General features: G+C 40.5%; 1 protein-coding gene across 1 annotated transcript; it reads left to right on the top strand.

Annotated features, from left to right (window-relative positions):
- Positions 1 to 27,458: 27,458 nt before the first annotated feature.
- FUT8 (fucosyltransferase 8) lies at positions 27,459 to 119,351 on the top strand. Its single transcript, XM_053385883.1, has 10 exons — positions 27,459 to 27,880; positions 57,815 to 58,228; positions 64,708 to 64,823; positions 64,921 to 65,086; positions 71,653 to 71,767; positions 79,168 to 79,405; positions 101,145 to 101,391; positions 103,851 to 104,027; positions 104,622 to 104,772; positions 118,038 to 119,351. Exons 2-10 carry the CDS (start codon positions 58,026 to 58,028, stop codon positions 118,353 to 118,355), a joined length of 1,731 nt encoding a protein of 576 aa, XP_053241858.1. The 5' UTR covers positions 27,459 to 27,880; positions 57,815 to 58,025; the 3' UTR covers positions 118,356 to 119,351.
- Positions 119,352 to 144,179: the final 24,828 nt, after the last annotated feature.

The following is a 144,179-nucleotide window of genomic DNA, read 5'->3' as shown; positions in this document are numbered from 1 at the left end:
TAAGCTGGTGCTTTTTAACTGATTCTTTGCCTCCTCCCCTTTTCATTCTCTTCATGCCATTCCAACATATGCCTCCTACAGGAAAAACAAAATGGGAATGGCCTGTATTGATTGTATGAACATTTCTATGAGGTAGGTTGGGTCGGGAGTCAGTTTTAAAAGTTGCTTAAGTTGTAAATAGAAATATGCCGTACAAGTTAGACCTACATTTTAAAAAGCTGTGTCCAGAGAGAAGCTTTGAGTTGTTTGTCAGGGAAAAGCCCCCCTTCCCAGCATGCTCTTTTAACTTCCGTCCCGTTAACCATGCTCAGTGGGAAATGCAAAAGGCTATCTGTTCGAAGTTCATGGCTGAGCAAAAATTCAAACCTTGATTTCCACAGCCCTCCTTCTATTCAAGTATACCAGAAGTGGTCTTCCAGATATGACCTTTTAATTTCATCTGTAATGTCTATTGATTCCTATAATTTCCTACATTTTCCCTGTAGCTAGGCAAAACATTCAATAAATTATCAGAACAAACAGAGTTGAAAATGAGATCATTTAGCTGGGCAATTTCCTTTCAATTCTGCAATGTGAGGTAGGAAAACAATGCTGCAGCCTGCTTTTATCTCATTAGAATGTTTCCACTTACGTTTAATGGCCACAATTAATTAACCTTCAAGCAAGAGCCTTTTATCTTAGATACATACCAGGATTCTGAAAAAAGAAGAAGTTTGTGTTTTAGTGTTCTCTTGTTGACTGTGGGTTGAAAAAGACAAGGGGGGAAAAATACAAATGGCAAAAATTAAAATAATGCAAAAAACAAGTTTCAGATGGAAATTGCACTCCATTACCATTTTGCGAAAGCCTGTATTTCAGATTTGAACTGATTTCAAAATAGCAAGGCAAGCAATGAACTGAAAACTCATTTGTGCACAAAGCACTGCAAAGTGTAGGGTGTAGTTTAGCTTTTTAAAAATATTCTGAACAAAGTGGGTAAACAACCAGAGACCCGTTACAAATAGTTTTTCCACTCTTTGTTTGTTTCTACACAGCTTTTATCTCTCTCTCTCATTTTAAAAAAGCTCTGCAATCTCCAGTTGCTTACACGATCATAGATTTAATCAACGCTTAAAAGGGTTTGTTGTAAGCAGACACAATCCTGACAATTAAGGGATCTCAGCTTACTTGTGTCATATTGATAGAAACAAGCACATTATCAATGGTGTCTTCATTATACCAAGAAGGACAGAATTCACTATTATATGACAGAATCATCTGAGAAAATAAGAAGATTTTGTCATTACTCCCATGCCCTGCCCCAGAATTCTTTTAACTGCCATATACTGTTGACTCAGCATGAAAATAATGAGCAACTTTAGTCTGGTCAGACAAAAAGCAAAAGAAAAAAGCAAACATTTTCAACAAAATAACCATTTTAATTCCTTCATTATAAAAGCATTTTATTTGAAAGCTAGCCCACAGAAACATGCCAGGCACACTTGCATTCACAAAAATGGTATATATCAAAACCAGCTAAAGATCAGAACTGCGGGCTCACATTTACTGTTATTGCTTGAAGAATTAATTTGTTCATTTATTTTATTTATTAAATTCAGATACTGACTTGTCCACACCACACCCTAAAGCCTTACTAACTGAAACTCATCCATCACAACAGGACTAGACAGTGCTCTGGACACCCCTTGAGATTCATCTGCCATCATAGCGGAGTCACGATGGAGGCAAGTGATTATTTCCTCAAAATGCTTTGCAAAGAAGTGTACGGTGAGCTACCATCAGTTCTACCACCTCCTTTGGGCCGGACTGTAAGAGGCCCCACACTGCCCAGAAGAGCTCCAACTGGATGGCAAAGTGAGCATGCAATGGAGGCAACAAGTACCATATTGGCCTGAATATAAGCCACACTTTTTTTCCAAAATTCTGACTGTGAGAAGTTAAAGTGTGGCTTAAATTTGTGACCTTACAAAAATTGGCTTTTACGATATCGCTGCTGAAACAGACACACGGTAAAACGGAACAAAAAAAATTGTTTTAGTGTCCATTTGCGAGCTTTAGACTGTTGTGCAATTAATCCTAATGTCATTCATCACTTTCCCCATATTTTACAGTGCAGTATTGATTATTTATTTATTTATTTTGCATTAACGGTGCTACAAACAGGTGTTTAATCCACTTGCAGGTCCTCTCTAGTACCCGTAGGATTTTCTTCTACGTTTGCCATTTACGGGTGTGAGTGCCTGTGGAATTTTAAGGGAGCGGCTTACATTTGGGTATTGCCTGCTGAGGGCCGCCTGCTGGGGGCCTGAAGGGCCCTGCCCTTGCCTCTTTCCACCTGGCTTGGGGCGGGGCCCTTTCCCATCTGGGCTGGGCGAGTGGAGTGCTGACTGACTCCAGCTACAAAAACTGAGGCTGTTGAACAGATTCTTGGACTGGAGTATTTTTTATGGGGGGTTGAGAGAGCTTGTTGCTATTATTGATATTATTGTTGTATCTCTAGTTTTAGATCTTACGATTTACATGGAAATTGTCTCCATTTGGTTGTGTACTTTTTGATGTGTTTTATTTATTTCTTATGACTTCCATTATGTTTGTAATTATGTCAATCTTGTCATGTTGTAAGCCGCCTTGAGCATAGTTTTAACTATGGAAAGGCTGCATACAAATAAAATGATGTTGATGATGATTGTCTTTTCTCTCCCCCGCCCCGAATTCTAAAGGTGTGGCTTATTTGCGGGTGCGGCTTATATTCGGACCAATACGATATTACTCAGAGCAGACCTGGCATTCAACAACAGCAGCTGCAAAGCCGAAGGCTGACTGATATGACAACCACAGTTCCCCAGGTTGGAGGAAGGTCTGGCACATAGCACAGTCACTCACTGCCTGCTCTGTGTGCCCCTTACCCAGCCTGTCCCACTGCCCCCTACCCTGAACCATTGCGACTGGGCCCTCCTGCTCTCCCCAGCCCCTCTCTTCCTTTTTTTTTTTAAAGAATATTTATTAAGTTTTCCAATTTTTTAAACAAAACAAACAAACAAAACAAACAGAAACATTAAACAAAAACATAAAATTCATAAACCATACTTTTAAATAACAAATTTCTCAGACCTCCTCATACTTCTCCTTCTTGTATCCCAATTAAGATTATTTGTTCAGCAAATCCTTCATTTAAAGCATTACAGCTTGTAACATTACCTTATTTTTCAAACCCTTCCCCCCCCCATCTATGTTCTTATATATCATTGCAGCTAGAAACCTCTCAATTTCAATCCAACACCATCTAACTTTCTTAAATTTTACAATATTTCTGTAAATAGTCCTTGAATTTTTTCCAATCTTCTTCATCCGACTCTTCTCCCTGGTCACGGATTCTGCTCGTCAATTCTGCCAGTCCCATACAATCGATCAATTTCATCTGCCATTCTTCCAGAGTGGGTAGATCTTGCGTCTTCCAATACTTTGCGATGAGTATCCTTGCTGCTGTTGTAGCATACATAAAAAAAGTTCTGTCCTTCTTTGGCACCACTTGGCCGACCATGCCCAAGAGAAAGGCCTCTGGTTTCTTCAAGAAGGTATATTTAAATACCTTTTTCAATTCATTATATATCATTTCCCAGAACGCCTTAATCCTGGGACACGTCCACCAAAGGTGAAAGAATGTACCTTCATTTTCCTTACATTTCCAACATTTATTGTCGGGCAAATGATAGATTTTTGCAAGCTTGACTGGGGTCATGTACCACCTGTATATCATTTTCATAATATTCTCTCTTAAGGCATTGCATGCCGTAAATTTAATCCCAGTGGTCCACAACTGTTCCCAGTCAGCAAACATAATATTATGTCCAACGTCTTGTGCCCATTTAATCATTACAGATTTAACCGTCTCATCCTGAGTATTCCATTTCAGCAGCAAGTTATACATTTTTGACAAGGTCTTAGTTTTGGATTCTAGCAATTCTGTTTCCAATTTAGATTTTTCCACCTGGAAACCAACTTTCTTGTCCAAATTATAAACCTCCCTTATTTGGTAATAATGAAGCCAATCTCGCACTTTATCTTTCAATTTCTCAAAACTCTGCAGTTTCCATCTGTCCCCTTCTAGTTCCAAAATTTCCCAATATTTTGGCCATTTAGCCTCCATGTTAAGTTTTCTCTGAGCCTTAGCCTCCATTGGTGACAACCACCTTGGAGTTTTATTTTCCAATAGATCTTTATATCTAGTCCAAACATTAAACAGTGCTCTCCTGACAATATGATTTTTAAAAGCTTTGTGTGCTTTCACCTTGTCGTACCACAAATATGCATGCCTCCCAGCCCCTCTCTTCCCAGGCATATCCCACAAAAACCCACAAAAACCCTGTAAAAACCATTTAAAATAATTTAAAGCATTTTAGACAATGGGGTCAATCATAACGAAACCAAAACCAGCTAAACAATACTGCAATTCAAATGTGTGTTCAGCTGCAGCAACTTTCATAGCTGCAGTTAGTCAGGGCCCCACCCTACTAGGCCAGGTGGAAGAGGCCTGTCAGGCAGGGAGTAGTACCCCCTCCCCTGCCACAAGACTCACGTCTGAGATAGTATCTGGCCTCCTCAGCAGCCTCAGCTTCTTCTTTTTTCTAGCTGTAAACTTGCTCAGCATTTTATTAATATTTTCTGTTCTCTCTTTTTTTAAAATAATTTTTATTCATTTTCCAAACAAGTTTTATACAGTCAACAAATTATTTTACACTCATGCTTCAATTTTTGACTTCCCTCAGTTTCTCTGTCAATCTTTCGAAAAATTTCTATTTATTGGCGCATTTCTAAACATAATATTGCCTTTCCCCACTCCTTTTCCTCTTACTCTCTTTTTTGCAATATTTCTTACTATTTCACAGAGTCTCTTCAAAACCAACAAGCGTTGTCTGTGTATCACATATATTTTTCAGATATTCTGTAAATTTTCCCCAGTCCTCAATAAACTTTTGGTCTTTCTGGTATTGAATCTTCCCAGTCAATTTGTCCAATTCTGCATATTCGGTCAATTTCCTTCTCCATTCTTCCATTGTTGGAATTTCTTCCTGTTTCCATCTTTGGGCCAGAAGTAACCTTGCGGCAGTCACTGCATATTGAAACAGTTTACAGTCTATTTTCTGTTCTCAATTTAAACATTAAAACCTTTGAAAGCTTGCAATTTAAGTTTAAAATACCATATTTTTCTATAAGACGCACCAGACCATAAGACGCACCTAGTTTTTGGAGGAGGAAAACAAGAAAAAAAATATTCTGAATCCCAGAAGCCAGAACAGCAAGAGGGATCGCTGCGCAGCGAAAGCAGCGATCCCTCTTGCTGTTCTGGCTTCTGGGATAGCTGTGCAGCCTGCATTCGCTGCATAAGACGCACACACATTTCCCCCTACTTTTTAGGAGGGAAAAAGTGAGTCTTATAGAGCAAAAAATACAGTACGTCGTTAACTTGCATGCGCTCTCCTTGCCCTTTCAATGGTCTTCAAACAGGTTGGGTGTTATGCTGCAAATTAAACCTAGGCACTTTTCATGGAGAACATTTACCGAATGCAGTCTTCATTTCCAGGTATCATTGATAGGAAGCTGTATCAGACACGGGGATGCTCTTTTTCTTCTCAGACAGTTTTAAGAAAATCAATACAACTTTTTCCATTTAAATCACAATGAGCCTAGAGTATAATTTAACAAGTCCAGTCAGAAAACCAGACAAACATGGAAAGTGGCTCCCCTCCTGTTGTCAGTTACATTGACTTTAGTTAGTACTACATGCTAACAAGGGCAATGTGGGGAAAGTGCCACTATAGTGCTGCAACGATTCCAGATTCACCCAACAAGTCTATGTATTAAGTTGGTTTGCTTGATTGTACTACACCCTTATTGCCTGGAAATGTCACTCCCAGAACCAAGAAACTGATTAGCTTCATATTCATCAGCTCTAATCAAGGCTTATGACTCAGCCAGGGTAATAATACATACGGAAACCTTGTTCTCAAACTGAAGAAAATAAGAGATATAAATAGAAAGGTGATAGTTTGTAGTTGCTTAACATGTGGAGATTATTAAAACTCTTCTCTTGGCAGAAATACAACTCTCTCTCTCTCTCTCTCTCTCTCTCTCTCTCTCTCTCTCTGTCTTTCTCTCTCTCATGCACACACACAATGGGGAACTTCAGTGAATTATGATGCTTTCAGTATGAATTTGCAAAATATGCACATGCCTGTTGGGTTAGATCAGATAGCACTGAAAAGACAGAGGCTGACAGTGTTGGGGTGAGACATTCATTCCCAGAAACAACACTGGAAGTTACCAGTCAATATATGTGGACTTCTGACAACATATATGATCATGAAACAAGATGTACATGCATTTATTTATTTCATAAAATTTCTACACTACTTTAAGGCTGCTTGGTAGCCATGTAGAATGGCTTTTCCAAAGCCTGGTCTAAGGTTTGAATAAGATACTGTAATATTCAGTGATTGCTATTCACTGAATAGTGACAGGGATTAATGCAATGTAACCCTTCTAAAATGCAAGGGCTATGGTGTCAGACTTTGGATGTCAATTCCAGAAACTATTGCATTGCTCAGAAGTGGATCTGATATCTAATTCGAACTACAGATGGAACACTTCTCACCACCCTCTTCCTTCTGTTGCAAGAGGCAGTAGGTGAGGTCTCTGTCTAGCCAGATGGCTGGAAACAGGGCTGGATTTAAATTTATGTAATGAGTTTATTTATTACTTCTCTTTTAAAAAAAAATACTATAAAGATTGCATGCAACATTTGATGGATGTTGTACAGTTACAACTGATGTTGTAAAGTTTTCCTATGGATTTTTTTTTTAAAGGCATATTAATGCAGGTCAATATCACTTATAAAGAGAAAATGAACTTTTTGTGCACGTGTACAAATGCGTTTCAGAGAGTACCAAAGTTTCTAAAAGTATATAAAAGTACAGAAAAAATAAAAGTATTACAATTCAAAAAACCTATTATTATGATTCTTCTTCAAACAGACGCTTAATAAATATATTGTTCATACAAACAAGTTGGTTCAATTTGAACATTTCTGGTGTAATCATTTTCCAAATATCATATCAGAATCTGAAAGGAACATGAAATTAATCCCTGTCCCAGAAATTCCTGTCTGTTTAATATAGTTCACAACAGAGACTCTGTCAGATCCATGGCTGAACTGTGCCTAGGGTGCTGAACTGGGGTTGGGGGAACCCTGCCATGTACTCCCGTATCCAGTCAACAGCTGAAACAAAAAGTTCATTTTCTCTTTACAGGTGATACTGACCTACATTAGAATCATAGAATCATAGAGTTGGAAGAGACCACAAGGGCCATCGAGTCCAACCCCCTGCCAAGCAGGAAACACCATCAGAGCACTCCTGACATAGGTTGTCAAGCCTCTGCTTAAAGACCTCCAAAGAAGGAGACTCCACCACACTCCTTGGCAGCAAATTCCACTGTCGAACAGCTCTTACTGTCAGGAAGTTCTTCCTAATGTTTAGGTGGAATCTTCTTTCTTGTAGTTTGGATCCATTGCTCCGTGTCCGCTGCTCTGGAGCAGCAGAAAACAACCTTTCTCCCTCCTCTATGTGACATCCTTTTATATATTTGAACATGGCTATCATATCACCCCTTAACCTCCTCTTCTCCAGGCTAAACATGCCCAGCTCCCTTAGCCGTTCCTCATAAGGCATCGTTTCCAGGCCTTTGACCATTTTGGTTGCCCTCCTCTGGACACATTCCAGTTTGTCAGTGTCCTTCTTGAACTGTGGTGCCCAGAACTGGACACAGTACTCCAGGTGAGGTCTGCCCAGAGCAGAATACAGTGGCACTATTACTTCCCTTGATCTAGATGCTATACTCCTATTGATACAGCCCAGAATTGCATTGGCTTTTTTAGCTGCTGCGTCACACTGTTGGCTCATGTCAAGTTTGTGGTCAACCAAGACTCCTAGATCCTTTTCACATGTAGTGCTCTCAACCCATCTTGTATTTGTGCCTCTCATTTTTTTTGCCCAAGTGCAATACTTTACATTTCTCCCTGTTAAAATTCATCTTGTTTGTTTTGGCCCAGTTCTCTAATCTGTCAAGGTCGTTTTGAAGTGTGATCCTGTCCTCTGGGGTGTTAGCCACCCCTCCCAGTTTGGTGTCATCTGCAAATTTGATCAGGATGCCCTTGAGTCCATCATCCAAGTCGTTGATAAAGATGTTGAATAAGACCGGGCCCAAGACAGAACCCTGTGGCACCCCACTAGTCACTCTTCTCCAGGATGAAGAGGAACCATTGATGAGCACACTTTGGGTTCGGTCAGTCAGCCAGTTACAAATCCACTGAGTGGTAGCATAGTCAAGACCGCATTTTACCAGCTTCTTTACAAGAATATCATGGGGCACCTTGTCAAATGCCTTGCTGAAATCAAGGTAGGCTACATCCACTGCGTTCCCTTCATCTACCAGGCTTGTAATTCTGTCAAAAAACGAGATCAGGTTAGTCTGACATGACTTATTTTTCAGAAATCCATGCTGACTATTGGTGATCACAGCATTCCTTTCTAGGTGCTCACAGACTGTTTGCTTAATGATCTGCTCCAGAATCTTCCCTGGTATTGATGTCAGACTGACTGGGCAGTAATTATTTGGGTCCTCTCTTTTCCCCTTTTTGAAAATAGGGACAACATTTGCCCTCCTCCAGTCTGCCGGGACTTCACCTGTTCTCCAGGAATTCTCAAAGATGACTGCCAGTGGTTCTGAAATCACATCTGCCAGTTCTCTTAATACTCTTGGATGCAGTTCATCTGGCCCTGGAGACTTGAATACATCTAGACTAGCCAAGTATTCTTGTACTATCTCCTTAGTTATTCTGGGCTGTGTTTCCTCTGCTGAATCCTTTGCTCCAAATTCTTCAGGTTGGGCATTGTTTTCTTTATCGGAGAAGACTGAGGCAAAGAAGGCATTGAGGAGTTCAGCCCTTTCTGTGTCCCCTGTTTGCATTTCACTTCTTCTCCTCTGAGTGACCCCACTGTTCTTCCTTTTGCTACGAACATACCCATAAAAGCCTTTTTTGTTGCTTTTAACCTCTCTAGCAAGCCTGAGTTCATTCTGTGCTTTAGCTTTTCTGACTTTGTGTCTACACGTGCTGGCTATTTGTTTGAATTCCTCTTTGGTGGTTTCCCCCCTTTTCCATTTTTTGTACACATCCTTTTTAAATCTTAACTCAGTTAAAAGTTCTTTAGATAGCCACCCTGGCTTCTTTAGGCACCTTCCATGTTTCCGTCTCATTGGTATTGCCTGAAGTTGTGCTTTTACTATCTTCCTCTTAACAAACTCCCAGCCATCATGAACTCCCTTTCCTTTTAGTATTACTGTCCATGGGATCTCACCCAGCACTTCCCTAAGTTTTATGAAGTCGGCTTTCTTAAAGTCGAGAAATTGAGTCCTAGTATGCTTGGCTGCTCCTTTCCGCTGTATAGTAAACTTCAGAAGAGCATGATCACTCGCGCCTAATGATCCTTCCACTTCTACCCCACTAACCAGGTCATCAACATTGGTTAGGACCAGATCTAAAATGGCTGTTCCTCTTGTTGCTTCTCCCACTTTCTGGACAATGAAGTTGTCTGCAAGGCCAGTGAGGAATCTGTTTGACCTTATGCTCTTGGCTGAGTTTGACATCCAACAAATATCCGGGTAACTGAAGTCCCCCATTACTACTATCTCCCTTCCTTTTGCATGCTTGGCCATCTGTTCCAAGAAGGAATCATCTATGTCCTCCGTTTGGCTTGAGGATCTATAGTAAACTCCCACAATGAGGTCACTGTTATTCTTCTCTCCCTTAATTTTGACCCAAATGCTCTCACTTTGGCTTTGAGGTTCTAAATCTTGGATCTCTTCACAGGTATACACATCCCTGACATATAAGGCCACTCCTCCTCCTTTCTTGTCTGGTCTGTTTCTCTGAAATAGATTGTATCCCTCCATTATTACATTCCAATCGTGGGACTTATCCCACCAGGTTTCAGTGATTCCTATTATGTCATATTTAGTTTGCTGTACCAAGAGCTCAAGCTCATCTTGTTTATTTCCCATGCTTTGCGCATTAGTGTACAGACATTGAAGTCCATTAATCATTCCCCCTGTCTCTTATTTAAGGATTTTTTCCTCCCACCACTAGGTCTGCATGCTGTTTGCTCCATTTGGTCTATGACATTTGGATGATCATCTTCATCAATTGATAGACTCCTACCTTCAGGAGCACTGTCTCCCTCCCCCACATTAGTCAGTTTAAAGCCCTCCTGATGAGGTTTCTGAGATTTTTTGCAAAAACATTCCTCCCAACCGTTGTGAGGTGCAGCCCATCGCTTGCCAGAAGTCCATCTTCAAGAAACTGCATTCCGTGATCTAAGAATCCAAACCGTTCCTGTTTACACCATTTGCGAAGCCAGTTGTTCACTTCCACTATTTCCCCCTCTCTCCCTGGGCCACGTCGTTCAACTGGGAGGACAGATGAGATGACAATTTGTCATCTCATCTCATTAATATGTCATCTCATTAATATGTGGGGTGGTTTTTTTTAATCCATAGGAAAATTTACAACATCAGTGCCCATCTATCAAATGGTGTATGTAAGTACTGGTGTTAGATCTATGCATGCAAATTTATTGTCTTACAGGATAGGAATAAATCATGTATGCAAATCGTGCATCAGAGTCATGAAACAGGCTGTGGGATAACCAGTCTCATATAACCAACATGCTTAAGTCTCATCAGCCACTCTTCAGTTCCTATACCAATAATATAGGGACTTTTGCCACTTTGTAATTAAGCGAAGTTCTACTGCTTGTGCAACTTTCTGACTGAAGCATGGAAAAGAACATGAACCAGACCTTTGAGAAGTTTGTAAGTAAACAGTTTTAAACTTACCTAATGTGTGGTCTTTTCCTATGTTGTGGGGAGAGATAAGCTTTGAAACTCATTGGGAAGAGCATGCTTTAAAGGTCTAGCAGCTTTACTTTGCTGCATATCTCTGCTGTGGTTCTCTCACCAAAGAGTACTTGCCTCAACCTTCGATCTTGGAATCCAGGATTTCTCCTTTCTATATTTATTTTTGCACCAACACAGGCTTCAAGTACAATTAAAAATATGGATTTTTTACAAATGAGGTGAACAAGTGAAGAATTGCCAGAGATGTTCCTTTCCTGGAGTGCCATTTGGTTTAGGGCTGGTTCTGGGTAGCTGCCGTCATATCATGAGCTAGAGGGAGCCCTAGCTGACAAAGCACCTCAGCACTGGCTAACAAAGCATCAAGGCAGGTTAAGCAGATGTGTGAGTTCAGCACAGGGTGAGGCGGCCAGGGCATCCGATTCTGCCCCTCTTTTCCTTGACCTAACCTCCTAGGATTGGACAAATTCATGGAGGATAAGGCTATCAGTTGCTACTAGTCTGATAGTTATTCTCTGCCTCCATGTGCAGTGGTAATAATGTTTCTGAATTCCAGTTGCTGGAAACCACAGAAAGCAAGAGTGTTGTTGCACTCAGGTCCTGCTTACAGGCTTCCCATAAGCCACTGTGAGAACAGGATGCTGGACTAAATGGGTCATTGGCCTGATCCAGTGGACTCTTAAGTTCTTACATTATCAAGATCTGGACCTTGTGTACAGTGGTACCTCGGGTTAAGTACTTAATTCGTTCTGGAGGTCTGTTCTTAACCTGAAACTGTTCTTAACCGGAAGCACCACTTTAGCTAATGGGGCCTCCTGCTGCCTCCATGCCGCCGGAGCACGATTTCTGTTCTCATCCTGAAGCAAAGTTCTTAACCTGAGGTAATATTTCTGGGTTAGCGGAGTCTGTAACCTGAAGCGTATGTAACCCGAGGTACCACTGTATTGTATTGAAGGCAACTGAGCCTCAAAGGTTTGTAGTTCCCATGATTCCACCAGACTCCTGCTGTGAACTGACTCCTCCTTACTACCTGCTGTTTTGTGCTACTTATGAGGAGAACAGAATTAACAGGCAGGGCCAAACTGGCAGGTTAGAGGACACTGAGAACCTGGACACACATGTACACTCATGGTGAATTCCAGAAAGATGGGCATCATAGGGCAACAACAATTCAATTAATACTTCTTGACTAAAAGCAACACCTGCTTCCTGCTTCTGTTTTGTGTAGGATGGCATTTCAACACTTCCTCTGCTGGCTTTCTTCCCCAGAGTGATTATCACACAGTTTCTACTTGCTTTGAAATCATGAGTCCAATTTCCAGTGAAGGCACATCCTTTGGCTATGACGCAGAATCATACAGATATATAAGTTCATGCTAACTGCAGAGAGGCAAGAGCCCCATAAGGCACAGGGCTGCATATGTAGCATAGTGTAGACTAGAGTTCTCATTGGCTGTTATCACTTGAAGAGGAAACCCAGGTGTAGAGGCCCTGTCCCCACAACTGCACAACTCCTCAGACCCCTTTGCAGTGAAATTTTGCAGTGGGGAGGCTTCTCACACAGGAGGGAACCTTGATCCTCCAGCGCTTCTACTTATGTGAGGAGCCTTATGGATCACCACTACAAAAAGTAAACATGTGAAGGGGTTGGAGGGAGTCAGGCTAAAGGTTTATCCCTGTTCTATCCATGTTCCCTGTTCATGTGATGGCACCAGAAGAATGCTTAGGGTGGCCATGTATCATACATCATGTATCATATCATACATCAGACCTTCAGTTGTGACTTACTTGCCAAAAAGGTTGAATGTACTGTACTGATTTGACCCCAAACACAGTAGAATTGACTTAAGAAAACAAAGAACGGGGAGGAACACTCAGGACAACTGTTCCTCCAGTTAAAGAGATGTCTACAAAGACTAGCTTTGTCCTGAATGTGCAGGCTTTCACAAAAGGTATAAACAAGACTCAGATATCATAGATAAAATTGACTCCCCTTGGCATCCATCCTAGGTTTGAGGTCTTGACTATTTCCTTCTTCTGTAGGCACAACATTTAATGTGGGTTTTGCAGGACGATCTGAAATAGGAGAGAGTGTTGTTAAACAGAAACAGGTTCTTTCTTGCACGGTAACAAGAGTTAAAGCATGCAGGAGCTGCTGCTTTGTAAGTTTGTCTAAACTGAAGACTTAAACCCTCCTAAGCATTTAATTTAACATGTAACTGCTGCTTTGGGAAAACTGGCTAGGCCTGATTTTCACATGCTTAAAACCATAAGGTATAAAGATTTGTGATGCTTAGTCCCTCGGATATACCTGTGCTCATATGTATCCTGTGAAAAACTCCAGCAAAAAGCTTAGGACTGATTATTGAGACCCCTGCCCCCGTAGCAGGATTGGAACCAAGAACCCATTCCCCTTACCTCCTTCCTGGACAAGAGGGTGCATTGTTTGGGCTTGTCCACACTTCTGTTTGGCCTGCTGTTTCCCCCTGGGGAAAACTCGCTCTTTACTTCTGAATCAGAGCAAATGCCAATCAGGTTTTCCACGGACTGACATTTGCTCTGATCAGGCAATAGAGAGTGGGTTTTCCTGGGGGAAACAGCAGGGCAAATGGGAAACTGCTCTGACCCGGATCTAGAAAGCACGGGACAAGCGGAAACCTCTTGCACCTTTGCTTTCTAGGCACAGGACAAGCGGAAGTATGGCCAAGCACTTAGCTCCCATGCTGCTTGACTCCTATAAGGGATTTATACTGAACACCTGCTTTGCTCTACCCGTCTTCGGACTGATCCCAAGACTCACTCTGCTACCACTTAAGAGCTTATAATGGGATGCGCCAGGCAGCATGCCAAATGTCACAAAACATGTAATGGCACACAGCAGAAATAGACAGTATATGTATGCCAGAAACACAGGCAAATATGTTGTCACAAATGTAGGAGGCAAGATTCTAAGCTTTAAATCTAGCATATGTTGCTGCTTAAACAACTTACTTGCTTCCCCCTAGCAAATTCCCACTTTCTCTCACAATATATACAGCAGCTACATTGTGTGATTGTTTGCTTAAAAGATGGACTCGGCCTTTCATATATGACATTTTAACTGGATTTTCATTTTTAAATGGTGCATTATATACCATAAGGTAAAGGTAAAGGTACCCCTGCCCATACAGGCCAGTCGTGTCCGACTCTAGGGTTGTGCGCTCATCTCACTTAAGAGGCCGGGGGCCAGCGCTGTCCGAAGACACTTCTGAAGACACTTATATACCATAGAGCATAGTAAAAAGAAAAACAGCATTATCCATATGTAGTCTCAAATAGATATTCTTACACATTCAAATTTTCTCCTTTCAATTTTTTTTAAACAATAATATCAAAATAACAATGAAACCATATTTTAACCAATGTTATAAATGACAAAGCCAAAGCATATAAAACAGCCACAGAGGCAGTAAAACACCATGCATTTCAGACTAAGTCCTAGACGGAAGACCTAGGGAAGTTTTTAATATTTGATGTTGTTGCTTTTTTATTATTGTTATTGGTGTTCTGTTGGGAGCCACCCAGAGTGGCTGTGGAAACCCAGCCAGATGGGCGGGGTATAAATAATAATAATAATAATAATAATAATAATAATAATAATAATAAGTTGTTGTTGTTGTTAGAGCTTGCTTGCCCCTGCCTCTTGCTGAAGGTTGGGCTAAATTTGCATCTATATACAAAAATTAGCATACACAAATTTTACGCCAAGTTGTGCTACAGTCCTTCTGTTGCTAGGTATTGAGCAAAGCCCTGTGTGCAGAGCTGACCATTGATACCTTCTGGGCAGGAAGAAATATGAGGACTTCCTGTTTAGGTGGTGCTTTGGTCAACAAGGACTCCCTGAGCTCAAAGGTGCCTTGTATTCCTTGTTCTCTGGTCCTGTCTTTTGGTTTGCATTCCAGTCAAAGTTGCTATCTAGTCATGACATTTGCCTTGTTCCCCAGTCCGGCTGCCTCATCCCTCTCCCATCTCTTGGGGTGAGTGAAGGAGCAAATTTGTTTGTGTATATATAAACACTACCCTTCAACAGGTTCTCAGGGTGCTTTACATAGTTAATTACAGTAAAAGAAGTTTACTTACAGGAGATATTACTGCACTGCGGTATGGTCCATATGTTTTATATCAGGGGCAAAGGTAAAGGTAAAGGGACCCCTGACTGTTAAGTCAAGTCACGGATGACTCTAGGTTTGCGGCACTCATCTCACTTTACTGGCCGAGGGAGCCGGCGTTTGTCCACAGACAGCTCATGTGGCCAGCATGACTAAGCCACTTCTGGCGAACCAGAACAGTGCACGGAAATGCCATTTACCTTCCCGCTGGAGCGGTACCTATTTATCTACTTGCACTTTGACGTGCTTTTGAACTGCTAAGTTGGCAGGAGCTCACCCCATCGCAGGGATTCGAACCGCTGACCTTCTGATCGGCAAGTCCTAGGCTCTGTGCTTTAGACCTTTTTCACCCCAAGGGCCACATGCCAGTGGTAGGAGGGGCCAGGGGCAAAAAGTGGGTGGGCGAATGGATATGACTCCTCCTTTTGTAAATAGGCTATGTTATAACCAGGCAAAAAACAGAGGTTTACACACACACACCAACATCCAGGTAAGGAAGAGGATTCAAGGACACATTCCAACCAGGCAAAAGGACCTAAGAAGGGCATAGAGCAGGAGAGGTCAGAGGTGTCCCCCTCCTGTTTTATATTGCCTCACCTGTAGGTAAAAAACCTGCAACTAAAAAAACCTGTTTAAGAAACTTGTTTATAATGTAGTTTCAGTGTTTCTGTGCTCTCTGGTTTCCGTCACAGTGTTCCGTTGTGCCAGAAGCGGTTTAGTCATGCTGGCCACATGACCCGGAAACCTGTCTGTAGACAGACGGCAGTTCCCTTGGCCTGACAGCGAGATGAGCGTCGCAACCCCATAGTCGCCTTTGACTGGACTTAAACGTCCAGGGGTCCTTTACCTTTTACCTTTACCTTAGTTTCATCTAAAAACCGGTTTAAGAAAAGCTGCCATGTGCTGTGTCATTCAATGGAACTGAACATATACATAACCCTTAGCGATACTCGTCTGAAAAGTTTTTCTCAACAAGAAACAGATGTAGGGTGACTGCTAAATATTTGTGATATGGATGAACAACCCCTTGAGTATGTCCATTTTTGTTGCTTCCTTCCACTCTCCCCCCACCCAAAGGCAGTGCTTAGGAAATTGTAATAAATTCGCTGCATCTCCCAGAAAGGGAACTCCAGCACTTTCTGTTTTCTTATCAATGAGTACAGATCTGGATCTATCTACCTATCAATATATATACATGAAAATCTGCCAGATAAGTAGATTTTACAGGCAATGATACCATGAACCAAATAAATATATGGGTACAAAGCTAATAGGCTTTTACATAATTAAGCTACAAATGCTACAATATTTGTTTATAGTCTCTGAGTTACATTTATATGTATGGTAGAATACACTGATTTCAGTAAAGACAAAATATTTGTGTAACACCAGCTGTAAGGATAGAGAACACATGAGTGCACTGTGTGAAATTATATGCAACTTGTAGCCATCCTGTGTCTGCGTCATTCTTTTGATGATCAGGCTGCCACCTAGTTTGTGGTACAATTCAAATTAAATGAGGTGAAAGAATCATAGAACCATAGTACTGCAGATTCATAGAGTTGGAGGGGAACACAAGGATCATCTAGTCCAGTGTTTCCGAAACTTGGGTCTCCAGCTGTTTTTGGACTACGATTCCCATCCCTGACCACTGGTCTTGCTAGCTAAGGATAATAGGGGTTGTAGTCCAAAAACAGCTGGAGACCCAAGTTTCGGAAACACTGATTTAATCTTTTTGCCCAGTGTAGGGTTTGAACTCGTGACCCTGAAATTAAGAGTCTCATCTGTGGAGACTAGTTTACAATGATCCAGTTTGCATTACCAAAATCTGCATTAGTGGAAATGAACCCCGATGGCGGCAGCTGAAATGTTCTTGCATTGCACTAATGGATAGGAAAAGGTTTTAGCTTACAAACTAATTCAAATATGCAGTCCCATAAAATACCATCATAAGCTACCACAAAAAAATAGATAATCATAAATCAGTTTTATAATGGATCTTTTACGTAGTGGAGTTGGGAGTTTTTATCTATATATATTCCACTCAGAATATGAGGCATGAAAATATGTACTTTCATATAATAACTTCCAAAGAACTTTATTTCTCATTATAAAACCATCACAGGCTCCCTGGCATGGGCTTAGTAGCTTGATCTTGCAACAGGAACTTAAGTAGTAACTAAGGAAAGAAGAACTTCCCCTCAGGCCACAACATTTCACCACAGAGCCTTTACTATAATTTTAGGCAGAACACTTAGTGGTGCCTGTAGCTGAGATTATATGCCTTCATTTCCAGCTCTGACAGATTTGCCAAACTGTTTGGTTTCAGTTCTGCGGATGGAGCATTGGACATAAGCAGCATTTTTGCACTTTGGCTCTCCAGATACTGTTGGACTGCAACTCACATCATTCCTGACCTCTGGCCTTGTTGGCTGGGGCTGATGGGAGTTGGAGTCTAAGAACATCTGGCAGGTCACAAGTTTCCCATCCCCATGCTCTTCCTGGTCAGGCCTGTCCTCTTCTTCCCCTCCCCTCGCTCCTCTTCCTGGACTTTTCCTTCATAGCACAAGGCTGAAGTTGGTTACTCGTTCCCAGTTCCTGATTAGCTGAAAAGTTAGCAACATGAAAAGGAAGGAAAATACACATGTCCCGCATCTCCAATGTGATGTTTATCTGTCACTGATGCCCAAAATAAATGTTACGATACCCATATCATATATCCCCTTGATTAGGGGACTCCTCAATTCAAGCACAAGAATAAAGCTACTCAACTAAAATTATAATGCTTGGAGATGTTCATGAATGCATGATGAAAACATAAAAATTGAGTAACTGAAGGTGCCTACCTCAAAATCCTGTTTAGGCCAGTGTAAACAGGAGAATGTCTCATTCCAGATGCCAATGGATCCTGCCTAGCCTAGAGCTTCCTGTGGGCACATGATATAGAATCATAGAATCGTAGAATTGGAAGGGACCTGAGGATCATCTAGTCCAACCCACTGCAGGGATATGCAGTTGTCCCATATGGGGATCAAACTTGCCACCTTGGCATTATCAGCACCATGCTCCTACCAACGGAGCTATCCAGTTATCCAGGCTGTGCTGCATGGATATAGGCATCTATGCACAACAAAGATAACCAAAGTATGCAGAAAAAAATATGTATTGAGGAGAAGAGTCCCATTGCATAATCTGTTTCAGGCCAGGGCAAAATGTACAGCCAAGAAAATGAGAAGGTATTCTCCATGAGATGCCAATGCATCCTGCCCGGCCCAGAGCTTCCTGTGAACACATAGCACAGTCAAGTGCACCTATGCACATTGAATATAGACAAACTGCAGAAAAAAGTTACTGGGGGTGTCCACCTGAACATCTGCTTCGGGGCAAGATAATTCATACACCCAAACAAACAAACAAACAAACAAACAAAGAGGAGAGTCCCCCTCTACAATATGCTCAATAGGCTCCCTCCCAATGCCTGGGACTAGTGCTCAAATACCACTGACCAGAGGGGGTCCACCCCCTTACCTATTGCAATGCCCGCCTCAGCTACTGTTTTTAAATTACTTGCAGCCTGATTTGTCTAACATTAGCAAGTGTCATTGGGTGAGGCTTGTGGATTTCATTACAGACCTCTCCTGTAATGCAAATTACTTCCTCATAATTTAAACACTGCCTGGAGCCCCAGCTGAGGCATAGCTTTCCTGGGGATTGGCATTGGAATCGTGAAGTTTAATGTGTGTGATACACACACACTCTTCAGTTTCCAACAGCACCATTTATTGAGTACAGTCATACCTTAGAAGTCAAATGGAACCCGTTCTGGAAGTTCGTTCGACTTACAAAATGTTCAGAAACCAAAGTGCAGCTTCTGATTGGATGCAGGAAGCTCCTGCAGCCAATCAGAAGCTGCAGAAGCCCCGTCGGATATTCGTTTTCCAAAAATAGTTTGGAAACCAGAACAGTCACTTTCGGATTTGCAGTGTTTGGGAGCCAAAATGTTTGAGAACTAAGCTGTTTGAAAACCAAGGCACGACTGTATTGTAAGTGTATCTTAGCTTTATATTGTTTTAATACAATAAGTCTACTGTACAGCCATTCTGCAACAGTTTGGGATGCATTTAATTTTACGCACTCGCAAGCATAATTGGACAAATCACAAGCACTCTCTGTTTATTTTAGCCCACACATTTCTGTAGGCTGAGACTACTTGTCTGACAAATGCCTGTGCAGAAGCTATTCAGATACCTACTCATGTAACTGAGTAGCCTGACGTCTCTTCCCTGCTCCCACCCCCCGCCTGGGTGACATTTAAGCTTTCCCAACCATTGTTCTTCTGAATTTATTCAGAAGAGCCATATGGGGAAATGAAAGCAGCCACTAAGGATGAAAAGATGGATTCCACTAAATATAATGGGAATTTATTACAGTAAGTCCGGTGAATATACAGTTTCACTCCAGGTGCCTGAGAAAGGATTCTTCATCTTTTGGAAATTGACCTTCAAATTATTTAACCCCCAACTAAAGCTACCTGCAGGGATGCAGGTGGTGCTGTGGGTTAAACCACAGAGCCTAGGACTTGCCGATCAGAAGATCGGCGGTTCGAATCCCTGCGACGGGGTGAGCTCCCGTTGCCCGGTCCCTGCTCCTGCCAACCTAGCAGTTTGAAAGCATGTCAAAGTGCAAGTAGATAAATAGGTACCGCTCCGGCGGGAGGGTAAATGGCGTTTCCATGTGCTGCTCTGGTTTGCCAGAAGCGGCTTAGTCATGCTGGCCACATGAGCCGGAAGCTGTATGCTGGCTCCCTCGGCCAATAAAGCAAGATGAATGCCGCAAGCTCTACACACCGCAGAGGAGGAACATGATGTACCTTACCTCTTTGGTTTCCTGCCCCTACACCCCAACCCTCCAACCCCTATGCATGAAGCTGTGGTCTGTGTCTAAACTGTCATCTGTGCAATGGCTGTCTCAAACATACACCTCAGCTGAAGTGCAAAGTGAGTGTGGCTTAAGTTTTGGTTTTGGAAGCTGTTCTGTGTAAAAATGCATCAAACAGCAGTACAATATATCTTAAGAAATGACAGGCTAGCTCTGCACTGTGGGTAATTTTTGCTTTTGACCCATTTTCTGCAGTGCAATGGTATTTCATGACCTGCAGTGCTCTTCCTCCCAAACTCCATGATTTCCCATGTTTACAGATGTCAAAGGAAAACCAAATTCAGGCACCCTCAGAAAGTAATGCTGCCAGCTTTACCTCTTTCTACAGTGGTTAGCTAGTGGAATTAATTACAACAAGGTTTGCTGATGGCCATTAGTGTAGATGGCTTTCAATAATGCTCTTCATTGGCAATGTATTAGTCATGCTAGCTAAATGGAACTTCAGCTTTCAGAAGCAACATCCTTAGAAGCACCAAGTGCTTCTAGAACAGCAGAGGAAGGTATATATTGATTTTCACTGGAGTTTCTAGCATTCAGGTGCTCCATTCATACTGAATGAAAGCGCACACAGCGTTATACTCTCATTTTATCATATACCAGTATTGTAAGAACTGTATTTTTCTTTTTGATGCTTACTGCTGGAAAATCCCAAACTTTTTTGATGTTTTATAAATATTGCTTCACTTCACATTCCAAATAATTGCACCAAGGACTCTTTACTGTAAAACAGTTTTACTATAAAAGTGGTATTTTAACATTCTCAGTTTAAAATTTGAAGTATGAAATCTATTATTTTATGCAATTGGACCTCAGAAGGCAACCAGCCACTAGTATTCAGAAGCATTGCTTCCTTCAATTGTGGAGGTAGAGCAGAGGTATATAATGTTTTCCAAGATTATAGCAGCCTTCCCCAACCTTGGATCCCCAAATGTTGCTGGGGTACAATTAACACAGCTACCACTCAGGAAACTAATCAATATAATCATTTCCAAGAAGCTGCCTCCGGAACAAATGGGAGCCAGAAGTAAAATGATGGAGAGGCAGAGTAACAATTCAGTGGGCAAATTAATATGCAGCAGCATGGATACCTGAAATGAGATTGTGACATCACCTGTTCAAACATCTGTGGTATTAATTGTTTAGTAAGTGTGTAGAAAGGGAGAACAGTCTGCCAGAGCATGCTCCAATAGACTTTGATACAGGACTTGAGAGTAGATTGATACCCAGTGATTAAAATGGTATTTAATGCAGTTTTGCAGTCCTGCTCCTTAATGTGTGGGAAATACGATGTGTCCTATATGTTGAGGGCGCTTGAAAAGCAGGAAAACTGTTTGGTGCATTGTGAGGGTTCTGGGTCAACTTTGATCCAAGTTATGGTCCAACCAATGCTGGTGTCTGGCTATTTTGTGTCCTAGGCAAGGCTAAATACTTGCACCACCCCCCAGTTGCTAACTTCAATTTTCAAAAACAGATGTGTTGTAGAAAAAAGTGAACAGCATAAAACTTGAAACTGCTAAATTTATTTTAAATTGCCAAAGTAAGTAATACAACAATCTTTTATTATCATAAGAAATTATTTTAGCACACAAAGCATTTTGAACGATCTGGTTATGTTGAAATTTAAGTCTCTTCTCTTAAAAGTTTCAGTTTTAGGCACATCAAAATCTCACTTTATGTGCTATTTCTGTTGCAATTTCCCCCCACGAATTCCTTCAGGTCAAGTGCTGATGCTTGGGCATGTTCAATTGATATAGCTGCCAAGCTAATTAGTCTCTTTCGCAACATTGTTGAGCATATGTTTTATAAGTTTGAGCTTTGAGAACCTGCATTCATCACTTGCTACTGACAATGGAAGTGTGAGAAGGATCCTTAGGGCAACAGAAACATTAGACACATTATCTAGGAGTTTTTGCTGTAGTATGAAGAGATGTGGTGGCATAGACTTTGGAAGCCTTCAAGCTATAAGTTTACAGCATAGATTTTCAGCATCAACATATTTGCTTCTATTGTGCATCAATGATTTTTCCAAATTCTTGCAGGCCTTATGTACATCTTCAGCAGATATTTTGTTCATACTGCATATATCATACAGGAAGCCAAATAGGGATATATGTTGCTGTAGCTGTTGGAAGCTCTCTCCAACATATTGAATGGCCATGTCTAAGCACAGCTGCCCAGAGTGGCTGGGGCAACCCAGCCAGGTGGGCAGGGTATAAATAATACAATTATTAGATTATTATTAGCAGTAGAAATCTGCTTTGAATTTCTGCTTTGGATCTTGTGGTGCCTCTTCTTGGGCTTCATACTCAAACTGCCATTATAGAAGCATTGCAAAAACTACATGTTAAATGTAAGAAGGGGAGCTGATATATCTGTGAGAGAAGACAGAGGTGGTTTGGGGAAGATGGTGAGCAGCTGCGCATTATTTATTATTATTATTATTATTACTGTGGTCAAGGACCTTCAGACAGGAAGTGGCAAAACCATTCATGAACCATCCCATAAATACAAAGTCCTGCAGTCATGTAACCAACATATTTACATATTTACCAGATTTCTACAACACCCTATAACAAATGTATTCCCAAGACAGTTAATACACAATAAAGCAATCAGAGAAGCATGTGTATATATAAACATTATAAAGCATGTTAATGAAATAATTCAGAAACAAAACAGCCATAAAAACACATTCCCAAATAAATCTCAAATGTTTCTGAACATTTGAGGCAGAACACAAATAAGACTCCTGAGAATCTATTCAGGAGTATATGCCACAGGTCTGAAGCTGCAGCTGAAAGGACTCTTCTCCTAATACATACTAATCTCAACTCCTGGGAAGGCGGCACTTAGATTGGCAGTTCCGAAAGCCCCACTGGGCTCATAAGGGAGAAGGCATCTCTTCAGAATTTTGAATTAGCTTTGGAAACTGGTAACCAATGCAGATGGTTTGATATCTGTTTGCACTAGAGCTGAACTAAAAAGTTCTCATTGTGAGAAATGGGGAGGGATGATTCCCTACCCCCCCCAACCTCATGAAGTCTATCCAATTTTTACGGACTGCAGATTCTGGTGGACGAAGTAACCCTTTCCCCCCCTTTAGAAAAGTTTTAAAACTGGGGGAAGCCGCAAATGCAATCTTCCTGGCTGCCTCCTGGAAGCTGCCATTCCCATCCCCACCCACAATGCCGCAGGCAGTCCACAACCATATAGTGGTCTTATGTCTCGGGACATTTTGGGCAACCCTCCACTAGTGGCTGCCCCCCGCTCAGACTGGTTCCAAATGCCCTGCATGACAGTAGGGTTGTAAATTGGGTGTCATTTTGACGCAGCTCTAGTTCTTGCCACCTGATACTTCAGGGTGTTACATATGGTTACTAGATTTCTTTCTTTCTTTCTTTTTTAAATAATTTTTATTAACCGACCAATCAAATCAAATCACATCACATAAATTCCGAATTACAAAGCCGAATTTTAAATTTTTGTTGGGGGTACCCATATTTCAAGTTCCGAAGGGGATTCCAATCATCTTCTTGCTGCTGCATTAATGTCCACAAATCTGTCCAAATAATGTTCACAATTCTATCCAGTCCTATCTTGCTGTTCCCACATCTCATCTTGTTATTTTCATATATTTTTCTTTTTTCTTTGTGATCTCTTCTGCTAATCTCCTTAAGCAGGTAAACACAAGTTGTAATCCCGTGTGAATTTTTCCGTTCGTCCAATAACCATATCGAGATGGTTTCCATATATCATCACTTCCATAAATAAAAGCACTCTTTCCATCATTAATCTTCACAAATCTGTCGCCTTCTTTAGTCCTCCGAGAAGGTTCGCCCGCAGTATGAAAATAGATCCATTCCTCCTCCCAGACATAAGTCTTTCGACAGAACTTGCCAAAATGGCGACACAGTTTTTTACTGCATCATCCCAAAACTCTTGTACTTTCCACGATCTCCTTAAAACATGCTTTTGGTTAGAAATTATCTCCACACAGTCTTAATCATCCAGCTTAGGTCATTTAAGCAGCATTTCTGACTTGGGGGGGAGATTATTGGTTAATCACATAGAAGAAAGGAAAGTCGTCCCCCCCATCCAGTCCCATTGCCGACATACCGAGCCCTGATGTGTCTTCTCATGATATATTCCTGTTTATCCAACCCGTCTTCTTTCTCAGAGATCTCTTCAATTAGCAGTCTTTACTCCCCATTCTTCCTTGAAATATGTGCATTTGCTTCTTCCTAATTGTTTCTTTTGAAGTTGCTGCAGCTAGTGGCGTGAATCAGAGACAGCGTCCAGGAGAGCCGAGGTCCACACAAGGGCTTCCTGCCTAGTGCCCCCACCCCCTCAAATTCGGGGGTGGTATAGGGCACAGCAGGCAAGGGCAGTCCCCCCCATTCCCTTGGGGGGGCAGGGAGGCTGCATACTCCCATCACAGCCTCTTAATTACTTCGTGTGGGTCGGAGAGATGTTATTGTCGGCCATCTTCCAATGCGCCCCTAGTGGCCCCCCCCCCCCGGTTACTAGATTTTTTTTTCAATGAATCCGGGGACACTTTTTTTTTTTTGAAGCCAAATAGCAACAGGGAGTCAGTAGTGGGGATGGTGAGGCAAAAGATCCTGGGCCCAAGCACACATACATATTGTATAAAGGTGCAAAGTCCTTCTTTTGCACCTTGTGAAACATAAATGCGCAGTTTTTAAAAAACGGCAACGGCGCCCTGCCCACCCATGACTCCTGAGCCTCCCCCAATCTCCTCCCCTCCTAGTTTTGACTGATTAGGGGAAGCTTGGGAATTGTGGGCGGGCGGCCGTTGCCCAGTTTTTTAAAAAAACTCTGCGCATTTATGTTTCACAGGGTGCAAAAGAAGGGATTTGCACCTTGCCTGGCAGAGAAACTGCGCGCCTTGCGCCCCTCCTGGGCAACGGCCACCCACTCGTGACTCCCGAGCCTCCCCTGATCTGTCAAAACAAAGGGGGCAGGAGATCTGTACAGCCGGCGGCAGCAAGCAGTGAGCAGCTCCTGAAGCCAGCCAGAGCCAACTGCGCTACCAGGCTGGCTCCAGGCTGCTGAGACTGCCGCTGCCACATTTCCTGGGGATAGATTTGCAAATCTGGGGACATTCCAGGGACGGAATTTGTCTGGGAACAGATTTTCAAATCCGGGGACTGTCCCTGGGAACCGGGGATGTCTGGTAACCCTATTATAGATGTGGGTAAAATTGATAAATGCTAGGCTTTTGTTTATTTGTGGTATGAAGGGAGAATGCAAGCTGCAAATGAATTCCTGGGCTGGCTTATGCAAACCAGCTTGGCTGGCTGGGGGAAGAGCAGACCTGTTAGCAATACAGAAAGGTGTTGATTCTTTGGCCTGGGGAGTTACATGTCACAAAGGTTGCCTTTGTGTTTGTGTTAACTGTGTGTTTGAGGGGACAGGAAAAGGGAGGTCTGGGCAGAAGGAGGACAAAGAGAGGTCGGGATCCATCTTGGGGAGAAGAGGGAAGATTGCCTGCAATACTTTGGGCAATGCCTTAACATCTGGACTTCTTTCATGCAGTCTCCACCGTGTCTTCTATTCTCCAAAGACCATGTGTGTTTGTGCCCTGTGGCCTCATGCACTCTTGCTGCTGCTTGGCAGAGAGAGGAGCAGGCACCAGGCTTTTGTAACAATACGTTAAAGAGGCAGCAGTAGCATTTTAAGCTATTGGCCCATTTTCCAAGGCAGCCCCGCATGAAATAAAGTAGGCCAATCTGGAGGTCAGTCACCAAGGTATGGATTACAGTAACCAGGTTTCTCTGTTCCAGCAACTGGTGCAATTGGAGACATTGATGAAAGGCGTCCCAGGCTAGATACCATCTAAGATTCTGTAACTCATCATGGTTCCAGGAAGGCTTAAGCCTTGGTGTTTGGGGGGAAGTAATAAAGCTATTTGCCCTACTCACATGGCTCCTTTGTGGCAAGATGTCTTCAGAGTTATGTGATCACGGTCTGCAGAAGTGGCTCCCAGACACCACCCATCACATAAGAATTAAGAATTGGGCCTCATTTTTTCACCTCCTACTTGGTAGATGCAGGGGCAAGATTTAGATCACTGATGGGGGGAATCTGTGGTGCTCCAGATGTTGTTGGACTCGTTGTAGTCCACAAACATCTGAAGAGCCACTGGTTCCCCACCTCTACTCTAGAGAGCCTATGGTGCCGCACACATACAGACACAGCCTCCTCAGGGAACACCATACAGGCACACCTTCATATCGAAGGCAGGAACCAGTTCAGCAGCTGCTTCACAAGCAACTCCAGGAAGTTAAGGTAAAAATATGAATGAAAGTAGTGTATACTAATACTAGTGTGCTTTTTGTTTTGTTTTCAATATGACTGACACTGTTTAATAATAAAAAGTATGCATGGTGAAATCCTCATCTTCATTTCTTTATTCAAGAGTCGTCTTCTTCACCTTGCTCCTCTGTATTTCAGTGTTGTCGCTGCAGCTCTCCTCTTGTGACCGGGGCAGACCTACATTTGGGGAGCCCTGAAGTTTGAACTGCTATGGGGGCTCCTTCGCAACCAGAATTGAGGTCTGGGTAGCCATTGTGATCTTCAATGGAGTTGTTCCATGACAGATTGCCACATTTTCTTTCTTTTTTTGAAGTTAGCTACTACATCTCAGTTTTTGATTAAAATTGCTGTACTGGATTATCTCACATGTCAAAGTCACTGGTGTGAATAATTATTTCCTATACAGTACTTTATAGTTTTCAAGTTATTGGGTGTGTGGGTGTGTGAAAATTAGGGAAATGTCATATACATACATGAATAAAGTCGTTTCTTGGGCCTCAGTGGGATTAGGGTCCCTAAAGCTTAAACTTCATTAATTTCATAGTAGATCTGCCCCTGCTTGCGACTCTGGGCTGCTTAAGAAGCATTTCAAAAATACGAAGACAGCGAAGAGCGGCTGTTCCGCCGGGTTCCGAAGGCTCCACTTCGCGTTCAGGATATTACAGGGCCGAGTCCGACGGACTGGCAGGTCGCTCCCCGGCTCCCGGCAGTGATAATCGCATTCGGCGGAGATCTCTCAGCGTCTGGCTATCCAGAACGCCGCTCCTACCCGATCCGGCCAAATGCGCGTTCCGCGCGCTCTCCGCCGGGCGCGGCAAGACCCGCTTTGCCTTCAAGCGCAAACGCTAAGCAAGCCGGAATGCAAAAGCAGAGCAGCGGAGACCGCCCTACCACGCATGCGTGCTACCAGCCCTTTCGCCGCCGCCGCCGCCGCCTCCTACTTCTCCCCGGCTGTGAAGCTAACGTTCCGCCCGCATGGAGATTTCACAGGAGCACCTCTCCCATTGGCTGCCTCCCTCCCAGCACGCGCGTCTACGCCACACCCACTTGGCTCCCTAGTTTCCCTTTGAGGCGTCGAGGGCCAATGCCTCGCGCTCCTCCTCCCCAGTCCGCGCGCGCCCTCGTTGCTCGTAGTTCCTCAGCTCGGATTACTTCTTCCCTTCCCTCCCTCCCTCCTTGCCTGCCTTCGGTGCGCGCGTGAGGGGAGCGCGTTTGCGCGCGCCGTTTCTCCCCCTCGCCCCCCCCCGCGCTCTGTCAGTGTCTCGCGCTCCTCCAGTCTGTTGGAGGCTCCGTTAAACGGCGGTGGGTTCCTGTTTCCGTCTTTTCATCACTCCCTCCCCCCGCCGCCGCCGCCGCTCCGTTTCCACCGCCGTCTCCCTCCGCCTCTTCTTCACAGCCGGCAACCTCAGGAGCGCCGGCGTTTGAGGAGCAGAGGTGACCAGGAACCCAGCCTGCGGGCGGGCGGCCGGGCAACACGGGCACCGAGGCGGGTAAGGCGAGGCCGTGGGGGCGCTCGGGGAACTTGAGGGATGCTGCTTCTCCCGCTCCAGCCCATCCTCCCTCGCGGGCCTGGCGCAGCAGCAGCAGCTGCGGTTACTGATGAGGAGGGAGGTGGCGGGCGAGCGAGGGGTGGCTGACTGGGAAGGGGAAGGAGTGATGGTGGGGGGAACGGGGACCTTCCGCCGAGGCCGCCTGGCTTTTGGGGTTCCTTCGCCTCGCCCGGGACAAAATCCTCAGGGAAGAAGGGAGGAGGAGGTGTCGTCCTGGCCGGGGCCTGCCTGCGTGCTCCGGGAAGGCGGCCGGGGGTGTTGGTAGGAGATGGTTCTCTTGTTGGGGCAGCAGCGTTGCTATGTGGGTGCTAGGAAAGAGGCGGCGGCAGAAGCAGCAGCAGCAAAAGCAATGCTGATACAGCCAGGGGAAAAAAAAGGACGTGCACAAGCCAAAGCCCCGAACATCGTGCGCGGAGGCGCCCGCGAGAGACGCGGCAAGCTGTACAAAATGCAGCACGAGCAGCCAGTGTGCAAGGAGCTGGGGGTGGGGTTGCCATCTGGGGAATAGGCGGGGGTGGAAAAGGAGGGGTAGGATGTGCTGAAAGCGGGCCCTGAAGAAGAAGAAGAACTGCGGGAGTGGTCTTGCTTTTCTCGCACCCCCGCCCCTTGTGTAGAAGTGGTGGCTTTCAACTTTACTTCAGAGTCAGGAAGTACAGCTGGTAGCTAGCGAGGGTGCCCACTCCTTTTATTTCCTTAGATCTTGCTCTTTCGTGGGCCTCATTAACAAGCATGGGCGCTTGGCCGTCCGCCGTTCAGTGGCCTTGGCACTATCGTTTTTTCATGTATCTGTTTTAGTCAAATTGCTTACTAAAACAGGATGTTTTTGTGTTTTATGTAATTGGTGCTGTTTGCGCTTGGATACCTTTCACATTTAGTTCTTTGGACTTTTTAAAACTTGTGCTGTGTTGTGTGAGTGACTCAACATGTCAACTAGAGACTATTTCAATAAAAGTCGCTTTTACATCCTTTCCAAATGTTCATGGATGATCCCCATTGCAAAAAAATTCAGAAGACTTGAGAAACTATAGACAGGGAGATCATAACGACCTCTAGCATAAACTGCTACTCTTTCTTTCCTCTTTATATGCTCAAAACCTGTGGACATATCACCACTTACTTCAGAAGTGCATATGGTATTGTACAGCTTCCGTAACCTGTTCTTGACCTTAACTCTGCAAATATTTACACACATTCTAAATTTGATTATTGATAGTTTAACTTTTGGGAGTAGTCCTTTTAGTGGGGCTGTTGACACCAATAAAAATAGTGGTATGTGTTTGACGATCAGAACATAGCATTTTAAAGTACTTTAATGGTACAAAATTTATTTGCTTCCATATGGCTTGAGCTTGCATTTTTGCTCAGCAAGGAGTGCCAATATTGTTTCCAGTACTAATGTCTCAAATTTCCAATTATGTTAATACATATTTGGACAGTCCTCATCTTTTAAAAAACCCTAAAAGCTGAAAGAACTATAACAAATTATTCATCAGACTTATGCCTTCGAGTCTTTCCTTCATATTTCCCCAAAATTGTCCTGTTTCAAAGGATTAGAAAGTAAGGAACTTACACTTTAAAGTCTATGAAATAGATATTTAAAATCAGTTGCTGGTAAGGGGTTTTGTAGAAAGATACCTGGTACAGTATGCCATTTCTTTATTAATGCAATTTTGCTTTGAGTAATGGCCTTGTTGATCATGCATCCTTTAGATATGGTACTCACTTGCATCCTGCAGATGTTCATTCTTTTGTAATAAAAAACAGAAGGAAAGCCTACTTGCAGCACAATCGTAGGTCTGTCTGCTTAGAAGTAAATCCAGTGGGATTTATTCCTAGGCAAGTGTATAGGATTGCAACCTTAGATTGTATCTTCTGATAACTTTGTTATAGTTAACTGCACTGACTTGTTTCATACTTCATATCATGCAGCTACTTAGAATGTCCAAAGAGTTGAGCTGGGTGCTTAAGTTGTGTTAAAACAGTGTTTATTTCAGAAATGTAAGTTGCTAGAAGTAAGAAGTATTAATAGTTGATAAAAGCAGAGGCTTAATTTTGGGTAAGAATTCTCATAGAGTTTTTGTTTTAATTTGCTTAGACTATTTCTTCAGAGGAGTGAAGGGAAATACTGTACAGAAAGGTTATATGGTAGGCTACTTCACGCTACTCAGCAACCAAGTAGGCTATTTAATAACAGCTGTTCAATAATAATAAATTGTGTGGAGAATTCCTTGATTATAAAATTTCATTCTAAATAGGTTATGTTTGCATGTAAGTCTACCAACAAACAGGTTAGTATAGGTACAATAAAACTGAGTGTTTCTTCCATCTGAAAGCGGAGTGTTTACTGTTAAAACAAACTGTAATGAGTGTCAGTACTGTTCCAAATAGTACTATCTTGGCAATATGGACAATACAGACACCTTCCTTTAAAAAGTAGTTATCGTCATTTTTAGAGACTCACTGCATATTATTTGAAATTTTGAGAGACAGTTTCAATCTCTGGCTTTTGTAGCTGTGTATTCCATAATGAAAAAAGTAATTACAGTGTTAAGTTGGTCTGGAGGGGGAGCTAGTGCTAAAGCAAAACAACATTTAAATTTATGTTAGAATCCTACAGACCTTGCAGGACTGTTTCCCGTTTGATTGTGGTATGTTCTTATTACGGTTATAATTCCTTAAAATGCTTCAAGGGAAAAGAAAACTATTTTTGTTATGCTGTACTCTAATGCCTATTAATCCAAATATGTTCAAGAAGTTCATATAATAGTGTTTCTCACAAACAGTGCATAAAATGTTGGCTTGGAACATATGTCTGCAAACATATAAATCAATTATTTTGTTCTGAAAGTAATGACTCTGTTTCAGTGTAAAAATAGTTTTTAGTGTAGATGTACTCTTGTATTTCTTTTGCAACCTGGTTCATAACCAACTAAGTTATAGTACTTGGGTTTAACCTGAGTTGGACTGCAATCCTAAGCATACTTTCTAAGAAATAAGCCCATTTGAACCCAGTGAAACCATGCTTTTTAGTGTCATTGAACTCTTAAACTGCTTAAATCAAAGAACTTGCTGACTGTCTTACAGTATAGTAACTTCTTAACCTACTTAACTGTTTATATATTTTTTGAAATATTAAGTGCTTTATAAATGCTTTTAAATAAATAAACCCAAGATTAGTCCTTTATGCACTTACTTGGGAGTAAGCCCCAGTGAATATAGTGGGACTTACTTTTGAGTAAATAAGCATAGACTTGGAAGAGGTCCTGTTGGTACCTTGAAGGTAACATTTAGGCCTGAGCCAAAATTCCTCTTGGTTCATTTGCGTCCTTTTCTCATAGATAGGCTTCTTGTTTTGTTGGGGGCAAACATTGAAAAAAATGTGATATCATAATTATTTCTTTGTATTGATCAGTATTGGTGATTTGTGTGATTTGCTGTCTTGCTCTGTAGGACATTGTTGCAGTGCTCAGTAACATCAGCACCTCTTGTCAAGTAGTGGTATAATTGCTACACTGGTGGCAGTTCTGGCTTTCATGTGTTTCAGTTCACTTCTATGTCACTTGTTCATGCCTAAGTTCAAAAATCATATCTGTATCTCAGATAAGGTCCTGTAATTAAGATAACTGTTCTGCACTTTGCTCTTTGTAGAAATCTTGGAACAGGGTTAAATAGTGTAAAGTGTGGGTTGTAGCTGGCTTGTCAAGGCATTTTCTCATGTGCTGTGTACAAATTTGTCCACTGTCAGCTTCTTCTGTGGTAAAAGCCTTAGCAGGCTGAGTGGTGGTATTGCATATTTTTGCTTTAAAAGAATGATTCTTCACTTATGATGTAATTCTTGTGATTAACTTGCAAGTAGGGACTTGTTTGTATTTTGTTAACCTGTATGCAGCTTTGCATGGCAGTGAGCCACATACCAAGCGGAAGTGTTACAGAAGTGTAGTAGAAATTACTGAAATACAAGTTGTTAAGGAAAGCAAATGACACAGTATATGGATCCTTGTTCCTGGGTGGATTAGATTGACTTTCAGCCACTTTTCTAGCCACCTTCTCTCCAAGCTTCCCTCCCCCTCTGCCTGTGATAGAAATCTGGGAGCTTGAAACAATAGTTTTTGTAACACATTCCCTCATGGCTTTAAAACGTGTTTCCAGGTGGAAGATGCTGCCTGCACAGTAGTCTTAAAAGGTTAGGTTCTGTACTCCTCTTTGCCCTGGGATGCCTGCTCAACAAATAAAGAGAGAGCATTCATCTCGTGTGTGCATATACTGATTGATATATCTGATATGGTATCACTCCATGTGTGTATAAAATGAAGGTGTGTAAAAAGGGGCAGTGGATGCATGCCACTGAAGTTGCATATCTCTTTGGCCCTACCGCAATGCATGGATGTCTGCACAGGTGGAGCCTATGTATGAATTCTTCCACATGAGCTGGAGTGCTATGCAATTAGATACAACTTCTGGGGAAGCCTATGCACACAAGTTTCACCTAAGAAGAGTCTTCACTCAATGAATAGCCATGCAATATGTTGCCCCTTAGAATATTTAGAGCCCCTTCACACAGTTGATAATAGTTAGGAGCAGCATTTAGGAATAATTCTTTTTTTAAAAAAAAAAATTATTAAATTTTCCAATTTTTTTTAAACAAACAAACAAAAACAGAACAAACAAAAAAATTAAAAAAGACATATAGTTCATAAAACATACTTTTCAATAACAAATTTCTCAGACCTCCTCATACTTCTCCTCCTCGTATTCCAATTAAACTTATTTGTTCAGCAAATCCTTCACTTAAAGCATTACAGCTTATAATATTACCTTATTTTCCAGACCCTTTCTTTCCCATCTATGTTCCTTTATATCATTACAGCTAGAAACCACTTAATTTCAATCCAACACCATTTAACTTTCCTTAATTTTACAATATTTCTGTAGATAGTCCTTAAATTTTTTCCAATCTTCTTCTGCCGACTCTTCTCCCTGGTCACGGATTCTGCTCGTCATTTCTGCCAATCCCATACAGTCAATCAGTTTCATCTGCCATTCTTCCAGAGTGGGTAGATCTTGCGTCTTCCAATACTTTGCGATGAGTATTCTTGCTGCTGTTGTAGCATACATAAAAAACGTTCTGTCCTTCTTTGGCACCACTTGGCCGGCCATGCCCAAGAGAAAGGCCTCTGGTTTCTTCAAGAAGGTATATTTAAATACCTTTTTCAATTCATTATATATCATTTCCCAGAAAGCCTTAATCCTGGGACACGTCCACCAAAGGTGAAAGAATGTACCTTCATTTTCCTTACATTTCCAACATTTGTTGTCGGGCAAATGATAGATTTTTGCAAGCTTGACTGGGGTCATGTACCACCTATACATCATTTTCATAATATTTTCTCTTAAGGCATTAGATGCCGTAAATTTAATCCCACAACTGTTCCCAGTCAGCAAACATAATATTATGTCCAACGTCTTGTGCCCATTTAATCATTACAGATTTAACCATTTCATCCTGAGTATTCCATTTCAACAGCAAGTTATACATTTTTGACAAAGTCTTAGTTTTGGAGTCTAGCAATTCTGTTTCCAATTTAGATTTTTCCACCTGGAAACCAACTTTCTTGTCCAAATTGTAAACCTCCATTATCTAATAATAATGAAGCCAATCTCGCACTTTATCTTTCAGTTTCTCAAAACTCTGCAATTTCAGTCTGTCCCCTTCTTGTTCCAAAATTTCCCAGTATTTTGGCCATTTGGCCTCCATGTTAAGTTTTCTCTGAGCCCATTTAGGAATAATTCTTTAAGAAAAAAAAGTTTGACTGTACTAACAACACTTCTAGGGGTTTCAAATGTCTTTGCAAAAAACAGTAATATAATTACTGTTCTTGTTGTTTTAAAAAACAACCAGCAGAAGTCCTTTAGGTCTGGAGGGTGTGTGTGTCAAAATCCAGTTTCAGGAAATGCCTTTATTTGTATTTTCATTGTTGGATTATTATTTTTATATTTTTATTTGTAAGCTGCTGTAAAAAAAAAAAAAGCTTAGTAAATACATTTCTATACTACTTTTCCAGAATAAAATTCTTCCCAAGATGGTTCAGATAATGTATCAAAGTACTGTACAACAGTAAAATACAGTAAACATAATTTAAAAGTGTCTTGTCATTTTAATACAGTATAGCATAATTCTATATTGTTAAAAGTATTGACTAACATCTGTTCAGTGCTAAAAATGCAACATAGTTCAGTCACCAATATCAGATTCCAAACCATAATTTGTTACCTTAAGCGAAGGTAAAATATCCAGTGACAGGGCCTTCCTAATATCATTCAGGTAGACTTCTATTTGAGAGTTGTGAGACCACTGCTGAAAAACCCCTCGCCTGCATGTCTGCCAGTTTAACTTCTTTTGCTGGCAGGCATTTCAGCAGGGTTTCAGATGCAGATCTGCTATTTCAGCAGGGTTTCAGATGCAGATCTGCTTTGCTTTGAGCAGTGCCTTTGGAGGGGAAAATTAGGGTATAAGTTTTAAAAATAAATAAGAACGTACCAAAATTGTAAGCAGTCTTCCAAGTTCTATTGTAACTTAGTTTTCAAAATTTTGGCTGCCTTAGAGTTATGTGGAACCAGTCAGGGATTATGAACATGTGGCACTTAACTCCCATTAGTTTCAACTGATGTGGTCTGGGATGATGTAATTGGTGATTCAGCAAAGGCTGCAAGTTTCCCATCCTTGTTTTAAATTGTGGCCCCCAGCTGTTGTTGGACTACAACTCCTATCTTCCCTAGCAAGTTAATTTATTCCCAGTAATAAAGGAAGGCAGTTCTGATAGGACAGTGAAGATGAGTTTAAGCTTCAAAGCAAGGGTTTATCTCTTTCTTTGCCACTGGATTTGCTGAAAGCACCCAAGGGTGAGTAGTACGTAAGTATCTTATTCTGGTATTACTTCATCTTATCTTGCAGTGGTATGTATCCTGAGCCCTTGGGATGGGGATGGTTAAAATGTAATAAAATAAGTTTATTCTATTCCTGTTCTTCATGTTCTTGTTTCTTCTTCTGACCAGACGTAGTTGGCTGAAAGGTAATCTGAATCAATTTCCTTTACCATCAGAAGGGGAAATGCTACTTTCTTCACCACTTGACAATATATTTTAGAGAGAATAGTACTTTTTTGATGCTATGATGTTTATTAGTTCTCTCTTGCATCATGATGTGGAAATGATCATGATTATCTCTTCTATCAGCTTACACAGACCAGTGATGTGAGGGCACTGCATTATCTCCTTGTTACTGGTTACCTTTTCCTCCCTTTCCTTGAAGACTAGAAGCTGATAAGAGAACCAAGTTCAGCACACCCCTATAAATAAACTGGAAAACAACTTTTTCTTCTCCAGCTATAAAGTAAATTTTGTCCCATCTGAGTATTTTTAAGGCTCCTGTTCTGTATGCTTGCTCTCTTCCGTGTTTCTGCAAAGTTATAAGGGAATTAGCAGTTTATTTCGCATTGTTGGCTCTCCAGGTTTTGCAGTTAAGCATTTGCTCATGTAGAGGTAGTATAGTGAAATGTGCTGGAGAGCTTCACTTTGATTTCTACTTGTTAAAGTTTGTATTGAACAAAATCTTTGCATGTGTGGAATGACTTCTGCACATGCTGTGCAACTTTCCCTTCTTTCCCTTTTATTCTGCATGTCCTCTAAATCTGCTTTGAAGGGTTGGGGAAACGCACAGAGCAGGTGAAGGGGAGGAGAAGTTCCATTATGCTTATAGAAGTAATTCTGCATGTGCAGTTATTTAGTTGAACATGACCCTAAGACTACAGTCCTGTACACATTTTCCTGGGTACATGTTCCATTGGTCTTCTGAGTAAACAGGCCTAGGATCAGGTTGCACATAGTTGGAATGGACAAATTTGACAACAGTTGGAGATTTTTGTGGTGGCAGTGCATATATGGTCAGAGGTTTTCCAACATCACTGTCTGCCTTAATGAAGGATTCTTAGAAGAAGAAAAACTTCAGTGGAAGGCCTTAGTCTGTTCTTTTGAACCTGGTATTTTGATCAGGTGCAGTTTGCTTTTGTGGGGGAAACTTTTTCTTAAAGGCAGTTCACTTTTCTTGAAGTAAACAACATCTAAGGTTTAGAAGTGGGCACTATTCAATTTGATGCTCTGTTTCTGACTAGTTGTGGCTTGATTTCCAAAATATTGAGAGGCAGGAATGGGAGAGAAGGAATGAAACTACCCTGGGGTGGCGGTGCTGTTGTTAAATTTCTGTCCTTCCTATTGATGTAGAAAAAACCTGCTCCTTTTTCCTTATGGGGTATGCAAGAGCCCGTATAGAGTCCTTAAGTTGGTTCCCTATCTGTAGGAGAAAATAACAGAGGCCAACCAGAAAATATTGAGAAGCAAAGCAGCTAGTAAGCCTGATCTTTATTAAACTGCTGCAATAGAGTCCTCACTCACCACATGCAGGAGGGAGGAGGAACCCAGAACAATGGTGTGCAAGCCCTTATATAGACTTTTGAAATTGCCCCCCCCCCGCTGTAGCTTAAGACCACCCCCAAAAACACCATACATACACCACAGAAGGAGGCGGTCTACAACCAAAATCCTTTCTGCCAGGATACCTGACAATGGCCAGTGATTGCTTTACTTGGGCAGCCTGCCAATTCTTTTGTGATGGTAAATAGTTTAATTCCTGAATCCAGGTCACAGGTTCTCACCCTATTCATACACAAAGATGCCCTAAAGACAGGTAAGCAAAAGACAATGGAGAGGCTTTCCCATTTCCTTCCTCCTTGCAGAGAAGTATTTGAAGTCAATTTGGGAGAGTCAAAATGGTTTCAGGATTGCTCTCTTGTACTATTTCAGACACGTGGTTTATATGCTTATGTATGTGTTTGCTTTGTAAATTTATGAACATTTAATTTATATATTTGAGACCTTAAGTTCTTATAACACCTCCCAAATTTCCATCCTGCCCTGTCCTCCTCAAGACAACAAACAACAAAATAGCAAAAAAATCAACTTTTTTTTAAAAAAAGAAACCAATCAAATATTCTCACAGCTAAGGTTCAAGGTTGCTAGGAACAACATATTTCAGTCATCAAAGACCTGAGATTTGATGTTAGGTCTTTGGAATTGGAAATATGTATTGGACAATTTCCCGTAAAAGACTTTGAAGACTTCAGATGTGTTGTGTATCATCTAAATATTCAATGCAAGTATGTTAAGAGGATTATTATCTTTGACCTTAGTAATAGGTATGAAATGCACTGTAGTGTGTAAACCTCAGAGCAAAATGAAAATAAAACATAAGATGCATTAAAAGATAATTGTTTTGCAAAATGCAGCTACAGAAGCAAAGAGATCCTCATGCATCACTTCACATTATTTCATGTGCTCCGTTATCCATTCAACGCATAAATGAAACCAGAAGCTATGATCTACTTCACTTAAATTCAATAACCAATAACAGGAGTTAAAATAAAGTCATGTGTTTCTAAATAGGAACCCCTTTTATAATCACGTGGTAAATAAACCTTAAATAATACTAACCTAGTAAAAGGCTGCATGATATGTGATGCAGACACTTTATGATGTCAGACACTCCTGACATAAAAATTTCAACCTTTGGATACTCTTGGATTTACTACTGTTCATCTGCAACTGAAGCTAGGAGCCAAACTCTACAGAGAAATCCTTTAGTTCAGGAACCCTTGGCCCTCCAGATGTTGCTGAACTACTGTTCCCATCAGCCCCTAAGAGCATGGCCAATGGTCAGTAATGATGGGAGCTGTAGTTCAGAATATCTATAGAGACAGAAAGCTTCTTCACACTAATTCTAGAGAATGATTTATTCTACTCACTTTTAGTAAGAAAAGCTAAAAACTGCTAAGGTTACCAATTTTCTGTGGGAAATAAAGTACTGGAAAATCTTCCCCACATCACTGATGATTAGCATGGCTGTTTGGCACTAGATTATCAGATTAGCAATATGTGCCTTAGGGCAGGAGGAAGGAGCATAGATGTTGCCCTTGCTACCAACTTCATTCTCTTTTAGGAACTTGAATGAAATTCTGCAGGTTGGCTCTTTGCTTTCCCATTCTTGACATACTCTATTGTATCTTCCCAATAAGAAAAGGTTAAAATGCTTAGTTGTTTTTTTTAAAAGTTTAGGAAAGAGGCAGCTAAGGGGATGACTTGGCTGAGATTTATAAAATTATGTTATGGTGTGGAGAAAGGTGGATTTTTCTTTCTTTCACACAGTAGTAGAGCTTGGCCTCCCAGTGAACTTTATTGAAAACAAAATGAAGTACTTCTTTACATAATAAGTTATTAAGGAATTAGCTGCCCATGGATGGGGTGATGACCACTGACATACTTAAAATGGGTTTACACAAATTCATAAAATATGGGTATCAACACTCTGCATCTGTATTAGATATGTTATTAGATGTTATATCACTTGTGTGTTTGCTCCCCATGGCTCCTATGCGATGAAGAGTGAGATGCAAGTTTAATTAATAATGATGGTGATGGTAATGATAGTAGTAGCTATTAGTTATCATGGCCAAATGAAGCTTTGTCTATGTGCTTAGGAATGCTATCTGCTGGGTGTGGAATCCATATGGGGAGGGTTCCTTTGTTCCTTGCTTGTGACTTCTTAGAAGCACCTGATTGATCTGTTGGAAACAGGATGATTGACTAAATGGATTTCTGGTCCAATCTAGCAGGTAACATCTGCAAACATATAATAAAATACATTAATCTTTTGTTATGAACATGCAGCTCACAAATGATCCTTAAGTGATTAATACCTGAGTGAAAATATATTCTTGATGATGCTCTGGTTTAGTTGGATGATAAGTCTTCAGAGTACAGTGGTACCTCGGGTTACATATGCTTCAGGTTACAGATGCTTCAGGTTACAGACTCTGCTAACCCAGAAATAGTACCTCGGGTTAAGAACTTTGCTTCAGGATGAGAACAGAAATTGTGCTCTGGCGGCGCGGCAGCAGCGGGAGGCCCCATTAGCTAAAGTGGTGCTTCAGGTTAAGAACCATTTCAGGTTAAGAACGGACCTCCAGAACGAATTAAGTTCTTAACCCAAGGTACCACTGTAATCAGGTTTCATTTTTTTATATTCTTTGACTGTTACAGTGTTAATAAGTAATTTAATACAGTGTTACTAAATAATCTAAAATTTTAAACAAGTTGATATGTGTTAAATAACCTAGCTGTCCACACGGATATACATGCTTGCTGAATTGATCTTCTTGACCTAATTTTGTTAGCCCCTTTCTCAGTTTTGAAATTCACCATAGCTGAATTGAACTCTAGCCTTTTGGAGTTCTTAGAGTGTCAACAAGCATGTGAATAGGAACAAAGTGGTAGGGAATTGTATACTTGGCCTTTCAAAAAGCTTTTGATAGTCTATCACATAATGCTTCAGAGTAAACTTCACAGTCGTGGCTCATCTTATTGATTGGCAACTGGTTAAAGAAAAAGAAGTAGAGTAGGAAGAAATGTACTGTTATCGGATGGAAGGAGTAAGAAGTGGGGTATTTCCAGACCCTTAAAGTGGGCAGTGTGTTCATTGTTTGCAAGATTATAACACTTTAAAAAAGAAAAGAAAAAGCCTAACTGCACATATACAGTAATGAGAAACCAAACAGGAAAGGAATCTTAGGGTTGTGATATATTGTTGAATGAAAACACCAACTCGACGTCAGATTCAACTAAACAGTTATGCCAGTGGAACCAGGTCAATGAGTGTCACAAGCGCAACGAGGATTTCCCTCCCCATCCCAACCCACTACACATGCCCCCTCTACATTGGCTGTGCACTGACAGAATGATCATCTTAACACAACTTTGAATTCCACCCTTGGTGTGTGCCAGCTGTGATGAGGGCAAATCCAATGCTAGGAATCATTAAGCAATGCACTGAAAACAAAACTTCCAGTATTGTGATATCCTTATATAAATGTACGGCACAGTCACACTTGGAATACTGTGTATAGTTCTGTGTATAGTACCCATTTCTCCAGCAGTAAAAAAAAGTTTTAAAATACTGTAATAAATTTCAATAGGACTGGACTAGGGGATCCTTTTGAACCTCCATTTTGATTTTATTTCCCTTCGAATAAATTCGAACCAATCAGGAGTATCTCAGAAATGTATTGAAAATTTTATAACACTAGGACAGGACTATGAAGATACTTACTTGCTATGTGTGTTTAAACAAGATTGAGAGAGAATTACTGAATGAGCAAAGATCTAGGTTCCTGTTCACTGCTGAGGAAGTGTGACTTAACTGTGTGCACACTCATGAAAGCGAGCATACAACTAAAGCTCTGTTGGGTGCTAAGTATTAATAAAACAGCAAGGTTTGAGTGTTTGCTGTTTCTTTGCTGAAAAAGGAGGATAGGGAAAGAGCCAGAACTGGTGGAGGCCATGCAACTTTTCTCATATCAGAAAACGGGGACAGCTGTAAAATACTTTTCAGTTAGATATTTGCAAGGGAGCAGGTTGTGGAGAAAACTGGAAGTTGGCCACACGCCCTGTGACATCTTCCCAGGTCTAGTGGACACCAACTGCCACTGTTCCAGACTCTTACCTTGCTTTCTTTACTGGAGCAGGTAGGGGAAGAAAAAAGTTCCACAACCAGTAGCGCTAATGGACAACCCCTTACTTTAGCCTGCAAGGAGTGGGAAGGAAGATGGCTATATTTTCATCCTCCAAGGATGAAGAAGGATGAACCCTTCTTCAAGGGTTAAAAGCACTGGCCTAGAGGTTGAAGGCATGTGAAACCTGGTCACTAATGCTTTATGTCTGTGATCTATTGCCCCAACTACTTTCCTGAAAGAGAATTAGCTAGCTTCAGGTCAGGAACACATTGTGGTTTGTTTGTTTGTTTGTTTGTTTGTTTGTTTGTTTGTTTTTAAAAAATGTTTTATTAAGATTTTCTTGCGTAACAATAGAACATACAAAGCCTCTGTTTTAAGTCATAGAATCATTCAAACAAATCAGTCATATTCAGGGTGAGACATTACTGTTCCAGGCAATATGGGGTTGTGGGAAATAAGTTTCAGAGAGAGATCTCTTCTTTTGGCTGAGATAGTTTTAAAGGGTAGCTTGGTTGATGACCTCCATTGAGTGTGGTAGCTTGCAGTGTGGGAGAGTCTGCATAGTTTCCCTTCCCACTTAAAACAGGATTCTTATTCCCATATTTTTCGCTCTATAAGACGCACCAGACCACAAGACGCTCCTAGTTTTTGGAGGAGGAAAACAAGAAAAAAAATATTCTGAATCTCAGAAGCCAGAACAGCAAGAGGGATCGCTGCGCAGTGAAAGCAGCAATCCCTCTTACTGTTCTGGCTTCTGGGATAGCTGTGCAGCTTGCATTCGCTCCGTAAGACGCACACACATTTCCCCTTACTTTTTAGGAGGGAAAAAGTGAGTCTTATAGAGCAAAAAATACGGTACTTCCAATCATTCACCATTGTGTGAACCAAATGCTGTCTCCTCTGGTCAGTATATTATAAAGATGATAATATAAAAAGTGCTCTCCATATGTGCAAACCAAACAAAGATATAAAGCAATCAAGGGAGCAAGTGCTTTTAGGTCACCATAGGTTTGAATTTGGGACGTGGGTGGCGCTGTGGGTTAAATCACAGAGCCTAGGGCTTGCTGATCAGAAGGTCAGCGGTTTGAATCCCCACGACGGGGTGAGCTCCTATTGCTCGGTCCCTGCTCCTGCCAACCTAACAGTACAAAAGCACCTCAAAGTGCAAGTAGATAAATAGGTACCGCTCAGGGGGAAGGTAAACGGTGTTTCCGTGCACTGCTCTGGTTCGCCAGAAGTGGCTTAGTCATGCTGGCCACATGACCCGGAAGCTGTACGCTGGCTCCCTCGGCCAATAAAGCGAGATGAGCGCCACAACCCTAGAGTCGTCCGCAACTGGACCTAATGGGCAGGGGTCCCTTTACCTTTAGGTTTGAATTTATCTTTAGTACTGATACTGTTTTTCAAGCTCTGCTCTTCTGGATTAGCATTTTAACATGACACCTCTTGCAGGATATCAGACTGATGCTGTCATATATTACTATAGGTGATGGAAGCATGATTTCAGTCTGAACTGTACCCTCAGGAAGGTTTGCAACATAAAACACAAAAATCATCTTCAGAGGGAGCCCTATGTATAACGTGTTGCAGTAATCTACCCTAGAGGTTACCAGAGCATAGACAACAGTAGTTAGGCTATCCCTGTCCAGGTAGGGGTGCAGCTGGGCCACCAACCAAAGCTGATGGAAGGCACTTCATGCCACTGAGTCCATCTGAGCCTCAAGCAACAGCAAAGGATATAGAAGTACCCCTTAGCTGCGAACCCATTCGTTTAGAGCAGGCATAGGCAAACTCGGCCCTCCAGATGTTTTGGGGCTGATGATGGGAGTTATAGTCCCAAAACATCTGGAGGGCCGAGTTTGCCTATGCCTGCTTTAGAGGGAGTGTAACCGCATCAAGAGCAGGCTATCTCCCAGCCATCTGATATGGGGAACCACCCACTAACAGTGCCTCAAACTTATCTGGATTGAGCTTCACATTGTTAGCTCTCATCCAGTCCATTACTGAGGCAAAACAATGATCCAGCACAGAAACTGCCACACCTGCAGATGTAAAGGAGAAGTAGAACTGTGTGTCATCAGCATATTGCTGACAATGTACCCCCAAACTCTGGAGGATCCCACTCAATGTTTCATGTAGATGTTAAACAGCATGTGGGTTAAAATCGAACTGCGAGTAACCCTGCATTGAAGGCTTCACGGATCTGAGCAACACTCTTCAAGCATCACTCTCTGAAAACAACCATCCAACTAGGACTGGAACCACCACAAAGCAGTGCCACCCCAAAAAAACCCTCAGACAGCCACTACGGAATGTTATCCTGGTCGACTGAGAGTTCAAGGACAATTAACAGGAACACATACTCCTTGTCTCTCTCCCAACACAGGTCATTGTGCAGGGTGACCAAAGCAGCTCTTGTGCCGAAACTAGGCCTAAACTCTGATGGAAGTGGATCTAGAAAATCCTGCTTTTCTTATCTGAGAGTATGGAATTTATTTTGCAATAGGGATGTCTTTCTCACCTAATCTCTGATACAATGGTACCTTGGTTCTCAAACTTAATCTGTTCTGGAAGTCTGTTCCAACACCAAAGCGTTCCAAAACCAAGGCGTACTTTCCCATAGAAAGTAATGCAAAACAGATTAATCCGTTCCAGACTTTTAAAAACAACCCCTAAAACAGCAATTTTACATGAATTTTACTATCTAACAAGACCATTGATCCATAAAATGAAAGCAATAATCAATGTTCTGTACTACAAAATAAATAAGACTGTAGATGATAAAAATTAAAATTCTTTCCCCCCCTTACCTGCACTGATGATAGTCATTGTTTGGATGGGGGGCTTTTATCCATTTCTGCAGTCACAAAATCAATCAATCATAAAATGAAAACCAAGCTAGAGTCACAAAAATGAAAAAGCCACAAAAATGCAAAAAATAGCAAGAACAAAAGCACCAAAACAAAGGCAGAAGCGGGAAGAAAATAGGCTTAATTATGATCGGGGGGACTGAAATTTGCTGCAGAACAGTAAAAACAGAAGCTCAGGAGCACGTTTGGCTTCCGGGACAAAGTTCGAAAACCGGAACACCTACTTCTGGGTTTGCAGCGTTCGAGTTCCGAGTTCGGGAACTAAGCTGTCTGAAAACCTAGGTACCATTGTACATGAAATTGTATCCTATCACTCACATATGCCATTTCTCTATACAGTGGTACCTCTAGATGCGAACAGATCCGTTCCGGAGCCCCTTTCGCATCTAGAAGCAAACGTAACCAGCGATGGCATGTCTGCGCACACGTGCGTCGCTTTTCGCCGCTTCTGCGCATGCACGTGACGTCATTTTGAGTGTCTGCGCAAGCGGTGAAACCTGGAAGTAACGTGCTCTGTTATTTCCGGGTTGCCACGGAGCACAACTCGAACGCGCTCATCCTGAAGCACATTCAACCCGAGGTATGACTGTACAGAACTTTTAAAATGCCCCTGCCACAGGGGACATGGTGGCAGTAACAGCGGCAGCCTGCACGGCCTTGTGGATGCAGTGGTAGGTGATGGCAGTAGCGGCATCCTGCGAGGTCTTGTGGTGGCAATGAAAGATGGTGGCAATAGTAGTGGCAGCCTGTGAGGCCTTGTGATGACACAAGCATTGGGGTTTGCAAGGCCTCACTGTGGTGGCAAGAAGTGGCAGTGGCTTGCAAGTCGTTCTGGCGGCAGTGGGAGCTGGTGGTAGATCCTGTAGCATCTAACTTGCAGTCCACTTCTGCTTCTGTCACTTGTCTCCTGCTGTCACTGCAGGACCTTGCAGGCCGTCGCTTCTGCTGCCACCACAACAAGGCCTTGAAGGCTGCCGCCACTGCCACAACTGCCCACTACCATGGCAAGGCTTTCCAGGCTGCTGATTATTGTGCTACTGCTGCCAGGCTGCTTCTGCCCCCCTCCCCCACCATTGTTGATTCTGCCACCACCAGGCTGCTGCCGCTTCTGCCATCTAAGAGGCTTGCTGGCAGTCCCAGATTATTTGTATTCGCTATGACTCATCAACGTACTTTGGATTGCCCTGAATACCACCATATGGTAGAAGTCTAATTTGGATGCATTTTGGCTTGCTGAAACTGACCATGAGGTGATTGGTAATATCATTTATCAGTTTTAGACCCTTAAGTAGTAGCATTGTCTTGTTTGCCTCTGTGTATTTCCTTCCTTAAGATATTGTGATATATCAATATATCACTATATTTAGCTGGTGATATATCGCAATATTGAAAACCTGTTATCGCCCAGCCCTACTGCCTATCTGCAACCCTTCTTTCAAAACTTAATTTCAGCAGGTAGCATGGTAAGGGGAGGCAACCATGCGGATTCCAGGGAAGGCTTCTTCTTCAAGTGCATATATGTGCTTTAGAAAATGACTTTGGGCTGATAGAAGTGTTAGTAGATGAAAACATATTTCCTAAATGGTAATGGTTGGTTATGGAAAGAGCTTTGAAAGTAGAGCTTTTTAAAGTTTCGACTTCCTGAATATTGGCTGTACTAATTTCTTTTCCAGTGATGCAAGCTCTGTTGAAAGCATAATGTAGACTTGGGAGTAAGACTGCATCTTGCTGCCCTTCACTCAGGACTCAACTTAAAAAACAAAAACAGATTAGCAAAATTTGCTGGTGTTTATGGGTTACAGGGAGAGCTATATTGAGAGCTATAAAAAACAAAAAACAAAAAACAAAAACAGATTAGCAAAATTTTCTGGTGCTTATGGGTTACAGGGAAAGCTTTACTGAAGTTCTAGTTTGAGGATCCTCCTATTATATTGGTCTCTGTAGGCCAATATAATAGACTGTTGTATCTCCTTCAATGCTTTTCAGAAGATTCTTCTCCATTTCTTGCTTTGATATGTGTGACTGCAGAAAGAAACACTGGAAGAACACTAAGAAGTAAACAACTCTGTTTTTCTTCTACATGCCTCCATAGGGAATTCTGAATAGATGGTACCTTTGAAAAGCTTATAACTTAGCAGGTAGCTACAAGTTCCTTTCCCAGGGGATGGGAGAGGACTTGGAGAGCTGGTATCAAGCTAATTCTTGGCCCCTTTGCAGTTTGTCCCACCACCAACCAGGGAATACTTCCTTCACAGACTGAAGTTGGATTCTCTCTTTCTTTTTGACACTTCCTGCCATTCTCAGTTTCTTATTAAGATGTAAAACCATGAACTGCCTGCCATACCTGGTATTTCTGCTCCCCCTCCCAACCATATATATGACCATTAACTCCTGGCTGTTTTACATTTCTCCAGGACTCTGGTGGTGCTTCCTCCATACTAAACCTTTGTGGTAAGCAGCCTCCCTTGTCTCTTGTTTAAAATATCATTCACTTATACTGAAAGAAGTGGTCATTGTTTATACATAAGATCTGATAAAATATTTTAATTGTCTCTCAATCAGTCTCTGTTTTCTTAAGATATTTGAATTTCATAACTTGAGAAATCAAATTTCAACATTTTTTATTTAATTCATCCTTTCATTAGACTTTGTATGTGTGTCCCTCAGGAATAAGTATTATACAAAATTATTTCCTAAGGGCAAAATTAGAATGATCAAGTGCTAGTATAGTAATCAGTACAGAAAATATCAAATCCTGCCGTTTAGAATCCATCATATAAGTATGTACAGTGATGGGGAGCAAAAAGTCAGCTATTGAGTGCTTGCTAGTTTTCCACTCCAGTGTTAAAGAATTGTGAAGTTAGAGATGATATGACCTTCTTCAGCAGTATTTGAGCACAAGTGCAGGGGATATTCAGCATGAACACATGATTATAATTCACTATTGTGTTTTATCAGTCTCTGTTTTCTGACATTTAAAAAAGTGATCGTTGTTTTTGACCACTTCCCCTCCTTAAGAAGACTGTTCTTCATAAGCACATCAAAATTTCATTTTCAACATGAGTAGAACTGGAAGAACTCTTTTGACTCCGTTCATGGGTAAACTTTAAGTCTTCGTATTGATGGAAATAAGTAGTCAGCAGAGGTGGAACAACTTGAGGGCATCCACTTTCAATTGTGCGTGTCTTGAATTGCACATCATTTCCAGTGAGATTGTTTCTTTGTGTAAACTAATAATACACCTAGAATTTTCTGCAATGATGTGGGGGACTGTGTGACTAAATGTTAACCTTAATGCAATATCCTTGCCTGTCCTGTGTAGCACACTAAAAAAATATATCAGCCAGCCATGCATGTAGAGCTAGAGTCTGGGGGCTTATGTAGTTACTTTTACTCAAGTGTCAGTGCCATAGTACACATAAATGTGTATCACATTGGATATGGATGAACACATGTATAAACTGTTTCCTTTTCGAATGAAAGCAAGCAGGAGCCAGATCTTTTTTTAGGGCTGTGGATGGACACCCTGTTACAATTTGCAGCTCCAATTTGTGAATCTAGACTGGGCACAATCTGGTTTTAACCATTCTAGGACCATTGTGAATCTGAATTTTGCAAATTGCCAGAAATCTCATTGACCTGTATAGTGAAAGGAAAATAACCATACCTTTCTTGTTTTTGACACAGGGGCATGAAATTTGGGGACATGGTAGCTCTTATAGAGCGGATTAACCCTGCCAAATTTTGGATCAATAGCGCTATGATTTTATCAGAGCCACCTTTAAATTTAGCTTTTTCCTAAAAAGATTTTTTAAAAGAATGGACTACGAGTGCTCAGTCACACCATTTCCCATGGATGTGTATTTGCCCCATTCCAGAATGCTGAGGTTTTTGTTTTAAAATAGGTTTGAGATATGAGGCACTGGTGTAAGGATCTGACTATTATAAGCAAGCAGCAGCATAGAGATAAAAATATACATAGGGACATGGAATTTGAAGATATCATAGCTCCTATAGAAATGATTAACATGTTCAATTGGAGGTGGGTAGTTCCAGGGATCTTCATGTTTGCCATCTTTACAGTTTACTACCCCTCCTTTTTCTTAAAAAAGATCCTGCCATATTGAGGGCAGATTGCAAGCAGTAGCCATGAGTGAAGGGAAAATCAAAATACTATTTAATAATAATCACTGTGGGTAGCAACTGCAAGAGCAGTAGTAATTCTGAAGTCAGAATTCTGGCTAACATGCACATTAATTTTGGCTGACTGGTTAATAATACAAAAGTTTTGTGTAAACCCACTAGGTTACACCTCCCAAGCTGCTTAGCAATTGCAGCTGCTCCCCTACCTCTTACTCCTCTCCTCATTCTAGCATTCTCCTTGTATGGTGTTGGAGAGACACTGTCTGGTTTTCTGAGATATTCCTTTGAGCTATAAATCTGTACAAATCTGTATGTATTTGGGGAAAAACTGGATCCACGCTGTAATTTTACCTGCTTTTACCCAATCCAAACAGGATATAAATCTGCTTGGACAGGCCTGATTTGGTTCAGAATTTAGACAAATCCGGTGCACAGGCCTAACCTTTTTACAGTTGATGTTTATCAGTATTTTAGAGAGGAAAGTAGAGATGTATGTACATATGTGCACTCTTTGTATCTATTCTGTGATTTTATTTTAATTTTTTTGCACCATGGGAATATGTGCTCTCCCTAACTTGGTTGGCAGGATAGGCACAACTAGTTTAATTTTGGATGTAATTTCAAACTATGGGTTACCACAAACTAGGACATGTTCAGAGCATGTGAGGGGAGGAAGGAGTGGAAGGATGAAATAAATGTGTAGAGACTGGAGTGTTTGAGCATGAAATACTGATCCATGATTTAGTTTTAAATGGTAACTGATACAAACTGAAGAAATATTTTTTAAATGTATGCAACTAATGGAGGGTGATCAGAATTTTTGACTTCTGCTTAGTGCATAAAAATAGTACAACCTGACTCTGAATATTGAAAGCACAGATTTTTATTTTATTTCACAATGGCAACATTTTATTTCACAATGGCAACTGCAAGGAGTTGCAGGCAGGAAAACTAGACCATTGCTGTTTGATGCTGCTTTTAATACTGACTATTAGAAGGAAAAAAGAATGTGTCAGTTTGGGTGGGATCATCACCTGTTGACTGCAAATTCAGTGTGCTCCTTGTTAGAGCCTTGTTATTTTTCTGATTATGCCAGGTGCTGCTGCTAGGGTGGAGTGGACCATATATGTCTGGCTGAGCAAAGTGAGGACTTTGGTTAAACTTGCCCTTTTGACATTCTTATATGAGATTCTATTTATTTTGTAATTTGATAACTCCCTTGGAGAATGAGATCTTGTATGACATTAGTATACAAGTTGAAGATGCTTAATGTCCAGTTAAGGTTTCAAACTGATTTTAACTCTTGAAAAAAAATGTGTAAACTGCTTTTAAAGATGAATTCTAATGCAGTGCATTTCATTTTGCACTCAGTGCCATCATCTTGTTATAACCAGAAGCTTTTGTTTGTTTCATTTTGCCTTATCAGCAGCTAGGTTTTCATTTTTTTAAAAAGCTTGATGGTGTAATTCAGCATATGCACAGTTTATATGAACTGTAATAGCACATGCAGTGCTTTGATGCTTTCTGGCTGCTGACTTGAGCTCATTTTGTAGTTTGCTATTTTCTTAAAAGAAATCTGAAGTCCCTTTCAGTAACAATGCTAAGTTAATAACTATAGCATCCATTAGAACCCTTTTCAGGAGGTTTTTTTCCTCAAGCAATTTACTAAACACTAGTTTTAAGTAGAGCATAAACTTGATCAAGTAAACATATCCTTTGTTGGCATTGTCTTCTGAAACTCAAACTCTTAACAGATTAGTTAAAGATATATAAAACTTATGGGATAGGTTGCATTTACCAGCCAATTTCTGTTTGTAGAAATTGCTCTGAATTATTTTCTGTCACAACTTCTTTATACAATAGTGAACAAGGATGTATGCATTGGGTTAAAGAAGCAACCTGCTTTTGCTTTAAACATATAGCTGGTTTGGATTGTTTGTTTTCCCCTGGAGGGATTTGCTCTTTGAAAGGCTGCACACACTTTGGCTTTGTAAAACAAAGTGTGCATGAGCTTGCTGGTGGTGGGGATGTGATACTGAGTTTATACAACAGCCTCTATGTGGGCCAAAATGGATGAGATATCCCTTACTGTTTCTATTTTTAGCTAAGAGTAGTTGTTGCATCCCACACCCCCATTAGATTATGGCTGCAATATTGTGAAAGGTGGAGTTAACAATTTCCTTAATCTAAATCGCTCCCAGAGATTGCTATTTACCCCACTGGGGAAAGCCTACAGGCACTTATGTTTCCTGTGTCTTGATCAGTTTTGCCTCTGTTTTGCAAAGGGAATTATAAACTGACCCTCTAAAAGAGAACATTATGTTGAGAGCAAAGTAACTGTTCCTGATAACAGTTAAGTGTGTCAAATCCAGTGGAACCTCGTGTTATGGGCGGGATCTGTTCTGGAGGCCCGACCGTAACACGGAAGCGACGTTAGCCGAAGTGCTGCGTCTGTGCATGTGTGTGGTGCGATTTAGAGCTTCTGCGCATGTGTGAGTGGCAAAACTTGGAAGTAACCCGTTCTGGTACTTCCGGGTTGCCGCGGGACGCAAGATAAAAACACGTAACCTGAAGCGGACGCAACATGATGAAGCATTATCATAAACATAATACAATACAATACTACAAACAGGGTGAAATTTCAAACTGAATACCTGCAGAATCATTCAGTCATACAAGTGGGGGAAAAGTACTTGCATGTGAGAATGCAAAACAACAACAACAAAACACCTGGAGAGAGAGAGAGGACATAACTAGGGTTGTTGTTTTGCTTGTTAGGTAAAATGAGGGCCATTCTTAAAATTATATTGAGTATAGTTGCACTGGCTGCCTGGTGGAAATCTAAGGCAGTATTAGCAGGCCCCTCTACCCAACTGGTGATATTGTATATAAAAAGGCTTTTGGGTGTTGAACTGCTGGAATGCATTGTTGTTATTGTTTATTAGATTTGTTAGTCACTTGGTTCCCAGAGGTAAACTTTACAATTTAGATTTGCACATTGTCCTTATATTCAGCAGAAGAGAGAATGTTCCAACTGTGGACAGCAGCTGCTCTAAGGACTTAACTCTGCAGTGTGCCAGTCAGGCTTCACATATGTTACTTCAACACTCTTGGACTCTGTCACTATGGGGGTGTCCTTGCATTAAGATCCTTATATTCCAGGGTCCTTTGAGCATTAGAGTAGAAAGCTTGGCAGTCTTGTTGGGAGCTGCAACATAGACTTTGAATCAATACAGAGTTCCTTTAAGTAATGGTGGTTACCACTTGCCTTGACTGAGTTTCTATTTTGGTGCATATTGTCCCTGGGAAAGCTGCTACCTATCCTTCACCTGTTGACTGATTTGTACAGAATTGTCAAAGGTTAAGTAGAAGAAAACAAGAAAAACACTATTAGATTAGCCCAAAGGCCCATCCAGTTCAACATTCAGTCCCCACAGCAGCCAACCAGATGCTTGTGGGAAGCCCACAAGAGCACATTAACCCAACAAGTAGTATATCCCCATAACAACTGGTAATCAGTGTTATACTGACACTGATATTAAAGAAAATATATATGCTATCATGACTCATAGCCACTGATAGCATTGATTATTAAAATTCTATTTTTCCATAAGAAAATGAATTTGTTTTCTTTTCATTAAAAGGATTTTCAAATGCTATTTGAATATTGGGCAAGAACTACAAAAGAAGAAGAAAAAGTTGTATTATAGGTTTGATTTGCTATGCTTATGTTTAAGCCTGTTTTTAATAGAGCCATTCAATAGAGCTTATATGTATGTTCATATATCACATTTTCCTATGGATATGCACACTAAATCCTATATAGTAAAATACTGAAGCTAGAAGTGTTTGCTGAATATTTCACACACAGTAGTGTTGGCCTGGACATTTTTGAAATACTTGATATTGTAGACTTGATTTAGAGCTATTCTGAGCCAGCACTGCAGCTTGGGTGATGGAAAACTGGTCACGGTGTGCCCACATAATGGCCCAAGTTGCAAATCATGGTACCATCAGTATTAGTTAGTCACTTTTCTTAAAAAGTAATCCAAAGCGACTTAAAACCATTTGAGAACAAAAGTAAAAGACAACAATACAAAATAAGAGGCTTAAAATACAGCTAAACAAAAGGCAGGGCAAAAAGTCCAGCCCCACCAGAAGAGGCCACAATACCACTTTCATAAGGACCAGAAGTCCAGGTAAAGAGAAAGTTATTTGCCTGGTGCCTAAAACTTGATAGAGATATCACCAGATGGCACCTGGGGAGAACATTCCACATTAAACAATAACTTAAGACAATTTGGTACACACTGTTTTGACGTTCCTGTGGCACTCCTATTTTATTCCTGCTGCTGCTGTGCTGCAAATGAATCAGGCCAGAGTCTGACTTGTCATGTTTAAATATGAGTTCATGGCTTGTTTCTCCCAAACAAGTTATGAGTGGTAAGCCAAGAACAAACTAGGGAGTAAGTTCTAGACTTTATTGACAAATTGAAAATGACAAATCACCAAGTCCAGATGGTACCCATCTTAGAATTCTTAAAGAAATCTAATGTGAAATTGCTGATCTTCTAACAAAAATGCATAACATGCCACTGAGAACGGTCTCTTTCCCAGAGAACTGCAGCTAATTTGCCACCATTTTTTAAAAGTTCCCAGATCCCCATGTTGGGCAAAAAGATTATTGCATTGCAGGGGTTTGGACTGTATGACCCTTGTGGTCCCTTCCTACTGTACAATTCTTTCTCTCCTCCCCCCTTTAAAAGCCAATTATGTGAGTGTCTGTTCTTGGTAACTTGGTCGGACACATTATGAAAAGATAAAATTGTTGAGTATATAGAAGAACAAGTCTTGCTGGAAAAGAATTAACAGGGCAAAGTTAAATTCTGTCTCACTAAGCTTGTTTTTTTGAGTGTGTGAACAAGCACATGTATATAGGTATAATCTGGTATTTATCTGGAGTTTCAAACAAGTTATTACAACTTTTCAACAAAGGTCGCTGAGCAAACTTAGCAGTCATGGAATAAGATGAGACTTCCTTTTATGAGTTGGTAAAGAACAAGAAGGTGCAAGGAGGAATAAACAGACAGTTTTTTTAATGGAGGGATGTAACCTGTGTCAGAAACTCAGATATATAAACTAGGCATCAAATGGCTCCTTAAACCTTATGGTTACGGTCGCCACAACAGAATTTCTACTTGCCAGGGATTTGGGCTAAATGATCCTCAGGATTCCTTCCAATGTTACAATCCTATGATTCTATTAGCTCAACTACATTACTTGACTATATCTTGCTCTAACAGCAGTTCATTTGTCTCAGTATTCAAGAAGGAGAAGCACACAAAGTAGAAATGGAAATGATATTAATTATGGACTAAGGCAGAGGTTTTTTAACTGTACTTTGTAAGTTCCATTTGGGTGGCGTGTGGAAAGGCTGCAGCACAGACAACTATATATGTACTCATCCCTGTGCTTAATTTCCTTGATGTGATGATGGAGGATTGCATGCGAGTCAGCTGACTTGATGGAGATGTCAGTCACCAATCTGGCACCCAGAAATCGTATAGTCGCAATTGGACCCACACCAATAGCAAAATGTGCTTGGCGCATGGGGAATTTCGAACACTGCATAAGATGTGGGATCTCCCTAGGAGGACTTGTATTAGAGCCAATGCTTTTTAACTGGCATAAATGGCCTAGAGTAAGGGGTAAGCAATGAGGTGGCCGGATTTGCTGATGTCAGAGTGATTTTGAGTGGTTAAAACAAAAAATGTTAGTGAATAACTCTGAAACAATCTCTCTAATCTGGATGACGGGACATAAGAATAAATATGTTAAATCAAATTATTCCCTAGGACATTTTATTGGACATTAGTTAAATTTCTGATGCAAACTTAAATTGTCCAAAGCAGGTTACTCTTATTTGCATAGAAGATGGACATGAAATAAATGCTTAAGTAATGTTTTTTTTGGAAAACGTATACCTTAACCCATGAAATATTAAATTTCCACCAAATCTGTGCCTATTCAGTATATGAGTTGCACAACAATTAGTTGTTGCTGTTCACAGAATTGACTCAAATTATCACATTATTAAGCTGTTAAATTCACAGCTGGATCAAAGAGAAGTAGTCCCTGCCCCACATATAATGTCACTTTCCTATTTTCAGGAAATAAGTAAGAGAATTTTGAAGTGCACTGATTTAGTTTTAATTTCAGCAGAATTAATTATAACTTTGTGATTATTACCTATACGGCATGCTTACTAAAACTAATGACTGACAAGGCTTTCTATATTTATGAAGTTTAGAATATTGCTCACATGGTCATCTAAAATTCTTGCAGAGTAGATATTATTTGTATTAGGCTATGCTTGGCTGTAACCTTTTTCTTGTTATTTCTATCTCCTGCCCTGTATACCTGAAGGAGGACCTCTACCCACATCGTTTAGCCCAGACACTGAGGTTCAGCACTGAGGGTCTTTTGGAGGTTCTCTCACTATGAGAAGTGAGGTTATAGGGAACCAGACAGAAGGCCTTCTCAGTAGTGGAAATATGATAAAATGGTTTTCTTGGGCTTTTTTGTAATTACTTTCATGACGTCTTGAATTGCAAATGTCCATATCTTGGATTTCAACAGTACTAAATGTTGCTCTGGAAAGTTTGCCTAGTTCAGAGAGAACAAGAAAACTTTAGCAGGCCATTGTTCTGTTCTTTGCATGGCTTGAATTGTTCGGTGCTGGCTATTAAGTAAACTTCATTGACATAAGTTTTAAGTGAATGGTTAAAATGCCGCATTTTCATACTCTTCTTGCCCCCGCCCCCTGTAGTAGGAGCATGCGGGATTATAGATGAGACCTGCGGGTATAGGGTGGTATATAAATTTAATAAATAAATAACAATAACAATAACATGAAAGCAAATGAAGTGGATCATTTCTGAGTATTTCTGTCAGTACCTTGGATATTGGAATCAATTACTTTCTTAACAGTTATAAAGATGAATATAGACAAATAGAATCCTTGATTGTGAGCCGCTGTGGAGAGGGGTTAGCATTTAGAAGAATTGACATAACCCCCTCTGAGCCCATGGGATAGAATGGAAATATATAAATTAAATAAATAATAAAGCCACATGTATAAATGCTCTCTGAGGAAAGTATTTTTTGCATGTAGAAAGCCCGCAAGTTTGAGAGAAGGGTTATAGGCTAGCTTTCTCAGTTGTATATGCATGCAGGGAGTAGTTTCTCTCCCCCTTGCCTCCTATAAGCATTCAGGCATTCAGACTAGTCCAAGCGGCACAATCCAAGAAAATGCACACTGCTTGATCTGTATGCGTAGATTAGCTTTTACTCCTCCTTGCATTTATTAACAAGAACTTTTTTTTTTCCTCCAAGGAGCTCAGAGCAGCTTGTGAGACTCGTGAGAACTATATAAAATATTAACATAGTAAGTGCGGAATAGAGAGAGTCTTGTTCCACAAAGATGAACTGCATATCTGAGCAGGAGTTTGAACACAGGTCTAGTCTCACTTGCTTCTGGGAGAATTCCATTTGTGTCTGGGCGGACCTCTGTGGAAGGGATTACTAAACAAGGGTATAGAGGCAGATAACACCACTCTGTTAACTGTGCCTTGAAGGAGCATGTCAAGGCTTTGCTTGGTTGCCTATAGAGATAGTGCTGATATGTATGAAGAGTTGGTCTCCTAAGAGCCCAAATTATTTAGCTTGTATTGTGCCTGAGAAGTAAAAGGGTGGGTAGGTTGCCATCTCAGGAATGGTAACTACAGAAATTAATAAATTGCCATGTAGGGAGTGGGGCGTTTGGTTACAGGCTTTGGCTGGATGATGAAGTAAAACACTGGCACGAAAGCTTTGAATAAATAAGCACGTGACATCATTCTCTTGCTGCATCTTATGCTAGGATGGGTGGTGATGGGGGAGGCACCCAGCTGAATGTGTGGTATCACAGTGTCCCCAAGTGGCCAAGCAGGAAAACTGCAAACTGAATCTGACATTGTAGGTTGGTTTGACATACTGATATAGGTAGCAGCTATTGTTGCTTTGTCCAGTATGACACCACTTGTATAAGGGTTTTCTGTCAACTATTTTAATGATTTTATACAAGTGTGTGTAATATCATTTTAATTATGATTTTGTGTTTGTAGCATGCTGCTCAATGCTTAATTCTTAATGCTGGAATGAATACATTTTATGTTCTAGATTCTTCCTTGTTTAAATTACTTCAAATTCGAAGTGGAAAGTTTTATGCTTTGCTTCGATTTTAAAGCACCAAATAATTTTGCAACAGGATATCATGGATACAATATGGATTTTTTATCATAGAATTTTGAATTCTAAGAGAACATTCACCAACTGTTCTCCAAAGCAACTATATATTTATGTCCTAATAAGAGCTTGTGGTTTTTAGTAAGAAAGTAGATCTCAAAATAAAAACACAGGAGTTTTGAATTACTTGGTGTGAGTTCCGAGTCCCAGGTCTTACAAAATTGCACTGTGATGGCAACCTTGGAGGCAGCAAATGTTTTGCTGTAGTTGCTTGACACATGGATTCATTCTGGCTACATCTTTTTTAAAATTTTGCAAAGTTGTTACTGAAAGCAAGTATAATGCTTTCATTTACTTTTAAACATTAATGTTGTTGTTGTTTTTGTTTGTTTGTTTATTAAATTAAATTTGTATCTGCCCTTCATCTGTCGATCTCAGGGTAGTTCAAAGCATAAAAATGCAAGATAATAACAGTAGTGGTGTGCTTTCAGAACTAAAGAAGGATTGTAATTCTGAAATGCTATGTTTTTAGTCGATTAACATTTTATTGTATCAAGAAAAAATGATTTCTCCTTTTTAGTGTGATCTGTTGCTTACATCTGTTTTCTGGGGTTATAGCCAGCTTAGTGACCTAAGTACGTCTTGCTAAGTATTAACCACCTTCCTTTATCTGTTTAGACTTCCATTCCAAAAATGGTAAGTAGAAGGAAAAAAGCTGCTACTATTCCATGACTGCCTCTGTAAGGGGCTAGTGAAAGCTCACACAGTGCCAAAAAGCATTGGGAGTTAAACTACAGGAGGTGAAATATAAGGTAGACAAAGAAGTGGGAAGTTACTACATACTTAACACATCAAGACTCTGATTTAATACTGTGTATGCGTGTATGACTAGAGTGAGGCTGTGAAATACATAGTGCAGATTGTCTATTTTAAGATTCTGGCTGATGTAGTGGGCCTCTCAACTGAGGATGTAATGGAACATGGAGGCCATTATTGTCCTGCATGTGAATTATATGGATAGTGCTGCAGAAAAACAATGAAGGATAGTCAATCAGAATTACAACACAGACTACTGCTGTAATGCCATAGTGCTAGGCATTTGAATGCAGGACTTTTAACAGAGAACTCCTGCAAATGATTGTGCATACTGGTTCAAAGTTGCATGATAACTGGGTCTAGAGGGTCCTTCTTTTTCAGGCCCTGGTTATTGATTACCCTTGGTTTTGGTTTTTGCAGGGGGTGTGGGTAGTTAATTATACCAGTTGTTATGCTTCTGTGAATCACAGCTCTTGTGGAAGTGGAAGAAAATCTTTGGAATGGATGTCACCTTTATCTTGCTCTTTTACCCTGATTTTTACAAGGGCTCTTCTGCAATAAGATGATGTTATTGACTTGGTTCATTTTCAAAATAAACTATGGTTTAATGTGAATGAGGACAAACTGTGGCTTCTGTTTATGAATGGTTTGGAGTGAAGCAAGCCCCTAGCCTCAGTTCAAATGCCTCAAAAAGCCAATGCATGGCTTCTTTTGTTAGCAGCATGGCAGAAGCAAGGCATCAAGACCAGTATAAGAGAACTTAAACTTCTGAAGTTGCTAGTAAGTTTGCTCAAAGAGAAGAAAATATATTATGTGTTATAAGTACTATCCATTCCACTTACAAGTGTATTGTCTTGCAAGAAAGAATAAATCCAAATCTGCTGCATAAGGTCTCTTACGATTTAGTTGCAGTTTTCTAAAGTTCAAAACAGCACTGTGTAAACAAATGTGCTACTTTTTAGTGTTTTTTGTCATTTCTATACATGCAGTTGCTTAGAGACTATTCCTTTGCAAGTTGCTGAAACATTATAATGCTATTAACTGACTTGAAATTCAACACCAACTCATTTAAGCTTTACTTCAATATATGTTACTAGCTTTAAATCACAAAATGTAACTTCATTTTGTTTCTTTTCCCACAGACTATAAAAACAAAACATCTGTGACATTACAACTTGGATTGTGCATCTTCAGTGATAATTGTTTTAAAGTTTTACTGTTGGAGAAATGCTGTGAGAAGCACAATGTGGTGAATCAAAGACACAGAAACCTTGGAATCTTTGTACTGATTGAGGAGTTACAATGTTTGCTTTGTGAACAAAAACTATTTGGTAGTGGATAGAACTTCTGAAAATGCGGCCATGGACTGGCTCCTGGCGTTGGATTATGCTCATCCTTTTTGCTTGGGGGACCTTGCTGTTTTACATAGGTGGACACTTAGTACGAGACAATGAACACCCAGACCATTCTAGTCGTGAACTATCAAAGATATTAGCAAAACTTGAACGATTAAAACAGCAAAATGAAGACTTACGACGAATGGCAGAGTCTCTCAGGTAAGTTGATAAAAACTTTCTCAATGTTGGTATACTGTACCGAAGTTGCATTTTCTCTGTGTTAATGTAAAGGACAAAATACTTTTTTGTCCTGGCATGTGTCTTTTCTGAGGTTGAAGGAGACATCAGGGTGCTATGTTTGTGTGGTGGTATAGTAGTTGGCTGTTTGTACTATATTTGTGGAAGCTGATGGTGAAAGTTTGGGGATAGTGCAAATTTAATGTTCCTTTTAAGATCCAGTAATCTCAGGTAAAAACTGTAACCCATAATTCTAACTTTCTCCAGCACTTAGGGCCAGGCCCATGGAGAGGAGGGGCACAGCTGGGTACACTTGCACTGGGCCTCGGAGGGCTAAGCACTGGCTACTTTTTTGCTTGAGTTTCTAACTTTATTCTAACAAGAGTCCTGCCCTGGGCTTCAGATAAGCTCTGAATAGGCATCCTTGGGGCTTTATCTCCCTCTAATCAACAATTTATGATAGTCTGTATTCCCCAGCATACTTGCTTACCTTCCTTTTACTTGAAGAAATAGTTCTGTTAGATTATCTTCCAGTTATTATGGCTTGGAGACTCAGTACAGGTTTTTGCCCCCACCCCAGCTTAACGTTTGAATCATCCTGAGCGATACTGATTTTTCAGTACCAAGGTCCTTTCCTTAAGCCAGTACAGAAGGGTAAGAGACTGGGATATAAGAGACACCTGGTTTTATTCCCCATACCTGCTAGATACAAATGTTGGACTCTTTAGAAGTGGGAAATGCCATGTTTAGTAGTCATTGTCTCATGGTCATGTACTTGGCTAACATATGGAACAGAAAGGGTAGTAATAAATAACTTTTTTACTCTGCCTACTTAGTCCATCAGGACCTGTAAAAGAACCTGAACATGTTAATAAATGGAATTGAAATATATATAGTTGAGGTAGCCCAACCTCAACTATATGAGGTAGCCCAACATGCAATGAACAATGATTTTTTCATGTTGGTAAAATAGTAAGCAGGTTGTGAAGAACTTCAAATGTCCACTCCAAAATGGATATCCATAGAAATGGGATCTATTGTAAGGATTTGTAAATGTGTAGACACTTGGGTTTTATAAGTAAAAAGGGAATGGTAGTTTTTCTGAGGGTCCCCGAAGACATTTAGTATCCTGGCAAGAAAAACAACCCTGCAGCATAAAGTGTTGCATGATTGCTTTTCTCAAATGAGGATGATTCCTGTCAGTTGAAGGTTGCACGCAGATGTTAGTATTCTGCTGGGGGCTGAATTGTGTTGCAACAGAAGACTGAACAGTCTGATACTTCTCTCACTTTCTAGTTAAATATTAGATTTTTAGCTCAGTTTTGATGGTAGGGCTCATCTTCAGCTGAACCCAGCTGTGGACTGAGTTTCAGAGTGTATCTGTGGAAAGGAGAAAATTTTCCCAAGAATTTTCAGTGAGTGGTGGCTTGCTTTAGATTTAAAAAAGAAAGTGTTGGGGAGAGGGGACTACATTTTTTAAAAGCATCATAGCTGTCCTCAGGACCCTGCTATGCAGGAGATGGATTGGATCACCTTTAAAATGAAATGACTGGGAGTTGCAGCAGTAGTCTCCATGTGGCTATGATGCTACTATATGCTGCTTTCCTCTGCCCCTCACCCAAGCATCTTAGAGATTAGAGCACCTCAGTGGTCAAAACTACTCAACTCTTGCATTTAGCTATCCAGGCACTGCCACTGACTACAGCTTCAGTTCAGCCACAGACTCAGCTGGCAATATTCAGCATTTAGTTTCCATGAGACCATTTTTTCTTGTTGTCATATATGACATACCTCACTGCCCAAAGCAGGGTTTGCAACAGGAATTTCCCCACAAAAGAGGTGTTTTTGGGGAGAGCACTACTTAGAATATATTGCCACACACCCCATCAGCCCTGATGGTATATTACTAGTACTATGAGTCTGAGTAAGAGCAGGACTAGATTTCTAGTTCACGGTTCTTGTCCCCAAGGGCAGTGTCCTGGGGAAAATAGCTGCAGGTGTCTTAAATGAACAGAGGAATGGGGGGGGGGAGAGGGGCTACTCCATGCCATCTTTTCCATCCATTAGTCAGTTCAAAGTCCTTCCCTGTTTGTCTGCAGCTGCTTTCACTGGTAACAGAAAAGCCATAGAGCTGTACATAACATGTACCTCAGCCCTAATATCTTAGACGTGATGGGGGACAGGAATAGAGATGTAAAGTGTGTGTGTGTGTGTGTGTGTGTTTGTAGTTTCTGTTTTCCCCCAAGAATGCTTTTAATTCAGTGGGGCACCACTGAAGGAAATGTGAAAAACTTTTTGTAATTAGTGATTTATTTATTTTTCTAAAAAAGGAAAGCTATTCTCCACTCCATATGTGGTGGGACTACTTTATGTAAGACAATGCCATATAGCATTAGAGAATGACGGTTCCTATGTATATACTTCAGACCTAATGCACCACTCAGATCTAAGATTCATTTCTGCAGAGGGTACTGCCATCTTCATGAGAGTGCCAAACTAGGTGTTCATTGCTTGGGGCTAGGGCGACATTTGATTTAATTTGGAACTGCTTAAAAGCAAGTAGCTCTGTACGTTTTATAAATATGTAAAATATTAGTTACAAATGATGTTTTTATGAATCTAAAGCAATAATGTTGTTTGGCTTTGATAAGAAAGTCAAATCTAAAAGGCTACCCCCCCATAAAAAGTGAAAAGTGATATATTTTCATAGCTTTAAAATTTATGGAAATCTTGTATCTCTATGCAGAGAAGGAATAAAGTTTTTCTTCAAGTGCTTACAAAAGAGACAAATTAATTTAACATTTCTGTACTAGCCACTACCCAGTGATATTTTTCCACATGAAGAAACACTCTTTAATTCAAGAGTAGCTTTCTGCATAACACACGTAATCTGTACAAGATTTTAGAAAATCAGGATAATTATAGAGAAAGTTCTGCATGCAAATGTTTCATGCCACTAATTTGGCATATAGCTTTTACATGACTAGCTTGCACAAGCAGTAGTTTTTCCTCTGCCATTTAGCTTTCTGCATTGTGCCCATTATATGTTAAATCTAGTGTTACATTTAGATATTTTTACAATATGATCGAAAAGATCATGCTTTTAAATATGTATTCTCTTGATTTTAATGCTTGTGGCTTCATTTTATTGCATTTTATCCTGTCCTTTCTCCAAGGAGTTCAGAGCAGGATTCTTCCCCTCCTTCAGGTTATCTTTAAACAATACTATGAGCTGGTTTTCCTGAGCATCAAGCATATCAACCCAAGACGCGCTAATACCAAAGGAACGTAGAGATATTGCCTATTTAAACAATCAAATGCTTTGACTGTGTTCAGCATCAGGAGAACAGTAGGTTCTGGATGTGATTGACTCCAAAAATTGTATTGAGAACCCTTCTATAATAGGGAAGGCCTGTGGATCTTTGCCTTATGAATCCATAGTTGGGTAAAATTTTTGAAAGCCTACTGGCCAATATGCCTGTAAATAATTAAGCATCCACATTTATCAATGAAATAGTTTAAGGAATTTGGCCTCTATTCTGTATGTCAATAAACAATTTCAGAAGGGAAGGCTAATGAATCTGCTGGGACCAGAATCATTGTGGAGCTTCATATTTTTGATCCCATTTTGGATTTCTGCTAGAGTAAAAGATTGATCTAATGAATCCTGGTGAGTCTGGTTAAATCTTGGAATTATCTTTTTCCCCTAGGAGTTTTGTGAAGATTTGGGAATCCAATGGTTCAATGTCATAGAGTTTTGTATATATATATTTTTAATTCCTCCAAAATGTCTTTTTGTCTATAGGTTCCCCCCCCCCACCTTTCGCCTTTTAACAGTGCATTACTCATTTTGCTTGCTATATGTACTGGTTTCACCAGGAGGGCAGAATTTTTGTTGTTGAATTCCTAATAATATGGCTTTATCTTCTGAAGGGAATAAGTACCTGTGGGATTTAAGGAGATCTAGGTTCTGCTCTTTTTAAAAAAGTTTTCTGTACACTCTGGTTGCGAACGTGATCTGTGCCCACAGCGTTTGCAGCCTGAAGCACTGCATCTGCGCACATGCGTGATGCGATTCGTTGCTTCTGCGCTTGCGCATGATGTCATTTTGTGCTTCTGCGCATGCGCGAGTGCCAAAACCTGGAAGTAACCCGCTCTGGTACTTCCAGGTTTGGCGCAGTCCACAACCTGAAAACGCGCAACCCACAGCGTTCGTAACCCGAGGTATGACTGTACCATTAAACTTAAAAAAATCAGGAATCCCTTTAAGGCAGAGGTTTTCAACCTTTTTTGAGCCATGGCTCCCTTGACCCCTGTGGGGAAATGTGCTCTGAGCCCCAGCAGCTCAGTTATGTCCTTGCCTGCAGAGCCACAAACCCTCAACCCTTTTCAAAAACCCCTCCCTTGTGGAGTGTTCCCTTTTTTCTCTCCTTGGAAGTCCTCCAGACAGCAGCTGCGCCTCCCTCCCCAAAGAGAGGTGCCTTCTCACACTGCTCCACAGTGGCCTGGAAAGAGGATACCCCCAGCCTTAGTGGCCCAATGGAGAATGTCCGAGGGTGAACGTGAGTCCAGCAGCTTGCTGACCTTGGGAAGTAGCAGTGGCAGCAGTGGGTGCTGCCAGGCCTGCATGGCGGAAAAGCTCCCTTTCAGCGCTGGGCACTCAGCTCCCAGGCAAGCTTTTCACACAGCAAGCACAAGAAAGGCCAGTGTGGCACCTGCTGGCCTGCCCGCCCGCCCAACCTCTCACTTGTGTCCATCCATTCCCAACAGCAAGGGCTGGTGGACTGGCTTGCTGGACTCCCTCACCCACATGCATGCTTACTCTGAGGCTGCCTCAGATCCTGGCAACCAGCACCCCTTAGTCAGCCCTAGAGGCACCATTCATCTGGGGAGTTTGTAGCCAGAGCTGCTGCAACAAACAACCATGCAAGCCTTTGGGAGGCAGAGACATAAGAGGGCATCAGAGGAGGGAAGGAAGGAACGAGGGATGGAGGCCAGTTTTGCCTGCAGCACCCTTGACAATTATTCAAGGCACCCCAGGGTTCCATGGCACACTGGTTGAAAATCTCTGCTTGAAGAAGTTTCTCTCTAGTAAATACACACACACACACACACACACACACACACGGGTCTAATTTCCCACAGAAGGTTTTAGGTCTGTGCACTCCCCATCGAATTCTGGTGATAACAGGGTATGGTCTGAGATATTAAGAAGACCAATCTTGTGAGTTACGAACCTGAGATTAATAAATAATCCAATCTGGCATAAATTTTGTATCTTGCTGACATATGCGTATAGTTTCTTAGTTCTGGATTGGCTATGTGCAAAGCATCAAAGTAATTATGTTTATGTAATATGTAGGATATTTTTAAAAAGACTGTTTACATGGGTTTTGTGATAGGTGAGATGTTCTGCTTTTATCAAAATAATCATTGAATACAAGATTTAAATCACTATCTATCACCACTTCACCTCAGTGTGTAAATGAGTGCAGCAGCAATGTAAAAAGTTTCATCCAGAAATTGTTCTTGTTGGGTATTACGCACATAAATAGAGCATAATATCAGCCAAGAGTTAGCCAACAGACTTTGAGGAAGATAAATCTTACATTCGGGTCACTTAGTATATATTTTAATTGAAAATCAAGTATGGGAGAAATCCAGATTCCTGACCCCCTACTTTTGGAAGTACCTTGTGAGATGTACAATGTCCACCTCTACTTTTGAGGAAGGATTTTGCATCAGTATTTCTTTTTTTAAAAAAACACACGAAAAACTTGTGAAGAAAAAAAAAAGGTCTGGGGTATCTCGCTTTAAAGCAGACCTTACCCATATTCTTCTTTTCGTTGGTGCACCCAGGCAATTCCAAGTTACAGCAGTTAACTGTGGCAGTATAAGGTTAATTTAAAATTGTACAGCATATACCAGGCAACAGATCTGCAGTCATGGGAAAAAGAAAGTGCACCCTATTTGAATTTTGTGTTTCACATATGAAGACATAACAGCAATCATCTGTTCCTTAGTAGGTCTTAAAATTAGGGAAATACAACCTCAGATGAACAACAACACATAACATACTACACTGTGTCATGATTTATTTAACAACCAACCTTCCGAACAGAATAATCTCTACACCTATGATTGAGAGCAGAATAGTCCCATCTCTTCCTGAGCCAAATGCTCATAAGCTGAAATTGGGGTTGTTACTCAACTAAGTTTCACTCAGAGCAGACCCACTAAAATTAATAAACATGACTAAGTTAGGCTCATTAATTTCAGTGGGTTTACTCTGAGTATAACATAGGTTTTTTATATTTTTGTTTAAGTTTTGTAACAAAAGACAAAGCCACTCACAACACAAAACTACACATTTTTTTCTAGTCCATTATCAAGAATATCCTTTCAAAAAGCATGTAACACTAATCAAACTTATTTGATGCATTCTTTCAATTTTGCTGTAGGATACCAGAAGGTCCTATTGATCAGGGCCCTGCTGCAGGAAGAGTTCATGCTTTAGAAGAACAGCTAATAAAGGCCAAAGAACAGATAGAAAACTATAAGCAACAAACAGGAGATGGTTTGTATATAACTATTTTGTTCATAATTCTACAAATGCATTTTCTGTCTAGAGGAAAACTAATGTTGACAATTCTGTACCTTTTCCTTTTTTTTAGTGGGCTTAGGAAAAGATCATGAAATATTGAGGAGGCGGATTGAAAATGGAGCCAAGGAGCTTTGGTTTTTTCTCCAGAGCGAATTGAAGAAACTTAAAATATTGGAAGGAAGTGAACTCCAAAGGCATATTGATGAACTTGTATCTGACTTGGGTAATCATGAAAGGTACTAATAACAACTACTGCTGAGTTTTGCTGTGCTATTATTATTTAATTTGTATACCACCCTTCATCCATAGATCTCAGGAATCTGAAGATAGCAGGAGGTGCCAGACCGACTGGTCTCCCTTGGAGCTGGTTCCCTCTGGTTGGCTGTCTGTCTTCCCTTTTGGCTCCCTTTCTCCTCTTCATTCCTGCTGATGGCCTTGGCACCTTGCAATAACTGTGATGTACCCTCTCTCTTTCCGTGTGCTGCTCTGGTTCGCCAGAAGCGGCTTAGTCATGCTGGCCACATGACCCGGAAGCTGTACGCCGGCTCCCTCGGCCAATAAAGCGAGATGAGCGCCGCAACCCCAGAGGGGTCCCTTTACCTTTTACCCTCTCTCTGCTCTGGCTGCTTTGCGTGATTCACCTCAGCCAGCTGTCAGGCACTTAACTGCCCAGCGCCTTCTTTTCCTCCTTGTGCCCCACTTTCCTTGCTTAGTTGACCAGCTGCTTTTTCACCTTGGTTGCCCCTGCTCCTTTGACCATATGCCCATCTTTACCCCTATCCCTGAGATCTCCAAGGCTGCCTGCTCCTTTGCCCACAAGCCCATTTCCATTCCGCCACCCCAGAGATCTCCAAGGCTGCCCACTCCTTCCCTCGTATGCCCCATCTCCACCGCACCACCCCCAAGATCTCCAAGGCTGTCTGCTCCTTCTCTCATTTGCCCCATCTCTACCCTCGACCTGCGGATCTCCATAGCTGCTCTTCTCCCCACCACCACGCGCAATCTTAAAGTCCACCTTTCATGTTTTAGACATTGTGATATATCACTATATTGCAATGTTTAGCTGGTGATATATCACAATGTTGAAAATCAGATATCACCGATGTTGAAAATCAGATGTTGCCCAGCCCTAGTGGTTAACATTGTCCTTCACAGGCAACATGGAAATTGACTGTAGACACTCAGTGGGTTTCATAGTAGAAGCAGGTTGGCTCAAGGGTACTCACTGTGAATTATACCCCACGGATGTAGATGGGTCCCTTGAACAATGAAATCAGATTTTTGGGAGGTACGGGGGCTTCAGTGGGAAGGAGAAGGCAAGTGTCCTGTGTGATTGTCTGGAGGCAGTTGGAGGATGGATGGCAGCTAACGGATTGAAGTTGAATCCTCACAAAATAGAAGTACTGTTTCTGCGGAACGTGGGTGGGGTTGGTGTGGGGGAATACCTGGTCCTGAATGAAGTAACTGTGCCCCTGAAGGACTAGGTGCACAGCCTGGGAGTCAACTTGGATTCACACCTGTCGATAAAGGTGCAGGTTAATTCTGTGTCCAGGGTGACTGTCTACCAGCTCCATCTGGTATGCTGGCTGAGACCCCACCAGCCTGCTCAGTCTTGCCAGAGTGGTACATGCCCTGGTTAAGTCTTAATTGGACTGCACTTCAATGTGCTCAGTGTGGGGCTACCTTTGAAGGTGACTTGGAAACTACAACTAATCAACAAGACTGGTGACTGGGAGCAGCCGCCGGGATCGTATAAAATCAGTCCTGAAATAGCTACATTGGCTCCCATTAAGAGCACAATACAAAGTGTTGGTGCTGACCTTTAAAGACCTATATAGCCTTGGCCCTGTATACCTGAAGGACCATCTCCACCCCCATCATTCAGCTCGGACACTGAGATCCAGCACCAAAGGCCTTCACTGTGAGAAGTGAAGTTACAGAGAACCAGGCAGAGGGGCCTTCTTGGTAGTGGTGCCCACCTCAGATATGAATGAGATAAGTATACAACCTTTAGGAGACATCTGAAGGCAGCCCTGTATAGGGAAGTTTTTTTTTAAAAATTATATATGCTGGAAGCTGCCCAGAGCGGCTAGGGCAACCCAGTGATATGGGTGGGGTACAAATAATAATATTATTTATTTATTATTATTTTATTAAGTGTCCTCTGCAAGCAGGATACTGCTTGCTCTTGTTAGGATTCAAGTCATTGTTTCAGACCTTTAGTTGACAGCACCCAGGTTTTTCTGTATGTGTGACACAAAACTTTCTCAAACCCTTTCTACAAAAGTCATACTATAAAATACCATATTGCCAGCCATGAATGCAGAAACTCTAAATGTAAAAAATAAAGAGAAACTAGAGCATAAAATTGTGATGGTGTCTCTTCTTTCTTTCAGCATCTATTTTTAAAAGTATTGCCCCATGTAGTGTCTTCCTTACTACTACTATTATTATTACTACCCGCCCTTCACCAGTAAGCCCTAGGGCAAATGTTTGTAATCAGAAGCATCCAAACCATTCCATTAGCTGATTTTAAGAGCTAAACTCTGAATTAAGGGAGCAGTTCTAAACTGTCTGAGAGGGCATCTGGGGCATTCTTGGATATTTGTGACTTTCTTTCTCAGCCTATGGGAGGGATGCCCCCCCTGAGGCCCCTGTGCATGATGAAAAGCTCTGCTGCCATTGCTCCTTCACTGTTGATGTTCCAGGTAGGAGAACGAAAGTGGCATGTTGGAAGGCTGTTATGGGGGGACACTGGATCCTTGGGATCTAAAGTCCTATTGTTCCCTCAGCATTCCCCTGACAAGCAAGGGAAACCTCACAGCCCTGTAGTTTTGCAATGGGAGGTAAAAAATTTTAAAAGCAAAATGGAGGAGAAAATAGATACTCTCCCACCTTCTGCCCTTGCCCGTGCAAGTCTTGCAAATATGTGCTTTTGTCTTTAGGTATGATCCATGGGACATAACTGCCACATAAGTTGCAGGCTTACTATAGTGGGTGTTTAGGATTGTGTTTTAGCATACCATTCTGTACTGCAAAGTTCAGTAAATGTCTGTTGAGGACTGTTGTCATCCCTCCAAACAGTGTGCCTCCATAGACAGTGGAGAGAAACGTTTTCATTGTGAGCTCCTCGACTGAGGCATTGTCCACCAGACCAGTTTGTTGTTGTTGTTGTTATGAAGGGGTTACTATAGGGATGCTTTTATTTTTTGAATATATGGGCTTTGCTTAGAATCTTGCATATTAGATGTCTTAATCAGCCGTGACTCTGAAGGTCATACTCCTTTTTTTGGAACCACATGTTCCTCAACTTTGTATGTTTCCTCTAATATTGGTGGCTTGGGCACCTATATTTTCATTTAGCAATCTTTATATATATGACTGGTTCTGGAACATAGAGAGAATAATAGAAAATGATATTTGCAATTAAACTTGAGAACTTAATTTCACATAACAAAAATTTTGGTAGCCTCATGAGACTACACTAAGGAATTTCCTCTTTGGCCTGTTAAAAGTTATACAAAATAAAGCTATATAATTTGTTGCCTTATACTAAATTGATTTCTTTGGATATCAATCCAAAGAGGTGGTCTGTATGGGTGTATATTTCATCATGAGAATAACTGCCAAGGTGCAAAAATCTCATAAGCTATAAAACCAAATCTAAGTCGGCTGTAATACTGAAAATGATATATTTTTTGCCAGTCTTGCGTTCTAACTGGATTAATTTGTTTACCTGAATGTTCAGTAACTGTACACTTACCTTGACAACAAGAACATATTAAATTTGCCTGATCTAGATCTGGCATTAAAGTTAATAGCATGTGGATCATTATTTACAACCCTGGTCATTTCTGTAAAGCTGATACTTCTATGATGTTTTGCAGATGTATGTGATTGGCTCCAGATGCAGATTGGATTTCTGAGTTGGTGAAAATACTTGCTACCGATGTTGATGACCTTAATGTTATATGTTATATATATTAAACACAATAATCCCTGCTTTTACTAAAGATTTATTTGTTTCATTCAGTATAAAGTGAAAGCAAGTACAGCTAAACGCTTATTTGCAGTGCAAATGTTTAGATGTCAAACCTGTTCTAAATTTTGTAGACTAAGGTGCAATTTATCTCCACTTACTTCCACTTACACACTAACACATATTTAACACCCCCCTGGGCATATCTAAATAATGGCCTGGCACATTGAGATCATTGGAAACTGTTTCATACCATGTCAGACCATGTCCATCTACCCAGTTTAATCTTAACTTCTGGTCGTTGCCTAGTATTTCTGGCAGAGTACATTTCCATCACTCCTACCCGTCACTTGTTATCTGATTCTTTTAATTGGTGGTGCCAGGCATTGAATATGAGACCTTTTGAATACAAAGTATGTGCGCTACCATTGAACTATAGTTCTGTCTCCTGAGGTTTGCATTTACTAGGGCAACCAGAGCCCTAAGCCCAGTGCCATTCTCTGCATGCAAAAGGCTTGCTGAACCTGAGATGGATCATGCATTAAGATTATAGCAGACAAATTTGGGGGGGGGCAGGTACTATTTAGTCCTAAAATAACTTGAGATTCTCTAATAATTGAACAGACCAATTGCATCTAATTTGTTTACCTAATGTGATTTTAAAAATACCCTATAATGAAGATTATGCGGCTGCTTGAGTAGATTATGTAACTCCATGAAAGCTGATACTGACCATGAATTCCTATTCAGTTGCACTCAGGGTCTTATGGTTTATTGAGCCTTTGACATGCTGATTTTACCTTATAACTGTATTTATTGGGCAATTATTGATCCTCCACTAAAATAGTGATAGGGAACATTGTGCCCTGTTCGTATTTTGGATTTGATACAATATACTATGAGATGTTGGGAATGCAGTTGCAGGATATGGCAAAGATTTGTGGGAGTCCTGTTGAGTAATTCTGGATATTGTTAGCCAGGAAATTTTAGAGAACATTGTTGCTGCCATCACCATAGGACCTCTGTGTGTCACTTTAAGCTTTGATTCTGTTTTTCCTTCCTCTGCCATTCTCCTTCAGGATGTATTCTTTGCATTCTGGGATTTGGCAATATTAGTCTGTTGACAATTCACAGCTATCTCTTGAATCCCAGGCAGCTGCCCTGCTGAGTTTTTGTGCAAGCCTAGTTGAATCTGTCCTTAACCCATTGAGAGTGTTTGTCCTGGGCTTAGCTCAGGTGAAGTTCACATCAGGCATTCTCCGACATGCACTCCAATGCCATTCATGTTGGTACATGGCAAGTAGCACATAGACATATTGTGCTCAAAGTTATTCTCAGCACTGCACAGCCCAGCCTATCATGATGATAGAGAATTTCACTGAGATTTTTTTTGAGGGAGTGGATGTTGATTTGACCAGCTGCCAGTTATTTATTTATTTATGCAAGGGCAGGAAAAGTATACAATCACTGGAGATATTTTCCTGTTACTTATCTGTAACAAACATGAATTTGTCTGGAACAAATAGGTAATAAATATAGCCAGGTCTGTATCAACACCTTTACCCCTTCTTTGCATTCTGTATGAATGGGAGAGCCATGAATAATCCCTAAGTAAAGGCAAAGAAGGCACCCTCTGAAACTGCTTAGGGGGAAAAGGGCGAGGCTTTAGATATAATTTTGTGGGCTTTGGGGTCTATTACTAGTTGGCTAAGGTCTAGCACAGGTGTGAGGAACCTGTGGCCTTTCAGGTGTTGCCGAACTACATTTCCTATACTCCCTAGCAATTGGCCTTGCTTGCTAGGGCAGAATGGAGTTGTACTTCAACATCTGGAGGGCCAAAGGTTCCCAGTCCTATCTTAGCCCAAATAGTAAGAACCTGCAGCACTTCTAAAATGTGTTCAGAATTTGTAAGCCTGCTGAGAAGGAACTTTCATTACTGTGGAGCAGCCATTCTAACTGTTCATTTATCATACAGATTGTATGCATCTTCAGTGATTTTTTGGTTGTTCTTGAAACAAATGTATGGATACTAGTTAGGGTACAATTTCTTGTGTGACGATCAAGTAGTTTTTAACTAAGCTATGAACTCTGGATATAATTATACACAATCATAGTTTTTTGTCTGTCACCTCCCCCCAAAATGGATTGAGTGGTTTGAGTTGGTTACTGCTCAGAACTAAATTTATTAGTATGCACTGATGGTTTGTGTCTTTTTCAACAATATTGAGTTAGTCTGCTGATTACCTAACTGCCTATAATTTCCACCATGAACCTATGCTTTCTTCTCTTTTGCTGACACCTTTCCGTGATATTCTCAATGGACCAGAGTACTGGTTTTTAGTCCACCTCTGCCTGCTATCTGTAAACTGAAAACTTTTCATAATACTTTAAACAGCAGGGAGATTGTGTATTAAACCTATATGCATATTTTCTTAATGTTTGATGGTAGCAACTCATTTTGGCTTTCAAGAGAGATTATTATGTTGCTCTACCTGCACCAAAAGATTTGTTTTATTATGAATATTGTTTTTGGTGCTTAGGGGAAATCAATTCCAATTCTGTCTGTGCATGTGTGTGAGCTTGGTTTTCTCATCCCTAAACTGTTCAAATATTTTGCTTAAATCAATTTGAGATTGCTAAATTTATTGAAGGTGAATACATGTGCACATACAGATATTTGGCTCTGGAAGTGGAGGGAAATCGATTTTTTAAAATTCCTATTTTAAGATCTTATAATCCTCATTTACTTTTCATTTTGCCAGTGATTCTTCTGATTAGTTAAGTTAGCCACTAAGGTTGTTTGTTTGCTTTTTTAAAAAACAGGTCAATAATGACAGATTTGTACTACCTCAGTCAAACAGATGGAGCAGGTGATTGGCGAGAAAAAGAAGCCAAAGATTTGACAGAGCTGGTACAGAGGAGAATAACTTACCTTCAGGTAAGAATTATGGAGAAAGTGTCCTTGAATAGAAAGAAATTAAAGTAGGATTTCCTGAAGGAACATTTAATTCACGCTAATATAGAGCAGTGTGAGAGTACATAAGGCACCAGAAAAATATATGTATTTATCAGGGTTAAAGCAACTTTAGTCATTAAAATAATGAAATTAGTTTATTTAATATGTGTTTGGACATTAAGTAAGAGAGCATTTGGTAAGTTTTATAGATCAAATTTATTTGCTGTTTGTGTTCAATTTCTGTTGAAGTGCATTTCCAGTCACTTAGCTATGAGAAATTGCTATACCTTTCATCAATATACTTTCTGGTTTTATCATTTTTTACTAAATTAAAAAGAAGAAAATCTCTTTGGCTGTTCAGTATTATGTCTAGATAACATTTTTTCTCAGACTTTGAGGGAAATTTGTAAGGTATGTTCTTTTGGATTGAATCACATATGCAAATTCCATAAGTCCGTGGCCCATCAGTCACTGCCTTTATGGTTAAAAGGACATAGTGACCATAGTATCCAGGCTGTTATGCTTGGTTCTCCCATGGCAAATACTTTTCTGGTGACATCTTTGAAAATCATGGTACTACTGCAAGAGAGAAGGAAGTGCCCTTTCAAACATGACCTTAGAGACACTTCATGTAGTACTTTTTCTGACATCGAGATTAGTTCTAATCAGAAAAAGTATGTAGAATTATTTTAAGAAGAGGTATGTTTGTGTGTGTGTATGTGTGCCTTGGTACACATATTGAGAAGCAAATTAATGTAGAGGTGCAGAACCCATGGCCTTCTAGAGGTTGTTGGACTCCCAACTCGCCATCAGCACCAGCCATCATAGCCAATGGCCAGGTATGATGGGAGTTGTACTCCAGTAACATCTGGAGGACCTTAGGTTTTTTCATGTTGAAGAACATTTTAAGGAAGGCTTTTATGTTCAAGACTAAAACAGTGGGCAAGATGATCTCCTGAGGGAGCATGATTTTCCAAATGAGGCTGCTCTATACATGTGCATGGGACGCAGGTGACGCTGTGGGTTAAACCACAGAGCCTAGGACTTGCCGATCAGAAGGTCAGCAGTTCGAATCCCCATGACGGGGTGAGCTCCCGTTGCTTGGTCCCTGCTCCTGCCCCCCTAGCAGTTCGAAAGCACGTCAAAGTGCAAGTAGATAAATAGGTACCGCTCCAGAGGGAAGGTAAATGGCATTTCCGTGCGCTGCTCTGGTTTGCCAGAAGTGGCTTTGTCATGCTGGCCACATGATCTGGAAGCTGTACGCCGGCTCCCTCGGCCAATAAAGGGAGATGAGTGCCGCAACCCCAGAGTCGGCCACGACTGGACCTAATGGTCAAGGGATCCCTTTACCTTTACCTTTATACATGTGCATATTTAAATAATTCTGGAATGATATAGCTAAAGTGGCAAACTTATACCTGCTGACCTCAGAATAAGCCCCAGTGAACTCAATGGATCTTCTGAGTAGAACTATTGTAATTGCATTTTTAGGAAACATGCTTTAGGACTAAAGTGAGAGCAGCCACGGTCCAGAGGACTGAGAAGCTGGGGGTCCAGTGAGGTAGGCTGGGGTGTGGAGGTCTTTACACAAGACTTGTCGACATGAGAAACTGTCTGTTGTTAATGCTTAAGTCATAAAAAATCAGTAATGCTAAGAATTTGCCAAATAATTGTCCGCAAATCATTAGCAAATGTATGCTTTAATAGACATATCTGCTTTATATTAACATGTTGTACAATTGGCACCTCATTTTAAAATTTAAAGTAAACAATTGAAAAAAATTTGAACTTTATTATATTCTTGGGAATATTTTGCATACTTCTTAAGGAAGTTTGTTGGAAGTTGTAGTATCATTTCAGTTTGCATCTTGATAGAAATGGTTACAAATCAGCAGTTAAGCTGTATAATATGCAAGCAATTTGAACTTGGTTTTGCCACGTTTGTGGTAATTTAAATCTTATCTCTAAAATTCTGCCTCATGATTCTAAACAAAGCAGTCAGTATTATGGAATTGTGACCATGTAAAAATTTGAAGTGCATTAGTTTTCAAAAGACACTAGACAACTCATGTAATACATTTTCCTTAAAAGTATTTAGATAAGTTAAAAGCCATTGAAAAATGCTACCATTCCAATTTTAATATGCATATAGAGCAGTGCTCTCTAGGGATGATTGCTTGAAAAAAAATGGAATTCTTACTGTGAATTCTTGTTTCTGGATTGGGCTGAAGGACATTCCTCTGATAGGGGTGACATCTCCTGGTGGTGGTATCCTAGAAAGTCTACTGCCTCCTCTCCAGGGGAGATCTATGAATGAAGGACAGTATACAAATTTAGTCAATAATAATCCCATTCACCAGAGCGATTCTTTCTATTGCCACTGCTGGTTGGGTCTGACTTGCTCTCTTCAGAGGCTTGTTTTCTTGACTTGTTTTTTTGGTTAAATATATTGCCAGCCTGAGCTGGCATAAAAGTTAATTACAACTTGATTTCATATTTTGCTAGGATTGTGACCATTCCATTTGCTCAATTTTATTTCAATATCAATTCATTATGGGTGGAATCCATTTGGTATTCTTGTGCTCATGGAAGGGCTTGGGCCAAAGCAATCAAACAATGCAAGTGAGGCATCAGGTAATGGAAGAAGAAAGGTTATTTTTGCCATTTCCTCCTGCTGTCTCCAGTGCCCCTGACAATCAGCTCCAGAGAGTCGGGGAACCTTCCTGAACAATGTAGAAGATGGCATGGAATTCCCTCCTCTTCCCTTCCATTAGCAGATGCCACCACTGGTTCACTTATATTGTTTGTATGGCATGAGCAGTGTCAGATACAATTTAATAGTCTTCTTTTTCTCTTCATTAAGCTGAGTTCCTGCAAAACTGAAGTATCATAATGTACGTTCTCTGCAGAATTTTGAATTTGTAGTTTCCAGTGCCTTAAACAAATGGTTATTAGGGTGTATTTGTTTCATTTATATTCAGTAAATAAAACATATACATGTTAATGTTCATGTTGTATAAAGATCTGAAAAGTTCTTTCAGTAGCACTTGAGCAGAAAATTTTGATTAGAAAATATTAGAAAAATGTTCAGGTCTGCTTACTTGAACAACATTCATATAATCTAAAAGCTTTAGTTGAATTTTTTTAAAAAAATTAGAATACATGTGAATACCTTAAAACACGTTGAAAACTAGATACAGTCTGAGCTGGATCGTGGGTTCCCTCAATCCTGCTGTGCCACTTCAGCAGCTGGCCAGAGCCTGCCCAGCTGTCAGTCACCTGATGTTACTATGACAAAAGGCAACCCAGTTTTCCTTTGTAGCATAGCAAATTATGCAGCAAAAGAAAAGCCAAGGATTGAAGTAACAATGGGGAACTTGGTAGCGAAGCTGATCCCAACAGGCTTTCTCTCACTGCTGATCAGCTCATCAGCACTGACAGCAAGCCTGCCTTGCAAATGCACAGTTTGGAGTGTTTTTTAATGCTCCTGATTGTGCACTGGCAGCTGTGTCTTCACCTGTGCCCCCCGCCCCACGTCATATCACATCTGATGTCAGGTGTGGGACAGGTAGACATGCTTTGTGGGAAACAGCTTTGTGAACAAAGTTGGCATCTTTGCCAGGCTTAATTAGGTCTGTAGGCCAGAGCTTTCCTGTTGCTGTTGTAATACATGATCATTCAAAAACATGCATTTCTCTTAAATTGTTTAAAGGGGGAGAAAGCATTCTGTATAAACTTAGCATTTCAATGAGTAGTGTTAGATATCTGATATCTAAAAGATATCTAAAATAGATAGATATCTAAAAGAAGTTAACCTGAAAAAGAAGTTAACTTTGAAGTGCTGCAGTTGGTATTTATTTTATTATAGAATAATCATATCTCATTTATTCACCACTCAAGGCAGCTAGCGACATTGAAAATCAGTAAGAAATAGAATATTTTTTTAAAGAAATAATAATAAAGTTGAATCCAGCATTGCCCAAATGGAGATCTGCTTGGATAATGGGACTTCTTCCTCTCCTCTCCCCCTACAGCACCACGTGCTTCCCCAGAATTGCTGTGGAGGGTCCCCCACCTTCTAAAACATGTGGGAGGCTGCAGGGAGGAGGACAGGAAGTGGAAGTCCTATTGTCAAAGTGGAACTCAGTTTGGATGCAAACCATAGACAAGCAGCAGCAGCAGCTAAAACATAGCTAATACATTCTAATTACTGTCAGAGCCCGTAGTGTTGATGACCAACACCAACCTCATACTTCACTGATCTACAAGACCACCTACAGGGTAACATCAAGGTCAGTAGTGAACACTATTTCCTGGGATATGACTTCTGGACATAGCTCAGCATCTGGTGGTCCAGATCTAGATCTGGCCCTGATTTGCTTTGGAGTGATCTAGTAATCCAAATATTGTACAGTGGTACCTTGGGTTATATATGCTTCAGGTTACATACGCTTCAGGTTACGGACTCCACCAACCCAGAAATAGTACCTCGGGTTAAGAACTTTGCTTCAGGATGAGAACAGAAATCATGCTCTGGCGGCGCGGCAGCAGTGGGAGGCCCCATTAGCTAAAGTGGTGCTTCAGGTTAAGAACAGTTTCAGGTTAAGAACTGACCTCTGGAACGAATTAAGTACTTAACCCAAGGTACCACTGTAGTCCCATTCTCTTGCGTTGGGAAACCAAACCAGACACAACTATTAGGTTTTTACACATGAGTGCATCAAATTAGAAGAAAAGATAGCCCCCAAAAGAGTGGATTAACCCTGCTAAATTTCAGATAGGTAGGTCCAGGGGATTTTATGCTAGGGGATTTATTTTTCAATAAAGAAAGTATTTTAAAAATACTGTACTACATTGGTGTATATATTTCACTGGTATGTGCTTGTACACTGATTCTGGTATGTGCAAAGAATCATGAAATGTCACGGGAAGGTTATTAACATGTTTCTTTGAGTCATGAAAATTGTGTTTGATTGTGTGGCTATGCATTTAAAACTTTTAATTTTCTAAAACTGGCACTTTGCCAATACAGTGGTACCTCGGGTTAAGTACTTAATTCGTTCCGGAGGTCCGTACTTAACCTGAAACTGTTCTTAACCTGAAGCACTTTAGCTAATGTGGCCTCCTGCTGCTGCCGCGCTGCCAGAGCACGATTTCTGTTCTCATCCTGAAGCAAAGTTCTTAACCTGAAGCACTATTTCTGGGTTAGCGGAGTCTCTAACTTGAAGCGTATGTAACCTGAAGCGTATGTAACCCGAGGTACCACTGTAGTACCCAAAGTAATATGGAACAAAATAAATAGAAGCAATACAGTATTGATAAACAACCTCACTAAAACCTAACACAAACAATTAGATAATGCAAAGCAGACAGCAAAAGGAATCCCATCTATTCTCTACCTGAGATGCAACCTTCTTGTATGCAGAGTATGCACCATGCCATGTGAAGTATGGCTCCCTAAAATGAGTCATGTTGGTAATAATCCAACTCGGTTCATTTTTGTAGGAAGTGGAAAACATGTCTCTGACCTGGTACAAATTTCCATGGGGGTGGGTATAATGTGCAATAGAAAGTGGTATTGCAAAGACACAGTACAGTGGTACCTCCAGTTACGAACTTAATTTGTTCCGGAGGTCCGTTCTTATCCTGAAACCGTTTTTAACATGAGGCGCACTTTCGCTAATGGGGTCTTCCACTGCACGTGCGCCTCCGGCATGCGACTTCCGCTTGCACCCCAGGGCAAAGTTTGCTACCAGGAGCACCTACTTCCGGTTTAGCGGAGCTTGTTACCTGAAGCATTTGCAAGGAGGACGGTACGTAACACGAGGTTCCACTGTACCTTGTGCCTTAGAGGAGAACAGACTGTAGACAAGAGGATAGGTGGTGCAGGAAAGGCAGATAAATGTTAAATGAACAGTTGGATTTTAAAGTGTCACCCAGGAAGAACTGGAAAGGACAAGAAGTCCATGACTACAGCCGAATCAACCAGACTTCCTTTTCTTAATTGCTGCCTATATTTGTTTTGATTTTAACTTGATTTATTTAATACCCCATTTGTATTGCCTTCCCCAGAAAACTGTTATTCAATTTTATTCTCATAGCAGTGTTTTAGACCAGGTTAGGCTGAAAGATGGTAACTTGCTCAAGGTCAAGCATTGAGCCTTATATTTGCATGGTAATTCTAACCCATTCACAAATGGTGGATTTTGGCAATTGCAAGGGGGAGACCTTCAAAATTTTAGGGAGCACATAACTCGTGGCAAGAGTGGTACTTCCCTCTCATTTTTGCTGCTGGCCACTTTACTCCCCGCTACCTGATGCTATCAAATGATGCAGTTTCCAAGCATCCTGGGTAAAATATTGGCACCAGTGGCTTCTGAGAAGATCTCTGTTTCCATAAATAACAACACTAAAATAATGGGGGAAGGGAGAGATCACAAAATGACCCCAGTTCAGGAGTTTGCGCTCTCAAATTTAAGTCAAAAGTTCTTTTCAGAGAACTTTGATCTCAGCACTGTTGGATTGGGATTTTGAGCTTGGGTCTCCTTGATCCAACTCCAGATTTGAGTAAACCAATTCTCACTTCATGTTGTACCACAAACTCAAGTAATCCCCTCCATTATACACCAGATCCTTAACATCCTTTTTGAAAACTATGATGTGTGTGTGTGTGTGTGTGTGTGTGTGTGCGCGCATCTGCATTTGTGCATGTGTGTGAGAGAATGTTAGTATGTGCATGTAAGTTTTACTACTCTCCTGGACCTTCCATTGTAATAGTCTCCAGAGAGGGTAGCATCCAGGTCTGTATCTGCTGAACAGATTCTTGAGACTCCTTAAGGACCAACAAATTTCAAGCTTATGCCACAATAAATGTGTTAGTCTTTAAGCCACAAAGCTCTTTGTTCTCCTGGACTTGTCTTTTTATTCATACATCTGTTTCTTTGTCCTTGATATACAAAAATTAACATACAAACAATTAACATTTGTTTAGTGTTAACAATACAGGCAGAATTGCAGTAGGATGGGTGGGTGGTTATATAAGCATGTTCACTGAAGCAAGCTAAGAAATTTGGAAAGTAGCCATCTGCAATGGGGAACATTCCACTTTCAAAGCAGTATTGGTGGCACGTGAGCATTGAGACCAAAAGTTATAATTCTGATGAATTCAGAAATAAAACAGTAATTTAAAATCATAAAATCATTTTGTTTTATATTAGCTTACTGAAGAATGTGCATAAAATTTTGACGGAGCAGAAGTCTATTACTGTATCTGCATATGAATTATGATAATTGCTATATAATTTATGATAGTTCTCATTTGCTCTGAAAAAATTATTTCTTTTGTGTCTATAATGTCTTCATGTCTACTTTCTCATTTGTAGAACCCTAAGGATTGTAGTAAAGCCAAGAAACTAGTTTGTAATATCAACAAAGGCTGTGGTTATGGTTGCCAACTTCATCATGTAGTCTACTGCTTCATGATTGCATATGGTACTCAAAGGACGCTAATTTTGGAATCTCAGAACTGGCGATATGCTACCGGAGGCTGGGAGACTGTTTTTAGGCCAGTGAGTGAGACATGCACAGACAGATCAGGAAGTACTACTGGGCACTGGTCAGGTAAGTCCCATTTCATTACAGCTATTTTTCTTTCTTGCATAAGGGGCATGTTAAGAGAAATCTGATAACATTTCAGTCCCAGTTACCATTTGGGACCCAGTCTGCCTTTCCATTGTAGAGGAAAGATAATTTATGTTAGGAAATAAAGAAAAGCAATGGAAAGAAGAAAAATGAATATTATCAGGTGGTTCAAGAATTTCCTCAGATCGCCCCATGCTTAATTGGCTGTTCTGATGTTTTTATCAATTGCTTAGACACAGAAAGTTGTATTCAACAGTGTGTGAATGGACTTCTCTGCCTGCGAAACAAATCTTTTCTTCTTCTCCCCACACACCCCAAATCTGTTTCAGAGGTTTGGGGAGCCCCTTCAGTCAGATTTGGAGGGCACAGAGGAGGAGAGGAAGGGGGAGTGTTCTATTGAACAAGCAAAAGTCTGCTTATTTAGTGTTTGACCTTCTACTCTGGGTAGTATTCTTCTCATAGCAATTCAGATAATCTACTGGTCAAAAGAGTAGAGAATGGAGAGATTTTTTTAATGATCTAAGGTACTGTTTCATGAAGCTAACCCTTGTGATATAAGACTGAAGTCCAATGCTCTAACTCTGGTTCATCAGATGAACTTGGGAAGCTCACAGATGAGCATACAAGAGATATCTCTTGTTTTGGTCACATTATTTGAAAAGAAGATCTGTACCGTCAGTGAATGTTATGTCGTCTGTTTTTTTTTTAAAAAAATTAACTTTGGCTGGTAGCCAGTCATGTTATCAACAGTATCTAGGCTAGCCTTCAACCCTTATTCTCTTTCTAATTGAATAGCTATATTAGGCATGTTGGCTGGAATCCAAAAGGCAATGGCGAGAGCCTTTCTGTATTCATTTGTATCAAAATAAGGGTCACTTATTGCACCAAAGAAATACATTGCTGAGAGCTGTTTATATATAAACAGTTTAAGAGATATGGGTAGGAATCTCAGCCTAGTATGGCATAGCAAATATTTAAAAGCATATTAGATATACCAGGCATAAACATCTTGGTTGTCTGATCTTTGTTTGGATCTGATTTTATTGTGCTTCCTCTATACTTTATAGTTTTACTTCTGCAGAGATTGATGTTGTTGATAAAAAGCTGTGATGAAATTTCTCCTCTTGGAATTTTGTTCAAAAAGTAGCTCTGGATTATCATCTGAACTACCAGGTGTTTGGTTGAAAATCAGTTACACTGAATACTTTATCTGGCGTATATAAGAGTTCCAGTTTGACCTATGTTTTAGTTAGATGACTTGTAGCTTTTTGTTTCTCCTTAACAAATGTTCCAGTCCTAGAATCCTGGCTTCTTCCTTCTTTCTTATTTAGGGCCACACTTCAAAGTGATATTAGCCACATAGTTCAATCCATAATTGAAGGGAGTCTTTTTGTTTTTGTTTTGACCAGTAGCCAGTGTGGAGACTTAAATCAGATTGGGATCCTGGGCTCTAACTCCCTCCTCCTCTCACAAATACATACTGCGGCCTGATCTAGATCAAGGTCACCATACCTAAAATTTGCATTTCCCAAAAGAGGTGGTTTTTGGTTATACAAACTGTGGGTGCAGGGACCCTGATCTGTATCAGCCCACAGTGGGGAGGGCAAAAGGATTAAAGCCACATTCTTTGCACATTAGGGTCCTGGTCTGGTTCAGGTCTCATGCTATTTGCTCCCAAACTCTTTGCATTTAATTTTTAATTTATTAAATTTCTATATCACCCTTCATCTGAAGGCCATAGGGTGGTTTACAATATAAAAAGACAAAAATATATAGCATAATTTTTGGATTGGATAGCCATCTGTCATGGATGCTTTAGCTGAGATTCCTGCATTGCAGGGGCTTGCTTGGACTAGATGACCCTTGAATCCCTTCCAACTCTAAGATTCGATGATTCTATAAATAACAAACAAAAACAATACCCTCGGTTTAAAAGACCATTGATTTGTTTTAGAGCAGATATACACGACTAAGGGGTCATCCAAACTTACCTTTGTTCTGCACTTTCTAGTCATAAGTCTGCACTTTCCAGGTCGGTGATGGAATTGTTTGCTTGTTTTTGTCCCAGCGCTTTTACTACTGAATTGTTACAAACAGCAATCTGAGGGGAAAGCCCATTGCTGTTTGCTCCAATTCAGTGGTAAAATGTGGGGTTTCCTGGGGAAAGTGCTGGGACAAAAAAAATTAAAAAAAATAAAATCAGACAGACTTGGAAAGCCCAGACCTTTTGCCTAGACACACGGCACAAAAGGAAGTGTGGATGAGCCTGAACATTGCATGTAATTTGGCCCAAAGTTGCAGGAAGTCTTTCAGAAACACCTTTTTACACTACTTGAGTACTTGATAATGAACTACTTACTTTGAGCCAGTTACTGGTTTGTTTCAAGAAGTTCAATATGAGTCAAGGAATCTGAGATACTTTAGAGTTGGATTTAGCTGCTTCTCTGAAACAACGCTCTCTGAACCGGTTTCCAGGTTCGGTTTCAGGTTCGATTCGACTCTCTGAATTAGACTGCAGGATCCTCCAACTGCGAAACATCAGTACATGTAAGGTTATAAACACGTCTGTGTGTGTGTGTGTGTGTGTGTGTGTGTGTGTGAGAGAGAGAGAGAGAGAGAGAGAGAGAGAGAGAGAGAGAGACTCATTTTGAAGATGATTTGGAGTGAGTGAACAACATGCAACTTGTATTGAATTCATAATTTCAGACTGATAACATTTCCCTCTAGATTGTGATTTGCTTGTTAGTGATTTGGGTTAGTGCCAGTTGGAAAGAGGCTTCTGTTCTCACCAGGGCTAATGGAGAGCAAATGGTGGCTTGAGCTTGTGTTGGCAGCTGACAAATGATCACATGTAAAATTATGCATTAGCATACTTATGGAGTTCTTGGCCTCTCAATCCCATGAGAACAGGTAATCTTTCACTGAGGGCAGCCAGTGGTATACTCAGGTTTGCTTCGTCTGTGCAATTATAGTGAATCCGTTCATTGTCCATTCATCTGTTGATTGAAGTTCCAGGACTATGAAGTTCCAGGGCACATGCAGAGTGTCATCTGCAGAGAGTGCCTTATTGTCATAGTGAATCTTACTCTCTTATTTTGGGCTGAATGAACTGCTGCACAGTTCAAACAAGACCACAAATAGAAAGCAGTTCTTTACTAGACTGCTCCCCTAACCATACAGGTGATTAAATTATATGGCAGGGTTTGTAACAGTCTTAAGATGGAATGTGGGAATTGTTAAAAGGACTTGCTTTGCTGTCCTTGGTACAAAAAGGCACCAAAAACATCAGGGGCAGAGAAGCTTAGGTGTTCTCCCTCTGAAAAGAGTAGAACCTAGCAGTTAGTTTAGTTTTGTATTTTTCAATCCCTGTGATGCAACCTGAGCAACATTTTATTTTTTGCACCAAAAATGGCCTAACAGTAGCCTAACCTTATAAGGACCCATAGTTGAAGATCTTCCTTTGCACAACTAAGAAAGTCTAGCATGAATTAATGGTGACAGGAAGATGCCCCAGTTATGTTGAGTACTTGTGTTTGGAGTTCTGAAGCAGGGTAGCTTGAAACGTTAAACTTGAGAAGTGTTTTCAGTGTGCTCAAGTTTCTCTGTGTTCTGAGGCAAGACTTTTGTGGGAAATGCCAAAGCTTCCATCAGCAGAGCTTCAAGTATACCCAACTGGAAAGAGATACTCTTGTGCTGTGTGCACTGTCATTTCAAGCTTCCTGTCTGGAGTTTATAGACAGGTGTTGATGTGATTGAGTTTAGGTGTAAGGTTAGGGTCATCCCCAATCTCTTATTCTACAATGTGCCCAGCAGTGCAGGGGGCATTTTTAAAGTGTGTTTTTCTTCTCCATTGAATTGAGTGGGAGATATTTTCCTCCCGTCAGCTCTTGTCACTCAAAATCTATTTTGCAAGGAAAACTTCAAAACATGGGGGTGGGCGGGATTGTGTTTTGCTGCTCTCTGAAAGCAAAGTATTCATATTCAAATATATTAACTTCTTTCTTCCTGTTTCTTTGAAGTAATAAAACTTTGCAACTTAACTTGTGCACACAATAAATAGTTATAACGATCTATGCCAATGCACATTCGATTAGTTTTCCTTTTGCTGTTTCTATGTAGACAAGAGCAGTGTGAGTTCAGAGGCAGTGAGCCCGGCTTCACTGGGGTCCAACAGTGTGCAATTACCAATAAAGACAGGGCAACAGTTTTGGACTAAAATGGCCACAACTTTATTGGTTACAAGATGTAAGAAGGCTTTTGGCAATAGGCACTTGATATGTATCCTGAATCAGCCTAGCCTGATTGCTTGCTGATTGCCTGTCATGGTCGATCTTGGGTTAAAGGATCCCCCCATGATGCAGATCAAATGGGGAAGACCTGCTAGGCTGCCATTTGGGAAGTTTTATGGCCTATTAGTCCATGTCTGGGCCTCCGGACAAAACTTTTCCCATGGTCCATTGCCGAGTGCATTGCCCACTCACAGTATAGCAGGTATGTAAGGTGTGGAAGTGGACCTGAGTGAAGACAGGCTCCCCCAAGTCTTCCTCCAAACCCATTCCCCCTAGACTGGCCATGATTGGCCGATTTGAATTTAAGTTTTGGTGGGACTTCGCAGAGCACCCTGCAACTGGCCAAGATTGTTAACAGTGCCGGCAGCCACATGGGTAAGGACACCTGGCTCCCCTGAGTCTGCACCAGTCTTCAATGACTGCCATTGATGATATGGTAAGTGGTCCTTCTAATAAGTATGCAAAGGGACAAAAATTAAGAACTCCTTTAAAATTTGTTTTAGTATTTATATTCCTTATGCAGTGCTCTTTCATTGTGTTAACTTGCAGTCAATGACATTAAACAGCAGTTACTAAATTGTTTGTTCCTATCAAGCAGAGTGTAGTGCATTTATCTTCATACTAATGAACTGAACTGTCCCTGTTGGAAAATTTTAATTAATTTTGATTAGTAATTATTTAAATATGTTCAAAGCCTGGAATGGATGAAACAATTTATATAGTTACCTAGTGTGAAAATAATTAAGCGGTTTATCTGTGTATTAAGAGGATTTTTATTTTTAAGTGCCATTGTTGATGTCTTTTCTATTTATGTACACTAGTCATTTGTGTATATTCCAGTGGCTAATTAAATCACTTCTAGTATTAAGGGAAATAGCATGAATTCTAATAGGGTATTTGACTGTAATCCTTCAGCATTTAATGAGGTAGCACCCCCCACCCCACTTTGTAGTCTTCTGGCAAAGAATCTTGGGATTTTTCCTATGAAGTTCAAGCTGGGTATTTCTAGAGAGCTGAAAAGACAACAGTTATGGTTAGATCTGTTGATCAACTTTAAGTGATAAAACAGCCAGAAAGACAAGTATATTTATATGGGAGTCCATCAACATTTCTAAAGTAAAACATTTCACCTGCCATTCCCAGTGGGGTTCAGGTGTGGACAGAGGGTTGACCAGCCTGGATGGAGGCAGGACCTCCTTTGCATCAGCATGCCGACACAAAGCATGCCAAAACCAGGGGCAGAGTCAGCAAAGTTATGCAAACATGCACAGTCCTCTTTGGATTTTCATCACTTCTCTTGGGTCACACTGTAGGGCTAGTTGGTTTCTGAGGAACTGAGTCTCATCATCATCATCATCATCATCATAACAACCGATTAGTTATAGTTGGCAGGTTTTTTTCACTTCCTCTGTACTACACACAGTGGAATGTTGCAACTAGTGCAGAAGTGCCTTCTTAAACAGTTGGCAAGTTGGTTCTTTGTACAATTTTGAGCCACTAACGTGCCATTTTACTATCTAAATTCTGATCCTAGTAGACAGTTTATGTAATCCAGGCCAGCCCTCGTGGTGTATGCCTTTTCATTGCTTATGTTTAGGAGGCCAGTTAAACTTCTTATAAGTCTTTACGGTCTCTAAGCTATTGTAGCGTGCTGTGAGTTTGGTGGTACTTTGTTTTTCAGTTTGTATTGCATGCTGTATTGATATCCTTGGGGAGGAAGAACAGGATATATTGTAAATTATTTGAAATAAACAAACTGGTAGGTTAGAATCTGATTGCTAGAGTAAAAGGATTGTATAGATGGAGGTGCTGAACCCTCCTTATACCTGCAGCTTACCTCCCAGCAGACTGTTCCCACACTCTGCTCCTCTGCATCTGAATTCAAATACATTACTGGATATTAGCTCAATTCAGAGATTTTGGGAATTTTGCCCTCTTCTGCTTTAGTTTTTCAGATTTTTCTTTTGTCTTACATTTGCTGGTTTTAAATTTTGCTTGGGTTGTGCAAATGAGTTTTAGTCACATCACACTGGAATCTTTTTATAAATAGTGGTTAAAATATTGTAAATAAAGGGAATGTATAGAGTAAAATCTTGACTGTCTGCTAATGGAATGAGACATGAAGGAGGAACAGATATTATCAGCCCCATGGAGCAGAAAATGGAAAAATATAATACTCCTATACAAATTAATGCATCTTTACTCCTAATCATGGTGGGGTCCAGATGGGCATGGCACATCTTATTTCAAAAAATATGCTGTAAAAGTTTATGATGAAATGTAGCAAGAAAGTTCAGGGATTTTGAACTTACCCATTCAAGTAAAAGGAGTAAAGGTTCCAGTTGTTTATAGGGTCAGCTAATTTTGAATAGTGATGTACAAAATATATTGTCACATGATCTAGGTGATTTGAAAAGCTAATTTAAAAGCTAATTTCAGAATGTTGACCTTCCAAGCTCTTCTCACAGAAATAAAGGTATTATTCTAATGTGGAATGTGTGTTAACCTACAATGCGAAGTAATACATGTGGTGATCACACATAGACCTCCAATTTTCCTAACCTGTATGCTAGAAACAAACCAAAATGACTTACGGCTTTATCTCTGATCTTTTCACTTATGTCATTATGAGTTGGGCTGAACTTTTTGAACATGAAATGTCAGATAGGCTTACCTGTATCTGGTACTAGATGTCAAGTACTCTTCACATTGATGGTAATTAGAGGATACACCTCATGAATATCAAGCTCTCAAAGTGTTTCATGTAGATCCGTTGTAGGAAATATAGCCAACAAGCCTAATTGGGCCTGCCAAGCCTCTGAATGTGTCCTGCTAGGTCACTTTGGACAATCCATATCTTACAGCCCACAGTTGTCACCTGACATGATATCAGATCTGTTATCGCCATTCTAAGCATTATGATCATGGGTAAATAATTGATTATCTCTAATCTTAATGCTATGTGATTAATTCTAAAATTGGAGAGAAGGCTCTGTTTCCTTTTTAAAAGGCAGTAGGCACAGACTTTTCTCAGAACTTAGCTCTGTGGTCCCATAGTGCTAAAAGCAGATATAACAGAAATGCTGCCTGTTTTTTGACAATAAAAAGAAATTCTTTCTTTGTATTCCTGGCTTGAGTTCAAGCTGCAGTTTGAACTTTGAAGCACCTGACATTATATGAAAGGCATCAGGTGATTGACTCATTTGTCAAAATTGCCCATGGATCTTCCCCTTATGTGTGTTGATACAATGGTACACTTTGGATTATTTACTTTTGACATTCTAATAGCAATGGAGAAGGGGAGACTTGTGGTGTTGGTTTTGGAGCTCCTATGCTTTCTTTGTAGATTGAAGTCAACTTTTGGTTTTGCTCATTGGGGCAGTTGTCCTCGTAAATCAGAGGAGAGTGCATGTGCAGCAGTGACTGAAGACTTGGAATATTTTCCCCCTTTATCTCTCATCCTAAAATTAAGTAATACATCGCAACATAGGTACAAAACATCACTACTGTTAGCTGTCTTGGGTACCTCCCATAACAATACTTATAAACAATCAGATTGCCTAACAGCTATCTGTGATGTGACATAACCTGATTTCCAATACTGGAAGCAGGCAATAGAGTGTTTTGAAGATTGAAGGGCACTTCATGGGCACTTCCTTTCATGTAGTATATATGCTCTTTTATTTTGCCCCAACTGTTGCTTTTTGCAGCAGGTTTGTAATTTTTTGAAGCATCTAAAAACCTGAAAAATGGTTTTACTACAGACTATTGTGGTATGAATGTGCATGCCACCAGAAATAATGCTTGTATTATACCACATCACCTTTGACTTTTTGAGAAACTTGCCTATCTTCAGGCGAAGCCACAAGAGGATAGAATTTAGATATTTCTGTTCTGCAATAGTGGTGCTCTGAACCGATATTTAAGGATATATCGAGAATCCATTCTTAATCTGCAACATTAAGTCAAAGCCATTCCTTTGAAAGGATAGGGCCAGTAATATAAGAATTGAATATTATGGATGAATGCTTGGAGCAAATGCATTTTTGCTGAAAAAAACAATAAATGTTTAGAACAGTCTACTAGGCAGGAATAATGAAGCAAAGAATTTAGTGCATTTCAAAAACAATTATATTATATTCGAGTAGAAATAATATGTTATAAGTCTTGGTAGAGCATTTTCTTGCTTTTGTGTGCTGGTGTTTTCAAGAACAGTCTAGAGAATATACCATGCCTTCCAATTCAAATAGTAATGTACTGTACTTTGAGAATTGGATTATAGCAACAAAACTGAGATTATTTTAATGGTAAGTGGACTGTAAATGAAACCTGCTTTTGAGACTATGACCGGCTTGCAAAACAATCATAATGTCAAAGGGAGGTTTCATTTACAGTCCACTTACAATTAAGATAATCTCGGTTTTGTTGCTATAATTTAAAAGCTATGGAAGATCGGGTTGTAGATAATTTTATAAACCACTAAGACAATGTAATTTTTCCAGTGGACAAGTGGCTGCCTTTTAGCAAAAATGAACAAAAACTTATGTCTGTGTCACAGGAGGTGAAATTTTTACACATAGGATTGAATTTGATACGGTTAAAAAGATGAACTTGAGCACTATTTATGTACATCTTTTTTTTGGTTTTTAACAAATGAATGATATAGAACAAGGGATGTATGACCTGATAGTTCTTTCATGGTTACTTGTGGCTGTTATATGCTCTAATGGGAATTCTTCAATATAGTGTTAGAATATTGAAAATTCCAATAAAAATAGTTTTGTTTTGGGGTTGTTTTTTTAAAAAGAAGCATAATGTTATAGTGGAAGTACACCAGTGTTCTGAAGGATTGCATAAAAAGATAGGAATTGAGTGTCATATGGGGGTTCCCAATTTGAAAATAACACACCATCTAAACGTAGACTGCCTTCACATGCTGAGATTAATGAACCGTCAGGAGCCCCACTTTGGGAAACTAGCTTCAAGGAACTCACAGAGGAGGAGAGGCACCACAGCAATTTCTCCCCTGAAATCTCCAACTACAAAAGGATGGGTGGGAACCCTGAAAAGGTACCTTCCGTAAATCATGAAGTCCAATTTTGCAATAACTCACCCAAAAGTCTATAGCAGCAATACAAGATCCTGTAACTCAATGCAACAAATAAAGATAAGCCAAATTAGAATTTTAAGAACATTTGAATCTCAGTACAGGCACACACCAAGAAAATAATAATTAGCTTAGGCTAGAATACTTATTTCCACCACTTTCCAGGCCCCCCAGTGAGAAGTGGCTTGACAAAACTGGTCTTGAACACAGCTTCAGGAAATCAGGCAAGGAGAAATAGCTAGCAGAAATAACTCAAGCAATAACTTCACAGCAGCAGGAGGGCTAATGGCTGGCAGGGGGCAAGAAATCTATGAGGGAGAGATATTTTATACCAGTTCTCACAGAGACAGCACAACCTGCCCTCAACTAATCCCAGAGTTTTATTGAAATTTCCAGAACTAGTCAGAAGATGAACCCCATGACAGGCCCAACTGCAAGATGTTCCTCTACTGATTTGGGAATGCAAGGGGGTGTTCTTGAGTTTTTGGTACCAGACTCAAGAGATAAGGGACCGCAAATTAGCAATTACTACATCAGAACACTAAGTTCCTAGGGAACCTGGGTCAACCCAGTAGCTCTAGCTGCCAGTGAACTGAAGTTGGCTCAAACAGCCCCGATTTGCGCAGTTATAAAACATACCAATTCCGATTAGTAATAATCACATCACAAGATTCACCCAAACCTTACACTGAACACTGATGTATTCCTGTTACTTGTGGCACCAGTATAAGTACTGTGTATGATCAAATCAAAATGTAAAAAACAGAGGGGGACATAGATATTAGTGTCATTGATCCTTTATAGCAGGCTTCCTCAACCTCGGCCCTCCAGATGTTTTTGGCCTACAACTCCCATGATCCCTAGCTAGCAGGACCAGTGGTCAGGGATGATGGGAATTGTAGTCTCAAAAACATCTGGAGGGCCGAGGTTGAGGAAGCCTGTTTTAGAGGAAACTGCTGTAGACTTTTTGACTGATCCTTCTTTCCTCCAACAAAGCCATGTAGAGGAATGGAAATGTTGAGTGTGTGTGTGCCTTCATGGCTTGAAGCTCACTGGAATTTTTCACTCCATTATGTGTCACTTACCTGAAATCTTGTTTGCCATTTTGTTGCCATTTCACTTAATTTGGAGAGAGTATCTTGGAGCGATTCAGTTTACTTGACTTTTTGCGATCCTGAATAATTTGGTGTCATCTTCATACTTACTGCTCACCCTGACTAGTTTATTTATATACAGTACAAGTTAAATGTATGTATTAAATGAATTTCTAATCAGCATTTCAGGGCACATTGCTCTTACAAGGCAGGTTGCAAAAAGATCTTAAACACACAGACACCATAACAAACCAATATATACAAAAAAACCAAAACAAAACACACTTTCAAAACCATTAATTAAAACTAGCAGCAGCTAAAGTTCCCCCCCCCCCAAGCATGACACATCAACCAAGTGTGGACTGGAATAATGCTAGTCCTAAAACAAAACCTTAGTGAAAGACCTACACTGGCTCCCAGTATGTTTCCGAGCACAATTCAAAGTGTTGGTGCTGACCTTTAAAGCCCTAAACGGCCTCGGTCCAGTATACCTGAAGGAGCATCTCCACCTCCATCATTCTGCCCGGACACTGAGGTCCAGCGCCGAGGGCCTTCTGGCGGTTCCCTTGCTGCGAAAAGCAAAGTTACAGGGAACCAGGCAGAGGGCCCTCTTGGTAGCGGCACCTGCCCTATGGAACGCCCTCCCATCAGATGTCAAAGAGAAAAATAACTTCCAAACTTTTAGAAGACATCTGAAGGCAGCCTTGTTTAGGGAAGCTTTTAATGTTTAATAGGTTATCGTATTTTAGTGTTTTATTGGAAGCCGCCCAGAGTGGCTGGGGAAACCCAGCCAGATGGGTGGGGTATAAATAATAAATTATTATTATTATTATTACTTAGTAGACTTCATTGTTTTTTTCCATTGATAACTGAAAACTATTCATAAACCTGTTCTCTCTATATTTTAGCTAGCTGCTGATCAGTTACCAGTCCATAAGACAATCCAGTCTATTATAGCATTACCGCTAGGAGCATTTGGTGAGTGCCTTTCGAATGTCCCAGTACATAGAGTCTACCATATGACCACTATATACCTGTTTGCTTTAAGCTCTAGGTGTGTAAGCTGAGTTCTGAGGTTACTGAGGTAAAACTTTCCTTCACACAAGTGAAGTTAACTTCATCGTAAGAGGCATTTAAATTACAGTAGTGCCTCGCAAGACGAAATTAATTCGTTCCGCAAGTTTTTTCTTCTTGCGAGTTTTTCGTCTTGCGAAGCACGGTTTCCCATAGGAATGCATTGAAAATCAATCAATGCGTTCCTATGGAGACCGTCCGGGGACAGAGGGGAAGCGCCGGGCGCCTTCCCCTCTGTCCCCGGACCTGTTTAAAGCAAGGGGCGGCAGGGAGAAGATTGCTTCTCCCCGTTGCCTGCCCCGCAATCTCTGGGGACAGAGGGGAAGGCGCGCGCGCCTTCCCCTCTGTCCCCTCTTTTGAAGCAAGGGGCGGAGGGGAGAAGATCGCTTCTCCCCGTTGCCGCCCCTTGGTTCAAAAGGGGTCCGGGGAGAGAGGGGAAGGTGCGCGCGCCTTCCCCTCTGTCCCCGGAGATTGCGGGGCTGGCAACGGGGAGAAGCGATCTTCTCCCTGCCGCCCCTTGCTTCAAAAGAGGTCCGGGGACAGCGGGGAAGATGCGCTGTGCTTCCCCGCTATCCCCGGAGCTTGCGGGGCAAGCTTCGTTTTGCGAAGCAAGCCCATAGGGAAATGTGTCTTGCGAAGCGGCTAAGAAAATGAAAAACTCCTTCGTCTAGCGAGTTTTTCGTCTTCCGAGGCGTTCGTCTTGCGGGGTACCACTGTATTTTACTTGACCAGTTCCTATGATGCTTATGAACTACAGTTTGCTCATTAGAAATGATGGCAGAATAAAGCTTACATATAAGTTGAGAAAATAAAAACCCTAAAAGACTTTATTCAAACTTTCTGTGTAGGATTTTTTCATTTATTTTCTCACCAGTATTGCCATCAAAGACTTTGAAAAATGTGTTGTGTAGGAAAGATTCCACCCCACCCCCCAGCTTTTCATTATGTGAATCATGGTGATAGGAATCAGGGGCCCTGCTTCTGGTCTTCCTATAGAACACAGTGAGAGCAGCATGCTGGACTAAATGGATCTTTAGTCTGATCCAGCAGGGACCTTCTTATGGTCTTAATTATTGTGTACATGGAATAAATGGCAAAAGCTTTTTCTTCTGCACCTCTGAAGCTATTTGCGATCGTGTTAAATCATTCACATTAGTTTATCCTTTTCATCTGTTCTTTAAAGAACAAGCATTCAGTGTTAGTGTTAATAGTGTAAAGCTGCTGGTGGGGCGTCTCCAACTGAAAAGGTTAACAAAAGGGAAGCGTCTCATAATTTGACTGAAGTTCTGTGCTCTGCAATGATAATTCTTAGCATGAAGGTTGTGTCTGCAATTCCTGTTCTTCCTATGTCAGTGTGGCAGGAGGAAGCAGTAGAAGAGTTCTCGCTGTCTTACATAAAGTATAAATCGGGTATGATATGTATAAAGATATTGTGCAGATAGACAGCAGCACACGCTTGCAATGCTGCCATTATTTTAAAGATCAATCAGAAAATCAGCATTGGAACACTTTAAATCATAATCCTATACACAGATTTCCTGGGAGCAAGCCCCAGGAACCATTATGAAGCTTGCTTCTGAGTCGACACATATAGGATTGTGCTGTGAGCCTGTAAGCATGCAGTTACGATTTGATCAAATCTCCAGTAGCTTGTAAATACTAAAAATTCATGAGAAAAAGTTTACATCATGACTGAATAGCATTAAGAAAGAAGATTTAAGCTTCATACTTCTAGCAGTAGGAAGTGCATTAATGTTGTTGTTAAAATATTCCAAAGAGAACTTACTGCAATAGTAAGATGTGATAATTACAATTAAGTTTAAAGAGGAATGAAACACTTTTCCATTAGTGCTCAATAATAGTGGTCTAATTGTTCTATGGAAAAACTAAAACTTGTTCCATGACAGTTAATGGATATTAATTGAGTGGATAATTGACTAGATTGTATTTTTCAGCTACTGTTCAGGATGCATATAACTTTCTTTTTTTAAAAAAATACTCACTGCAGAAGCATGTACAGTGGTACCTCTAGATATGAATGGGATCCGTTCTGGAGCCCCGTTCGCATCTAGAAGCAAACGTAACTAGCGATGGCACGTCTGCACATGCGTGCGTCGCTTTTCGCCGCTTCTGACATCATTTTGAGCGTCTGCGCATGGGCAAGTGGCAAAACCCAGAAGTAACGCACTCCGTTACTTCCGGGTTGCCGCAGAGCGCGATTTGAACGTGCTCAACTCGAAGCGTATTCAACCCGAGGTATGACTGTACTCCCAACCTGATTATCTGAACCCTAGAAGGAGTAACCTTCAATTTCCTGATTTCTTAAAATCATCCTAATTTTTTAATTTTGTTTACCTGAATGCAATTGCATGCATGTTTTGTCAGGACTATGTGGGGCTTCAGCTATTGCCAAGCACAAAGCCAACCCTGTCTAATCATTTCGCCACCAGCTCATAGGTCCTTAGACTGCAGCATGAGCTGAGAGAAGGCTCCTAGCTCAAGGCCTCCAGCTGCGCTTTATTTAATGGGCAGCCAGGACCAAAACAGGCAGAGGGGGAAATTGGACAGTTCTAAAAGATTTGTGTAGTTCCAAAGTTCATGTCATTCAAAAGTTGCATTTTGCTAGGTGATGTAAAAGTGACTGTCAACATGAAAAGTAAATTACATGGTCCTGACTCTCCAAGAACCCCAGACTCTGACCAAGCAAATTTATTTCTCCCCTTGCTCCCAAATACAGTGGTATGTGGGGCTTACAAACTCCGCTAACCCGGAAGTAGTACCTTGGGTTACAAACTTTACCCTGGGATGCAAACAGAAGTTGCACAGCAGCAGCGGGAGGCCCCATTAGCAAAAGCGCACCTAAGGTTAAGAATGGTTTTGGGTTAAGAATGGACCTCTGGAACGAATTAAGTTCGTAACCCGAGGTACCACTGTACTCTGTGCAGACGCCACTGCTATTCTCCACAGGATATTCACCAATATTTATAGTTTGAAGGATAAAACTACTGAATTTGAGCTTCAAAAAGAAGGAAATCTATCTAGATTTATCACTATAATGAGAGTCAACCACATTTCGACCCCAAAAATGCACTTGGGAAGTATGCTGCAGTGTAAGGACATATGAGCTGGTGGCGAAACTATTAGACAGGGTTGGCTCTGAAGATCCCTCTTCACTCTAAATGGAAACAAGCTCTTCCTACCAATCAAGTATCAGCCCACAACCACCACCACTGCCACACACGTTCCAAGTTCTGAGGATTTTCTCCCACTGTGTGTAGGCTATTAAATGTCATGAAATGTGCCCCTGAGCAAGAAAACCTTTATGTGCACATAAGGACAGGTGCCAAAGTGGTATGTGCTTTGTACACAAATCGTAATTGCATCTACTGGGCGGTTCTAAATTTTCCTGGCTTCCTGTAGTGCTCTGCCAGCCCAGGTGTTAATGTTAGGTTAGTTTGATTTGGAAGTTTAAAGACTGTGGCTTAATGTCAGTTTACTAATCAGGATCTCAAGCCAAGTTTGGATTTAATGGCAAGCTGAAGTTTAATTAAACCAGAATAATTATAAGAGGAAGAGAGGGGCATCTCACTTGTTCCCAACGCCCAACATCCACTGACTAATGGTTAGGTTGGCTGAGGTTGATAGAAGTTGTGGTCCCACAATGTATGGAGGGCCACAGTTTCACCAGCCTTACTTAAACATGGTTTAGTGTGATGGACAAACAAGATCAGTTACCTGGATAACTTCATTCTGGAATTCATTTATGTGATATCAGATGCTATTTAGCCCCCAGTCCAAAGAAGTTTAAAAAATGTGAGGAATTTCACATTTAACACTTTTCAAAGTGAGAGAACATTGTGGATTCCTTGTTGTCCATAGTGTAGATTTGTCCTTCCTGGAGGAAGATGAACACTGGTTCTAAAAATGTGTGTGTGGCTGCTGCAGCAGCTGCATGGCATCACTTGTGCCAAGCCATTCTGCATGGCATCACTTGTGCCAAGCAGTACATCGCTATTCTCCCCCATCACCCCATACCCATATGCCTAGAACCATTTTGCAGTTGTTTGAATAAGGTCAGTAAGTTCATACATGCCACTCAGCTGCCCTTCTTTTTTCAATAACACTGTCTCCCCAAGCCATTTTGCACTGACAAGGTGTTGCACTGGAGCTAGGGTTTTATGTATTTTATTTTTAGAGCAAGCAAGTACATCTAATGTATTTCAGAATTAATGATTTTACCCCTTTGGTCTGCTTCTGGGCTGTAGATTGAGGTCTAGCCCATGCCTTAGCAGTGTGTTCCCATGTTTTCTCGCATCTTGTCTTGGAGTTGATAGGGCTGGGAAGGAATTTCACTTTGCATTCACACAGCTTGGTGCTGTAGCATTTTTGCCTGTCCAATAGCAGTGTCTTTCTTGGTTATTTGGTTATGTTGTCCTATAATTTTGCAAGCATTATACTCCATGTTTATTATAATTATTTTATTATTAAGGTACTACCTTATGAGATATTGGGTGTCAGTTCAAGAGCCATCTCAGAGGGGACTAGCATGCCTACCACATCCATGTTTTTAGTGATGGCATATGCCCTATTGCAGACCTGGACTCGCCTTCCACCCATTTATGTTTTTCCCAGCAAGTGAATTGGTGATTTTGTCTGTAAGCAGCTTGGCTGTCAGTGATCCTTGCCCTATGCCATGTCAAACTTTGTAAGTTGTAACCAATAAAGTAGCTGTTTTAACCCATTTTCTGCCTTGATATAATTCTTTCTCTTCCATTCCACCCTGCTTCATGTTGTGGAGCAATTATTTGCAAATACTTTTTCAGTTTTCAGTTTCTATCTTAATTATTTTCAACAGTAGGCATGGTGAGAAATATACTAAAGTTAAATTGTTTCTTTCAGAACATCCAATTGGGAATGTGTCTCATTAGACCAGTCCATCTCTGTATTAAATCAATTATTTTGATATTTACAAAGTATGATAAATTATTTCTAGCATCTTCTGTTTAAGATTTAATTTTCCTTTTCATCTTAATGTGGTATAATGAATATGTGTTATTTCTGAAAGGCCAGTGTTTTTTTCATTTTCATTTTTCATTATATGCCCAAGAATAAATGATTCTGGGGGTATGCTATTTTTCAGATAATCATTTACAGTGTCTGCTAAGTGAAGAAATCTCAGTAATAGTTGTCAGGCAGTAAATCACCCCTTCAAATGAGTACTTTTATATTGGCATTTTTTAAGATGTGGTAATTTATGTGTTTCCTTTGTGTAGTAGTCAGTTATTATTTTGGTGCTAGTAGAAGTTTCACATGCAGCTCTTGGGGGCTCCTACAATATACTTATTGTACTTAATCTCCATATAGAGTAACAGTGAAGCAGCTCAGGCCTTCAGCATCCATAAGGATGTTGGACAGATCAGTTGAAAACAGCCTTTCAAATGGATTTCCTTCTGTCCGTCCCCCCAGTTAATCCCCATCACGGTACAGTGGTGCCTCGCAAGACGGAATTAATTCGTTCCGCGAGTCTTTTTGTCTTGCGCGGTTTTTCGTCTTGCGAAGCACGGTCAGTCGCAACTGCACCTCTTCAAGCGGTTTTAAGAAAAAAGGAAACAAACTCACAAGGCGTTTTCGTCTTGCGAAGCAACTCAAAAAACAAAAAACTCTTTCGTCTTCCGAGGCATTCGTCTTGCGAGGTACCACTGTATGGATTCTTCTTAGGGGTGCTTTTAACCGTAGTTGTCTATAACAAAAATATTTTTTTAAAAAAATATGCACACATTATGTGTATGCATATTGATTTGCCATGCACATTTAGATGTTCACTGATGCATAATTGCCACTGTCCCAATGGGTGCCTCATTGTTTTTCTTTTTTCCTGAAGTATTTAATTGTGTAAATTGTTTGTTCCTAGACACCACCTATATGCACTAAGGCCGAAATCCTAACCATGTCTAATCAGAACTCAGTTGGACTTGTTTCTTTGGGGTTAGAATTGCAGCCTTAATCTGCTTCCTACAATGAATTTTAAAAACCAGTGGGATGCATTGTTCATTATTGTTTTCACCCTTTTTGTTACCTGTAGACTTTATCTGTGTTCCTCAGTTCTAAGTCCAAGCCTCTTTGTCAAAATGAGTGGAACCACCAAGATTTGACTGCTCGTTTTGAACAACCACCTGCCCTTTAAACATTTGTTTTATTTTATTTTTTTCATTTAATAGCATCCAAACCAACGAAACACATAATTCATTGTTGTTCTTTTTCACATGGCAAGAATACATTGGCACTAAAAAGGATTTAAAGCTGCCAAACAGGAATTAGCTTGAGCATTATGCTTCTGCATACCCATACAGTGGTACCTTGGTTCTCAAACTTAATCCGTTATGGAAGTCCATTCCAAAACCAAAGCATTCCAAAACCAAGGTGCACTTTCCCATAGAAAGTGATGCAAAATGGATTAATCCATTCCTGACTTTAAAAAATAACCCCTAAAACAGCAATTTAACATAAATTTTACTATCTAACAAGACCATTGATCCATAAAATGAAAGCAGTAGACAATGTACTGCAGTCACACAATACATCAGTAGCTGAACTGGGTTCCACACAGTCACAAAAACAAAAGCCGCAAAAACAAAAATGCAAAATAAATAGCAAAAACAGACAGACCTCAGCGTAACACTCAAAATGGAAGTGTAACACTCAAATTGAAAGTGTAACACACAAAAATGGAGCATGTTCAGCTTCTGAAAAAAGTTTGCAAACCAGAAAACTTATTTCCAGGTTTGCAGTGTTTGGGTTCCAAGTTGTTTGAGTACCAAGATATTTGAAAACCAAGGTACCACTGTATATGACTATTTTCTGTATAAAATACAAATTTATGAAATAAGATGTTGCAATAAATAGAACTTATATGTCTAAGAGAGACTGCACCTCTAACTCCACTTACCTGGGAGTAAGCCCCGTTGAACTGAATGGTACTTCCTTCTCAATATACTTGGATAGAATTGCAGCCATAGGTGGCTTTGTGATGTGTCATTAGCCAGTTCATTAACTTTGCCTCCTTTGTAGCAAAATCCACTATTCTTGTGGCACCTTAGCCACAAGAGTAACTGATTTTCTTACAAAGGAGGGCTACCACCTCTGGAAAGTCACTAACTTTGAAAGATAACACACAGGGAAAGTAATTGATTTGTAAATATATTTTGACTGCCGAGAGTTGCATGTTTCCTGTGTGCTATGATATATATATATAAAGTATGTATATTTCTACACCAGAGGATGACAAAACAGAAGAAAGACTTGTGCAAAATAAACCAATTGCCATGGAATGGAAAATACCAGATCAATGTGTGAATGAACATTGGAATGGATTGAGGCATGTTCATACATCTCTGCTTGTACACCAAACTTAGCTTTATACTGTTGCTGAAAATATGGCATGATGTCCCCAGCTCTGCCTACTGTCAAGCGTCCTCTGCTGCTGGTATGTCTTGTGTTTTTGTCCTCAAGACGCTTGCACACCCATGAAGTTCTCATACTGTGAGAAATTGAATCAATATGTTTGGCTGCCTCGACGTTAAGTCGCTAAATAGCACTTAAGGACCTCTGAAGCCAATTATTTCCGTACTTGAGACCAAAGTCCAAAGAGACAGATGAAGACGGAGGAGTGCTCTGACTTTACAGTGATTCAGAAACTCTTTGGAGGATTGCAGTGTGTAGCAGTTATCCCACTGTATGCAAAATTTGGAAGGTTTTTGTTTTGATTACATCAAAAGAAGGCTTGAGAGGAAACCTTAACTGTGTAGATATAGCCTTAATCCATAGGGTTTTTTTTTTTTTGCAGAATAAGCAAATTTATCTTACATTCAGAGAGTGGTAATATTTTGATTTTTGAATTACCAGTTTTATTTTACTTTAAGAGAACATTCCTAAGAAATCAGTTGTTGAGACCAGAGTTAAATAACCATCTACTGAAATAACTGATCTTTTAGAATTAGATTTTTACACACACACACACACACACACACACACACACACACACACAGTGTATAATCAATCAAATGGAGTGTTAATGCATTGAATTTTGTTGTTAGGGAATGTTCAGTTCATTCTTTACAATTTCTTCTTGCACACTACTATTAGCATCACTTCTCTCATGTAATTATTTCCATTCTTCTTTTCATGTGAGAATTCCAAATCTAATTATTCTTCATTAAATTTAATTTTGTGTGTGTGTCTACACACACACACTGCATCATTCTGTCTCATTTATAAATTAGGTCCTTTCTTCCCAAATCTCTAATAGAGGTGCTTTCACATGCTTTTCAACTAAATTGATTATATTTTTCTTTAATCAATATTTTGTTGATATTACAGCAGCAGCTAGTGAAGACAGACTTCTAATTTTGCAGCAATTGTCATTGGATCTTTTCCAATTGTTTTCACCATCTAGGTGCAATATTCACTTTTAAATTGTGTCTACAAACTACCAACTATACATGTGTCGGAATCGGATCCACCATCAAAATGTCTATAAAGTGGGGGGGGGGGTTCAAAATAGGGTAAGCTGGAGAAATGCCAAACCTTCCCCTGCCAGTGCTTTGTCTCCACTTACCTCTCACTTGCTTCTCTTTTGTGGACCCAAAGTAACTCTTGCAGAGAATAAAACTGCTGGCGGTATGTTTTAGGGGGAGAAAGCTTTGACACATAATAGAATCATAAAATTGTAGAGTTGGAAAAGATCCATAGAGTCATCTAGTTCTTGCAGTGCAGAAATCCCAACTAAAGCTTCCATGACAGATGGACGTCCAGCCTCTGCTTAAAAACCTCCAATGAAGGACAGTCCAATGAAGGAGGGAGTTTGTTTTGCTGTTGAACAGCTCTTACCATCAGAATTCCCCCCCCCCAGTTGTTTACTTGGAATCTCCTTTCTTGTAACTTGAAGCCATTGGTTTTGGTCCTACCCTCCAGAGGAGGAGAAAGCAAGCTTGTGCCATCTTCCATGTGACACCCTTTAGATATTTAAAGATGGCTACCATATCTCCTCTCAGTCTCCTCTTATCCAGGCTAAACATGCCTTTCCTCATGCACCATATATAATGCCATCTATTAAAAGTTCTAAGTTTTAGGCTTGTGGGGTTTACCTGTCTCCCAGCTCCCATTAGATATTATCATGTTGATCAGCAAGCTCTAAATGAATCTGCTAACTACCATTGCCAGATATATACAACATTTTACATAAGTTCTTGAACAGTGGGCACAGACGAACTGGTGAAATGGTCATTTAGTTTGCAACCAATCTAGAATATTTATTGTGTTCTCAAATATATCTGATGTTGCTGCTGAATCTTTTGCCAGAACTCTGAAATATTGCAGGTGCCACATGCAATATATTAATTAGAATGGGTGCTTGGGAGTGGGTGGTTTTCAGCTGGGAACTCTGAGGGCAACAATAAGTTCTAAATTTTGTGATCCAGCCTTTCTTCAGTAATAGTTGATAGTGCGGTCAGGCAAGTCACTTGGAAATCATCTGTTTTGTCTTCTTCATTTTAGTATGCCCATACCAACATGCGACTCAAGCCTCAGAAACCTTTAGGGACTGAGCACGCAAGCCAGCAGAGAGAAGAACTCTGTCCGCTCTCCTGTTGCAAAGAGTTCTTATCTCTGCTGGCTTGCGTGCTCAGTCTCTAAAGGTTTCTGAGGCATGAGTCACAGTTTTGATGCTGTTTCGAGAACCGGAGTTCGCCCAGCTGCTGACCAGTGGGCTGGAGCCAGCTGGGGGCCTGCCAGTGGCCCACGTCTCCCAGGACGCATCCCAACAGTCATAAACTCAGACTTGTTCAGATACTGTAAATTGAATTATGGAACCTGCTCTTTCTTTGGCACCTCTGCCAGGTTTATGAAAGTTGTCTAAACTCCAATAAACTTCTACCAGGGATGAGTCTGATTTTGTTCTGCAAAATAATATTGGTAGTGCTTTTCTGTCACATTTTTGTGCATTTATATTCTTACATACTTTGTTTCTTTGATTCTTAATCTGGTGATTTATCAAACATCAAAACATTGTATGTTAGGTATAAATGATCTCCCATTTAGTTGTATGGAAAGCTATGTATCTGTTTTTGAAGTATTAACCCATACTGTATCTTTTATAGGTGAGGCAAATGATAAAGAGGTTCAAGTAATAGAGCTACCCATAGTTGACAGTCTACACCCGCGACCTCCATATTTGCCATTGGCTGTCCCAGAAGACTTGGCTGACAGGCTGATTCGTGTCCATGGGGATCCTGCAGTGTGGTGGGTCTCACAGTTTGTCAAATACCTGATCCGTCCACAGCCTTGGTTAGAAAAGGAAATAGAAGAAGCTACAAGGAAACTTGGCTTTAAACATCCAGTTATTGGGTAAGGTATTTTATTATGCGCTACAACTACAATCTTAGACATATCCCTAGTCTAAGGTTACCAGATTTTTTTTCAATGAATCCGGGGACACTTTTCAACTTCAATGGATTTTGTATGGGGACAGATTTGTAAATCCGGGGACTGTTCCCGGGAAACAGGGACGTCTGGTAACCTTACCCTATTCATGCTTATTCCTATATTGAAATTAGTAGGACTTCGGAGTGAACAAGAACATTTCACCTTCTTTAGCATTCTTTTTCACACAGAAGGCTCTGAAACACTTCTTGGAAAGTCAGAACTCAAAATGCATTGAGAATAAAGGATGTTGTCCTAAACCTATTTTGCTACTTTATTGTTTTAATGCATGAAGGCAGCAGCCTTGCTGTGTTCGTTATCAGAACCTAGTACTCTGAGATAAACTGCCTCTGAATGTGGGTGCCCTGTTTGCCCATTGATAGCCCTGTCCTTCATGAGTTTGTCTAATCCTTTTAAAGAACTTCCTAAGAGAGAGAACTCCCCCCCCCACCATTTATAACAGTGGTGGAGAACTTCTGGCCTGCAGGCCTAATTAGGCCCACCAGTCCTCCTGAGTTGACTGTTTTTGCCAAGCCATGGCCATCTAACCTACCCCTGACATTTTGTGCAGGGCAGGTAAAGCTGTGGTTGAGCTGAAAGGCTTTTCATCTGCAAAGCCCCATGAATAGTGCTTTGGAAGTGCCAACAATCAGCTGATCCTCCAGGTTTCTGTGTATAGTACTATGCAAAAAATGGGTCCCCTAGCATCACTGTAATGGCAGTTACATATTTTGTTGTAGAAATGTAGACTCCTGCCCACCCTTGCTTGGTTTAGATATGAAAAGAGAAGGCATACTTAATACTTTTATAAGATTTCTGTGACTTATGCTTACATCCAGTTGAAGACGAAATTAAAATCACAGTAATTAAATTAAAATCACAATAGAAATCAATAAAGTAAACAACAAAGAAGACATGAAGCATTAAAAAAAAAGATGAAGTCCTCAATGCAGATCCTTATCTAAAGTGATGCAGCAAAGCCTGTTGGTAGAGAAAGCTTTCACTGACCGGCAGAAAATGGCAAAAGAGGGTGCTACTTGAACCTCAAGGGATAAAGTGTTTCATAATCTAGGTGCAGCCACAGAAAAGGTTCTGAATAAGCATTTTCCTGTCCCTGTCATATCTAATTTGGCACTAATGGTCTTAATAATACTTGGATACAGTGCACCAAGAATTCAATGTATAGAATTGTTCTCAGTTTTTACTATAAAAATTAGTGTAATTTTTGTTCCACCTTTTTACATACTAATATTGTTAGCTATCTGCAATAGCCCCTTGGGTTTCAGAACTCAGCCACTTGCATAATATTGGTTATATATTTGAAAATAACTTAGTAACATACTAAAAATAAGACACTTCTAGTTTGAATCTATTCCTATCATTCAGTCATCAGTTTTGTGGGGAAATGAACAAGAGCTTAAAGAAAATTGAAGCTTAATAGGGGACTTTTCAGTAAATATTTCTTCTTGTTTGTTTTTATATCCCACCCTTCAATTTTGAGGTGGATGACAGCACCAGCTAGTTCAGTGGTGTCCAAACTTTTTCAAAGAGGGCCAGATTTGATGAAGTGAAGTGCCGTGGGGGCTGACCAAAGTTTGTTGAGCTTTTTTTAGGGTTGGAGTTGTTGAGGGTTTTTTAGGATTTTGCCACAGGGGCCAGATTAAACCGACCGGCGGGCTGGATTAGGCCCCCGAAACGGACTTTAGACATGACTGAGTTAGTTAAAACAAGACAGGGCACAATTAAAGCCATAATTGAAACCACAGAATCACAATCAAATTAGCAGCAGTAAGTAACTATAGTACTACCCTAATAAAAGACAGCTTCCTTTCCAGAAACCCTGGAGAAAATTAATTTTACTCCAGTGTTTTAGTTCAGCAGGCATGTTTTAGTATGGATGAAACTGTAGAGAAGTGATAAAAATGCCTTAAGAACCCTCTTGACAAATACACATTTATGATACATGCAATGTCTTTTCACACAAGGTTAAATTCTGTGAGCTGGTGACTATATTTAAACCTACTGGATATGTGTGTAAAAGGAGGCCATGCTGACCGTGTGGCACATTAGTACCTTGAAGGTATTTGCAAAATCATAATGCTGTGATTCTACTGTGACATGTGTAAAATATATTGGCATTTGGCCTCCAACCATCTATTTGGTTTTCAAGCACTGAATAGTAATCTTTACTTCTCTCCACCCACCCTCAGCCATGTAACTAATCCAAGCCCTTGCTCTGTGCTTTTTGACAAATTTATTCTGAAAATAATACATACACTAATGCCAATTTATTTTACAGTCCGATCTAATGAAAGTAAAGGACAAACAAACAAAAAACAAACAAATCCTGATCAAGAGAAATGTGTGTTTGCTTTTCATTGCAGTATTCATGTCCGAAGAACAGACAAAGTGGGAACTGAAGCAGCATTTCATCCCATTGAAGAATATATGGTACATGTTGAAGAACGTTTCCAACTTCTCTCCCGCAGAATGCATATTGATAAAAAACGAGTCTATTTGGCTACAGATGATCCTTCATTATTGCAAGAGGCAAAATCCAAGTAAGACCATCTTTGTTCATAAGTGATTTTACATGAAGTGTGGCTATTTAAACAAACAGCATATTTACTTTTAATGTCTATGTGAATACCTGTGTTTGTAACTATTTTCAAATAGCTATAACCTCTGAGCTTTATATACATACTTCCAAAACAGGTATGGTAGAACAAGGCTCCACTAATAGTAATTCTTATCAGATACAGCTGAAAGCTTCTGATTTGTTCTTGAATTTGCAGGTTGATTATGACACACGTGAGTCATGGGTTTCTGTTTTCAGGAAGTGGATAAAAATCTTGCAAAATTTAATTTCTCATTAGGGCTACAAGCTATGAAGGCATAGCAAACTGCTAAGAGGTGAAAAAATCTGTTTAATTTCAGAGTGTGGTATCCAATTAATGAGTCCTGTCAGTGCAAGAATTTCCACTTGTGCAGCAAGATTCCCTCCCGCCCCGCACCCACCCCTAGATTTAGAAGGTACTTGAGGGGAGGCAGAAGTTCTATTGCACAAGCAAAAATCCTTGCACTGATGGGATGTACTACTTTGGATGCAGCCTCCAAAACTGAATGCTGATATTTGTGATTCATTTCCCCCTCAGGTATCCAAATTATGAGTTTATTAGTGACAACTCCATTTCGTGGTCAGCTGGTCTCCATAATCGGTACACAGAAAACTCTCTACGGGGTGTTATTCTGGATATACACTTTTTGTCTCAGGCAGACTTCCTTGTCTGCACATTTTCTTCACAGGTAAGGTGGTGCACATTATAAAGTTCTGTATATCAATACTCCAGTAGCACAATATAAACCTGAATGACTATAGTACTCAGTGGTTTCCTATAACCAATAGTAGTACTATGAAATACTTGAAATATACAAGCATTAATAATTCCTCTAAAAATTACTCTTTCATAACATGCAGAAAATCAATCCAAAACTAACATCTCTAAAAACAAGAGCAAAACTACTATTAAAAAAAAGGGAACAACAGCAATGTGTAGCTCTGCTTGTTACATCTCAGAAATAATGAACTGTGTTCAGACATGCCCTTTGACATACAGAAGGAGGAAGAGGAAGCAATTTTAGCTGATCCCCAATGTTCTGGAAAGTCCCCACCTTTCCAGAGCAGCTTGCGAGGATTGGAGGAAGAGTCAGAAAAAAATAATTTCCCCCCTTTTCCTGTAAGTGTGCCACATTAGTGGCACTAGTTTTCATAATTACTCTGGATCCAATCCATGGTATGTCTCATGAAAATATACTAAGTTTAAGAGAAGTGATTGGAAGTTAAAACTCTGCCCCTTTGAAAAAGATTAACATGGGGAGCAATGGCAGAGAGATTTGTTGGCATCTGTTTGTCTTGAGAGGCAATGGAGGAGTGCACATTTGGTGGGGGGGTGAAGTCAAATTATTGGAAGGTTGCAGCACCTGCTGTGGCTGTAGAGACCAATATGGGAGATACATCAAAAATGTAAATGATAAACAAGGTGAACAGCTGGTAGAAAAAGGTATTAAGTCATGTTACGGCTAAAATCTGTAGTCCGTGGGTCCCTGCGGAAGAAAATGAGCTCAGCCGGACAGGAGCAAACTGCAGAAGATCCAAGTTTATTGCGCAACAGGTTCAAGGCAAGATTGAACAGCGAGAAAGGGGTGACATGAACTTTTGAAACTCCCCCCATGTCCCAGAATACAGTGCAAAATACATCCCAGTTACATCATGAATACATTAAGGAGAGGTTGGGTTACACCGGATTAACATATGGAGGAGGGAGGGGGGAATATGCAGAGCTGGAGATATGCGCAGATAAGCGCTTCCTGAGTGCCGGTGATGGGAAGACAATGGTCCATGTATGCATAGTCTGCCACCTGGCATTGCCCGGAGGAAAGGCTTGGCAGAGCACCTTACTTGAGGGATTATGGAGGACAGGGGAGGTGTCATAGAGTCCTAGAGAAATTGAGCAAATTGGCACGTTGATTTTCTATGGATTTTATAGATTTTAGTCCCTTTTGACATCGACAATTGGGAATAAATGGATATATTGTAGCGAAGAAGAAGGTGAAGAAGACATGCCCCCCCCTTTCCGTAACAGTCCCCCATTCGGAGATAGATTTGCATTAAAGTTCTGTAAGAACTTGCAAATCTTTTCTCCGCACCCTAAATCTCGGTGAAGGTAGGGGTGCCCTGTGAGTGGGAATAGGCTTTAATGGAAAAGGAGGTGGGTTGAGCAGGGCAGCAAAGGAGGGAGCAACACGGACCAATACAATAATGTACGTGTATGTTATATAGATATGCACTAATAACTTGGTATCCACCGTACCAGATGTGTGGGTTTGTGCAAACCTGAAGGGGACTTGCAAGCCATGCCTCTTAAGGTCATTTGCAAGTATAGTAGTGCAGATAGCTGGATATAGGATATCACATAAAAGAACACCTGTTGTATTTTGTTCAATAGTGGTCTATGCTTTACATTTAGCAGGAAGGTCCACTACTGACTGAAAAAAAAAGCAGTTTGGTTTTTTTTAGCTCCACCGTTTTTGTGTTCTCAGGTGCGAAGGTAGCTCTTCTGTGGTCTCACACCGGCATGGTGTCACAGTAGTGGCAATCCCTGGTGAATCCACTTAGGGCTTTCATATTAACCATGTTGCCTGGCACTCACCCCAGCTGGCACAGGTTTGGGCACGTCATGAGAGAAATGTCTTTGCCTTGGCCATTCTATGGGATTTTATTATTATAGGCTCTGGTCTTGCAGTCATGGGAAGTTGCTCACTTGCACTTTAAGGACCAAAAGCTAATTGCAGCCTGGATACACTTGCCCAATTCAAACTGAGTCCAATTTGAATTTATCTTGCCCCATGGTTCTCAACTTTTCATACCAATCTGCTAAAGCAAAACCATTCTTAAGGGGCACTTGTCAAATAAGTCAATTTAACTCTATAAGGGATTATTCCTGCTAAACCAAAGCATATACACCTTCCTGAGGCTTCTCCTTGGTAAAGTGAGTTTTACCACATTTCAAAATGGGTAGGGAAGTTGGCAGAGTGCCAGGTGAAACAACGAAGTGTGGTTATAGATTTATCTAATTCTAAACATTGGACTACATAATAGCCTGGTCTGTTAAAAGGCATAACATGTATGAGAATCCTCCACTGGGGTGTAAGGAATAAGACATTAAACATAAAAACAATTACACACAAAATAGCCACAAAAATAGCCCCCCCCCCCATTTGTGGAAATAACACACTGTCAGACACATTTCAACATTCCTACGTAATAACACATAATACAAAACAAACTAATTAAGTATCAGTTGCATATCTTGAGACAATTGTGATATTTTAACGCATGTATCTTCTCAATGCCGGAGCACAGTCTTGAGGTTCAAAAGTGAGAAAATGTCCTTGCAATTCAACTCCTCCCCCCTTTGTCAGCCCCACTCCCCCGGCAGTCTATATCCTTTGAAAGAGATAGCTGTGGCCACTTTGAAAACTTTGGTGTCTGTTGTTGTTGCAGGTCTTGTGGTGGCGAAGCTTTTCATTGGATCTGTAGTAACACATTTGTAGAAGTGATATCCTGTAGGAGGGAAGGGGCGAAAGGCAAAAAGGATGTCCTTCAGTTTCCGTGGGAAACTGCGAATAATAAAAATCTTAGCGGATTAAGCATTTTATTCATTTCGATATTATTATCACATTTCCATATAATTACTGTTATTATCTGCTAAGTTTGTTTGCTTTCCTTCACTTTGGTTTTTCTTCTCCCTTCCATATTATTAAATAAAAAAATTACTCCATATGTAGAGAAAGAGAACTGTAAAAAATACAAGGTTAAAATAATAATAAAACACACACACACACACACACACACACACACACAATGACCTATGAGGAACCAAAAATAAATAAATGCTAAGACACACAATTTTAAGAAACCTGAAGTAACAATGAAAATAAAAGAGTGTTTCTTGATGTGACAATATCGGCTAGGATGTTAATAGCAAAATACTGGGAAATGACTTAATACCAAGAAAAAATGAATGACAATTTAAAGTTCTGCAAGTACCTTGAACTAGCCAAAATGACAGAATCAATAAGAAATGCTCAGGCAAAAGGTAAACAAATACCATTCCACAAATAATGTTTGGTTGTGCTTCGATTAATTTCATAGACATCATGGAAAAACGGATTAAATAAATGAAAACAGATTATTTGTAACTTAAAAGTGTCAAAGCCACAAAGAGATGGAAGTCACTAATATAGCAGGGATTCAGACTTGTTTCACAGAACAGAAAGAAAGTTGCTGTGGGAGAAAAGAAGGGACAAACACTTTGTTATCGGGGTTCACATGTCCTGTTAAAAGGGAAAATTATTTCATGTGAGAAGCCTGTCAGGAAATGCTGTTCCTAAAATGCACACAAAGTCTGTGATTTAAATCCCATTGAGGGGGGAATGCTTTGATATTTACCTGTGAAAAGAATTTGGCATGTTAAGATTTGAAACTTGGCAACCTCTTGACTTTGATGGTCCAGTACTTAAGGGTACATTAAGGGTGATTTCCCTCAATGGTTCCAAGTTTTACATAAGGAAATTTGGATAAGTTTCTCCCTGCAGCCCAAGCTCTCCAAACCTCCTCTCCCCCCCTACAGTTCCCCCTCCTTCCTCTCTCTCTCTCTCTCTCTCTCTTTTTCTTTTCCTTTTTTTTAGCTGATTTAGCCTCTGTGCATGTGCAGAGTTCATGTCTCAGCAAACCTTTTATACTATTGAAAATGTTGAATCTTTTGGCTAAATTACCATTTGAATAAAGGAAATGAAGGATAAGGAGTAGATTTTTAAAAATAGGGTTAGATTTAAAACAAAACAAGAAACTCCGCAATTCAAGCATTTACCAAAGCTAGAAATTTTCTAAGGGATCATGTTTCCTGCAGCCCAAGCAAGGGAGTGCTTCCTTTATTTACAGGAAAGGGCTATCATTTTGTGTGATTTCCCTCTGGTCATTCGCGGAACAATGCCACGCCCTTATATATGGGAAAAATGGCCAGAGAGTCAGAATTCATAGGATTTTTTAACATTCTAAGTCATTTCAGCCTTACCATTTGCAGACAAAAATTTTTCCTGCCCTTTATTTACAGGATTGGTCAAGGCCCATATGTATTTGTATGTGCTTAGACTTTGAATTGACTTTGAAGTCTGATTTTTAAATAGTAGACAAAATGATAAACACCGTAATCACTCAAATGCTTGATATTACCAGTTGTGCTTCAAAACATCACAGCTTCACCTCTCACCTTTTAAAACTAAAGAGCAAAGCTAGGCTGAATTTCAACTCCATCATCACACCAGAACTTAAGAATTACCCTCCAATGCTTGCGGACACATGTCCTTCCACACAGCCACAAATTGGGAGAGTTGAAAGGGACCCTGGGGTCATCTAGTCCAACCCTCCAAAATATAGGGTTCACAGCAAGATTTCACAGCAAGATTTGTACTACCAAAGAGACACACACATACTTATGTACACAGGCACTACTGGGGAAGAGAGCACAATCAATGCTCCTATCATGTACTAAGGAAGAGGAAAATAAAAGTACCCAGCTTTATACAGAACCCTTTTAGCAGATCTTGAAGCTAGTTTGAGTGAGAGTTTACTTCCTTAGACTAAAGAATGCAAGTTCCTAGTGAAATGATATTTAAAGGAAGATTGAAGTGAACAGTTTTTCTAAGATAGGGAGAGGATCTTTTATTAAGCATAATTAAAACAGCCATAGATTTGATTTAAAGGGAATACAAAAGTGAACAATTTTTCCTGAACTTGCAGAGGAATAGTAAGCCTAATTTAGATTATTATTATTATTACTACTATTATTTTAATAACTACACATAGGAAAGTGAGATGCAGGGTACCTTTAGCAAAGAATGTGCCCCCCCCTTTTTGAAGGAAGCTTACTCGGGAGTAAATTCACTCGGCACGGAAGTAAGAAAGGGGGGGGGGAACCTGAAAGAGACTGAAACAAGTGGGAGAGGCATTTTCCAATAAGAAGCCAGGAAACCCTGGCTGATCTTAGAGACTGATATCAGGACTGGACTCTATAGATAGACAATTGTTGTCTATCGAAGCTTCTACCTTTTATTAACAATTTTCTTAGAAAGAACACCTATTTTCATAGGCATGTGCTTAATGAAATACAGACACTGCATTTTAGCTTGAGAGAGCAGTTGTGCTCAACTACGCTTTTGCAGCAGAAACATTAGGTTAACTTCACATTCCAAAATAGACTGTAGACTCACAATCTCAAAAGTTGCGGCAAAGCAAGAGGTGGGGTAAACATTTGCACCCTTCACTCTCAATTTGTCTTATTTAGGACTGATAAGGTCCAGCATGCCTTCCTTAGATTTAAAATTTTGAAGCAAGCTTGCAGTTTAAACTATGCACACTTAAGAAAGGCAGTCTGTCAGAGACAGAAGGAACACACATAACAGACAACATGTAAACATACATATTCTCGTATTCTCATATATGTATTAACACACAACACACATAACAGACAACATGTAAACATATATATTCTCATCCTTTAGTTGGTTATTGCAAGGAGTTGGGCCGCTTCCTTTGGCTTCATTAAGTGAAATTAGTAGGAAGGTCCCACATGGTTTTAAGAGCCTCCTTGCCTCTTCAAACACCACCAGTTAACCAAACTGGCAGGGCTCACAATGCTTAGTTGACTGGGTACCCCTTTATATATGCATGCGTTGTTGTTGTTGCTTTTTTGTTGTTGTTTTTTCTTTTTTCTGGGATAGAGAAGGGAGAAAGAGAGGGGTTGATTTGGATCTGGGTAACTTGTACAGGGGGCTATTTAGGGTTTTTTCTTTTCCTTGTTGCTTGGCAACTTCCTAACAATTTAACGAGCTTCACCCACTCGGTTCCTTTTCTATTCCTTTCCTATTTCCTATTTAATAACCTGGGGTCCTTTTCCACTCTGCCGATCCCGCCCAATTCCTCATGGGCTATCCCTCCTGGCAACCTCCTACCTATCGTCACAATCTCAGGAAAAGGGGCCCTACTGAACGCCCGTGCCGTGCGGTGCCAGATTGGGTGATCCCTGGATAGAGTTTTGAACCGAAAATCCCCCTTGCTTTTGGAAGCGGGCTCACGCACGATACACGTGTTACGTGGCACCGACCAGTGCGGCTGGGATTGAGACAGAAAGCAAGACCCCTTCCTGCCCCCTCCGTAAGGGCGCTCGGGAAGTTCGGAAGAAGAACTCCAGCCCCTTGCTTTCAACTGAGATGCCCGTTGCAGAGAGTCGGCTGTCTTTCCAAGCCGGGTCTCTCCGTCTTACTTTCGGACTCTCAATTGGTGCGGCTGACTGGAGGGTTTGAGAGGAGAAAGAGATAGAGCTCAGAACCCCCCTTTTGGGTCGAGCAGCAGTCCACGGTCTCTCTCACCAATTGGACCAAGAGACAGGCGAGAAGGAGCGATAGAGAGGAGGGCAGAGAATTCAGTTGCCAGGAGATTCCACCCCCTTCCCACCAGTGCACTGGGTTTTTTCTTTTCCTTATACTCACGTGTCTTCTATGATGATCCCGGGATCGATGAATAAGCCGGCTGGATCCCTCTTTGCTCCCCGGCTGAACTCCTGGGGCTTTTGATTACCGCCCGGAAGATGGCCGGGGGTCCAAAGGATCTTCCCAGGCAAAATGGCCCGGTGCCGGCTGAAGATTTCGGGGCCCCCGGTCAGCAACGCGGGAGAACCGCATGCCCCACGTTGGGCGGCCAACTGTTACGGCTAAAATCTGGGTGCGGGGCTACTCTCCCACCCAGCTCATCGGACTAAGTCCGTGGGTCCCTGCGGAAGAAAATGAGCTCAGCCGGACAGGAGCAAACTGCAGAAGATCCAAGTTTATTGCGCAACAGGTTCAAGGCAAGATTGAACAGCGAGAAAGGGGTGACATGAACTTTTGAAACTCCCCCCATGTCCCAGAATACAGTGCAAAATACATCCCAGTTACATCATGAATACATTAAGGAGAGGTTGGGTTACACTGGATTAACATATGGAGGAGGGAGGGGGGAATATGCAGAGCTGGAGATATGCGCAGATAAGCGCTTCCTGAGTGCCGGTGATGGGAAGACAATGGTCCATGTATGCATAGTCTGCCACCTGGCATTGCCCGGAGGAAAGGCTTGGCAGAGCACCTTACTTGAGGGATTATGGAGGACAGGGGAGGTGTCATAGAGTCCTAGAGAAATTGAGCAAATTGGCACGTTGATTTTCTATGGATTTTATAGATTTTAGTCCCTTTTGACATCGACAATTGGGAATAAATGGATATATTGTAGCGAAGAAGAAGGTGAAGAAGACATGCCCCCCCCCCTTTCCGTAACAGTCAGAACATTGGAACTCAGTGGATCTCTCGCTGCAATTGATTTTCTATTGGTTTAGGACAAACAAAAGGGAATGCTTTTTTCAAACAACTTGGTTACTAACTGGAAGACTAGATTGCCAGATGTGGTGATGGCTGCTAATTAACCTTAAAGGGTTAATCACATTCATGAAGAGGATACTGTTGTGGATCATTATTATTATTTGTGGATCATATGTCTTCAGAGGTATATTGCCTCTGTGGACAAACATTAGGAGATGGTTCTCTCAGTCACATAGTGCTTGAGAACATGCTAGTGACATCTTAATGTCACTAATGGAGACCACTAACTACGGTAGCCTAAATGAACCAATCTAGCAGTTCTTTTCCTGTATTCTTCTAAGAAGTGTACCTTGAAGAGTGAACATCAAACCAGATGCTGTATTCCTTTCTTGAGCTGTTAAATACCAGTGATAGATCATTTTAAAACAATTTACAAAGTTTCCCTGCAATATTTAAGGGTTTGTATTTTAATTATTTTTTTATTTGTACATATAACAAGGGGGGGGAGATGAAATAACATCAAAGAACAAAATGAAGAAAAAGAAGAGAAAAATAATGATAAATAATAATGGCCTATCACTGTTAGTAATATTTGTAAATTATTATTGACCCAAATTTGAGAGTTTCTTTAATATAGGATTTCTCCGTCAGCATGAGCATTATTGCCAATAAAAATATTTTCATAGCGATCCTTGCTATCTTAAGCACTTTTGAGTTTTATTCCCCAGTTTTTCCCCATTTCCTTAGTTCCTTGTTTCCAGGGCCACTTTATTTATTAGATCTATGTAAATTTATATTCTTTCCTTAAGCTTTGTTTCCCTTTTACTTTCTTTCAGATTCTTCCTCACTCTGTTGCCTATTCTGTATCCTCCCTTCAGCCTCTTTCCTGTGGCCGCCCCATGTTAGGTTTTTACTCTCTTCTAAACTGACAGGTTCTCTTTCTGTCAGAAGGTGGACTGCAGACTATTTGATTTTTTCCATGCAACAGAACATTCTTTTTCACCATTTTAGTATCAGAGGATTAATTCCCATGACAGCAATGCAATATATATTTTAAACTTCCTTAGTAGTTTTACGGTGTTCCCCATCTACTGCAGTACCTGGCACAATGTGGATTAGCTCCCTGCATTGATGGTTTTTAAATTGCCCTTTTCTGCAGAGAATTTGCCTTGATGGTTAAGCATGATGGAAGAGATTATAGGATTATAAAAGATTACAAGCCTTTTCAGGTATGCTGTTCAAGTATATGCTGAAGAGTTGTACTTTTTATAATCAAGAAGCGAACAATATGCACTACAAAGCATTAAATTGTTTTTAAAGACTGACATCTTGACAAACCATTTCTTAACTTCATTCAAGGCAAAAATGTAATAAATGCCTCTTTCACTGTGAGCATTTCATGGTTAGCCTTTTAATTATGGACCCAGAATGTATTCTGTTGCACATAAATCATCTTTGCTACAGTATTCATTTCTTCAGGTTTGGAACTATAAAGTACTGTTACTTTACCATTCATATCTTTCATTTGTATATTTTGTAACATTTCCATTAAGAGAAAAAAGTATCTGATCAATTCTTCATGGTATTCAGAAATCCTCTTAAATTCTGTAGCTTTTTATATTTTTCATTGTCTTGTATTGTGTACTACCTTGGAGGTCAGAAGTTGGGATGTAATTCAAATTAAAATATTAGATTTTGAAAGTAGAAATAGGTGGGGTTTTTTAAAACGATCTCCAGTTGCCTTTATTGCTGCAAAGTTTTTCCACACATAAGCTGGGGTTCTCAAATGCCAGTAGTGTGGGGATAGATGCGGATAGCAGACCAGCATTTGGTGATGTGCAACAATTTTACCAGTTTAGAACATGAGTTTAAATCTTGAACCTCACTCTACACTGTGCCTCATAGTATAATAGGATAAAAAATAAATATATATTAATTTCCCTATGAACAAGGAGATTCCAAAAGTGAAATAAACAAATGAAGATTACACTCGATACTTCTACTTTCTACCTTAGTGTTGACTTGCTTTTCAACACAAATAGCAACTTAGTATGAGAACAGATAATCAAATATGAGGTGGCACCAGTTGTTGTGAACTGTAGTGACTCTGTATTGGTGAAGAAACACCTACCTTTAGCTAGGCAAACACTGAATTTTGTTAATAATTAAACCATTCGAATTTTGGTTTTGTTGCTTACTTTAGTATCGATTGTATTGTTTTTTTCAGTTGATGATTGACCAGATTTGCTAATGAGGCAAGGCTTTTTAATGTTTATGGTTTGAAATAAACTTGGTTAAAAAGAGAAAAGTATGTTATAGAATCATAGAATTGGAATCATCATGAAAGTTGTAGCAGTTGAGAAAGTCAGCCAGCAATACCATTCTGTACTTGCATGCAAAAAATATAGTTGAGCATCATAGAAATCTGCATATATGTGAGTCTTAAGGCTGTTTTCCACATATCACTTTAGCAGCAGCATAACATGTGACTAAGGAAACTTAGAGTGTGGCTACAGCCCTTTCCCCAATCATTAGAGTTTCAGACTGTTATCTAATAATTCATTCCCAGATACTTTGTGATTGGGTTAGAGGTGTAGAAGGTCAGTATCAAATTATGGATGAGTCAGCCATTCTTCCTAGAGTATGACAGTGCCGTCCAACTTGGGCTGGGCGACATCTGGTTTTCAACATCACGATTTCTATCTGTGGTGGCGGAGGGCTTTGTTGGGCCTCCCTGCGGGGGCAGAGGCTCCCTCCACATCTCCCTGCAGCAGCAGAGGGTACGCCGTGCTTCCCTGCAGCAGCAGAGGGCTTTGTCATGCCTTCCCATGGCAGCAGAAGGTCCAGCCGTACCTCCCCGTGGTGGTGGTGGTGCACTGTGCTACCCTGCAGCAGCCGAGGGCCTTGATGAGGCTCCCTGCGGCAGTGGAGAGCCTTAAAATGTAAGGAAGTAGTACATTTAATAAAAATATTAAATAAGCCTCCATATATTATATTTAATATATTTTCAACTAATTTAAGAGTAGTTTAAGTGATTTCTTATTCAAGTTACATCTGCTTTCGCACTGAGAGGTCTAAGTGGAATCTGTGCATGCATAAGCCCCACTGAGTTCAACTAAACTTTCTTCTGCTTTCCTGAGAGTAAGCCTCATTGAATTCAGTAGGGCTTGCTTGTGAGTAGACACACATTTGCTTTCACTGCTTACCAAAAAACACCCTCCCCATCATTCTCACATAGTACCCAACCTCCCATTTCAGCATGAGGCAGCCAGCTAAATCTTCTTCCCTCCATTCCCACACACACAGAAGCCCACTCCCCCACCCCTCATCCCACCAAACTCTCCTTTTTATCAAAGGGAGGGCAAGCAAGCAGAAAGATAGTCTCCTTTAAATTAAAAAACACCCTTCCTTTTTAATGTGGAGGAAAGCTATTTAGGGGGAACCAACAACATAAACACCCCCAGAAAATCAAAAATAAAAACTCTTCCCCCTCTTTTTTTCACTGGTGAGGGAAGAAAGACGTGATTTCCAGTTCTTTGTTTACTTTGCCTCTTTGATTGTCTAGGCATGGGGGTCCCTCTTAAGATTGTTAGCAGGCTCTGCATAATTAGCTGAGCTCTAAGTGGAAAGATCAGGTGAAGCTGAAAGAGTTTTCTGGTTTGTGTGAGGGCTTATCTTCATTTCTTATTGTTAGGAGGGAGGAGGGAGAGAGCACAGCCCTACTCCCAACCAGATTGGATAATACAGAATTTAAGCTATAGTAATGTATCCAGGTCTGTGTCCCTTGTCACTGAATATGTTGCTTATTTTGTCTAGAATTGGTCACAGACAAAGCAAAAATTTGCTGAAGTGTGGAAAAACATGCCTGCTTTCTTGTGCAATTCCTATTTTTTTCAATGGGCCTTGTGTTCACAAGTGGATCATGCCCATATTTTGTGACTTTGAGGACAAGTTCTTCCATTTTAAATATATCTGAAAGTAAACAGTGTGCTTTCAAAAGTCCTTTTCCTGTGTACAAGATTTTTTAAATTTATGAAATAGATGTTTTAAAAAGCTACAAGAAATTTAAATACCATTCATCTTAATCTCAATGAGACCTAATAATATCAGGAAAGATAATGGTTTTGCTTCTTCCTTGTAAATAAAAATGAGCAGAAATGGCTTAAGTAATAGATAAGGCTGCAGTGTTTGTTTTTGAGGGGGGGAAAGTTACCCACTTCTAATTTTAGAGTGTCAAACCTCTCTTGATTATAATGAGACACCTGTTATACCAAAAAGAGATACTAGCCTTCAGCCTTAGTGGTAGCATATTTGGTAATTGTTGTGGCCACAGAACTGCGGTTTCAGAGTGAAGCAGTCAGAAATAGTGTTTAATAAATCATATATGCACTAAAGTATTATAAAATATTAACAGTTATTACTGTTTTTGTTAGGAATAGATGATGAGGGAATGTGTAAATCTGAGATTTTGATAAATTGCTATGCTTTAAGTTTATTAAAAGGGATACATGTTTGATCACTCTAGATTTGAATTTATTTTGTTTACCTACTATCCATCTACCTCTTTTATTAAAACATTTATCACCACTCCTGACCACCTTCTACAGCATACAGAGGAAATAAAAAATTGGTGATTGGCCCAATTTTTCTTTCCGTGTTCTCTGGCACTTGTATACTATTCATTTTTCATTTCCTTTTTTCTTCTGCTACTCTGCTTTGGACTTGATATTCATATTCCATTTAATCGATTTAGTGGCAACTCTGAAAACCAAGAGGGTTTCACATTGCTCTGAAGGTCATGAGATTATAAGTCATTCTAATATTCTCCAATTATCCAGAGCCTTGGGCCTGTTGCCAAGACATTGCTATCTCCAGTTCTAAGAGGGCTTGTACTTAAGCCTGACAGCTTTGGAGTTGCTGAAGGATATCACTGCCAAGCCAGATCATAGTCAGAGGGTTGTCTAGATGCCTTGGGCCAATTCTAAGGAGGTTCCACAGAGTAGTACTAAGAATTTGAATTTGATCCAGTGAAGACCCAATGTAGTAAATGTCCTTTGGGCTTCTAGTAGGTTCTGAAGTTTCTTACAGAGGATGAGTTACTTTTTTATTTAACTGAAACTTTTTTAAGGTTCAGCAAGTCAGGCTTGGGGCTTATAATATAAACTGCTGTGGTGTGAGTTGCTCAGTGGTAGAGCTCATGCTTTGCATGCAAAAAGTCCCAGGTTCAAGCCAACAAAGTAAGTGCATCCAGTTTAGTTATACTCAGAATAGGCCCATTGAGATTAATCATGTCTATTAATTTCATTGGGTCTGAGTATGATTAACATTGGATACAACCCAAAATGCCTTTGTCTCATTCTCCAGATGTAAGCAAATTAAAATTACTTTAAATTGAATGTTTTAAAAGGCTTCTGTAAAACATTATACAAGGATTAACATTGTTGCATTCTATTGCTATTTGCTTAATGTTGAAGTAATATGCTTTATGAATGATTGGAGAAGAAAGAAAGTTGGACAAAATACACTTCTGTAAGGAATACTTAACTGATGTACTATCATGCTGTTTGCTAATTAATGCTTTTTGTTACTACTTTCCCTAGGTTTGTCGAGTTGCCTATGAAATCATGCAGACATTGCATCCAGATGCATCAGCCTTTTTTCACTCTTTAGATGATATCTATTATTTTGGGGGACAAAATGCTCATAACCAGATTGCCATTTATGCTCATCATCCCCGAACTGCTGATGAAATTCCTATGGAACCTGGAGATATAATTGGTGTTGCTGGAAACCACTGGGATGGTTACTCCAAAGGCGTCAATAGAAAATTAGGAAAAACAGGCTTATACCCCTCCTACAAAGTAAAAGAGAAAATTGAGACAGTCAAGTACCCCACATATCCAGAGGCTGACAAATAAAGACAAGCAGGACAGCTCGCCGTAACACTCACTTTGAAGCTATTTCAACCAACCATACTGTTGGCTTTTGTGGGATATGAATTTGCATTTTAACGTACCGTTAAAATGAAAGCCTTTTATCATTCGGACTGGTTATACAGCTTGGAACAATTCAACGGGCCATGGTTTGGACTTCTTTTGTTACATGCACTTGCACTCATGCACACTGATACACATTCAACAGGGAACCTGTTGTTTTATACTGTTTGTCTCTTTGAGGACATGTCCCTCCCATGAGTCATATATGAGCCTTGGGCTCAGTTCTTTGCCATTAATAGACTATAATAAGACTTTTAACACTGCTGCATTGTGTAATTTGAGTGACATGAGCATATTTTGTATGTGCAGAATTTAAAACATGGTGCCTCTCTTTGAAAGATCCAGTGACCTTTTGGAAGAGCCATGCCTAGTTCTGTCAATGGGTAAGAGTTGTACTTGCCTTTAACTGATGATGTTGTTATGACCACTGAATATGCTCCAACCAACAGATTCAAAACTCAGTCTAGACCTTTCTTTATAGGAGTTTTGTTAGCAATTTCATTGATTAGTTCATCTCATCATTAATAAAGAGTACATCCAACAATAAAATAATTGTCTGGTAGGAACTTTTGTAAAACAATGCCATGAACAGATTATTTGGTACTGTTGCTGGACATTGTCTTTGATAACAAAAAATAAATTCAAAAAAGAAGTAGCTGGAGTTATACAAGTAATTTGATTTTAAAATTTGGAAGAACCAACAAAGGTCTATCTTTCCAGATCCTTGATCTCTTTATTTGGAAAATGATCTGTGATGAAATTTGATAACATTTCAGATTTTTTCTGGTGTTCTCAATCAGCAGGAAACTGCCAGTCAAGACTGTTTATTTCTTTCTTGACCAAGTGACAAGACTGCAGCCTGTTGGCCTCTGAATAATAAAAAAAATTAAGTGAGTGCACATGCACACAAACACTCTCTCTTACCTCTCCTGTAGTATTTCTTTCCAATTGTTCTTTATGGCCACAACACAAAATCAGCCATGGGTGAAACTACTGTTGGTATAAGTCTTTGTGAAATGCTTTTGCTGTTTATTATAATTAACTCTAGTGTTGTTTGTGTGTGTGTGTGTGTGTGTGTGTGTGTGTGTATATATATATATATATATGTATGTATGTATTGAAATAGATCACTTGAGATTGAGATAGCACAAAACATTATGGCATAGTATTAATCTGAGCCTGCAAAGGAAGGGCTGTTGCTTAGGGTACAGGACACATTTTGCATAAAAAAGGTCACAGGTTCAATCCCTGGTGCCTTCAGGTAGGGCTGGGTAAGACTCCTGCATGAAACCAAGGTAAGCTTCTACCAGTCTATGCCATCAATACTGAATGAGGTGGGCCAATGGTCTGATTTTGTGTATGGAAACTTCCTGTGTTGCAGGAGGTTGGACTAGATGATCCTCTGGGTCCCTTCCAACTCTATGGTTCTATGATTTTCCTGCCCAGGAATTTGTTCTTTCAAGGGTTGTTACATGTTTATATCACACTAGCCTTGCTTTTTAAATGTTTCTTGCTAGAAATTTTGTCATACTGAACAACTTGACACAATTTTTTTCCAGTGAACTGATAAGAGCTTCTAGTAGTTAATGAAATACAAAAACTTAAGCACATAAGCATCAATTCATTTCTGTGGGATAGTAGGAGTGAAACATTTGAGTACTAAAATGAACATATTTGTTATAAAAATACTTATTTGTTAATGGCCAGTAATCTGTCTGTTGACAGATACATGGTGTATCCATAGCCATACCTCTTTTCTTTTCAAGCTGACATAGAACCGACCTTGAAAATTTTATAGTGCTGGTAATAGTTCAGTGTCATCTATATAACCTTGTTCTTTTCTCCCTTAAATCACAATGATGTCCAGAACCTGAATATATATTTTATGTTCTTTCTTTTAAGCTGAGTTACACAAGCTGCTACTTTTCTATTCCTGGTTCTGGTTTGTGCAGTTGGCCACTGTGTAGCAACCTGCTCAACTTCATTCCTAATAATGTGAAATGGCACAATGGAATCCTAGGTCTTAACTCAAATAACTCAAGACAACTGTTGCATATGGTTAAAGCTTGGGCCAGACTTGACATTTCTGTGCAAACAGCAGGGCTAATGGAAAAGGAGATAGTCAATTCTAACATATTTTCCTATTAAGATATGAATAACTTTTAACAGCAGTTGCTCCAGCGTGTTTTCATTCCAATATAAACTATTTGGCCAAGAGTATTATAGAAATATCCTGTCTTATCAGTCAGGATATTTATGAGATGTCCTTTGGTGTGAACTACATATAGTAGTGTAAAAGCATCAGTTTGTTTGTGTAAATATTTCTTCTGAATGGTGGTAGAAGTCTATTTTGAACATTATCTGGATGATTGCCCCCCCCCGAGTTAACTGTTAGAAGTTAAAAGTAATTAGAAAAGCCTAAGACAAAGAAGTTGCTACATGATCATCAGTTCAAATATCCTTGGTGAGACCATAACCAACCTTTGTTATAGAGAGGCTACTCCTGAGATACTCTAACATAATATTTTAAGAGCAAATAAAAAGTAAAGGTAAAGGGGCCCCAGACCATTAGGTCCAGTCGTGGCCGACTTTGGGGTTGCGGCCCTCATCTCGCTTTATTGGCCAAGGGAGCTGGCGTACAGCTTCCGGGTCATGTGGCCAGCATGACTAAGCCACTTCTGGCGAACCAAAGCAGCGCACAGAAACGCTGTTTACCTTCCCGCTGGAGCGGTACCTATTTATCTACTTGCACTTTGACGTGCTTTCGAACTGCTAGGTTGGCAGGATTAAGAGCAAATGGAAACTATGAAAAAAGCTTGCTAACTTAAAGGCTATGAGTGAATTCAGAAATGCTTGCTATTTAGTCTTAGGCCTATTCTATATGCTACAACTTAGTGAGAGTAGCATATTTTAATGATCACAAGTATATGACAGGTATGTAGACATAAACACTCTAGGGAACTGAGCCAGTTACAGTTTTCTCCACCCCACATTTTATGATGTATCTCCCTTGGATATTACAGCATACATTTGCTGTGCTCCTTATCTCTGCAACAAGTGAAAGGGCCTCAAATCTCTTGATCAGTTCTGGTGGCAACCAGGGCAATCCTATGCATGCCTACTGAGAAGTAAAACACACAGTCCAGTGTGCCTTACTTCTAGGTAAATGGGTATGCAATTGCAACTTGTGTCACTCCTTTCCCATTAGAGGGGTATATCTCATAAGAGCCACTCTGTGGGATCTGATCAGAGGCCTAACTAGGCTAGCATCCTGTTTCCCCCAGTGGCCAGCAAGATTCTTATGGGAAGCTCACAAGCAGCACATGAGCTTAAAACCCTTTCTGCTATTGTTCGCCAGCAATCTCAGCACTTCAGCACTGTGGGGTCACTAAAAAAGAAAAGTGGTTCACACTTTATTTTCTTCAGCTGGTGCAGTCTTTCTTAAAGCACAAGTTTCCACTTCAGGTGTTCTCCGGTCACATCATGTTCACTTTGCTCTATGCCTCTACTTTAATTTTAATTTAATTTTATTGCATGGCTTCCTGCATTAGCATGTCTTGGCAGATGGTCAAATGTAACCCGTTTTTCTACTCAAAAGGAAGAAATATTATCTATTCGCCAGGCCAACAAGAAGAAAAATAAGACAGTCTTTGGTTATTCAATAGTAGTGAGAAATCTTTCTTGGCTCCCTGTAATACATGCTTTGGACCTTATTGCTACTCTCCTACTCGGATAAAGTGGCAACATTTTTATATATGAATTATTTAGCTCCACTCTACTGAAAAACAGCATCTCTCTCAAAAGCTGGCAGAAAATGGATTCTGCTCAAATAATAATTAGCTTGTAGGGAAGGCAGAGAACCTTTTGGCTTCTGTCTTATAGTCCATTTCATTAAGCTCTTCCATTTAAACGTCTTGGAAAATTGTGATAAAAGGTATACATGTTTCTAAATGTAATCAGGCTTACCACTAAAATCTTAAATGAAAAACATACTCGTAAAGGTGATCTTAGGCTTTGCATTTTGCTTCCACAGTTGAATTACTTAAATAAAGGAGACTGGGGAAACTAGTCCCCCGCCCCCATAACATTTATATCCTGCTTTTCCTCTTTCATTAAACCCAAAGTGCTGTGCGTATCCAGCTAGGCACGGACCAGATCCAGGCCTGCTTAGCTTCAGCAAGGTATAAGGCTCGTATCATAAAGCCAAACCCTGGGACTTTGTAATTACATATAAGCTTTATATATTTTGTATCTGTTTTATAAGGTTCTCTCAAATAGGGAAATGTAGAATTTTGTGAGTTTGGATTTATTCAACTCTGTATAGTGTATGTGGCAACATAATGTTTAGAAAGGATTCAGCGAGGATCAATGATTGCTGATCACCTTGGTGGATACAGTCTATCTTTGTAGTTGCTATTTTGATCTGAGCTAAGAGGCTACAGAAATTCTCATTACTACCACAAGATATACAAAAGAGACATTCAACATTTCTGCTTGTAGCGCAGTTGATAACTTTTGGGTTTTATGTAGGACAACTCCTCTTAGCCATGGGACCCACTTAATCACCTTGGTCTCTTTTTCAGCCAAACTTGTCATAACAAAGATGCTCTGTGAGGATAAGAAGATGAGAGTTGTGAAATACTTTGGACACTATGAAGTAGTACAGTACGGTGGCTAATAGCATGAGCTTTGAAGTCACCACTTCAGATCTCACGTCAGTGATTAACCTGCAGGGTTGTCTTACAAAATCAACTGTTCCTTACCTTCAGACAGACACTTGCAATACTGGAATAATAATTAGCATTGAGTGGCTTTGCCCTGGCTTAATATAGAATGGGCTAGTGATTGTGAACAAAAGTACAGCACACAAAGGGATTTTATTGGAATTCTTCTTCAACTGCCATATCTCTGAGACCTCAGGGTCCTGTACCTTGTGCTAGAAAGGAAGCCCCCCCAAAAAATAGTTGATTGGACAGAGGTTCTCCCTACTCACCCCTTTCTTCTGTGGTTGACTAGGAGGAATATTGCTTTTCTACCCTATTCTCCTCTTGCAGCTGGAATGAAGCTACAGCACTGAGAGGTATACTTTTCCTGACACCTGGCAGCCATACCAACAGGTGCTCTTTGAAAATGACGTACCTGATGGCTCCTGGATGTCATTCGCAAAAGAAAGAGAAAACCAGGTAGAGAAAGGAAAAAAGCGTGGGATAGGTATCTCAATCACTGCTGCTACCTGGCTGTTGCTGTGGTGGTGAGAGGGAAGGAGAATTCCCGCCTCCTCTGATTCAGATTCAAACCTCTACCTACTTGTGAGTTCTGAAGAGAAATGGTTCTGCACATTTTTAGCATAGTGCATTTTGAACTGGGGAGAACAGCTATTCTGAGTGCCTTGAAAACTTATTTTCCCTTGAGTAGTGATTTGCAGAAGTGAGTCTCTGCTATACCTCATTCTAAAGGAAACATGAACCTTGGGTAAGTGCCTGAAACGCCTGGAATCTCGTACCACTTGGAGATTGTGGTGGCGTACAATAATAACTTTGCTAGTTCAATGGAAAAATCCTCATCTTACACTGACGATAAAAATGATGACTAAAGTATCCCTTTCAATGGCAGCATTAATGTAGTAATGGGATGGTGTTCACCATCACATTTTGTACCCTTATGAAAGAGGCTTTGGTTATGTAACACTCAAAGGCTTCATATCAGTTATTTGTCCTGTTCCCATCTGTATCCAGCCATGCTATGTTTGTGCCTCTCAGCATTGTCAAAGGAAACATTAATAGGAAAAGTTGTGTGGAAGGACAGCCTGACCTGCAAATTCTGTTTGGCTTCTTAGTTTTTTATATTAAAAAAACTGCAAAGAGCAATCTCAGATTTATTGAGAATTTTGAGTGGTGTGTGTGCGTGTGAGAGAGAGAGAGAGCACAATTTTCAGAATTTGGACACAATGCCTTACAAAACTTTAGCCTTAAGGTGTTCAAAATAATGCATGAGAGCTCATATTGGGAATGGATGTTGTTGTTGTTGTTGTTGTTGTTCTTGAGTCGTTTAGTCGTGTCCGACTCTTCGTGACCCCATGGACCAAAGCACGCCAAGCACTTCTGTCTTCCACTGCCTCCTGCAGTTTAGTCAAACTCTTGCTGGTAGCTTCGAGAACACTGTCCAACCATCTTGTCCTCTGTCGTCCCCTTCTCCTTGTGCCCTCCATCTTTCCCAACATCAGGGTCTTTTCCAGGGAGTCTTCTCTTCTCATGAGGTGGCCAAAGTATTGGAGCCTCAGCTTCACAGTCTGTCCTTCCAGTGAGCACTCAGGGCTGATTTCCTTAAGAAAGGATATGTTTGATCTTCTTGCAGTCCATGGGACTCTCAAGAATCTCCTCCAGCACCATAATTCAAAAGCATCAATTCTTCGGCAATCAGCCTTCTTTATGGTCCAGCTCTCACTTCCATATATCACTACTGGGAAAACCATAGCTTTAACTATACGGACCTTTGTTGGCAATTGGGACTGGATAGAAGTGGATAATTTGTCTAATTTGGTTTCTTTTAGTTTCTCATTTTTCGGATCTTAAATTCAGTTGGCCACATTTCCACATCAGTTTGTGGGGTGTGTGTGTGTTTCCTCACAAAGAATGGTAAGGATTTTAGTGTGTATTTTTCTTAACATATACAATATTGTATGCACAGGGATGTTAGCCCCAAGGCCAATTCACACCTGCCCTTCCTCTGTAAGCCCTCAAATGCTCTCCTGGAAGGCTGACAAGGATCCAACAAAAGTGAGTCTTTAGGGTGTAGAGTGAGGGTTGTGATGGGGGGTAAATGCTCACAAAAATCTTCAAATCCCGTGTAAAGCTTGATGTTCAATGTTTGAGTCACAATTTGACATTTAGCATTCAGAGCTAGACATACTTGACTTAAAATGAATGATAATTAGCATTTGTTTATTATTGGGACTCAATATCATATTTGGTACTTGATTGTTTATACTATTTTATGAGATAAATAACCAAAACCCAAACAAATACACAACAGTGCAATAGAGATTTGAGAGATCTCTAGCAAGACCAAAGCATTCAAATTTTGAATTCAAAATCTGAATTCCTCCAAAATGTTAATTTTAGTTTTGGCATAGGGACCATATTTGTGTTCTTAGAGAGCAAATGTGAAAACTCAAGGAGTACCTGTGTGGTGAGGCAGGCCAAAAGAGAAATGACTGGGATCTGTGCTGTGGGGAGAGAGGGATTTAATCCTCTGCCACACCCTTCTGCTGATGACAATACTCCCCCAAGGCTGCCATTTACCCCATTAGGAAGACTTGTGTGTGACCAATGGATCAAATAGCAAATGAATTGGGGAAAAGGAGTGAACATTTGTCTCCCACTGCTGCAGTCTTGATCCTAGTTCAGTTCAGTTCAGTTTGATTTATTGTGTTTAGCGAGCAGCCATTTCACACACAATAATAACAAGAATACTGCTAATAATAGTAGTTTACATTTCTGCTCCCCCACCAATACAGAATAAATCATTTCCCATTCCTCCTTTAAGTGTTACTACACAAATTTGTAAAGCCTTGGTAAGAAATCTGGATGTTCTAATAGGATATACACCTCTACAACAGACAACAAAAAACAGGTCTTTGCAAGAGACGTCTTTCCCTAATTGGAGGATTCCATAGTTCTGAAATCACAGATCTCAATTAACTTGCCTAGTCTGGAAAGTAAAAAAATCAATAAATAAAGGACATGCTTCTTAAGAGTTATTTTTTTACTTAAATAGTTATAAAGAATCTGTTCCTGTTTTAGTGGAAGAAATACGTGAACTGCAACGTAACTGGAAATGTTGAACAATTCACACAATGGTTTAAATTTGCACTACAGCTAGCCCCTAAAATGGAAAAGAGCTGATTAGGCTACCACAACTTGCTGGTGGTTACAACAGAAGCTTGCCTTTTGCCCTTTAGAAAGCTGAATCTTCTGCAGCTTTTCGTGCCCCTTAGGGAGGAAGAGACTTTTCAAGAAAACAAATCTAAATGGCTCTTGAGCTCGTATTCCTTGCTTGGTGTTTCTTTGGACCCTGGGCATTGTCCCAAGTGCACGCACTGATGTGTGACAGCCCTTTCCAGAGGGATCCAGCAGAGAAGGCCACAGAAAAGGAGAAGACAGTGCCTAAATTTCCTGTAGGCATAGCAGGGATAGAATAAGAGTGGCTTCCAGGCCAGGAACCTCTTAGTAGTAGATGTGGGCTTTGAAGGGAGGAAGTGTCTGTGACTTGATGGCACAGGTCAGTGGTAAGAATACATACCTTGCATGCAGAAAGGCAATGGTTTGATCCCTGGTACCTCCAATTGAGAGACAGTTGAGAAGTAGGTGATGGGGAAAGGTTCTGCCTGAGATCCTAGACAGCCATTGGCCACCCAGAAAGCAGGTAATACTGGTCATGAGGAACCTCTCATTCCATGTAAGGCAGCGTTGTACGCAAAGACTAGAAGAGAGAGATTTTCCATGCACAGGCAGTAGGGATGTGGTAGGCAAATCCTTTGTACTTACTGATTTATCACACGGTTTAAACAAGCATCAATCAATTATATAAACAATATAAAACAATGGAGACAAACAGCATTGCAAAGTGCCTTTTGAAAGCTCAGTGTCTTCACTCCTCAAGGCAAGATGGTTCTTGAGGAGCCCTTTGGTGGCAGTTTGAGAGAGGCTATGTTTTCTACTGTTTGCTATTATTAAATAATAGGGCCCTGGTCATATCATCTTAGATCTGAATGTTTTCTAAAGGTTAGCATGGCTGGCAGTTTGAAATGTTACATTCCTGCAATTCAAATCAGAGAAAATCTTCCTCCTCCTCTTCCAGATTTTTATGACAACAATCATCAGTGTTCATTTTGGTTGTATCAAAGTCCTACTTAGAGTAAACCCATTGAATTTAATGAGCATTCGTTTCAGTGGGTCTTCTCTGAGGATGGCTAAATTTCGATTCAACTCCTTGGCAAGACTTTCCTTTCAAGCATACTTTTGCATAAAAAATGAAAGATAAGTGCTGCACACAAAGATCATTATGGAATATGGATCTTTCTTTGGGCTCTGAGAAATCTTTCTGAATATGTTTCACTTCTGGAACATTATTTCACAATGTACAAAACATGAGACCATGTATTTCTTCGTCATGAAATGGTGATAGTAAGATGCGTTCTGATACACTGTTCTGAGGATATATTAAGCCATAAATTTAATAAGGTCATCATAAATGTGACTAGCATTTCCCATCTTCAGATCTGTGTCTTGCTAACTCAGTGCTAGCTTACTAATGTTAGATCATTGCTGATGTAATATCACCTCAGGAAAATGAACTTTTCACTATATAATGACTTAATTCCAATTAACCAACGCATTGAGTGTACTGTGGATGATTTTGAAGGGTGGTGTTTATAAAACATTGATCTGTCTTCAAGGCAAGTCTCATGCTCTTTATACTGTGAATGACCCAAAGCCATTGCTGTCAGTTTTCAGCAAAAGGCATCCCCCTCCGTGCCCCACCCCCCAGGTCAAGATGCATGGAAACCCAAGGCCACTAAAGTTATTTTGGCACCTGAGAAGGAAAGTCACCCAAGCTCATCTTCCTGGAAGTAAAAATACAACAATTAATGAAATAACAATTTGACAGGGAAGTGGGCTGCCTCAGACGGTTGATTTTAGGTGTCATAAAACAACAGCAAAATGTTCGGTTTTTTCTGTTGTTTTAGGACACCCAAAATCAACAGTCTGAGGTGGCCATTTTCCTGTCAAACCATAGGGTGGGCCGTGGGCCATGGCCTCTGTTTCAAAGAAGTAGACATGGAAGAAGTGATTGGCCATCTCACATTATTTCTAGTACATAAGAGAGAGAGACAGAGACAGGCTGTGTTTGGATAACCCATTATGGCAGAAGAAATGGCTTACCATGAACGAGGAATGTGTTGGTGCTCCTCTTGCACTTCTTCCTTACTGCAACCTTCACATGTTTGTTGCTTATAGATGTGATATGAATTGTGTGAAATGAATTAATGCACAGCTTAAAAAAATTAAAAAGCAGCGGAAGAATCCCCTGGAAAGTACTAGCAGCATGGTGCATAAGGAGAGGTATTAAACGTGGGGGCAAAACTCCCATTGGCATCTTGAGGAATCTTCTTTCCCAGAAGTAAGTGTGCTTACAATAGGTGCAGGGGGTTAACTTCACCTTCCCATATGCAGTAGTCCCAATCCTACTTTAATTCATCAGCAGACACTATATTGTTCAAAAGTGCACATTAATTGTCTTCCTGCAGCTAGCTTCATGCCTTGTCTGGCTGTTAAGAAATGCTTTGCGGCACCAGGCTTGAATCTAGATCAGAGATGTTGGTTTTAGAGGTTAATCTATTTCAGCCAAGAAGACAAGGATTTCTGAGGCACCGTGCAGGCAAAAGTCGCACCATAGGCAAAGCTGGAACATTTTGTTTACCTTTCAGTGATTTAAATGGGAGAGGGTTAAGGATCTTTATGATTCTTCCATTAAAAACCAATGAGGCTTAAAAGTGTTTGGCTGTAGTCCAGCACAGAATCAAGCATGGTTTAGCCCACAGATTTCAGTAGGCTTTGCAGTGCAATTCTAACAGTGCTTACTCAGAAGTAAACCCCTCTAAGTTTAATGGGAGCTTACACTTTAGTAAGTGGGTTAAGGTTGGCATTTTTTAGCATGCTGTGCTACAATTGTGGCTCCCCCCCGCCTTTGGTTGGATTGTGCTCAGTTGGTTAGAGTGTGGTGCTGATGACGTGAAGGTTGCAGGTTCAATCCCTGAATGCGGCAGCTGCATTTCAGGGGGCTGGACTAGATGGTCCTTAGGGTCCCTTCTACAATTCTATGATTCTAGAATTTTAGTGTGATAATCTGTCAATAGGTGCTTGGTCTTAAGGTACTTCAGGGGCTGCTCCAGATGGTCTTTTCGCTGATCATCCTGATTTGCTTGCAGAAAGCTTGTGCAGAGGTAATACCATGCCTACACATTAACAAGGATTTCTGTTCTGATTTGTTTGCATGGAGGTTATAGTCTTCCCATCAATCTTATCCTACAGCCTAACAACAAAAGGTATCCCTTTTTTCATTAAAGTGAACTTGCTGCCCCAGAGTGTTTTAATCAACTATAATCGCACAAACCTAAATTTCCGACCGAATCCTATTTGCAAAAAGGTGAGAGGCTGGAGGAGACCCAAAACTCTACTTCAGAAGTCCTGGTAAGAACACAGGTAGATCAGCAGTGAGTGCTTGGAGCCACATTTCACCTTTCACATTCTCTAATCTAAACACAGATGCTAATTCTGTGGTCGATCCCATGTATATCATTTCAAGAACAATACAAATAATTGTGAACTGCCTTTAGCAATTTGTGAACAATTGGAGATGAGTTCCTGGGGAATAAAGCAGCCAAATCTGACAACTACTTAAGCAAAGCTGTTGAATCGCTTCCATGAATTAGCCATATAAATTGCTGCTTCAGTGATTCACCTGTCCCAAATTAACCCTAAAACAAAAGTGTATCTGTCTATATCCACTTACCAATATGGTGTTCTGACTGCTAACAGGGAGCCATTCATATAGTAAACACATTCATAAGCAAAATTATGCCCCGTATGGCAATTTTGTTTATAAACTTCCAGGCTCACAAAGAACTTAAGTAATACATTGCATTCAGCAGGGGCTGGCAATTGGTAACACAGCTGAATAGATTAAATGCTAATCCCTTTCAATAGCTAGCGACTATATTATGCACAGCATACAAATGAATGAATATGGTTAACACACTTTATTAACAATAGCATAGCCCAAAGATTTGGGGGAGAATCTCAAAAAATGTTTTCCCCCCAAACTTGATACTAATTTTGTTTGCAATTTTTTTGTAAGTAGAATAAAAGTGTCCTCTCATTTTCTCCATCCTTCTACATTTCTGAGTTTTATTCTAAAGCTCTTTGCTAAAGCTGATGAGCTGACATTTTTGAGGAACAATTCATCACTTGTCATAAATACCTGATTGGCTTGGGGTTGTGTTGAAGTTTTGATGTGGGCCAACCAGAGAATGCTGGTTATGGTGCAGCATAGCAACGTAATATGTACCGTATTTTTTGCACCATAACACTCACTTTTTTCCTCCTAGAAAGTAAGCGGAAATGTCTGTGCGTGTTATGGAGGGAATGCCTACGGGTGGCATGCCTACGGATTTTCCTCCTCTAAAAACTACGTGCGTGTTATGGTTGGGTGCGTGTTATAGAGCGAAAAATACGGTAGTTAGTTATTTGTATCCCACCTTTTAGCCAGGGAGCTCAAGGTGGCATGCATGGCATCCTCATTTTATCCACGCAAGAACTGTATGAGGTACTTCTCATGCTCCCTTATGACTGCTGCTGGAGCCAGTCGCCACAGAGACAGATGCAGGCAGAAACTGCAGATCCATTCCAGCTTTTTTCTTGTGCCTGCCTCTGCATCCGTCTCATAGCTCTGTCTGTCTGAACTCTGATCTGGCTGGCTGGCTGCAGAGGGGTGGTGGGAGGCACCAGCTGGGGAACCCCCAAGGGAGGAAGGCTCAGAACTTGGGAAGTGGTGGTGGGATGATGATGAGTGGTCAGAAAGAGCAGACTAGGCGGAGGAGGTGTCAGAAGCTGGAGAGGTAATAGGGCTTAGTGAGCAGGAAGAGACTATGGCAAAGACCTGGACTATGCAGAATTAAACTAACAGGAAGGATTCGAAACCTGCGGGACCAGAGATTCTCAGAAGACTGGAGTAAATTTACGGACTATTTGAAAAGTAATTGTGATGGACAGATTATGCTAGTAGGTTTGCAAGAAGTTTTGTGAGGTGAATTATTTGAAATATTGCAAAAAAGACAATGAGGAGAATTATTAGTTAAAGATAATTAAAGATAATATGAAATTAAGAAATGCATAATAAGGAATAAGAACGGAAAATCATCAGAGGCGTTGACGGAAGTCCAAAAAATATTGTATAAGATGTGAAGTTCTGTTGGATGAATGTTAATTAATATGTTAAAAACTAATAAAAATGTATTTTATTTTATTTTTTAAAAGAGAGTCTATGGCCAAGACCAGTCCAGAATCAGAGGTAGAAGCAAAGGCTGGAAAAAAGGAGGACTAAGTGGCAGAAATGAGTCAGGCTGCTAAAGAAGCCAGGGCGTCTCCCCCTTCTGCTGCAACCAGCTCCCCTCCCCTCTTGGTCTCCCAGAACCTGCAGAGGTATGAAGAGAGCAGAGCAAAGACAGACAAGGCGAGGAAGTCTCAATGGGAGGTCCCAGGCGAAGAGGAGACTTAGGGAGTTGTAGGAAGGTGAGGACCTTCAGTCCGCACAACTGCCTCATTGGGGCAAGACCTACTGGGAAGAGTTGCTGTGCTCACTAGCCCTGTTTTGTTTCTTTGAATCAATTTGACTTCATGGACGCCTCGTGAGATATTGCAGACCTGCTCTTGCCTCCTGCCTTGACATTGGCTCACCACCTATGGTGAAGATCTGTACTGGTGAGGGACTGCTTTTGTAGCATGGAAGCAGGGAGGAGGAGGAAGAGTCCAGTCCTCAGCCCTCCAGATCTGCCCTGCATCTGGTCAGCTGGGCACAGGCCTTTTTCTCTGCATGGCCGCTTTTGTGGTTGTTTTGTTAGCTTTTTGCCTCTTTGCCTCTTCCTTGTCCTTATTTGTTTGTCTTATCATTCCCTCCACTTCTTCCTTTGTTGAAATAAATAAATAAATTCCCTGAATGCACATTGTAATGAAATATGCAGCACATGCCTGTGATAGAAATGGCTACTTGGACCCCCTTTTTTGTTTGTTTGTAATGTCTGAACAAACCTTAATCATGAAACAAAACAAAGTAAAAGACCCATCGCAATGCCAGGCATGTACCCTCCATCTCCAAGATATCCTTTGCTAGCAACAATTAGAACGCCAACTTTCAACATCCTTCTAAAATCTGGACCAATGATAAAACGAGAAGAGACTAGTAAAAGCCACATTCAAGGGTGAGACTTGAAGGGAACAGGAGAACAATCTCTTTACATAGCTATATCATGTATTCTCATTGATGTTTCAGCTAGGAGATCCTTACAGGGCAAAGCCTTGGAGACACTGGCAATAGAAAGACTTGCATGTGCAAAAAACAACAACCCCCGAATAAGAACGAATCTTTAAATTCCAGTGTGGCTGGAGCTTCCTCTTTATGTGTGTGTATAATTACAATCACTTTCAGGGAGGCATGCTAATTTACTTTAGAGGAGTGAGTTTCCTACTTTTGATGCTTCCTATATCTTGCATGGCTATACAGTATGCAGCTTTGACTTTCTGGATCCTTGTCCCCTAGGCATATTGAAGCTAATTATTTCCAAAACATGAGTGTTCAGTAGAGTGTAGAGAGCGCATCACTGCCATAAAAGACAAACAATTATCGACACCTGATGCACCGTTATACTCCCTGATCTACTCAGCCTCTTGGTTTATCCCAAAGTCAATGGGAAATTGCCAAAGATGCGGCAGGCGAAATAGCAAAAGGCTTCATGTCATTTCCATTAGGGTGCATTTGAGAATACCACTTCTAATGGATGTGCATTGCAAAGTGCTCGTGTCAGTTTGTCTTTGACCTTGCCTAATGCACTGGAAATACCTTGCGTGTATGTAACTTTTAAGTATATTTGTTGCTTCTTTTCTCTTTTACACTTGAGTGTTTTTTCAACCCTGCCCATACCTGAGCACTTCACTGATCATAGCTGACAAAATATTGTACCACGAGTACTGTGTGTGTCTCTGTGTCAAAGAAGCCTTTAAGTAATCGGTCCTCCACTTCCTCAATTCTTTTGATAATCTCTATCTTCTGATTTTAGTTTTGACTCCAACACATTAATTGGGATGGTACAATCCTTTTCTCAGTTTCCTGTCTCCCTGTTCTTTCTTTCTTTTTTTTATAAGATGTTTATTAGGATTTTACAAAAAGCAAAAATTAACAGAATAAAAAGAAGACAAGAAAAAAGAGAAAAAAGAGAAAAAATACAAAAATACATAAAAAAAGAAAATACAAAAAAGAAGTAAGTAGAAAAGGTTCAATCAATAGATTTTATTGCATTAGCCATGTGGCCATAGCATGATATACATAGAAATAACAACATAAAATAGGGGTGGGGAGGTAAAGGTAGATATCGTCCTGGGCAAATATTTACAGGGGAAAGAAAGAAAAAAAAGAGATAACAGAAGCGACAAGGGATTTAAAACATCGAGTGACCGATAATACAAAAACAAAAAGACAAAAAAAGGTAGAAAAGGTTAAAAACAAATCCATTTTTTTCATATCTTTAAGCTCGTTTGCTTGTTTCCTTGACCTCCTCACGCCTCCCTTTTTTGTATTCCAGTTTGCATAGTTAATTCAGCAAATCCTTACCCTCTTTGTTTTTATCTTAACTCTGTATCTTAACATATTGAACTTCATATTTTCATCTAATTATCAATCCTTTTTTACATATTCTTTTAACTTTGTTACTAAAGCCATCTCATTTCAATCCTACATCATTTTAACATTCATTAATTTTACAATGTTTCTGCAAATAGTCTTTAAATTTCTTCCAATCTTCTTCCACCAACTCTTCTCCCTGGTCTCGGATTCTGCCAGTCATTTCCGCCAATTCCATATAGTCTATCACTTTCATCTGCCATTCTTCCAAGGTGGGTAAATCTTGTGTCTTCCAGTACTTCGCGATAAGTATTCTTGCTGCTGTTGTTGCATTGTTCTTTCCTTCTGCCATCTTCTGCTTTTGGTATATGTGTGTGTGCATCCCTTTCATCAGGGTGAAAAACAGCTGAGCCAACATTTAACAGAAGACTTTTTTCCTAAGAAAATGTCTGAGGTTTTTCTCCTCTTTCCCCTTCCCACTAGAAAAAGAGTGTAGAATTGTCTCCAAATATTCTCCACATGGCAATAAATATATAATTTTCTCTGAAGAATTCAAGACGTTTTGCCTGAGGGCTTGAAATATGCTGTGTAATACCTGTTCTAAGCCCTCGTATGTTGCTGTTTTGTACTACGATGTAGTTTTATAGTATTTAAAGAGCAGTCTCAGATCATCTCCCCTTCTAGAGCAACAGGGAGGTGGACAGGGGCCTCTCAACAAGTTTTATTGCCCTGGTTCACAATCACAGGAATGGAATGGGTCTTACTGCACAATGCTCTGGCCACAACAGCTGCCCATCAGGTAATGTGTGATTCTTTATGACTAGAATGCTATCATGGTATCTAACCATTTGCTGGATTGTATGATAACATGCCCTGTTGACTGCTGGGCCCAAGAAGCTGCAATGCATTTTTTCGCAAGGAACAGCTGGTGGCACACTCAAAGTGGAGGGCCCTCTGAGAATACAGCCTCATATAACCCAAATGCTCAAGTCTAATTAATGCACGAAGGGGTTAATGCCATAGAGTAAGCTGTCCTGCCAGACTTAGCTAGGTCACTCCCCTTCTCCTTAGGAGGAAGGTAGTCTAGTCCTGTTGTTCCCTCAGTCCACCATGTGAACTCCGGTGTGTGAAGAGGTCTCAGCTGGTTGCTCCAGGCTCAGACTGCATGGCCTTTTTACAAAGCCATCATTACATTCCTATATAAATAGGAACTTTCACCACTTGGGAACTAACCTAAGTTTTGCTGCCTGTGTTTTCTGAATGCTGTATGGAAAAGCACATGAATCTGACCTTCAAAGATCTTGTAAGTAAACCATTTTTAACTTTCCAAATGTGTGATGCTTTTCTATGCTAGAGGGAGTGAGAAGCTTTGGCGGGAACTTAGAAGAGCATCTTTTAAAGGTCTAACAGCCTATATTTCCATGCTTTGCTGCATGTTTTGTGATTTTAAATCTCTGCAGGGGTTCTCTTACTAAAGAGTACCTGCCCCAAACCTGGAGCTTGGCATCCAAGAATTCTCCTTTTTATATACCTATTTCCAACCAAAAAATACCTTGTCCAAGGACTCTCTAAACCTGAGCTGGCATTGCAGCACTCCATCAGTTTCATCATCTTGCTTCCGTGTGGCAGGCAAGAGTTACTACTATGGTCTAGAAAATAGCTGCCTTGTGGTGATGTCCATGCTTATAAGCCAAGCCTTGGTATGAGTTCAGATTTCCTACTTCTATATGCCATGTGTTAAAAAAATAATAATCAAACCAGCTGTAGAAACTAGCTGGCTACTTTGCTTTGCATTAATGTCTCTAATTGTGATGTGCTAATGAAGCTACTCTTCTCAGGAAAAATGCTGAGATAACACTAAGATTGCTCGGCACCCAAAGCCAGTGAGCAGAGGGTAATAAAATGTTATTTCATGCTCAAGAGTTGTGGAACCTGCTGAAGGGTACCTGCTGAATAGCCTGGGGCAGCTGGGAGTTGGAACCCAACAGCACCTGGAAGGCTACAGGATCCCTGCACCTTTTCGTTAGCAAGCCTGTAGTTTTAACAGACAGTGAAGGTGCTGACATGGTGGTTTATTTCGTGTTAGTGCAAACTCTGCATAACAAAGGAAATTCTTTGGGGAAGGAGAGATGGGCAAATTAGGTAGCTGGCAGATGGTTTCTTCATGTACCCCGGATTGCAATATCAAAGCATTAGAAGCTGCTTTTTCAGCCTTGGTGTTGGGAACTAATTGTTTCATTATGCATATCACCGGAATAGAAGAGGGACCCAAAGGTCTTGCCCTAAGGCTGGTGACGGTAGCACACGTTGCAACATCCTTGCTTTTTGCTTCACAGCTGCCCTCATAAGGCGGTGCTTAGAGATACTTTGCCGCCCATTTGCATTTCCTGAAGGGTTTGCAGCCAGCTTCTTCCAAGCTTGCATTTTATTATTGATGCATAAATTATCCCTCCAGCTTGATTAGGCTGCCTAAAAACTAATGATATGAAACCTACAATGATCTGCTGGGAATATCCTTTGCAGTTCAATATCTCCTTCAAGATTGTCAGGTGAAGGGTGAGGCTGACCAACTGGCTCCCCTTGTGTGCCATTAATGTCTTCAGATTCTTCTGGATGCAGGTCAGTCCTTCCTGGGAGTTACAGACATCACTGTACACGTTGGGACTTAGTACAAGGGCATAGAATGGCCCTGTGTATGTATTTACAACAGTGATGGAGTTCTGTTATTCCATAGTGAATGATTGGACTATTCTGGGACACATGTCTCTAAACAGGTCCAAACAGGTAACAGACTACTTCTCCATGTTCATGGAATAAGCATTTCTGGAAGATGAATGATTTGAGATGTTCTTGGAATACAACTCTTATCATCCCTGCCCAACTGTCTCAGGCTGACTGGAGTCCAGGAACATCTGGAGGACTACAGCTTCTGTATCCTTGCTCCAGAGCCAGGTTGATATGAAGCACAAACCTACTCATGTTCACTCAGATGCAAGTTCTGCTGTGTTCAGTGGGGCATTCTCCCAAGTAAGTGTGCATAGCATTGCAGCTTTAATCTCATTCCTGCTGTGCGTATCTATTCACTCAGTGGACCCTTTGGTGATCTAACCATGTCAGTACAAGCCATTGGAATGTAGCTGGGGAGAGTTGGGCCTTGTAGAAACACCAGTTGTGTTTCCTCTCTTCTCTCTGCACCCCACCCTTTTCTGCTCTGCAGCAGAGTTAGACATCAGAAACAATAATTACTACAAGAGGAAGCAGCATGGGGTTGACATTTGCTCTCCAGCAGGATTATTTTGGCATTTGTTCTGTGCCTACAAGAAATGATAAGCTTACCTGCAGAGAAAACCGAAAAAGTAGTCATAAACAAAGAGACTAGATTCGACATAACAGGAGAAGAGTTGAGCTTGAAATTGGGCTGTTCTTAAAGAGAGAGAAAAGCTGCACAGTTTATGCCACATCTGTCACTGAGTTTGACTATGAATTTTAGAGGTCCTCCATTTAAAACAACATATTTCCTTCTATTGGATTGACTTCCTGAAGGTATCTTCCAAATGTGGCTTGTTCTTATTGAATGATATAGTTCTCAGTCGTGTTCCTCTGAAAGATAAGTTACATCCACAGCATTTCCCTGATCCACCAAGCTTGAAACTCTATCAAAAAAATAAATAAGATTAGTATGGCATGACTTGTTTTTGAGAAACCCATGTTGGCTCTTAATAATCACAGCATCCTTTTCTAAGCCTTTGCAGACCAACTGTTTAATTATATGTTCTAGGATTTTTCCTGGTATTGATGGTAAGTTGACCAGCCAGAAGTTGCCTGGGCCCTATATTTTCCCATTTGTGAAGAAGATGGGGACAACATTTGCCTGCCTCCAGTCTGTAGGGACCTCACCTGTTCTCCAAGAACTGTCAAATATGATTTTCTTTTTCTTCCCTGGAACAGAGTGTAAGCCAGCCTTGGCCAACCTGATGCCTCCAGATGTTGCTGGCTTCCAACTCTCAAAGCACCTGTGATCCTGGTCTGGAGGACAGAAGGTTGGGGAAGGCTGCTGTAAGCAGTATTGGGAACAGGTGGACTGGGTGACATTTGGTTCCACAGCAGAGTGACTAACTAAGTTTGTTCTAGGTATAAGCTTTCGTGCGCATGCACACTTCTTCAGATACCTGGGTGCATGCACACGAAAGCTTATACCAAGAACAAACTTAGTTGGTCTCTAAGGTGTTACTGGACTATTTTTTAATTTTTTATTTCGACTGCGTCAGACCAACACGGCTACCTACCTGAATCTAGCAGAGTGACTGTAAAGAAAGCAGCTGGATAATTGGCATTCATCAGTTGTGTGTCCCCCGGTTATTAGGATTCACAGACCTGCACAATTGCACACAAACATACACACAAGTGAGACAGTCTCTCTGTCCCCTTTCCCTTCAGCAGATAAATGATTTGGAAGCTTTGAGAATCCACTGCAGCCTCTTGTTGTGAAGTGGTGCATCTGAACAGCAGCAGCCTATCCCTTGTTCATCAAGCTGCTGTTGCATTCATTTCTTGGCAGGTGGTCTCTGAGCTACATGTGTTCAGTGCAATCCGGCCCTGGCACTTTGGAGATTTCAACAAGGTAAAGACTGCTGTTTTTAATTACTAGCCTATTGGGAGGTGTGACAAGAGAATTCATCCAGCTCTCACTCCCCCCACCCCCTTCCGATATGCATCTCCAGCACTGGCACATAATGCAATTAATCTATTTTGGGGTGTTTTGTTCTTTACCGGTTCAGTTCAGAATAGGCTGGGGGCTTGGCTCAAAGTATATTTGTGCTGGATTTCTCTTTGCTGTCTTGCTTGGATTTGGTTAAAATATAGTATGAGCATGTAATCCTATGCGTATTTACTTATAAATAAGCCTCTTTGTGCCAATGAAGTTCTAGGGAGAGATGTTTAGGATGGTAACCAGTGCTTTTTTTCCTAAAAAAATGTTTAGGGGAACTCTCATTTTCCTACTCATATTGAAATATTGCCCCTCAATGAGGCCAAACTTAGATTCACAAAATGTTTAGGGGTATGTGTACCCCTGCGTCCTCCGAGAAAAAAGCACTGATTGTAACCATGGTGTATCTTTCATCCTGGGGATCCAAAAGCATTTGCTGAGGGCCTTCTCGGCAGTGGCACCCTCTCTGTGGAATGTCCTCCCAACCAATGTCAAGGAGATAAAGAACTACATAGCTTTTAGAAGACATCTGAAGGCAGCCCTGTATTGGGAAGTTTTTAATGTTTGATGTTTTATTGTGTTTTGGAAGCCACCCACAGTGGCTGGGGCAGCCCAGCCTTATAGGTGGGGTAAAAAGGTAAAGGTACCCCTGTCCGTATGGGTCGGTCTTGACAGACTCTAGGGTTGTGCGCTCATCTCACTCTAGAGGCCAGGAGCCAGCGCTGTCCGCAGACACTTCCGGGTCACGTGCCCAGCGTGACATCGCTGCTCTGGCGAGCCAGAGCCGCACACGGAAACGCCGTTTACCTTCCCGCTAGTAAGCGGTCCCTATTTATCTACTTGCACCCGGGGGTGCTTTCGAACTGCTAGGTTGGCAGGCGCTGGGACCGAGCAACGGGAGCACACCCCGCCGCGGGGATTCGAACCACCGACCATGCGATCAGCAAGTCCTAGGGGCTGAGGTTTTACCCACAGCGCCACCCGCGTCCCAATATAGGTGGGGTAGAAATAATAATATTGTTGTGGTGGTGGTTACTATTATTATTTATTATTATTTAATGCCTACAAATCACTGATTTCAAACTGATTTCAAATCACTGATTTCAAACTGATTTCAAATCACTGATTTCACCGGTTTCAAATTTCCACATGCTCATGAAGCTTACTGGATGACTGAGCAAAGACCACATGGACTCTTAACTTTTAAAATGATATCTTGGGATTGTTTGTCTTTCATGAGGATGTCTACTGAACCTTCTACTTTTTCCTTTAATTTTGCGCACGATGTGGCAAACCTGAGTTTGCTGCTACATAATGGTTGTTTTGGGATGTTACATTAAACTATGGTTTCGCCTTACATAAATGCCCACCCTGTGGAATGTCCCTCCCATCAGATGTCAAATAGATAAATAACTACAGTATACAACTTTTAGAAGACATCCGAAGACAGCCCTATATAGGGAAGTTTTCAATGTTTGATGTTTTATTGTGTTTTGGGAGCCACCCATAGTGGCTGGGGCCACCCAGACAGATGGGCAGGGCACAAATAATACAATTATTGCTGTTTTTATTCCATAAATGAGCCTTGAGAGGGTGGAGCTGATGATCCCCCTTTCTCCTGCAGTGCATCCACAAGAAAGAAAATAGACACTTTCACTTCAAGTTATGGTTTATGATGTTTTGCTAAAGTATATACAGTGGTACCTTGGTTTAAGAACAGTCCGGTTTAAGAACGATTTGGTTTACAAACTCCACAAAACCGGAAATAGTGTCTTGGTTTAAGAACTTTACCTCAGTCCAAGAATGGAATCCGAATGGTGGAAAGGCACCAGCGGCAGGAGACCTCATTAGGGAAAGCACACCTTGATTTAAGAATGGTTTTGGCTTAAGAATGGGCTTCCAGAATGGATTAAGTTTGTAAACCGAGGTACCACTGTACATTGAACACACCATTCATGAGATTACCAATTTTGTGTTCAGATGTAATGCTAAACTGTGATTAATTAAACATGGAAATGAAAGTGCTTGATCTTCTCATGGCTGCACCCAGTGCCTTTCTTATAGAAAAAATGGTGCCAGAATGCCCCCGCCTCCTAATTTGGTTGTAAGTTGCTTGGGGCTGCCCTGGGCAAAAGAATGCTGGTGTGTCATGAAGTTCCTAAGTGATGGAGGATGTTCCTCACACATCCCAGGTCAATCAATATGGCCCAGAGCAACTTCATTCAAAATATTGCTAGCCTAGTCCTCTAGATTCTAAATCCACAAAATTGCTTTCCCTTGTTGTTCTCATGTGGCAGGAAAGTGAGATTGTGAATGAACTCCTAATGGTATATTTGTTACTTACCACATTCCTGAAACCGCTAGGATTTTCTTTTAATGCCCCAAATTGCCAAATTGACCTAACCCTTTGAAGTTACTATACCTAACTCAAAAGGTATATGACGGGGTAGAGTGGATGCTTATCAAATCTACAAATACCACAAAGCTGGGATGTATAGCTAATACTATAGAAGGCAGACTTGCAACTGAAAAAGATCTCAACAGGCTGGACACTGGGCCAAAATCAACAGGTTAAATTCAACATAGATAAATGCAAAGTCCTGCATTTAGATACATTTTTTTTAAAAAGAAGAATCAAAGCCTCATGTATGGAATGGGGAAGTCATAGCTGAATGTTATCTAAATGTCTTTGTGGGTCAGACTGAACAGTAGTGGAATGTAACTGCTAAAAAATGTTAATACGTCACTTCTTGGCCTTTTGGCTAAGATCAAGTGTAGTGTAAAAAAGTTAATGCAAATAATATTTTTACCATGCTAATGCAAATATTAAAAATACACGGAACCTTATGATGAGGTTCCATAGTGGTGGCATATGCATTCCCCATTTTTAATACATTTATATTCCATCTTTCTTTCAAGAAGCTCAAGGCGCCACACATGGCTCTCTTTCCCTCCCATTTGTCCTCCCCACAACCTTGCAAAGTAGGTTAGGCTAAGATAGGCATCCCCAACCTGCGGCCCTCCAGATGTTTTTGACTACAATTCCCATCATCCCTGACCACTGGTCCTGTTAGCTAGGGATCATGGGAGTTGTAGGCCAAAACATCTGGAGGGCCGCAGGTTGGGGATGCCTGGGCTAAGAGATGGTGATTGGCCAAAGGCTCAGTGGCTGTGTGTGTGGAGATTTAGATGGGAGTATGGCAGTCTTGCACTGGTTATTGGACTCAAATCTTTTTATATTCAACAGTGGGGTGTGGTTTTTTTGCATGTACAAAAGTATACCTTTTTTATTATTACCACAAAACTCCTTTTAAAAAGTTCTCTAAACTATTTTATGGTAATTAGATTCAGTTCTACTATTTTCTAAAAGCAGAGCCATCAACTAGAAGTAAATTTTCTGGTGTACTGAGCACATTTGATGTTGAGTTTTTGAGACACCAGAAACATGTAAGCCCTTTGAGATATATTTAGAGTTGTATTTTATATGAAAGATGCTTCACACAAAAAAGGGAGGGAGAAAAGGTTACATTGTCAAGACGGAGATGTGCATGGAAGACCAGGGAGTTAAATAGCAAGGATTACCTAAGGTCAGTGTTAAATCAAATGTAAAAACAAAACCCTTGTTCCAATGGCTTTGCTAAAGCAAACATGGATACTCATGGTAAGAACTAGGGATGTTATGCTAGCATAAGCTTGCATTGCCATTGCAGCATGAAGTTAATTCTTGCTTACTCTTTCCCCCCAGGATTATCCCCCCCCCGGGTAAAATTTTGTGTTCCTTGGACTATGTTTTTAAAATAGTTTTCTGGATGGAGAAATCTAAATTGATACAATTTAGGTGAATGTGGTTGGTTCCTTTCCTGGCTATGAGGTAAATGTTTGCGTGGAATTGCATGCCCCTTTCCGTTAGAGTCATGTAGCTATGTTTTGCATAGCTGTCAACTTTTCCCTTTTCTTGCGAGGAATCCTATTCGGAATAAGGGATTTTCCGTTTAAAAAAGGGAAACGTATGATGTTTTGGGGGTGAATGTTTCCATTCATCCCAACACTTTGTTTTTCAGCACTCTTTGGATAAAGTTCTGTGATACATTGACATTGCCCTTGCTCTTAGTTGCCCTGACTTGTCCTCTGTTGTATTATCACATAGCCATATCTGACTGGCTACACGGTATTGTGATGGCATCACCTTATTTTGCTGCCTGTCTCTGTTTGGGATAGATCACCCATGTGATTTATCCAAGAAGAATGATGAAGAAGCCAGGGGAGGGTGGTATGATGCTGCTGCACCAATAGCCAGGAGGAAAAAGCTACAGTGGGGCGATTTGAAAAAAGAGAATAAATATTTGCACAATGTAAGTATTTTTTTCCTCTTGTACCTGGGTAAGGCCAACCATATATATATATATGAAAGACCACCACCCTTGGAGTTGTATGGACAGGTCAAAGGTAAGGCAGCTATATCTTCTTTTTATATATATATAAATTTTTATTGGGTTTTACAATTTAATATTCAACACATTAAACACAAAGAAGAAGAAGAAGAAGAAGAAGAAGAAGAAGAAGAAGAAGAAGAAGAAGAAGAAGTGCAAATTCCCTCCACCCCATGACTTCCCTCAGCTTCCCCTTCTGGTTCTTTAAATATATACTACTACTGCTTAATTTTATCTTACTTTCTATATTGTTGTTTTTACTAAATGCTCTTATATTCTTCTCATTTTTGTGCCAAATTTTCTTTCAAATAACATCTTACACCTAATTAATTTCCATATTGTTGTTTCTTAACCGTGCACTTATTTTCTTAATTGTAAGCGTTCACTCAAACCCTACTAGTGAGTCCAATTCTTTACACTGTTTCTGTAGATACAATATAAATGGTTCCCAGTCTTTTTTAAAATCTCTATTGTCATTGTCTCTAAGTCTTCCTGTAAGTCTTGCCATTTCTGCGTATTCCATAAGTTTGAGTTGCCATTCTTCCTTCATTGGTTTCTTGTCATCCTTCCATAGCAGCTAAAAATATATGTGACCAGATTCAAAACAAAAAAGGGAACACAAGAAGCTGCCTCATACCAGGTTCGTTCCTCTCACCTCATGTTAATCTGGACCCTGCTAGACCTGCAGAACCATCAACTATATGAAGTATGAGCAAGCAGCAGAAGAACTATGATAGACAAAATGGATGAAAACTTCAGCTCCACACCAACTTTATGCAAGCAGCTTGGAACTTTTGTTGACTTTTCAGTAGCAACCATGTTAGATGTTGGATGATGATAAGACTGAAAGCAACATGTTTTCAGCAGAAATCAGGTGATTTTGCCTTTTCCAAAGATGCCTCCTGTATCCTCCACCCTGCAATTTATTGACAAGAACTGGTTTTTATGCACATATGTTAACTCACGGTGTTGCAAAGAATATGAAAAGTGTGTGGGAAGAAACAGAGGGCAATGTAAACAGCCTTGAGCTCTTGGGAGGAAAAGCAAGATACAAATATAATGTAGTGTTCACAGATCATAGAGAGAGGGAGAAATAAATATGCACAAAGTCAGGAAAGCAGGCTCCATACTTGAACTGGAACACTATGATGTCCT

This window comes from Podarcis raffonei, chromosome 1 (genome assembly GCF_027172205.1).
Source record: "Podarcis raffonei isolate rPodRaf1 chromosome 1, rPodRaf1.pri, whole genome shotgun sequence".
In the NCBI taxonomy this organism is placed as follows: Eukaryota; Metazoa; Chordata; class Lepidosauria; order Squamata; family Lacertidae; genus Podarcis; species Podarcis raffonei.
Note: the sequence above shows the minus strand (reverse complement) of the source record. Positions and strands in the feature narration are given on the sequence as shown.

Bases quoted from the DNA above. Each gene is read 5' to 3' on its own strand.
- FUT8 (XM_053385883.1), top strand. From the start codon at position 58,026: ATGCGGCCATGGACTGGCTCCTGGCGTTGGATTATGCTCATCCTTTTT. The intron at 58,229-64,707 runs GTAAGTTGATAA...ATTTTGCTGTAG, and splicing joins CGAATGGCAGAGTCTCTCAG to GATACCAGAAGGTCCTATTG. The intron at 79,406-101,144 runs GTAAGTCCCATT...TATCTTTTATAG, and splicing joins TACTACTGGGCACTGGTCAG to GTGAGGCAAATGATAAAGAG.